This window comes from Jaculus jaculus, chromosome 4 (genome assembly GCF_020740685.1).
Source record: "Jaculus jaculus isolate mJacJac1 chromosome 4, mJacJac1.mat.Y.cur, whole genome shotgun sequence".
Taxonomy (NCBI): Eukaryota; Metazoa; Chordata; class Mammalia; order Rodentia; family Dipodidae; genus Jaculus; species Jaculus jaculus.
Window position 1 is genome coordinate 70,260,465 of NC_059105.1, and position 125,986 is coordinate 70,386,450.

Sequence of the window (125,986 nt, forward strand, 5' to 3'; positions counted from 1 at the left end):
TCTGAAAAGAGAAGTTTCCCTACCGAAAGTGAGAGTAACCTTAACATGGATATGAACATTAAGAGAAGTGCTTACTGGGCAGTTTGGTGAGCATAGTATATACATTTAGCCAGACAGCAGCAGACGTTACACTTTTCAGTATCAGGGATGTTGTGGTGGTTTGATTCAGGTGTCCCCCATAAACTTAGGTGTTCTGAATGCTGGGTTCCCAGCTGATGGAGATTTGGGAATTAATGCCTCCTGGAGGGAGTGTATTGTTGGGGGCTGGCTTATGGGTATTAAAGCCAGTTTCTCCTTGCCAGTGGTTGGCACACCCTCCTGTTGCTGTGGTCTATCTTATGTTGGCCAGGGGGTGATGTCCACCCTCTGCTCATGCCATCGTTTTTCCCTGCTATCGTGGAGCTTCCCCTTGAGCCTGTAAGCCAAAATAAAACTCTTTTTTCCCAGAAGCTGCTCTTGGTTGAGTGATTTCTACCAGCAATGCGAACTGGACTGCAACAGATGTATTCCCTCCCATGGAGTGGCTCTCCATTAAAATTAGAGGGTGATTGGTGTCTCCCATAACAGACATGCCACTATTGTACCTGTTGGCTCATTTGGCCTGGCTGACCAAATATAAGGCTTGCAGTGTCCAGTGTTGAGTATATTCACTGGTGATTTCTCTCTCTTCCATTGAATTGCATGCCTTGTGGCTTTTTCCAGCTTTCTGTCAGCTGGTCTGCATGGAGGTTTTCAGTTCAGCTCCAGCAGGAATTTTCAGTGACCTTGCAGCCCAAGTATGTGGAGTTTTCAGTAATAGGGTCTTACCATCTATTCCTGTGGGAAACTAAGGGCCTTGACAATGGCCTGCAATGTTTTGGGGGCATTAGGGACCTCCCTGGCCAAAGTAATATCCCTGGCACTGAAAATTTTCTAGTAAAAATGGATGACTCCTTAGTGTTCCATTGTCCAAAAAAGTAGGTTTCCATGTGACTTATTTATATCCTCTTATATTTTGATTAATCCTCCCTCTACCTTTCCTTTACTCAATCTGTTCCCCTGACCTCACTTAGGCCTTTTCACCCCCATTAATCTGTTCTACTTACATATAAACAATACCTCCTATTAAGTCCCCCCTCCCTTCCTTTCTCTTCCCTTTCTAGCTTACTGGCCTCTGCTACTGAGTTTTACTCTTTCCTCTGTTTTCTTGGTTGAGATTGTCTTTCTTTCCCTTCTGTATGTGGGATTTCTTATTCTCTTCTGCAGTGCTGGCTTAGTGATCAGAGATTGATTTACATTGTACTTGTCCTGAAATGTCCTTTTCTCTCTGTCATTTTTTCCACGTATATATTAATGTTAATATATGTGTGGGTGCATACATGTGTGGAGTGCATGTGCACATGTAGGTATATATGTTTGGAAAGGAGAGGTTGATTTTAGGTGTCTTCCTCAGTTGCTCTCCATGTAATGCACATGGAGTTCAGGCATCTGCAGATACACATGAAGACACCAAATAACACACACACACACACACACACACACACACACACACACACACTGAATAAATAAATTATAATTAAAAATTATTTAGGGTAAAGTAGTTACCCTAAATAGTTGTGAGGGATATAAAGGAAGAGTAGGATGGTAGAGGAGAAGAAAAGCTAAATAAAATAAAGGAAAAAGAAGAGCAGGGAAGAATGTTATGAGGGGAAGAGAAAAGAGCCAGAAAAAAGAAGTAAAAATTCATAAAAATAAAAAGTTTTCCAATAATGAAATTATTTGTAAGAAATACTAGGTAAATGTAAGAAGGCAAATAGAAACAAAAACATAAAACCTTCTTTTTTAAGCACAAGATGCAGTTAAGGTAATATTAAAACACAGTGAAAAGAAAATGAAGAAACACAAAGGGAAAAATAAAAAGGTTGCCAATGTAAAAATATGCAAAAATTTATGTAGGTATAATACATGAAGCAGAAAATAAAGACATAGAGATTTAAAACAATATAAAGGAAAGCATGATTAAGAGTACAGTAAAAAGAAAAAAAAAAAACTGAAAACACCAGGGGCAAAAACACTAAAGTTTTGTAGTGGTGTCTTACTGGGTTTTCAAGCACTGGAACCTGCCAGATGATGTGAATTGGTTGTGAGGATCAGTTGAACATGCACACTCCCCTCTTTCTTATAGTTTATGTTGGTGTTGAGCCTATAGTGGACAATGTCAGATGCCTGTCAGAACTATTTTCTCTTCATTGACTTCCTTTCTTTGTATACCAACGACCTCTATTGGCCACAAGTATCTTTATCGTCGGTGGGCCAGGCAGATTCTCTCACCCTTCCCAGACGCCTCAGTTCATACACCTTGGGATAGCTTATGTTCTTACTGGGGGTGCCTCCCAAGTGCATTGGGAATGGGTAAGGCAAGCGCTGCACTGATGGCTGGGCACGTGGACCTGTCTCTGTACTTTGTAAACCTGAGAAACCTTAACCTTCCTGCTGGAGGGATGTAATGGCTCATCTTGGTTGTCAACAAGCTGTGAAGGTGAAGCCTCAGTTGTGTTCATGTGTAGAGGTGGCCCAAGAGGCGGGCTGTGTGTGATGCAGGCAGCCGAGCTGGAGGGGTGGGGCTACAGAAGCTCCTTGGAGCCCAGATGATTCCACCTCAAACCCAGGTACCAGCCCTGGAATCTCAAGGTTTGATGTTTGCTCAATTGGGTTTTGTTCGAATATTTCCTTTCTATGCCCCAATTCATTCCTTTTGGACCATGAATACTTACTCTATGCCAGAATATATCAGAAGTATATAACTTGTTTATTAATCTTGTAGGGGCTCTTGGTGAAGAAATTGCTTTGAGTCTTACGAAAGACTGTTAAAGACTATAGGGACTTTAGAAGTTGTACTGAGTGCATTTTTGCACTACAAGTTGACCCTGAGGCTATGGGGACAAGAGCTAGACTTTTAATGGTTAATCTAGATTGACAAATTGGTTAAATCTACTACTATCTAGGAGAGAAATCTCTGGACAGGTCTGTGAAGGAGTTTCTGGGTTAGGTGTGAGTTAAAACACCTGATAGAGGCCTAGAGAGATGGCTTAGCAGTTAATCGCTTGCCTGTGAAGCCTAAGGACACCAGTTCGAGGCTCAATTCCCCAGGACCCACGGTTAGCCAGATGCACGAGGGGGCGCATGTGTCTGGAGTTCGTTTGCAGTGGCTGGAGGTCCTGGCATGCCCATTCTCTCTCTCTCTCTCTCTCTCTGCTTCTTGCTCTCTCTGTCACTTTCAAATAAATAAATAAATAAAAATTTTAAAAAATACCTGATAGACAAGATAGCTGCTTACAATCTCAGGTCATGGAAGGTGGAGACAGTGGATCCATGGGGGCAAACTGACTAATTAGACTAGCCAAATTGGTGAGCTCTGGGCTCACGTGAGAGATCTCGATGCAGTAAAACAAAGATGAAAGAAACTGAGGAAGACACCCAACATCAGCTTCTGTCCTCCACATGCATTCTCCCCAATATTTGCACTCCCACTCATATCCACTACACATGCAAAAACCAGCTTTTAAAGAACATGTTAATTTAAGGGATAGCCATAATTGTGATTGTAAGATGTGATCAAGGAGGGCCCAGTTAGAGGTGTGGGGGATTTTGCAGCTGGGATGAACAGCACATTCTATCTAGATAAACTAAATTCTGACTCAAATCTAAAACTTGCTAACCTTGGACCATGCTCTCCAAGAGTCAGACCAACTCATTGGTAGCACTCAGGCTGTAGGAGAACCTGCTCTGCCTCCACATCCAAACATTTACCAGCAGATGCGGCTGCAGATCTCCCCAGAATCCTGAGCATGGAGAGGTTTCAGTGGGCCCCATCACTCTATGGGGCAGGTATTCCTATTCCCATTTTACAGATGAGTAAAGTGATACTGCTGGAGACTGAGTCGCTTGCCTAAAGGTGTATAGCTAGTGCAAGAGTGAAAATCTTTATGATTTCAAAACCTATCTCCGGAGATTATTTAGCTTTGCACCAAATCTAGGCACACAGTTAGATCTCAGACTAGTCTCTCTTGAAGTTAGGAGTGACCATGAGACAGAGTGCTAGAAAATGGAATGTGGCCACAAATAATGATGGCCCCTTCCAGGTTTGGCACATGGAAACTGTCCACACATAACACTACCTATGTTATCCTTTTCTGTGTGATGTCTATATGTCAATGTTCAAGGAGACTTCGAGAGTCACATCTTCAGAACGACAGCAGAGGCTTTGTCAGTCTGGGTTCTTGAGGGACTTTATGGAGTAGAGAACCTTCAACCACCATCTACTTTCATGGGAAGCCTGCTGGACTCCTTCTCAATGAGACACAATTAACAAATATTGCCATAACTAAATCACAAAGCAAGTAAGTGGCATAACCTGGGTGTGAAGCCAGTTCTTTCGCCTTTTGTAATGAATGAAACTGCAGCAATTATATTCTTCCACACAACTTGCTCAAAAAACAAAACTACCCAAGGAAGCTCTACTTTAGACACTGTTCTTTCTGCCAGTCCTTATTTCACCCAGACAACCAATTATATTGTGTTTGCTGACACATGCTGACTTTTCACAACTTATATTGATCTCCAGGGTGATAATAACCAAGAAAAAGAGTGTAGTTGGTACAAGACTTCCTCCCTAAGTGATCTCTTGTTATTTTGTGCCACTGGGGTAAAGTTTTACTCCTCAACTGTCTACAACTTGTTCTACTGTTGCTGAAAGCCATCTTTGGCCTGGCATTGTCTATTTAGGCAAACGTGTACGCCATTGTGTGGAGACTTCCAGACTCTGCTCTGTAGCACCTTCTGTAACAGTAATCATACTTGAAGAATGAATTCCTTGCAAGATCAGCCACTCTCCTATTCCTACCACACTGACACCATCTACAATTGTTCCCCCCACTTGCTTACTGTGTTCCAGCTATGCTAACTGCTCTTTTCCTTGACCATAACAGGTATCTCCTGCCTCAAGGACTTTGGACTTAATGTCCCCCAAGATGCCAAAATATATGTCCCCTCACATTTTTCTGTTTATTATCTACATGTCACCTCTCACTTTGATCACCTTATGATAGCCCTCCAGTGTTCCTTATATCTTTTCCCTCTGTGCTTGCCTTCATAGTATGGGCCACGATCTGACATATTATGTGTTTTGCTTTCCTGTACCCTGTCTTCAAACTAGAATGTAAGACTCATGAGGGCAAGGATTCCTGTCTTACTCATTTCTGTATCTCCAGAGTTAGAATAGTGCCTGGCACATAATAAGCACTAAGAAAAAAAGTTGATAGTTAAAAAAATATTTTATTTACCTAGTTATTTGAGAGAGAGGGAGATAGAGAAAGAGGCAGATAGAAAGAGAGAGAGAGAGAGAGAATGGGTGCACCAGGGCCCCCAGCCACTGCAAATGAACTCCAGATGCATGTCCTGCCTTGTGCATCTGGTTTATGTGGGTAATGAGGAATCAAACCGGTGGTTTTAGGCTTTTCAGGTAGGCGCCTTACCCACTAAGCCATCTCTCCAGCCCCAAAGTTGATATTTTAACCCTGCCTGTTTTCAGACCATAAACCATAAATCCTAACCTACTGCTACAGGAAGTTAGATCAACTTGCTGGTGTTCACACTGTTGAGGTATGCCCGGGGGCTGGGGTGAAGGAGCACAGAAGACAGCACCCAACCCCTGGGGGCTCTGCTCTGATCACTGTGTCCCCACTGCTCTTATTCACAAGATGAGGTGAGATCTGGTGAACCTTGGAGGTGCTGTTTGCAGGTTCAAAACTCCAGGCTTCCTCTTCTCCTAGGTCTACATGTCATGTCACTGTAAATCCAGGAATACCAGATCTGACCTGTGAGCAGCTCAGTTATGGGCCCAAGATGACTACTTCCTCTTGAGCATTTGAATAGTTTTACCCTTTGGCTGTTGTCACTACTAAAGAAATAGCAAAGTTATGTTGAGATTCTTCTCTCAGTTAAAGCTACAAACCCACAGCTCTGTTGCTTAAATTTTGGTTTTGGATGAAGCAAACTTTCTTTATCCTGAGTCTGAACTGTTTGAGCCAGTATATTTATGTTTGCATTGTTCCTAAAGCCAACCCATATCCAGGCTTCTTAGACTACCTTGGGTAAAAGAATCTCTAGAAATCTTGCCTTTCTTTGATGATCCTCAAAAATTGAGATTTTTAACATATAAACACAACATACAACTTGGGAGTGAATACTTGAAGTGGTTAGATCCAGGTGTCTCTTAATCTCATGTGTTCTGAATCCTAGGTCCTCATCTGATGGCAATTTAGGAATTAAAGGTGCATGGAGAAGTGTATTATTGGAGGCAGGCTTATAGGTACTATAGCCAGCTTCCCCTTGCCAGTGTTTGGCACACTCTTTTGCTGCTGTTGTCTACCTGATATTGGGCAGGAGGTGATGTCCACCCTCTGCTCATGCCATTGTTTCCCCCTGCCATCGTGGAGCTTCCTCTCAAATCTATAAGCCAAAATAAACCCTTTCCTCCCATAAGCTGCTCTTGGTCTGGTATTTTCTGTCAAAATTTTAAACTGAATGCAACAGTAAAGTTGGTACCAGAAGTGGAGTTATTGCTGCTAGAAACCTGACTGTGTGGCTTTTGGAACTGATTTGAGGGAGGAATATGGAAGAATTTGAAGCCTTGGCCTAAGAAACGCCATGCAGTGCTCTAAGTACAGCTTGATGGACCATTCTGGTCAGAGCTGAAAGACTTGAATACTGTAACACCTATGGACTATGAGGTTGGGATCATAATGAAAAGAAAGAGCTTTGTCTGGACTAGGCTAGAAGCAGTTTGTGTGAGAAGATTGCTTTTATGCCAGTCTCCTGAGAACTTGTACAGGGTTTGTATAGAAATGGACTGGTGTGAGCAGACGGATATAGCACAGAAAGAAATCTTTGGGCTGAAACTGCTGCCTGTTCAGCTGCAATTGTTTGAGAAATTACATCCATTGAGATTGGGCCAGCTGACCTGCACTGGGACAACAGAAAAACTGCAGAGCCTTTTGAAGGGGCCTGAATACTCAGTGTGTCCTATTAGTCAAAGTCTGCTTTGTTCCCCCCTGGATTAACAAGTTGATAGCCCACTTAGTATTATGGAGTATAAGAAATGCTGGAAATGAAGGTGATTAAATTTGCAATACAGTTTTGTATTTTGGAAATGGCCATGGGCAGTGTGAAGCAGGCATGTTGGATGCAGCCATGAGGAGGAACCATGAGTTGCAGTTTCAGACCCAGTGGAGATGCCAGGACTATGGGATGGCTGCCAAGGAGAGATGCTGGCACTGGGTGTAATTTCCAGGGACTATGTGTAGTGTAGCTGGAGAGGTAGAATTGGAACTCCAGAAACTTGTCACTGGTTAGAATTATTGGACTTGGAGACTTGTCATTGGGTAGAGTTGTTGGACTTGGAGCTTCAGAGTTTGATCTTTGCCCTGGTTTAAATCTTGCATTGGTTGAATATTTCTTTGCTATGTCCAATGCCATCTTTTGCAGTGTGAATGTTTATTCTGTGCCATTATGTTTTGTTGTTGTTGCTATTAAGGTTCAGTTAAGAGATCTTGGACTATGGGGATGTTTGAACATCATTGGTATTGATAAAAACGATGGGACTTTTAAAGTTGGACTGAATGCATTGCATGTTACATGTATAATTATCAGTTTATGGGGGCTAAGGGAAGAATGTAGTGGTTTGATTCAAGTGTCGCCCATAAACTTATGTGTTTTGAATGCTAGGTCCTCAGCTGGTGGAAATTTGGGAACTGAAGCCTCCTTGAGGCAGTATATTTTTGTGGGTAGACTTGTGGGTGTTATTGCCATCTTCTCCTTGCCAGTATTTGGCACACTCTCCTGCTGCTTTTGTCCACCTGATGTTGGGCAGGAGGTGATGCCATCATTTTCTCCTGCCATCATGGAGCTTCCCCTTGAGTCTGTAAGTCAAAATAAATCCTTTCCTCCTGCAGGCTGCTCTTGGTTTGGTGTTTTCTGTAAGCAATGTGAATAAGTCTACAACAATAGTGTAAATTTAGATTCCAGTAGAAATAGTAGTAGATGCTTAATGTTAAAGACAAATTTATAACAAAGAAACTTAAAATCTAGGAAATTTGAACTTTTAGTTTGTTTTCTGAAAACTGTGAAGTACCCGCCCAGCAACTGCTTTCTGGACCAGTGGGCATGGGAGTGGAGAGATGGCTGAGTAGTTAAGGCACTTGCCTACAAAGTCAAAGGACCCAGGTTCAATTCCCGAGTACCCACATAAAGCCAGATGCACAGGTGACACATGCATATGGGGTTCATTTTAGAAAAGAAAAAAAAATAGACCACACAGTAGAAATCTAGCTCCCAGTGGTGGCTTACTTCATGCCCTCTAGTGGAAAGGCCTTGGATATATCATTTCACCTTCCTGTGCATGAGTTTTCTGAATTGTAAAATGGAGCATGTAACCATATGACTCCCAAAGTTGAGAAGGCCAAAGAAGGTGACACAAATAAATCTGTCTAAGTGGGAAAAGCCCCTAACAAGGACTCCAGCAACACTGGCTGCTCTGATTCATCACTGAAGGCCACAGTGAGGTGCACTTAGGAAAGGTTTAGCTCAGGCAAGGAGAAAGGTGAAAAATAAGAGCATTTTGAGAAATATGAAAAGATTAACAAGAAGGCAGGAGCGGAGATGCAGGTAGCACAAGCCATTGATAAAGCTCTAAGTGTTTTCTTTTTCTTTAGGCTTTTCGGGGTAATGTCTCGCTCTAGCCCAGGCTGAACTAGAAATCACTATGTTGTCTCAAGGTGGCCTTGAGCTCATGGCGATTCTTTTACCTCTGCTCCCAAGTGCTGGGATTAAAGGTGTGTGCCACCATGCGTGGCTCTAAGTGTTGATTGAACTTGAAACTTTGTTAATTGAAACACTTTTGAAAAATCATTGATTTCTACTTACACAGAGCTGCATCTGGTGAGCAGAGCCTGAGGTTATTGACTGATCAGACCAGGGCTCAAGGGTCATCTGTGTATTTGGAGTTCTCAGCAAAAGGCCATTGCACGTTATCAAGTCTTCACGAAGCTGTGGGGCTGGGTTGGGGATATCAGATGCCTGCAACCTCTAATTTCCTAAGGGTCACTTTTTAAAGCTAAACAAAAAGACTAGAAGTATTTTTTTCTTCAGATTTTTTTCCTTTTTTTTTGTTTATTTGAGAGTGACAGAGAGAGGTGGGGGGCAGGCGAGAGATAATGGGTGCGCCAGGGCTTCCAGCCACTGCAAACGAACTCCAGACGTGTGCACCCCTTTGTGCATCTGGCTAACGTGGGTCCTGGGGAATTGAGCCTCTAACCGGGGTTCTTAGACTTCACAGGCAAGCTCTTAACCACTAAGCCATCTCTCCAGCCCTGTCTTCAGATTTTTAATGTAACTTTCCAAGAGTAAGGGTTTACAAAAATGAAGAGTTGGGTATGGCCAGGATCACAGGGCTTTTGCTGGAACTTCTGCCTCTTTCTAAGGCAAGCCAGTACTTTCCAAAGTCTGTTGTCAACCTCAGAGGGGTTCACAATGCACTCTGGGTGCATCTAGGTTTGGGGTTACTACTTTGAGTATGTTCAACCTCTCCTCTCATGTCACTGAACTGTGCTAGTTCTGGACTATAGGACATTGACCTGTAAGCAAACAGATAATGTTCTGGAAAAAGCCTGACTTCTGTTCAGTGCTTTATTACAATGAAAACTGAAGTTGGGAAGGGTTGTGATATTCTGAATTTCCACAGTGGAGCCCATTGTTTCTCTTGGATTCCTCAAATTCACATTCACAGGTAAGTGCCTAATTTTTCTTATAGCATTTTAAGTTTATGTTTTTGTTTCCTTTCAATTTCACTTTGTAAGGAATTGCATTTTTTTAAAAACTTTTATTAACATTTTCCATGATTATAAATAAAAAAATCCCATGGTAATTCCCTCCCTCCCCCCCCACTTTCCCCTTTGAAATTCCATTCTCCATCATATTACCTCCCCATCTCAATCATTGTACTTACATATATACAATACCAACCTATTAAGTACCCTCCTCCGTTCCTTTCTCTTCCCTTTATGTCTCCTTTTTAACTTACTGGCCTCTGCTACTAAGTATTTTCATTCTCATGCAGAAGCCCAATCATTTATAGCTAGGATCCACATATGAGAGAGAACATGTGGCGCTTGGCTTTCTGGGCCTGGGTTACCTCACTTAGTATAATCCTTTCCAGGTCCATCCATTTTACTGCAAATTTCATAACTTCATTTTTCTTTACTGCTGAGTAGAACTCCATTTTTGATTTGCTGACCTTTTGTTATATAATAAACAATGCTTGGGTAGAAACTTGAAGAATTGACTACTGATTGCTTTTTAAAAATACCTTTATTTATTTGAGAGAAAGAGAGAGAGTGAGAGCACATCTAGCTGCTACAAATGAACTCCAGATGTTTGTGCCACTTTGTGTGTCTGGCTTTTTATGGGTGCTGGGGATTTGAACCAGGGCAAGCAGGTTTTGCAAGTAGGTACTTTTAACCACTGAGCAATCCTCCCAATCCTGATTTTTTTAAAAAAATATTTTTATTTATTTATTTGAGAAAGAGAGAGAGAAATAATGCCAAGGCCTCCTATAAACAAACTGCAGATACATGCATCCACAACTTTGTGCATCTGGCTTAGTTGCTGTCATACAGCAATGCTGTTATGTACATCAGTTGCCTTGAAAATGTGTGTGTGGTAAAAATGGGTGAATAGATTGAAAAATTTGTCCAAAATAAAAATGCCAATAAGCTAGCTGATTTTAACCTTGGCTTTATGAAAGCATAATTCTTTTTAAAAAATATGTTTTATTTATTTATTTGTTTACTTACTTACTTACTTATTTGAGGGACGGAGGGAGAGAGAGAATGGGTGTGTCAGGGCCTCCAGCCACTGCAGATGAGCTCCAGACGCATGCACCACCTTGTGCAACTGACTTATGTGGGTTCTGGGGAGTCAAACCTGGATCCTTTGGCTTTTCAGGCAAGTGCCTTAACCACTAAGCAATCTCTCCAGCCCCATAATTCTTTTAAAAATAATAGCCACATGGTCTTAAGCATTGGAACTGGAGAAATGGCTCAGTGCTGTGTAAATATGAGGACCCGAGTTTAATCTCCAGCACCAATGTAAAAAGCACTGAGGAGGATAGGAACAGAAGGATCATTGGAGTTTAATAGCTACTCTAACAAAGAAAGAAAGAAATAATGACAGGAAGCTAAAGCAATTCAAAGTTCAGTGACACACAATGTCTCAAGGAAAGACAGCAGAGTGAAAGAGAGGAACACCCACCTCTGGCTTCTGCACCTGTGCACACACATCTCTACACACATGCATACACACATATCACAATACTGTACACGTACCAAAATGTCTCAAGCTTTATCAGAGTAATTTCTAAAGTATGACTGTTTGATGTGTGTTTGTGTATGTGCATGTCTCTGTGCATGTGGAAGCCAGAGGTCAACATTGTCTGTCTTCCTCAATCACTTCCCACTTTATTTTATATTTTGGATTTTCGGAGTAAGGTCTCACTCTAGCCCAGGCTCACCTGGAATTCACTATGCAGTCTCAGGGTGGCCTCAGACTCATGCTGAGCCTCCTACCTCTGTCTCCTGTGCTGGGATTAAAGGCATGCACCACCACACCTGGATTCCACTTTATTTTTATTTTTTGATATTGCATTTATGTATGTATGTATGTATGTATGTATGTATGTATGTATGTATGTATGTATGACAGAGAGTGAGAGAAAGGAAGCACCAGGCACTGCAAATGTACTCCAGATGCATGTAACGCCATGTGCCTCTTTCTTATGTGGGTTCTGGAGAGTAGAACTTGGGTCTTTAGGCTTCATAGGCAAGGGCCTTAACTGCTAAGTCATCTCTCCAGCCCACACTTTATATTTTGAGACAGGTTTTGTTTGTTTGTTTTGTTTTTGGTTTTTGAGGTAGGGTCTTACTCTATCCCAGGCTGACCTGGAATTCACTCTGTATTCTCAGGGTGGCCTCAAACTCATGGCGATCCTCCTACTTCTGCCTCCCAAGTGCTGCAAGTGCTGGGATTGAAGGCATGCACCACCATACCCGGCTTGAGACAGTTTTTTTTTTTTTTTAATTTATTTTGTTCATTTTTATTTATTTATTTGAGAGTGACAGAGAGAGAGAGAGAGAGAGAGAGAGAGAGAGAGAGGCAAATATACAGAGAGAATGGGCATGCCATGGCTTCCATCCACTGCAAACGAACTCCAGATGTGTGTGCCCCCTTGTGCATCTGCCTAACATGGGTTCTGGGGAGTTGAGCCTTGAACTAGGGTCTCTAGGCTTCAGGCAAGCACTTAACTGCTAAGTCATCTCTCCAGGCCTGAGACAGGTTTTTTTAAAAAAATATATTCTATTATTTATTTGACAGAGAAAGAGAGAGAGAATGGGTGCACCAGGGCCTCTAGCCACTGCAATTCCAGATGCATACACCCCCTCGTGCATCTGGCTAACGTGGGTCCTGGAGAATCGAACCTGGATCCTTTGGTTTTGCAGGCAAATGTCTTAACCTCTAAGCCATCCCTCTAGCCCAAGGTTTTTAAATGAACCTGGAACTCACTGATTGGGCTAGAGAGTTGCCCAACAAGCCCCATGGAAAACTTGTCTCTCCAGTGTTTGATTACAGGTGCACACTGTTCCACATAGCTATTTACATGGGTGCTGGGGATCTGGACTCAGATCCTCATTCTGTATGGCCAGTACTTTATTGACTGAGCCATCTCCCCAAGCCTCTTGAAGTGCAAATCCCATCATATTCTTTGTGGTTTAAAGCCCTTATATGCTCCCATTGTCATTAGGATAAGGTCCAAAATGACCAATGTGAAAGATCATTAGGCACCAAGAAATCACCCAGCCTGAAATGATCTCAGCTCCTGTGAGGCCATTGCTCAATCCATCTTTTCCTTCCCTTTCTCCCCCCTCTTTCCCTTCCTTCTTCATTACTGCCCTCCCTCCCTCCCTCTGTTCTTCTTTCTTCCCTTCCTTCTTCCCTCCCTTCCTCACTGTGTTCCTTCCTCCTGCCCTCCTTCTTTCCTGCAATACCCATAGCCAGCTGCTAGTGTTGACCCCAGCAGTTGGTGAGGTGCAGCTTTTTCATCTGCTGCTCCAGTCTGATATTCCACTAAGACACACCAGAAACCTTGGCCATCATGAAGTGCACCGAGGAAAGTGCTGGCCATTGACGATCTATACCCCAGGATCTTTACCCTATTCCCCCATGGCTTGCAGGACCCTGTATCTCCTCCAGTGTTGGATAGCCTCCAGCCCTCTACAGTGATATTCATTTGGGCTCCTTTCTGGAGGCTCTCACAGGTGATCCATACAGATTCTGGTCTTGCCTTGCTCGCTTCTGCCCAGCAGTCATCTTTTAGAGGTGGTTGGTAATGTTCTAAGGTAGAGAAATATCATTAATTTGTGTGTGTGTGTGTGTGTATGTGTGTGCGTTTCCAGGACTTCTTGCTGCTGCTAACAAACTCTGGACATGTGTCACTTTGTGAGTATAGCTTTACAAGGGTACTGGGGAATCAAACCTGGGCTTCTAGGCTTTGCAAGCAAGCAGTATTCCCCCACCAAATCTTTGCTATATCTACAAATAATGGTCAGGAGTCAGCCCTCCGATGTGTATTTCTGTGCTGATAAGATTGTACTTTTTTATCACAAGGAAACTTCAACCCTGGATAGTTGAACAGAAACGCATGTAGTAAGCAGGTTAAATCCATATGGCATTGAACAGAAGGGGACACAGGCTCATGTGGGCAATGGAAATTTCTTGAGGAATTCAAAGCCAAAGTCAGCCAACCGCTACTTAGAGATCTCAATTTACTTGAAGTTTACTGGAAGATAGATTGCTTTGAAAGAAGCTAAAACTTCTCAATCTGTTCCTAAGAAATTTGGAAGAGAGTAAAATAATTTCACATGCAAAAATTTAGATAAAAGAAAATAGCACTAATTTTTTTTTGCAGATATGTATTTTTAAAAAATATATTCTTGCAAATTATTAAGAAATATTGATTGTAGGCCTGGGGACGTGGCTCGGTAGTTAAAGATGCTTGCTTGCAAAGCCCAATAGCCTGGGTTTAATTCTTCAGAACCCACATAAAGCCAGATGCACACGGTGGCACATGCATCTGGAGTTCGTTTGCAGTAGCAGGAGGCCCTGATGCACCTGTACTCTCTCTCAAATAAATAAATAAACAAAAATATAGTTTTTATGTTTTTGGCTTTTCTCAAGGTAGGGTCTCCCTCTAGCCCACGCTGATGTGAATTCACTATGTGGTCTTAGGGTGGGCTTGAACTCACGGCAATCCTCCTACCTCTGCCTCCCAAGTGCAGGGATTAAAGGTGTGCACCACCACAACCAGCTAATAAAAATAATTTTTCAGAAAGGAAATCCTGATTTTAATTTTTGGCAATGCATTAAACCCAGATCACATGGTCAGTGTATGTCCTAAGAGCATCACAGAGGTTCATTGAAAGAGCAGAATTAGGTGACATAGCTGCCTCTGTTGATAAGGCAAAACAATGTGACAAAATACCATGGCACTCTCTCCAAGACCCCATGAATCAAATCTGCTTATCACTGAGAACCAGATTTGCAATAGAACTTCGGAGACTGACAGAGATCTCAAGTTTCCAGGACCTTGTGTAAATTAGCCAAGGGCTGAAAGCACAATCTAATGATGATGGGCTGTGTTCTTCATTGTGAAGCTATGAAGCAACTCATCTCACATTTAGTTTCAAAACATTACATTTTCTGGGGAAAAAGTCAGACTCAAGACCAATTTTTAAAATTATTTATTTATTAGAGACAAACAGATAAACAGAGAGAGAGTATGAGAAAGAGAGAGAATGGGCACCCCAGGGCTTCTAGCCACTACAAACGAACTCCAGAAGCATGCGTCACCTTGTGTATCTGGCTTATGTGGGACCTGCAGAATCGAACCTGGATCCTTAGGCTTCACAGGCAAGCACCTTAACCACTAAGCCATCCCTCCAGCTCCCATTTATTATTTCAAGTATTATTGGTTTTTCATTGCACTTTCTTATAACACTTAATGTTGTAAAACCCTCAGTGTCTTTGTGGTCTACAAGTAATCAACATTTTCAACACAATAGCTCAAACATCATCTCTGTCCTGGCTGAGCTACCCAGAGATCAGGACAGTAGTCTCTCTGTCTAAGTAACTGATGCAGGCCTTTAGCCCAGTGAGCATGCATCTTTCGAAGGATGGTTCCTTGACATATCAAAAGACAGCAGGGCGACATGGTTCAAGGTAATGCCAAGAAAGAACACAAACAAAAGAACAGCCTCTGGCATTCCATTACTGGCCTGGCACCAGCTCTGTTATCCCGTACGGGACATGAACAATCAGAACACCAGCCTCAGACAACCTTATTCTGAAATACGAGAAGGCAGTTCACCATTTGCCTAATTACGGATAAGAATCAACCCACAAAAGGCCAACCATGAGTGAGTAATCATAAGACCACCACAACTTCTTTTAAATAATTTTATTTATTTATTTTCAGAGAGAGAGAAAGAGAGAGACTGAGAATGGCACGCTGGGGTCTAGTGACACTGCAAATGAGCTTCAGGCACATGCACTGCTTTGTTCATCTGCCTTTACATGGGTACGAAGGAACTGAACCCCAGCCTTCAAGCTCTGCAAGCAAGTGCCTTTAACTGTTGAGCCATCTCTCCAACCTTGCCCCAACTTTTTTCTTTAATTTTTAAAATATCAGTTGTCAACTTATCTGAGAGAGAAAGAGAGAGAGAGAGAGAGAGGGAGAGAGAGAGAGAGAGAGAGAGAGAACGGGTATACCAGGGCCTCCAGTCACTCAAACAAACCCCAGAGTGCATAATATAGAACAAAAATCCCACTTTTTTTTTTTTTTTTTTTGAGATAGGGTCTCACTCTAGCCCAGACTGACCTGGAATTTACTATGTAGTCTCAGGCTGGCCTGGAGCTCACAGCGATCATCTTACCTTAGCCTCCCAAGTGCTGGGATTAAAGGCATGTGTCACCACGCCCGACTAACAAATTGTTTTTAAACTCAGTGCCACAAAGACAAACATGCTGAGGTGGGCTATGGAGTGTCTCAGTAGTAGGATGCTAGAAAGATCCTGTTATGTCACTTGGGCTTCTGTTAGACAACTTGAAAAGGAATCTATGAAAGTGGGATTTGGGGGAGCTAGAGAGATGCCTCAGTGGTCAAGGTGTTTGTCCAAAGTCTAACGATCCCAGTTCAATTCCCTAGTACCCACATAAAGCCAGATGCACAAAGTGGCACATTCATCTAAAGTTCAATTGCAGCAGCTAGAAGCCCTGTAGACATTTGATTGGTCTGTGCTCCTCTGGCTGCTTGGTCCCAGCTAGACTTGCCTTGCTTTGAGGATGTACTTACAGAGAAACAGAAGGCTACCCAACAGGATTGAGGGACCATTTGGTCAGCTTTACTGACTCAAGAATGTCACAGATTAATTTTCTGTCTTAGGGATTTTACATTAACTCCGCTACAATAAATAAAGCACAGATAAGCAGAAAGAACAAATGAGTAAAAATCAACCTTCCATCTACTAGCTAGAGAAAGCCATGGATAATGGTTTCACTGTATCTTGCCTAATACTAAGGCTTTTTCATTGAGTTATAAGCTAAATAAGTGATGTGCTTTTGTTTGAAATTGATTAGGGAGGCTTATTTTTTAAATCAAACTATTCTGTTATTTTGGCTACTTTGGTTGAAGTAAAGATACAATACTCACAGCAGTTCTTTTATGTTATAGGGCTGTTGACAGCACATTGAAAAGACCATGTCTGACTCGGTAATTCTTCGCAGTGTGAAGAAATTTGGAGAGGAAAATCATGCTTTTGAGTCAGATGGATCATGTAAGTGGCCTTTTAAGTTCCTTGACTCTTGTGCAAAGACAGGAAGCACCAAAGTGAGATAAGCCAGTGAAGTTTCCATAAGTGAGAAGAATGAACCACAATATGTAGAGCAATTACTGAGCATGAACCTAGCTCCCAACCACAGGAGCCTGTCTAAACTCCACGCAGTGTTCTGCGTGACGGCACCGTGTAAGAGCACGCAGCGTGGGTGCGGAAGCTCCTGTGTCCAGGGAGAGTAAGGTTGTCGCAGCACTGACTACTGTTGGTAACTTTGTTCCTGTGGCCATTATTGACCACAGTCATGTTAGCAATCATTAAGGGGGTTCTGTTCCTTCAGAGGAGCCAGACCAAGACTCCGCTGGTAAGGATGAGCAGCATGGAGGGGCTGGTAACAGCAGTACCTGTCTTGTTGTGAGCACAGAAGATTCCAAGCTAGTATTTTGTTTGTAATTCCTGTGACTTTGCCAGGCATGGTAGTGATGATGGTGCAAGCCTTTGATCCCAGCACTCGGGAGGCTGAGGTAGGAAGATCATCATGAGTCTCAGGCCAGCCTGGGCTAAGGAGTAAGTTCAAGGTCAGCCTGGGCTATGAGACTCTGTTTCATAAAACCAAGCAACTAGGCAACAAACAAAAACACAACCCCCAAAATCTTATGATCTTATATTTCACAAATAGAGAAATTGAAACTGTGTTAACTTTTTAAACTTTGGTGAGGGTCATATGGATAATTGTTAATGGAACCAAAATTCAGATCCAATGCTGTCTGATTCTCAAGCCCTCTTTCTACACTATAATATCTCTTTACTCTTATTTAAATTAAAATGTCAGTGAAACTAGGAAACGATGTCCATGGTAATGGATGTTTCTTAGGGACTCTTTCCCCTGGCTCCCCTGTACCCATCACCCCTACATCTCCTCTTTCGTCTTCTACCCTACAGAAGCTCTAATGCGTGCTGGGTAAAAGCAACATGTTTCTCAGTACCAGGGAGTCTACTGATATTGAAGTATCAATGATATCTTACTCTCCATTTATCTGGATGCTTCTAAGGAACTAAACAATCAGTCATTATTCATTTTAACCTATAAATTTGAGAAATCAGATTTACTTTGGAGGTGGAAGTGCCGATTCTCACTAGGCCTAGTCCCTTGTCTCTACCTGCAGCGCTGCCGCGGCAGGACAGCTGCTGTGAGTCTGAGAGCATCTTGGATCACAGAATGAGCTCCGGAGCAGCCTCTGCTACACAGTGAGAACTTGTCTTAAAAAGGACAAACAGCTGGGTGTGGTGACACAGGCCTTTAATCCCGGCCCTCCAGAGCCAGAGGTAGGAGGATCGCCATGAGTTCGAGGCCACCCTGAGACTCCATAGTGAATTCCAGGTTAGCTTGGGCTAGAGTGAGACCCTACCTCAACCAACCAACCAACCAACCAAACAAACAAACAAATAAACAAACAAACAAAACAATCCAAAAAGAAAAAAAAAAAAAAGAAAATCTCCATTTGATATTCAGCAAATATAAATGTCTTATGATATGAAGAGAAATTCAGAGACTGCAAAAGGCTGCAGTTCTGAGCCAGAAAAAGTGACATATATGTGCATATATATAGGAAGGAAGAATTTTAAAAAAGACCCTATTCTATAATATTTTACTAATAAAAGTAGTACTAATAAAAGTACTTCATAGGAATGTTTTTCTGGGGAACATTATTAATAATCATGTATTTTGCTGTAATGATTAACCTCTTTGTGCACTGCTTTTCTCTCGACAGATAGCAATGATAAGAAATCAAAGTAAGTGACAATTTCAACATATAGCATCTTCTCTAAAATAACTTCATAAAATTTCTATAAACACAAAGCAGAGAATATTTTTATGCATACGTACTTACCTTAATTAGAATTTCTGTGTGTGTCTGCGTGCGCATGTGTGGGCGCATGTGCATGCCATCGAGGCTGTGTGGCGCTCAGGGGACAGCCTCAGCGTGTCGGCCTCTTCCCACCTTCTTTGAGACAGGGCCTCTTGTTTTGCTGCTAGGTAGGTGGTGGGCTTCGGGGTTCTTCTGACAGGCGAATGCTGGTGAATTGAATTCAGGTTGGCAGGCTTATTAGCAAGTACCTTTAACTGCTGAACCCTCTCCTCAGCTCCTCGTTCTCTTTAAAATAAAATACCAGTATACTTTGTTTTAAAACTCTTTTCAGCCAGGCATGGTGGCGCACGCCTTTAATCCCAGCACTTGGGAGGCAGAGGTAGGAGGATCACTGAGAGTTTGAGGCCACCCTGAGACTACAGAGTTAATTCCAGGTCAGCCTGGACCAGAGTGAGACCCTACCTTGAAAAACAAAAAAAACAAAACAAACAAACAAAAAACTCTTTTCAAATATCCCTTCTGGATTAGGTCCAAAGTTCCCTAAACTAAGAGAGGAGAGGAAAAGTTGAACAAGTGTGATTTTTCTGGGCATAAAGAAGTCTCCAAACCTCAAATTCTTCCTAGAGGTGAAGAGCAGAAATCTAACAGTGAATTTTTATGTACTTCTCGTTAGCATAAGAGTTTGAGTTCACATGTAAACAAATACCAGTGTGAAGGCAGGGTCGGAAGACAGAGGGAAGTACCAAGTGAGTTTCTGAGCTGGAAGTTAGTTGAAGCTTGGATTCAAAAGTTTTAAGTGGGCTAGAGAGATGGCTCAGTGGTGAAAGGCTCCTGCGTGGAAAGCCTGGTGGCCCATGATGGAGTTGTGCGGGCTCTCTTGCTTTTAGAGGAAGTGTGCGTAGAATCTGAGCAGTGCCGTCAGTTTGACAGAGCTGTTGAGGACGAGCGGCAGTCCAACTGGGACACTCTCCTGTAGTTTTTTCATTCATGTCAAAGGTATTGATGGAATGCCTACGAGCAATGAGGCACTGTTGTAGGTGCTAAGGGTATAGAAAACAAAATTAAATGGGCAAAAATCTCTGCCCTAGAGAAGGGCATTTTAGTGGGGTGATATAATAAACACCGTAAATAAATGATGTATCATTGTAGCTAGAGACGAAAGAGTGAGAGAAAGACACACAGAGCACGTATGGCCGCACCAGGGCCTCCTGCCACTGCAAATGAACTCCAGAGACATTGCCACTTTGCGCACCTGGCTTTACTTGGGTACGTAGTAGAGAATCAAACCCAGGCCAGCAGGCTTTGACAGAAACTGCTGAACCATCTCCCCAGCTCTACATTTTTTTTTTCTAAGAAAAAAAGAATAAACTGGCAACAAAACTATACGACAGCATGTGCGTAGTGAGGAGAAGTGTTGGAAATTTTCATACCTTAGCCCTGTTGAGGTGACTTTGGAGGGAAGGTCTGAAGGATTTGAGGGTAGCTGTCCACACGGGCTTCTGGACAAAGGCATTTTGGAAGGAAGGTATCCTGACAGCTGTGCCACTCACGTCTCAGCAAAGGTCATTTTGGGCGAGGGAAAGGAGCACAGAGAATCCCGGCCAGAGACCAGGTGACTGAGTTGGTGGGAACTGGAATGTAGTAGGAGGCAAGGTCAGAGAGCTACTGGGCCAGACAGTGGTCTCCTGAGGCTCTCCAGTGATCCTTCTGTCTCCCTCTCTCTCTCCCCTACCGCCTCCACAGTGCCCGGGTCACAGGTGTGTGCAGTCACAGTTAGCATTGTATGTGGGTCCTGGGGATTGAACTCAGGTCCTCATGCTTGAGTAGTGAGCACTCTTATCCACTGAGCCATCTTCCTAGCCCTTAAGAGGAAGCTTTAACATCAGCTAATCCAAGAGCTTCAAGTCACCTTAAGGAAATGTAGTATACATAGGCCAAGTGTCATGGTTGGGGGCAAATAGTTACTTATTCATATAATTGGGAGTATTTAAGACTTTTTACTTCCTCTCAATTCTACTGTGAAAAGCCTCAGTGAATCTCTACTGAACATGAGTGGTAGCTCTACTAAGCCACTGGAAGGATAAAAGGTTACTTTTAAGACACTGGCGTTGGCCAGAACTCCTCATCCAGAACTCTTAGTTTCTTTCTTGTTAAAGAATCATTCAAGAAAGTACCGTGTAGGGAGGAATCTTTTTCACTTTTGGAAGGATGGCCTTTAAAAATCCCTGCTTTTTCTCCTCAGGTTACAAGATCAGAAGAAAGGTGAAGGTGCTCAAGTTGGCTTCTTTCAACTGGTACTACAACCGTGCTGATTTATGACTTTGGTTTTGCAACTGTGAATGATTTAGAAGATGAAGGAAGTACCCATTCATTAGTCATACTGGCAGGTTTAACTACAGCAATCACTTACACAGTCAGAAGTTTTACCTGTGTGGTAACATGCTGAATAGTGATTTCCAATTCATCAACTTACTCTTCAGGAATACAATCACTGACACCAAAATTGTCATTTTACTAGGGATAGAGTCACTATAATCCCCATGTAATATATAATATATATGAATATGATATCTATCATATATGTTTATTCTTTTGAAAAAAATATGATATATCATATATATTTATTCATTTGAAAAGTCTTTAGAAATATTATATCTTAGGTATTTATTCCAAATTTATGTTAGATGGAGGAATTTCTAAGCAAAAATAGACACTTCCCATTGTCATGATCAGTTCTAAGGACTAATTTACAGCATCGCTGAAGGCCCATGCAGTGTATGTACCTGGTGATAGTATCTGTGATGGTGACCAGCAAAACACTCTAGTCAGCTCCTGATCTGAAGATAATGAATCCAAAGATTCAGAAAGAACATGAGTTAATGTAAGAGTCTAATGTTTTAGATAATTGATATGCAATTTTTTTTCAAAAAATATATTTTTTTTGGTTTTTCAAGGTAGGGCCTCACTGTAGTCCAGGCTGATGTGGAATTCACTCTGTATTCTCAGGGTGACCTCAAACTCACAGAAATCCTCCTACCTCTGCTTCCTGAGTGCTGGGATTAAAGGCATGTGCCATGATTCCCAGCCAAAAAAGTATATTTTTAATTTATGAAAAGAGAGAGAAAGTATGTTCATGCCAGGGCCTTGTGCCACTGCAAATAAACTCATGCTCCACTTTGTGCATCTGGCTTTACATGAGCACTGGGGAAATCAAATCTCAGCCATTAGGCTTTACAAGCAAGTGCCTTTAACCACTGAGCCATCTCTTCAGCCCTGATATGCAGTATTTTGACAATTAATGTTACCTCCACTGCTCACAGGTGATGCTCATAGCCTTTGGTGTTGAGTACAACGTACCAGAATCTAGTAACTATAATTAAATAGTCCTCCCACCTCTCCTGCTTTTCACCCATAGATGATCTCTGAACCCTTTGTTTTTCAAGTTTCGATTTTCTTCATCGACTGACATTTGGCTGATGTTTATGGGAAGTTTATGTGCATTTCTCCATGGACTAGCCCAGCCAGGCATGCTCCTTGTTTTTGGTGTAATGACAGACATTTTTGTAGACTATGACATTGAAGTACAAGAACTCATGGTTCCAGGAAAAGCATGCGTGAATAACACCATAGTCTGGATCAACAGCTCCCTCAGCCAGAACGTGACAAATGGAACAAGTTGTGGGTAGGCTCTTTCCCTTTTTAATTTTTTCACTTTTTTCTCATATCTTAAATTATAACTCCGAATGTGTAATGTGGATATTACTGATAGGCAATGGAGTGTTATCTAACATAGAAGAACAACAATATAAATTTATCCACATTTCCAGAAATTACTCTACCTTGAGATTCTCTCCATCTTCCCAGGTTTTAAAAATCTTAACAGAAACAGGACTGGAAGTTGCTGATCAAATACAGCACCAAAATCTAACCACTTTAATAACTATAGACCTAACCGTGACACTGTCCTATCCGTAGGACACACTCGTGATCACATTGTGTGCGTGCTCATCGACATGACTTTCTTCCCCCCAACCTCTTTTATCCCTTAGCTCTGTGGCCATGTGGAATGATTCACTTGGTCTCAAGTCTCCTCTCCTGGTGCATGTTCTGAGCATGCTGCATTAGTTGGTGCAGAGGTAAATTGGTCACAATTAATAGTTGAGCTTCGTGGAGGACTGGCTTGGTGTTTCGAACAGAAGGCAGCCCTGAAGAAATAGCCACAGCTCAGATGGCACAGTCACTGTGCTACTGGTCTCTGTGATCCACCCGGCAGGCCACCTGGTAATAAGTGAGTGTGTGGTGTACATGTGCTGACTCACTGTCACGGCATGGACTTTGTAGCCTGCCTCATGCTGTCTCACCTTCAGAACAAGTTCATTTGCAAGTATGAATCCATACACTCGGGTTCATGAATCAAGGGCAGGGCATGTCCTGGCTAGAAAAACACTTGGAATGGCTTCTTCAAATGAGTTTCTCTTTCTTCCTTCATGTTTGTAAATTTATACAGGCTTGATTCAGACCAAGAGTATTTCTGAATCACTGATGCTTTTCCATGATATTGTCTACATTGAGAGTTTTTCATTTAAGTAAAAGGTTTTTTTTTTGTTTGTTTGTTTTTGTTTTTGTTTTTGAGGTATGATCTCACTCTAGCCCTGACTGACCTGGAACTCACTCTGTAGTGCTAGGGTGGCCTCGAACTCACAGCAGTCCTCCTACCTCTGCCTCCCAAATGCTGGGATTAAAGGAATGTACCACCACACCTGGCTTCATTTAACTAAAAGTTTTTGAATAGCATCTAATTACCATGATCTTGTGGAAGCATCAAGGACACAGATTTACATTACAGTCTTATATTTTGCTGAGTTTAGGGATTAGTCAGCAAGACCATCATTCAATCAATGCTCCTTCATAATTATTAGCTACAAACTTGTAGGTGCTTGATGCTAGAAACAAGATTACACACAATATACGGAATTACTCTTTAAATATTAATATGCCCACTAATTGGAAATAAACTTGCTAGCATCTAAATATGTATGTTTCTTCTCTAAACTTGGAAATTTATTTTCATCTGAAAACCTCAGCATCTTGTAGAAAAGACACACTGAGCTCAATAATAATCTTTTTAAGTTCTTCATTTCTGCTGAGGTCAAAATTGGAAACGTTTCCAGGATACTAGGTGCTCATAAACTTTGTCAGATGAATTAATGAGTGAGTCTATCTTTGATGTTTACATAACGGACAGCTGTTAGAGGAAATTTGTCTGAGGCTACCACTGCTCATGCCATTCATTCCTACTGGGTCAGGTACCTGAAGGTGAGCAAAGATTGCACAGCCAGGGGCTTTCAGAAGAATATTGGCCTTGTCTGAATTCACATGATACTAATTATTTAAATGATAAAACTATTTAAATGATAAAAAGATGAAGCACAGAAGTAATCATTTCCTTTTAGTTTTTGAAAAATTACACAGATCGCTGAAATGGATTACAATACACCTTTGTCAGAGCTTTTTTTTTATTTTTTTATTTTTATTTATTTATTTGAGAGTAACAGGCAGAGAGAGAGAGAGAGAGAGAGAGAGAGAGAGAGAGAATGGGCACTCCAGGGCCTCCAGCCACTGCAAACGAACTCCAGATGAGTGCGCCCCCTTGTGCATCTGGCTAACGTGGGTCCTGAGGAGTCAAGCCTCGAACCGGGATCCTTAGGCTTCACAGGCAAGCGCTTCACCGCTAAGCCATCTCTCCAGCCCTATCAGAGCTTTTTGACAAGCTAAAATACTTTAACTGTGACTTGCTGTAGTCACTGCCACTACTCCCATGTGTTGAACTTCTGAATAGTGTGTTTGTTTAGCTTTTATGTGGTGAGACTATTGTGAAAATGGAACTGGGCAAAGGACCAGGGAGAGAATATTTTCCTACTTGTAAATAGTTAATATGCCTCTAAAGTTATCCAAGACTTTCAGTTTCATTGTTGGAAAATATTTATTATTTAAGATACAACATCACCACCAATTACAATAGACATGTAAGTCTGGGATATAGGAGGCAATTCAATAATTTTAACAATGTAAGCATGCATGTGTAATGGTAGGAGCGGGTTTTACTCTTGTTATATTGGCTTTCACACACCTCTTGAAATTTATTGGGTGGAATTTTAAAACTTAACCTAAATAGCTCTCAGGCAATAACACTGATAAGGATTACAGAACATTGGGTTCTCTTGATTAGTTTATCAGAATTTCTACTCAGGATAATAAAACAAAACAGTAAAAGAATCAAATCTAAAGGAATGAGATGATAACATAATGTAATTTTCTCTTTTTTTTCGAATTAGATTATTTTTAAAAAATGGAAGCCACAAAGTCTTTTTTAGTTAATCCTGGGAGAAATATACTATAATTTCTGGCATTTACTCTAGGTCACACAAATATAGACTCTGGTTCAGTTTGGGAATACTGAGAGGTAAGAGCCATGGAGGCCCCTTGGGGGCTGAAAAGTACCACCGTTGGAAAGCTGGTGTCTTCATCTACCTCACATAAAGGTGCACCACGCTAGAAATCTGAGGCCGTATTTCAGATTTATCCTGTTCTCTCGTAATACATTATCAACTGAGATGCACACTGCTTCAGATTAGATCACACATTCTTTCAAAACAAGCTTGGTCATCCTAAAACTACATAGTGAATTCCAGCTCAGCCTGGGCTAGAGTGAAATCCTACCTCAAAAAAAAAAAAAAAAAAGTGGGGGGGCTGGAGAGATGGCTTAGCGGTTAAGTGCTGGCCTGTGAAATTTAAGGATCCCGGTTTGAGGCTCGACTCCCCAGGACCTATGTTAGCCAGATGCACAAGGGGGCGCATATGTCTGGAATTCTGGCACGCCCATTCTCTCTCTATCTGCCTCTTTCTCTCTCTGTCACTCTCAAATAAATAAATACAAATAAGAAAAAAAAAATTAAAAAAAAAAGAGGGCTGGAGAGAGAGCTTAGTGGTTAAGGTGTTTGCCTGCAAAGCCAGACAACCCAGGTTTGACTTCTCAAACGTAAAGCCAGATGTACAAGGTTGCAAAAGCATCTGGAGTTCGTTTGAAGTGGCTGGGAGCCTTGGTGCACCCATTCTATCTCCTTCCCCCCTCCTTTCTCTTTCTCAAATAAATAAATAATGTTTTAAAAACCCAAACCAAACCAAAACAAAACAAGCTTTATTGAGATATAATTCAGACACCATGAATTTCATCATTTAAGATGTGCATGCAGTGGCATATAGTTTATCTATAGAGCTGTACATCTATCACTAAAACCAATATTTGAATGTTTCATTAATGAAACAGAAGAAAGAAAAAGAAAAGGGCTGGGAAGATGGCTTAGCAATTTGCTTACAAAGTCTGTTGTTCCAAGTTCAATTCCCAAACCTCTCCAGTTCAATTCCAAGGGACACACATAAGTCAGTAGCAAAAAAGTGGCTCAAGCATCCAGCAATTTGTTTTCAGAGACAGAAGGCCCTTGTGTGCACCCCATCTGCCATGCAAATAAATAAATTGAAAAATTTTTAAAGAGAAATTCTACACCCCTAACCCATGGTTTCTTAGTTCTTATCGTGTGTAAGCAAAACTTGTCAACTTTCTGTTTCTATACATTTCTTGACATTTCATATAAATGGAATCATATATTGTGACTTTTTGAGACTAGCTTTTTGAACTTAGCATAAGGTTTTTAAAGTTTTTCTATGCTGTGGCATGGATCAGTATTTTATTTCTTTTATTTGTGAGCAATATTTCATTATATGGTGGTAATTTGATTGTTTTCACCTTGGGGTATTATAAATAGTGCTATTATGAATAGTTATGTATTATTTTGTGGACACACGACTTAATTTCTCTCAGTTATGTATCTCGGATTAGAGTTGCTGGTGTTGTGGTGACTATGTGTTTAATTATTTGAAGAACTGTCAAACTGTGTTGAAAGCATCTGTACCACTTCCATGAGGTGTGGGATATGAGCTTGTAGTTTTTCTACATTTTCACTAACAGTGGCTATTTGTTACCTATATATTTGATGTGGACACACATGTCCACATGTGCGCATGCGCTTGTGGAGGCCACAGGGCCGCTTTGAGTGTTGTACTCTCAGGTACTGTATCGTTGTCTGCAATGTCTCACGTAGCCCAGGCTGGCCTCACTATCTGAGGATGTCCTTGAGCTTCTGATCCTCCTGTGTCTACTTCGCCAGTGCTGGGATTACAGGCAAGCACCACCATGCCCAGTTTTCATGTAGTCCTGAGGACTGAAGCCAGGGCCTCATGCAGGATAACCAGTATATCTGGAGATACCAACTGAGCATCCACCTTTCTTTTGAAGCAGGGTCCCTAATTTGCCCAGAGTTCACCAAGTAGGCTAAACTGGCTGGGCAGTGGGCCCCAGGGACCTGCCTGTGTCCCTCTCCAAGATTACAAGCATATTCCACCATACCTCTCTTTTTATTCAGGTGCTGGGGATGAAACTCGGGTCAACTCATGCTTACCAAATAAGCACTTGAGTGAACTGTCTGGCTCTTATTATCTGTTTTGATGCTAGCTATAGTTGGCTAAACAACAGCTCCCCAAGATGGCTGAATCTTAATCACTGGAACCTATGAATATTACCCTGTATAGAAAGAATCTCAGCTGGGGGCTGGAGAGATAGCTTAGCGGTTAAGTGCTTGCCTGTGAAGCCTAAGGACCACGGTTCGAGGCTCGGTTCCTCAGGTCCCACGTTAGCTAGATGCACAAGGGGGCGCATGCGTCTGGAGTTCGTTTGCAGAGGCTGGAAGCTCTGGCGTGCCCATTCTCTCTCTCTCCCTCTAACTGTCTTTCTCTCTGTGTCTGTCGCTCTCAAATAAAAAAATTTAAAAAAAATTAAAAAAAAAAAAGAATCTCAGCTGGGTCTGGGTTATGTGTCTTGTTATTACTGAGTTGTAGGAGTTTATTATTCTAGATACAAGTCCTTTAGCAAATATATGATTTCCAGAATTAGCTCATTCTTAGGTTGTCTTTTTGATCTGTTGATGGTGACCTTGTAAGCACTTAAAGCTTCAATTTTGACAAAGTGTGCTTTATTCTTTTCTTTTTATATTCTTTGAATTTTGGTGTCATATCTAAGAAACCATTGCACAGTCCAAGGCTTTCAAGAGTTAACCATATGTTTTCTCTTAAGGGTTTTATAGTTTTGCTTGTATGTTAAGGTCTTTTGTTCATTTTGAGCATTTTGTTTGCTGTGTGAAATGAGGGGTTTGATTTGATCCATCTTCCCATGCAATCAGTTAGCATCATTTGTTGAGAAGACTACTACATATGTTTAACACATGGCATAGTTTTGGAACCCTTGTCAAAAACAGTTTATTGTAAATGTTAGGGTTTATTTCTGGGTCCTCAATTCTTTTCTGTTCACACATGCATCTATCTTTATGCAGATAAAACACATTTTTTGATTATGGGAGCTTTATAGTAGGATTTGAAATCAAGAAACATGAGTCTACCAACTTTGTTCTTTTTCACAACTGTCTGTTCTGGCTCTCTGAATTTTCATGTGAGCTTCAGGCTCAGCTTGTTTCATTTCTATAAAGAAGTCAGCTGAAAAACTAGGGATTGCACTGAATCTGTAAATCAATGTGGGGGAATATTGCCATCTTAACACTATCAAGCCTTGTGATCCATACATTTAAATATTATTTAATTTCTTTCAATAAGGCTTATAGATTTCAAAAAATAAATTTTGTGCTTTTATTGATTTTATTGAGAATTAGTCTCATATTTTTGATGCTATTTAAGTGGGGAACACTTTCAGAGTACTATTTTTCCTCCCTTGCCTGGCCCTGCCAATCCAAATCAGTGTGCCATGATGTGATCGTTCTGGGAAAGTGCCCCAAACTTTCTCTTTTCCCTGCATATGTCTCTACCTCTGACTTTTGAAATTGTCCTAGTGTGAGCGGCTTTATGGCTGTAGTCAGCAGAAATGCAGGGCTAAGCAAGCATTTTTCTCCCCCAAAGGAAGATGACATACACATTTTTCATTGTCACTCTGGGATGGGGACAGTATAAAGCATGCTTAGATTCCCAGAAGAGGTGACAGTAAACCCCTTAACTTACAGTCCATATCTTTCTAGAAATGTCTTTCCAGACAGCCTGTCTGGATTGTTGCAACCTTTCTCTAGCTATGATGGCCAAGGTGCACTGAGTTCTGGATAGCCACTTAGGGTCCCTTCTCTTCTAAACACTGTTGATGTGTTACCACATCATCTTAGCCGCTCTGCCTCTGGAAGTAAAGAGGATGATTGTGCAATTGTGCCAAAAGATCTACTTGAGGATTTTCTTGGATTCATTATAATCCTACATAAATAAAATGCCATACTAAATAAAATAGCAATATAAAATATGTTTATTTTAAAGCCCACTACACCTATAAATATAATTCTTGGTAGCTGGATCCTACATAGGAATCTTAACATTTTTCCCCTCTTTTAAAGGTTGCTGAATGTTGAAAGTCAAATGATCACCTTTGCGGCTATCTATGCTGGAGTTGGCCTTGCAGTACTTATCGCAGGATATATTCAAGTTAGTAGTGCTTCCATTGCATTTATAGACCGACTTATGGACTGATAGACACCATAGTGAACTAAGTGTTGCTGTTCTATTTTAAGCTATTCATAAGCCTTAAGTACTACAGTTCTATTTCCAGAAGACATGAGCGAATGGGAGGACTCGGGCAATAGCTGATGGCCAGCTCGGGTATGTTTGCAGGTAGAGATTGGGAAGCATGTAGAAAGCCAAGCACATGGAGGTAAAGAACATAAAATGTATTTTCTTTTTTGTGCTTTATTCAAGTCTTTGATACCAGTCCAACTTTTATAAATATGAATCTTCATTTTATAAACTTAGGGGATGGAAGGGCGTAGTATTACTTAACCATTCTAAGGAAGAAAAATATTTCAGATTTTTATATTTTAGTTATTTGAGAGAGAGAGGTAGGTAGAAAGAGAGGGAAAATGAGCATGCCAGGGCCTCCAATCACTGCAAACAAACTCCAGATGCATGTGCTACCTTGTGCATCTGGCTTTATGTAGGCACTGGGGAATAGAACCTGGGTCCCTGGGCTTCACAGACAAAAGCCTTAACCTCTAAGCCATCCCTCCAGCTCATAGTTCAGTTTTTATTTTACCATGTGTTTGAAGAATTCCAAGTAACTTTACTTGTAAAGAGAAATGAATTCATTTTCCCCTTGGAAAAATTTTCATGACACATTAACATTTTTTAGTTAGAGGCAGTCTCTCAGCATATTAGATCCCTTGCTTGGGTCATAATTTTGGTTTAAATCATTGCCTGGAAACTATGTGTGAATGTCTATAGGGAGGCTACTCAGGAGAAGCCCTCTGAGAAGGGATATGAAAAGGCAGTGGTGTTAGAGCATTGATGTCTTAGTTTGGGGGCTGTGACCTTGCTTTACTGCAGGGGAAAGTGTGACCGGATAGGAGAAACTCAAGGATCTTGGCCTGCTCACCTGTCATGACTAGATTCATGGCCTGGTCTCTGGCCTGCTTGCCACAGGTATTCTGCTCACATCCACTTAGCCAGTAGGTACCAGGCCTTGCATCTGACTTCCCAAGATGAGACACTTTGTGAAATTTTTCCTTTATTTTTTCAACTATGACATGGGAGGTGCTGTCTTCTATAAAGAGGAGGAATCAACAAATATGTTTAACATTACAATGCTAAGCACTCCTTTGTCCCTTTCCAGATATGCTTTTGGGTAATTGCTGGAGCTCGACAGATACAGAAAATGAGAAAATTTTACTTTAGGAGAATTATGAGAATGGAAATTGGATGGTTCGACTGTACTTCTGTGGGAGAGCTGAATGCAAGATTCTCTGAGTAAGTCACTGATAAAATAGTATGATGATGTATCATTTTGATAATAAAACCCTTGTTTCTAAATTAAATAATATTTTGAAAACTTTTTAGTTAGATTTGATATATTTTATCTTGTTAGCTAGATTTTCAAGGCGGGCATTGTGGCCCATGTCTGTAATCCCAGCACTTGGGAAGGGGGCGGGGGCAGGAAGATCAGGAGTTCAAGATCAGTTTTGGCTGTATAGTGAGTTTGAGGCCAGCCTGGGCTACCATCAGCCATTGTCTTTAAAGAAAAAATTAAAAAATGAACATAAGTTGGACTTTCATAGGTATCTTGGAGATCCCATAGGCACTGGATTCGAATATAGTTATTAAAAATTGAAAGGTTAGATGTGAACTATTATAGATGGACAAGAGTTTAAATAAATAGGATTATTTGGCACCAGAAGGAGAAATTGGGGGCAGGGTGGATGTGACAGTCTATGTACATATGCAATCTCAATATAATTAGAGATAATTATTTTGCTACATCTATGCAGGCAATTTGTGCATAGAAACAAAAACAAATTCCAAAAATAGTTTAAGAGGGCTGGAGAAATGGTTTAGCAGTTAAGGCATTTTCCCAAGAAGCGAAAGGATACAAGTTAGATTATCCAGGACTCACATAAGCCCAATGCAGAAGGGTTACGTATATCTGGAGTTCATTTGCAGTGGCTGGAGGTCCTGGCATGCCCATTCTCTCTCTGTCTGCCTCTATTCTATATCTCCCTCTCTCTGCTTGCAAATAAATAAATAAAATTAAACATAATTTAAGAAAGTTTCAAACAAATCAAAGAAAACAAATCCAGTTTACACATCAATATAGTTCAGAGCATAAGGGCATCACAGAAATTCTAAATGAACACTGAGAAATTCAAGACAGTCGAATTTCTCCAAATATTTTATTATTTATTTATGAGAGAGCAGGAGAAAGAGAGAGAGAGAGAGAAAGAATGGACATGCCAAGGCCTCAAACCACTGAAAACGAACTCCAGATGCATGTGTTACCTTGTGCATCTGGCTTATGTGGGTCCTGGGGAATCAAACCTGGGTATTTAGGCTTCACAGGCAAGTGCCTTAACTGCTAAACCATCTCTTCAGACTGACAGTTGAATTTTGAAGCCCCACAAAATTAAGTAAGTATACAGTAAAGATAAGGCTTCTAAGTACTAGCACTGATTTTCCCCTCACTATGACCTTTAACAGATGCTGAGCTAGAATATAATGATTTAACATCGGGATAAAATCTAGGGTTCTTTCATGCTATTAAGTATCAAGTTCTGTTTGCTCCATCTGGACAAGAGAATAAGAGAATGTTCATAGACATACAAATGTAATGCAATTTGTTCCATGAATATTCAACCTTACATTCCTGCTCTGAAGGAATTTAAAAGATGGTAGCAGGAATGAGAAGAGCAAACAAGTAAAGAATGAGTAGAGATAACGCAAATTAGTAGCTTATTATTTTATAGGCACCATTCTACATGTTTACATATGTTAACTAATTTAAGTCTTATTACTGATCACTTGTGTGGGTTCTATCATTATCTCCACTTTATAGATGAGGTGACTGAGACACAAAGAAGTTGAGTCAATTTTCCCAAGAAGTGCTTGTATTCAGTTCCAGAGAGTCTAGTCTCAGAGTCTGTGTGCATAGCCGGTAGTCTACTGCCTAAGAGCAGAATGCAATAAACACACACACACATGCACACAAGAACAGCCATGTATACAGATTGATTACTTTGCTATGGGAAACACAGGGAAGCAATTATGATTTCCTTCTGTGGATTGCCCATGGGTTATGAATGGATGTCAGCTGGGAATGCTGAGTTAAGATAGACTTAGCTGGCTATGGGGATAGATATTTGATATTTGATAACATCCCAAATTTTCCATGATTTGAGAAGCTGTGATGTTACTCAAGAGTGTTTGCGGAACTTGGTGGGATTACCAGGAGGGGGAGAGTAAAATGTCTCCACCAGCATTTGAATTGGACATTTTTGGTTTTAGTGATCAGAGTCTCTCTTCCTTCTAGTGATATTAATAAAATCAATGATGCCATTGCTGACCAGCTGTCCATTTTCATCCAGCGTATGACAACAGCCATCAGTGGGTTCCTGGTGGGATTTTACAGGGGTTGGAAACTGACCTTGGTTATTATTTCTGTCAGTCCTCTCATTGGGATTGGGGCAGCCATCATTGGACTGGTAAGAATGTCTTTTGCTTTGCTCCATGGGAAGATATGTATTTGTTCCCCCAAACCTCCAAAATTTATTTTCTTGCCCTGAGTAGATCAAGTCAATGCAATTATTATCATTTTGATTTCTTCTATTTGATTATTCCTCAATCTCAAGTAATACTCCATTAAGTACGAACTTATGATGTTTTAAAGGTAACTGTTATTTTGCTGACAGAAAACAACTACAATTATTGAGCACTTACTCTTTTGCTGGGAACTTTTAGGAGTTTCATATTCACTATCTCTGATTCTTACTACAATCTTACAAAGAAGCACTAATACCATTTTATATTCAGTAAATGGAGGCTTAGAGAGGTACACAGACTTACCTGGGACTGCACAACTAGCAGAGCAAGATCCAAGCTCAAAGGAGCCTGGTTACGACTCTCCACCCACTCTCCTCTGGCGCCCCCATGCTCTCCCCAGCTCAGATGATTCAAAAAGGCAGAACAAATAAACTCATAGCAGTAAGCAATCGAAGGGATTTCTGCCATCACAACTATGCCTCCTTTCCATCTTACCAGTTTCAGAGAATAGTCAGCTGACCAATTAGAAATGCCACCCCTGTTTACAGGCTCTGTTCATTAGCTATTTAAGCTAAGGCAAAGCATGTGAGTTAAAACTTTGGGTCCCTCCATTTAAAAACTCTCCCCAAAATTTAAAAATTATCATTTTTAGCTTTTAGAACACCTAAATTATATAGCAAGTTATGGTATCAGGCTTGGTAATAATTTTCTATAAATATGAACAGAATTCAAATGAAAAAGGTGCATGGTGCTTCCAACTCATTGAAAAAGAGGTATCAATCTCCATAATGACATTTTGTAGAAAAATATTGATACAGCCCATTGATTCTAATACTTAAAGATTTCCCAGGTCATACAGAAAAGAGTTGAAAGTGACAATAGCAAACAGCTCACTTCATCTGACTAAGAAGTTTGTATAACTCCAGCATAACATGTTTTTAACACATCAGCACAGGAATATGACAGCCCCCTGAGTCACTGTGATGATTCAGAGAACTATCCTTGTAAAACAGTAAGCATGGTGTTGTAGTTACCTTTGCATTGCTGGGAGAAAACACCCGACCAAAAGCAACTGGTGGGAGGAAAGAATTTATTTTGGCTTACAGTCTTGAGAGGAAGTTTTATCATGCCTAGGAAAAGATGGTGGAGCAGAGGCTGGATATCACATCTTGTCACATAAGCTGGAAGAAAGCAACAGCAGAGTGAACTGAACTCTGGCAAGGGAGAAGCTGGGCTATAGCACCCAAAAGCCCACCCTCAGAAACACACTTCCTCCAGCAAACTTCCATCTCCTGTTTCCACCAGTGGCGGGGGGGGGGGGGGGGGAAGCACCAAAACACATGAGTCTATGGGGGACATCTGTGTCAAATTGTCACACACCATGTGTGGTACAGAATCAATTCCTAAAGGGATAGTTTATTATTATTATTTTTAAATTCCTGACATCACACAGGCTTTACAGTCATCTTTACTGCAGAACACTTTCTCCAGGGAGCCCTCAAATTCCACTGAAGGGCGCAAAGGATTCTGTAAATTTTTTTTTTTTTTTGTATTTCAGGGTAGGGTCTCACTATAGCCCAGGCTGACCTGTGCTGGGATTAAAAGTGTGCACCACCATTCCTGTCTTCTCTGAACTTTTAATTTAGCTTTATTCCTTTCTAAATATGTTCAATCTCTTTCTTCAAACCTGTGACAGTCTCACAGATCATGTGTCATATTTCACCATGCTACAAACAGAAAGCTATCCCTTATAATTGTGTGAACAGATTTTTCTGGTGCTTTCTCTCTCCTCTGGAGTTACCTCTGCATGCTCCAATCCCCTTCCCTCATTCTCTCCTTCAGCCAACCATGTGCCTACAAGGGCCTCCAGTCTTTGCCTGTGGTATTTGTCTATAAATTATACAATGGTTTCTGGCAAAAGGCAATGAAATATGACATGGTTTAATTTGGGATATGCAATGACTAAAACAGTTAATATTGTAGAATAATGTTTAACTCTATGAGATTTTGAGAGCTTCAATGCTATTTTGATATTTCAATACACAAACACCTATGGATAATGTTTAGCATAGACCAATCTTAGACCTTCATTTGCTGTAGTGTTACAGTAGTAATCTAGTGTTTCACATAAGTGTGATGCAGACTTATTTTGTTAGATGCATCAGTGAGTGACAGATGACTTACCTAATAACGTAGACTTCACATTTCTTTTCTTTCTTTGGATTTTAGAGTGTGGCTAAGTTCACAGACTTTGAATTGAAGGCCTATGCCAAAGCAGGCTCTGTGGCTGAGGAAGTTATTTCATCCATGAGAACAGTGGCTGCTTTTGGTGGTGAGAAAAAAGAAGTTGAAAGGTTGGTTAACTGGAATGTCTATTCATTACTTGAATATCACCAAAGTACCCTGGCTTTTCTTCATTTGGTACAAACTGGCAGATCCATTATTATCAATAGCAACATAAGGGAACATTTATTCCCAAGGCAAGTGCTAGTGAGGATGCAGAGCAAAGGGAACCCTTGCACCCTGTTGGTAAGAGTGAAAATTAGTTCAGCTACTATGGAAAACCACTTTTAATACTAGCACTTGGGAGGCAGAGGTAGGAGGATCCCTGTGAGTTTGAGGCCAGCCTGGGACTACAGAGTAAGTTCTAGGTCAGCCTACATCAAAAAAAAAAAAAAAATTAAAAAAAAAATAAATAAATCAAAACTGGAACACTCCTGGAGATAAACCCAAACGAAGTGAAATCCGTCTGTGGAAGAGATGGCTGCATGCTCTTGTCTATTGAAACACTTCAGCACAATGGCTAAGAAATGGAAGCAACCTAGATAGCCATTAACTGATGAGTGAGTAAAGAAGATGTGCTGCATATGTGCACTGGGTACTATTAGTTATAAAGACGTATGTAATCTTATGATTTGTAACAACATGTATAGTTCAATGAAATAAGCCAGGTGGAAAAAGACAAGTACTATAAGATCTCACTTACATGTGGAATCTAAATAATTGACTTTATAGAAGTTAAGAGAAAATTAGTGGCTACCAAAGGCTGGGGAGAACAGCAGTTAAGGATGGATGAGGAAAAGAAGTGAAGATACAATTAGGAACAAGAAGCTCTGTTGTGCTTTGCATAACACAGTGAGTATAGATAAGAATAATATACTGTATATTTAGAAATTCTAAAAGAAGGATTTTTAAAGACTTATTTTTGAAGGGATGACATTTGTTTTGAGACAGAACCTTACTATGTAGCCCAGCCTTGCCTTGAACTTGTTCTTTAACTAAGGCTGGCTTCAAACTCCCAATCCTCCTACTTCTGTCTCCCTACTGCTGTAGATTACGGACGAGTACCACAACACCCAGCTCAAAGTTTTCAGCACATATTATAAAGGTTTGAGGGTAAATTTTCTCTGACTTACATGTTACACAGCATATAGAGTCTCTCGCCTCTGTAAGTGAACTGCAGACTCATGTGCCTCTTTGTGCATCTGGCTTTATGTGGGTACGGGGGAATCAAACCCATGCCATTAGGCTTTGCAAGCAAGTGCCTTAACTGCTGAGCCATCTCTCCAGCCCAATAAGCCATCATTCTTAATAAAAGTAAAAACTCAAGGGAACAAAACATTGTAGTTGTCAAAAATATGATATTTTTAGCTCTTTAATGTAGCTACTATCTTTTTTTAAAAAATTTTTTATTTATTTATTTGAGAGCGACAGACACAGAGAGAAAGACAGATAGAGGGAGAGCGAGAGAATGAGCACGCCAGGGCTTCCAGCCTCTGCAAACGAACTCCAGATGCGTGCACCCCCTTGTGCATCTGGCTAACGTGGGACCTGGGGAACCGAGCCTCGAACCGGGGTCCTTAGGCTTCACAGGCAAGTGCTTAACCACTAAGCCATCTCTCCAGCCCAGTAGCTACTATCTTTTGATTATTTCTTTTGCCACGTGTCATGTACTGATTTTAAAAAGTAATCATCAACTGGATGGAATTTTTTTCTTTTAATTTTTTTAATATTTAATTTTAAATTTTTATTTATTTTAGAGAGAGAAGGAGGGACGGAAGGAGGGAGAGAGAGAGAGAGAGAGAGAATGGACATTCCAGGGCCTCCAGCCACTGCAAATGAACTCTAGACACATGTATCACCTTGTGCATCTGGCTTATATGGGTACTGGGGAATTAAATGTGGGTCTTTAATCTTTGCAGGCAAGTGCCTTAATTGCTAAGCCATCTCTCTAGCCCTGGATGGAATTCTTATTTTATGTACTTTACCTAGTAGAATTATGTCATTCTCAACTGCTACTCTATTCACCCAATGAAAAAGAACACAAAATTTATTCTAATATCCTTTTTCCCTACTTACTTGGAGGTAATTGCACTATTTTCTTGTAGAAAACATGATGCCATATAATGAAAGAAGCAGTTCAAACTCAACTAGTGGTTGATCCCTCAGGTCTATGCTAAAGTTTATTTTCCCTTGGGGAAAAGTTTAACCTTACTTTTACTCATGCAAAATGCAACCAACTTAAGAAGCTTTAGTGAACGCCATCCTTTTAACACATTTCAATGCCAAACTTCAAAAAAACTTTAATGAACTACACAGAGGTTACTGCACATTTTGTCCCCTAGAGCTGCTCTGTGACAATAATCACCAAGTAAAGTTATTATATTGTGGGCTTTTTTTTTTTTTTTAAGTTCTTTTGTGTAGGGTTTCACACTAGTCTAGGCTGACCTGGAATTCACCCTGTATTCTCAGGATGGACTCAAACTCATGGTGATCCTCCTACCTCTGCCTCCCCAGTGCTGGGATTAAAGGCGCATGCCACCACGCCCTGCCTTTTTTTTTTAAATAACAACTTCCATGATTGTTATCCCACTATCTCATGGTATCCCCCCACGTTCCCCTTTGAAACTCCACTCTCCTTCATATATTCTCCTCTCAATCAGTCTCTCTTATTTTGATGTCATCATCTTTTCCTCCTATTATGATGGTCTTGTGTAGGTAGTGTCAGGCATTGTGAGGTCATTTTATGTCTGGAGGAGCACATTGCAAGGAGTCCTTCCTTTGGCCCTTACATTCTTTCCACCACTTCCACAATGTACCTGGAGCCATGGAAGGTGTGATTGAGATATTGCAGTGCTGAGCACTCCTCTGTCACTTCTTCTCAGTACCATGGTCCTTCTAAGTCATCCCAAGGTCACTGACATCTGAAAAGAGAAGGTTCTGTAACCAAAAGTAAGAGTAGCATTAATATATGGGTATGCACATTAAGAGAAGTGTTTACTGGGCAGTTTGGTGAGCACAGTATACACATTTAGCCAGACAGCAGCAGACGTTACACCCCCTAGGACTTATGACTATCCCTGTTGTAGGCTTTCAGTGTCAGGGATGTATTCCCTCCCATGGAGTGGGCCTCCAGTCAAATTAGAGGGTGTTTGGTTTCTCCCATAACAAACATGCCACTGCTGCATCTGTTGGCTCATTTGGCCTGGCTGGCCAAATATAAGGCTTGTAGTGTCCATTGTTGATTATCTTCACTGGTGATTTCTCTCTCTTGCAATGAACTGCATGCAGCATAGCTTTTTCCAGCTTTCTGTCAGTGGATCTACATGGAGGAGATTTTCAGCTCAGCTCCAGCAGGATTTCTCAGTGACCTTGCATCCAAAGTATGTGGAGTCTTCAGCAATAGGATCTTACCATCTAATCCTGGTGGGAAACCAAGGGCCTCTGCAATAGCCTGTAATGTTTTGGGGGCATCAGGGACCTCCCTGGCCAACAACTCACTGGAAGGTATTCCTTCCCTGGCACTGAAAACTTTCTAGTAACAATCTATTGTCCAAAAAAAGTAGGTTTCCATGAAACTTATTTATATCATCTTAGATTTTGATTAGCCCTCCCTCCACCTTTCCTTTATGTGGGCTGTTTTAAACATAGCTTGAACTGCTATTTCTGAAACTGGTTCAATCATTTTCTCCTCACAGATATGAGAAAAATCTTGTGTTTGCCCAGCGCTGGGGAATTAGAAAAGGGATGGTGATGGGATTTTTTACTGGATACATGTGGTGCCTCATCTTTTTATGCTATGCCCTGGCCTTCTGGTATGGCTCCACACTCGTCTTGGATGAAGAAGAGTACACACCTGGAATCCTGGTCCAGGTACTTTGGTTTTGTTGCCTTGATTGAACATTTCCTGCTGCTTTTTCAGAAAAGCCCATGGGTTCTAGTGGCTTATTATTTTAGGGTCTGAGGTAAGAAAGTCTTGCTGGTTTGGTGGAGTCTATCTGCAGGGTCAACAATTCTTGGAGAATTTTATAGTGAAGAGAAGCTAAGCATATGAACTGCTGAGACCAACATTTAATGATTCCTAATTACCTGAAGATTTCATAGCAACAATAATTTTTTGGGTGATTCCAAAAGAATGCCATAAAATTGAAAAGGCAGTTATCTCTTAGCTAAAACCTGAGCTTAATAATAGTATCAGGATATAAGATATGTGCCCAAAGAATATACCTGTAAAAGATGACACATTACTAACTCAAGGTGATACTGAACTAATGCAAGCATTTTACCCAACTGTGCTAGTCCATGCTATCTTTAATGTCATAGCTTCTTTAATACCCAGTGGCCTTTCAGTTATTCGCTCCACAAGTACGTATGAAGTATCTTCTACCTGCCCAACCTATCCAAGGTGCAGAGGATTCGCCAGGAGCAGTGGCATATACCTTTCATCCTGGCATGTGGGAGGCTTAGGAGGAGGAGCTCCTGCATTCAAGGCCAGCCTGGGCTACAAAGTGATTTCTGGGTCACCCTGGGCTTGAGTGAGATGTGCTTCAAAAAAAACCCAAAAATTTAAATACAAAAACCAACTCCCCTCCCAAAACAAAACCTTCCAGAGTACAAGGGATTCAATAGTGAACAAAAGAAATGTGGTTCATTTTTCCCTTATGGGAAAAGTAAGGAATAGTTCTGTAGTCACATAAATGTGTGATGACAAATGGTGACAGGTACTTATATAAAATAGAAGATGGGGAATGAGCGTAGTAAATAGCAGAGTCACCAGGTGTATTTGGAGCAGGCAGGCTTTTCCTTTTCCCTCTGCATTGCCTTTCCACTTCAGCTTACCGCCCCCCATGCAGGTGGCAGCTGACTGGCCTGTTTCACACTCTGGACTTGTCCAGTCTTACAATCTCTCCATGGCCACTGGACTTTCCCTTCAGAGCACTGTGTCTCATGGAGCATTACTTGCCTCATTTACATTTGTCTCCACCCCTTTCTGCCCTCAGCATAAGTTCTATGAAATTTAAGAAATAGAATTCTTGGTTCATCTGCTGTGGTAATAGAAATGGCTTCATATAAGATTCTTCTCTTTCTTTCCTCCTTCCTTTCTTTCCTCCTTTCTTTCTTTCTTTCTTTCTTTCTTTCTTTCTTTCTTTCTTTCTTTCTTTCTTTCTTTCTTCCTTTCTTTCTTTTTCAAGGTAAGATCTCACTCTGGCCCAGGCTGACCTGAAATTAACTATGTAGTCTCAGAGTGGCCTTTAACTCATGGATAGACTCCTACCTCTGCCTCCCAAGTGTTGGGATTAAAGGTGTTTACCACTATGCCCAGCTCCATAAAAGATTCTTAAATAAAATATTTTGGCTGCAGAGTCTGGGTGGGATACATACTTATATACCAGAAATTCACTACCTGAGAGTTCATAATTCAAAATCTACTATTTTAATAAAAAACATTTCTTGGGAAAATTGGGTAGGAGTTTGGTTTTAAATAGAAATAATCATCACTAATCAAATGCTAGCATTTTAATGCACTGACCTAGTTTCACTAAGAGCATAATACCATAATGTAATTTTTTTAAATTTACTTTCTGTTTATAGAATAAACAGCTGTCATGTCATTGTGCTTCATTTAAAAATGCATGTGAAAATGTTTTGTAAACTTTAAAGGGATGGAAAACTTTATTATCATAATTGAACTATTTTCTTCTTGTAACTTGCATATAGTTTTTCATGTTGGAAAAGTGAAGTTATTGTATGTCTAAAATCTGATATAAAGTCCTTTTTCCTTATTCACTCTGCACAAAGACATTCACCGAACAAAGTCCTTCCTTTCATCCCATGATTATGAGAAGAGAAAATAATATGAAAAACAGTTTGGGGGGGGTGGGATGCATTGCTAAGTTGAAAATTAAATAACACAAAATATCAGCTGAAAGTACTAAATAAAAAAACACATTTGCTGGGCGTGGCAGTGCATGCCTTTAATCCCAGCACTCAGAAGGCAGAGGTAGGAGGATTGCTGCTAGTTCAAGTCCAGCCTTGGACTACAGAGTTGAGTTCCAGGTCAGCCTAGGCCAGAGTAAGACCCTTCCTCAAAAAAAAAAAAAAAAAAAAAAAAAAAAAAAAAGAACAGAAAGAAAAAGATACCCATGATAGCTCTAAGTAGAACTCATTTTTATTGTCCTGCTACTTGGACTGTGAGATTTGTCAAGTACACTCAATCTGTGACTCATAGGATGTACGTGTCCCAGAGCAGCTATGAATACAGCTCAGCACATTTGTCATGACGAAGTCATTTTGCAGTGTGGAACATTTGGATACCCCAGCTAGATCTTGTAAAGAACTCATGATTTCAGTGGATATTTTTCAAGTATGCATGGACAAAACATAATGTGTGCCTCCAACATTTTAATCATCAATTATTATCCTCTTGAGTTCTTCCTATAATTCTTGGCTTAGACCTTGCCTTGATGAGTGATTCTTTAGGAGAGAAACTTATTTTAATGGTATAATCATCTCTCTCTATCAGCAGCAAACTATGAAGGCTGAGTGAGTGTTTTAATCCACTAAACTAATTAACAATTAGGTTAATCTAGCACATTTTTTTGTGACACACAAAAATCATTATGGGCTGCATGGTAATTGGGTATAAGTGCTAAGTAGTTCACATAAGTGGCTACAATTAGTATCATTGTATATAGACAAAACCTTACTTTTTGGTCTATTATGGAAAGATGAGAAATTGAGAAGAAAAAGGCTTGGTCTTTCATTTAGATTTCAGGTTTCAATAGTAAAAAAATAATAACAGGCATACAAAATAATAGTCATTCAGTGTGTACAAGGTATCGAGCACTCATTGAAGTGTTTAATACAATTACCATGCATAATACTCACAACTCCATTCTGTAATTGGTGTCATTACCACTTCAAACATGAAGGGTAGCCATGAGGTTAAGAAATGTGTGCCCAGTGACGTAGAGTATGATTTGAATTCAGACTTCTATGGCTCTGGGCCTGGCCCAGATGTGTGCTCCAAGGGGACACAGGCTCCATTTCCTTAGGAGGGCACAACCACAGATTGACTGCTCCATAGAAGTCTCTTTTCTTAGCCTCTAGCGCACAGGGCTTAAAGGGTGCGATATTTCAGGTGGTAAAAGTTTCTCTGCTGAGACGTGTGCTGGTTACTGTGATGGTACTGGGCATGTGTCTGTCCTTTCTCACTCACCTCCACATGGGCAACTGTATGAGGCAACAGCTTACAAAACCAGGCCATGCAAGGGTTTTACCCCAAACTTCATTTCAAGACTCTGATGACTCAGCAAAAGAAAACCCTCAGATCAAATTTAGTCCAACAAGTATTTTTATAAATAATGCTTTATTGGGACATAGCCACAGTCACTTATTTACCTATCATTATGCCTGCTTTTGTACCCCATGGAGTTGAATAGTTGCTCAGAACCCACATGTGCCTAAGAAGCCTCAACTGCTTACTAGTTGGCTTCTAAGGAACACGTTTGCCCATCTCTGACCTAGGACACAGGACAGCTTCCTTGGATGAGGCGAGGAGACCTCGGGTAAGGGTGGCCTTAAACCATCTCTAGACCATAAGAACAGCACTTGGTCTGTTTGCTGTTCTTTACATCTTCAAAGTATGGGACCTTGATGGCTTCTCCCTCCTCCTCCTCACTCTCGTTTCTGTGACTGGTGCTGACCCGGTCATCTTTATACATACACATGATCTCATTTCATCTTTACACCAGTCCTCTAAGGTATATACCATTACTATTCCTGTGTAACAGATGAAGAAATTGGATCTTGAGAGATTAAGCAATGTGCTCCCAGGAGGAACTATCTGTTACCATGGAGAAAATGGAATAAGGACAGATAAAAAGGGTGCTATTCTGATACATGGTCTAGAAGATTAAGGAAGAAGTCAAGAATCTAGCCTATTGCTCATGTAGAACACTCTACTGCTGAGAACAGTTTTGATATGTGCAATAGAGAGGTTACTAGCGAGGGAAGAGGTGGGCTAGGCACAGAAGTTAGCTGCTCCAGCCATAAGGAAGAAACAGTGAGCAGAGGCTGAACTAGTTTTCTCTGCTGTATTACAAGTAGGAAGTGTCTAGCCTGTGGAGTCCTCTGCAGAATGGAATCATGAATTAAAAACAGCCTCCCCCCCCCAAAAAAAAAAACCAGCTATATCCATGCAGGAACCAAGCTTAAACTTGACAATCAACTTTGGCCAACGAACTGTCCTCTGTGTGAAGAACACACCAGGCCCCATTCTTTGCTTGATAGCATGGGGAGGAGGAGGAGGAGATTTGTGCTCCTTCTGGTGGTCAACAGGAGGAATTGCTTCACTGCCTCCTCCCTGCCATTGTAGAACATTCATACTGTATAAATAGGTTTAAAAAACAAAAAACAAAAAGAGGGCTTAGCGGTTATGCGCTGCCTAAGGACCCTGGTTAGCCAGATGCACAAGGGGGCGCACACGTCTGGAGTTCGTCTGCAGTGGCTGGAGGCCCTAGTGTGCCCATTCTCTCTCTCTCTCTGTTTCTCTCTGCCTCTCTGTCTGTTGCTCTCAAATAAATAAATAAAAATAACAGCAAATAAAGTGACTGTACTATATTGTAAGTTCAAGTAAAGTTATAAAATATGATTTGATTGTGATCCTTTGTCTTGAGAAGGTCATTTAAAATGTAGGAACTCCAATCATTGAATTCAGAGACTTTCTATGCTCTCTTGTGCACATGACAAACGAAAGAAAGTTCCATCTTTAGCAATAGTCACTTGTAGAATTGAGGTGACTTTTCAGATGTTAAAAACTAAGTTGCAAGTGTTAGTTCTGCATCAATTTTGATTTTTTTGCATATCTTGGTAAAAATTTGATGTACTGGTTTCATTTAAAAAAATCTTTATTTGAAAAATAAATATGTGTCTTTTTATGATCTGTAAGTGTACCAGGATATAGAAATACATGTGTTTATAAAGCTATTTTGTATATTTTCACTTCTCAATGACAATGTAGCTAACTATTGCCATTCAATCTTAAGATAATTTAAATGTATCTCTTATGTTGTCAATAAAGGAGAGCTTCAAATTTTTAAAATAAAAATTTACATTCTATCTCTGTAATAGAATCCATAGTATATTATAAATAAAATTTTATCCTTGTTTTGAAAAAAAAAACAACAAAGAAAATTTTAAAAAGAAAAGAATGTTATTTGGTGAGGACATCTGGCTACGATAAGGTAGATTTCCCCTAACAATGAGATGGCTGTAATGCCGAGTCAAAAGACAGCTTCCCGAGTTCTGTGCAGGAACCCAGCCACTCTACCTCGTACATCCTCCACAGGTAAGCTTGGGAGGAAGACAGCAAGACAATCATATGTCTGGGTTTAAATACTGCCTTACTAATTATGTGCTGGCACCTAATGCAAGTTAGAGAACCTCCTAATGTATCTTTTTTCTTCTATTATAAGGATTAAATGAAGCCATAGAGATCAAACACTTAAGCATGGCACACTACTGATATTAACAAAGCAGTATAGTAGGGCAATAATTTCCCTCAGGATTGGCTTATCAGTGGCAGTAGATTGCTTTTGCATAGACTAATTTCTTTGACAGTCAAGCTTACCTTAATATCATTATTTCCCAAGTTATACTTTGACCAGAAAGTCATTTCAAGGTCAATTATATCATACATTGAGTTATCATACCACTATTCCTTCACTCTTGTTTACACCTCTTACTTACTTCTACTTTGTAGACAAGTTATGGTCAGTAAAAATAATGCAGTCTTTTAAATCACAACCATGGAGAAATGCTTCATAAAACAAAAGATATTCCAAGATTTTCCAAAAATTCCATTGTCTATTTAACTTCAAGCTGCTGTGCAAGAGGTTTTTTTTTTTTTTATATAAATCAGAGATTCACCTGGATCACACAAGTGATAAGGATCATTATTTGTGAACTGACAAAAATGTGTAAGAGCTATGATTTTTCTTTTCATTTCAGATTTTCCTCAACATCATAGTAGCAGCTATAAATCTTGGCCACGCGTCTTCTTCTTTGGAAGCCTTTGCCACTGGGCGTGCAGCAGCTGCCAAGATTTTTGAGACAATAGACAGGGTATGTAAAACCCAAAAGTAAAGATCATTAGTACATTGGTGGAGGGTGAATGCGGTATAAATGAACCTCTGTCTAATACATTTACTCTAAATATTGAAAAATGTGGGGACCTATCAAAAATGCCCTTTAAAGAGAGATGTGGTGGCTCATGGCTCACACCTTTAATCCCAGCACTCAGGAGGTAGGGAAAATTGCCTTGAGTTCAAGCCCAGTCAAGGTTACAGTGTGAGTTTCAGGTCTGCTGGGCCTACAGTGAGACCTTGCCTCAAAACAGCAATGCCCTTAAGTCAGTAGTACTTACTGAGTGCCAGCATGTGCATGACCAGTTCTAAGAGCTAAGAAAGCATCCTTCAAACTAGCACAAATCATATCCCTGCCTCAGACTCACCCTGGTGCGAAGAAGTAAAGGTCATATCAGATAGTATGATGTCCAACGAAGGAGATAAAATAGGACAATGTGGAATGAGTGGGGTGGTGGGAGGCATCATTAACCTGGGCAGATAGGAAGTAAGAGCGAAGAGGAAATTCCTGGAGGAGAAATTAGGAAAGAGCTGGGTGAATTTGAGCTGAAAGAAGTACTGTGTGAATGAACAGAGTGAGTCAGGGATAAAGGTTTGAGGTGTGGAAGAGACCAGGGCTTGTATAGCTTTAATACCAAGCTCACAAGATTGAATTATTTTGTGGATAAGAGGTTTCTACAGATTTTTTTTTATTAGTTTTCTATTCTGGAAATACAGGCAGTTTGGTACCATTATTAGGCTCATCCATGACCTACCCCCTCCCCATTGGCCCCTCCTTGTTGATGTATATGGGTCATGCATTGTGGAGTTAGCCCACAGTTATTGGTACGATAAATGTCCCTGCATATCATGACCCAACATGTGGCTCTGACATTCTTTCCGCCCCCTCTTCCGCAAAATTTCCCTGAGCCATGTTGGTTTCTACAGATTTCTAAGGGACCTTTCAGCACAGGTAGGATTTTGCTGACTAATCCATTAAAGTACATTGGAAGTCAAATCAGGGAACTATAATCCAAGAACACAAGTGAGAAGATAATAATATCTTGCTTTTCCTCACTGAATAAGGTCACAAGTCCTGTGAATCACAGGCATTTTGGGGGTCCCTTAAACCACAATTATTATTTACCAACCAATGAGGCTGACATCTACCTGAAAAAATGACTCTATACTATGTCTATACTATATATATCTCTATCTATCTATCTGTCTATCTATCTATCTATCTATCTATCTATCTATCTATCTATCTATATACACTATGGTATACCTGAAAAAATGACTCTATACTATGTCTATACTATATATATCTATATATCTATATCTATATCTATATCTATATCTATATCTATATCTATATCTATATCTATATCTATATCTATCTATCTATCTATCTATCTATCTATCTATCTATATACATACTATGGTGTTTCATATCCTGGGATATACTGAGATTGTTGGAAATAACACAAAATTATCCCTCTTTTCAAATAACTCCTTAGTGTTATTATATTTTCAGATAAGCAATAACTATAAAAGGACCCTGAAGAAATGACAAAAATTAAAGCATTTAAATATATTTTTATTAGACACTCAGGAAGAAAGTAGGTTACAGGATACCTTCATACCTATGGTTATGAATTCCTATGGCAAGTTGTGAGAGAAAGGGGGAAAAGTTGAGCCTGGAGTATTCTAGGAGCAAGAGGTGGCCCTCACCTTTATCTGGTTAATGGGAATGGGTAAGTTCTAGATTAGGTTCTTTTGCCAACCGTATCAGGGTGAAATTCTGGGTACAGATGAAAGTTGGTAGTATTGGAAGGCACTGTTTGGGAACACTTAGTTTCAATGACCCAACGTGACCAGTCAAATGTGGAGAACTACTGGTTACCAGCCTGTCTGACTAGCTGCATGAAAGAAGCAATCTTCCCAGTGTTCCTCCACATCCTTTCCTGAAAAATGGGCACACACTTGTCTGGTTAGATTATAAACACAATGTAAATGAAAAAGCACAATCAAACACTTTGTACATTGCTTCCCACACTATCTCAGTGATGTAGCTAATGTGTGATATATATTATAATAAACACTAATATTCCTACCATTAGCTATCAATAAATACATAAAAATATTTAAATAAATAGAATAGTATGTAATCCTATGGTAATAACTCAATAAATAATAGTAACTAAATAATAAAATAGATTCTTATTACTATGTTACATTTTATAGTAATTTGTAATAATACTTATAGTAATATCTCAATCAGTAGCAGTGATTATTATCATTTAATCTTTTACATACCTCTGCAGTGTGTTACCCATTTGCTGTCCTATGAGTTAACTTACACTACAGAAAATGTGGCATGTGTTGCTTCTATAACCTTCTTATATTCCACTCTAGGAACCCATTATTGACTGCATGTCAGAAGATGGTTACAAGCTGGATCGAATCAAGGGTGAAATTGGATTCCATAATGTGACCTTCCACTATCCTTCCAGGCCAGAAGTGAAGGTGAGTGCCCGCCTTTTGCCTGGGACAATGGGACAAAGGATGTTTCCTTATTTAAAGACTCATTTCCAGAGCCACATACTGCTTGTTTTCTGAGAGCCAACTCGGCTTCCAGGAACAGAGGGCAGAGGGGTGTTTCTCTAGAAGTGTCCACGGGTATTGTGCCACCTTAGATGGCATACTACATTCCTCTGTGATCATTATGTTGTGTAAATCCCTCTGGTTGGACCATGGCCTAGCAGCACGTTCAAGCTCAGTCAACTGCATGATGCCCTGATGAAATGAGTGACAGATCCTGTCATTCTAGACATGCGGCAAGGCAATCCCAGCAGCTGAGCAGCCCAGCTTCTGTTCACCACTTCCTGGAAAACTGCAGAAGGAGGAGCAATATCACTGACAGGAGGCAGCAACTATGTTTAGCTTTGTTTCTCCCCGTGTGCAGGTCGGGTCACTGGGTCACTGTATTACTTCATAGCAAGTACTGGTGCTATATGTTCATGCTGCCAGTCCAGGAGCTATGGTGAAGGAAATGCCCATACAGCTTCACTGAACTTCAATCCAATTTCATCCTTGGGTGGATCCAGCTTGGAACCGTCTTCTGACTTGCAGTCAATAATGGGTTTCTGGAGTGGAAATATAATATAGAGCAAAGCAAGACCTTTAAAGGCAACCTACTCTACAGGAAAATTAGGATCTCTTCCCCCGAATGTACTGGTTTTGTCTTACTCCTGAAATGATGCTTACTCTTTTATTTATTTATTTTTTTATTTTCTGAGGTAGGGTCTCGCTCTAGCTCAGGCTGACCTGAAATTCACTATGTGGTCTCAGAGTGGCCTCAAACTCATGATGATCCTCCTACCTCTGCCTCCCAAGTGTTAGAATTAAAGGCGTGCACCACTATGCCTGGCTTGCCCTTCATTTTAAACATAGTATTTCTGATTTATTAATCACATTTTCCACACCCACAGAATTAAACTTCTTTTGACCTACCAACATTTGTTCCCTGCAGGGATTTAGACCTAGACACAACACAAATGTTTGTTAGGTAAACTTATGCAAATATTATGCTCATATACCACGCACACAACAGCTTAAACTCTGTAAGTGGGTTTGTTGCTACTCCTTGGCCTATAAATTAACATCAAACTTCTAATTTACTGGGGCTTTTCTTTAAATAATTGGAAATGCCTCCTTGAGGTATCTTAGTATATCAGAACTGCTTTAAATTGGATTTTGGATCATAATTTTAAAGCAGTCCTGACCTACTTACCAGTGTTAGCACATTTTTTTTTTTTTATTTGTTGGTGGAGCTTAAGAGGCAATGTGCTAAATGCAAAGACTTCTTTTTGATGGGGATCGAGGGATATTGATGGCTGCTGCCATGGGGCCTAAATTAACACACACACACACACACACACACACACACACACACACACACACACACAAAGCATTCTAATGTATATCTTACTTGCTTGGCTAGGCACACAGTGGCAATCTGGGCTTTCTAATTTTCTCTCCTCTCCAGATTCTGACTAACCTCAACATGGTCATTAAGCCAGGGGACATGACAGCTCTGGTGGGAGCCAGTGGAGCCGGGAAAAGCACAGCACTGCAGCTCATTCAGAGATTCTATGACCCCTGCGAAGGCATGGTGTGTATCTTCAAAGACCTCTCAGTACACAGCAGAAGGGGAGAGCAGATGGTGGTATTTTCAAACTGAACTTTTTCAAACTGCTTTTGTTGGTGAAAGATAATTTCACACTTTCCTATAGTGTTTTTTTTGTTTGTCCTCATTTATAGTTTCCATTTATTTTAAACAGGAGGTATTACTTGATGAATCTGACTAGAAAGTAAGGTTCACTTGTAAAGCAAGCATATAAAATAGGGACTATTGATTATTTTTATTATATCTTTTTGATTTGTTTGTTTTGAGGTAAGATCTTATTCTAGCCCTGGCTGGCCTGGAACTCTCTCTGTGACCCAAAGCGAGCCTCAAACTCATAGTGATCTTCCCATCTTTGCCTCCTGAGTGCTGGGATTAAAGTGCTGTTACCAAACCCAGCTCTTTGCATCTTTTGATCTCCCCTTTTGGACACAAGTCAATAGAAAATAAAAATATTCAAAGTATGGCTAAAAAGAAAAACAGGGGGCTGGAGAGATGGCTTAGCAGTTAAGCCCTTGCCTGTGAAGCCTAAGGACCCGTTTCAAGGCTTGATTCCACAGGACCCACGTTAGCCAGATGCACAAGGGGGCGCACGCATCTGGAGTTCGTTTGCAATGGCTGGAGGCCCTGGCACGCCCATTCTCCCTCCCTCTCTTTATCTGCCTCTTTCTCTCTGTCGCTCTCAAATAAATAAATAAAAATAACAAAAAACATTTTTTAAAAAGAGTAATTGATTACTGAGGAATTAAAAATTTGCTCTTCTGGAGCCAACAGTATGATATTAAGTGACCCTTATATCATTGGTATTTCTATAATAAGTAGTCCAATAGTTAAATTTGATTTCAGTTACATATTGTCAACCTTGTGTACAGATGTTTGTTCTTTCTAGTAGTCAAGTACCCCTAAGGTTATGATTCAGAACCCTGAGGGCTCTCAGTGACTTGAGATTGTCCTCATGTTTTCTAGGTGACTCTGGATGGCCATGACATTCGCTCTCTCAACATCAGGTGGCTGAGAGATCAGATTGGGATAGTGGAGCAAGAGCCAGTTCTGTTCTCCACCACCATAGCAGAAAATATCCGTTATGGCAGAGAAGAGGCGACAATGGAAGATATAGTTAGAGCTGCCAAGGAAGCCAATGCCTACAACTTCATCATGTCCCTGCCTCAGGTACCCTAGTCTTACATTCCAGGGGAACCCAGAAATCACCAAAGGAAGGATAGATCCCTTTTTATTTGAATCCTAAGTCACTATTATTATTATTATTATTATTATTATTGTTATTATTATTATTTTTGAAGCAGGGTCTCGCTTAGCCTAGACTGACCTGAAACTCACTCTGTAGACCCAGACTGGCCTTAAACTTATAATAATCCTCTTTCCTCAACCTCCCAAGTGCTGAGATTAAAGGCATACGCCACCACACTGGCTTCTAAGTCATTTAATTCTTTAATGTCATGTTTTGTTTTTATGCCTGGAAATGTAACCTGTGCTTTCTGTCCCATCAAAAAATATGTTGTTGGGGATGGGAAGAAGGCTCAGTGGTTACTTACAAAACCTGCCAGTCTGGGTTCAATTGCCCAGCCACCCACATAAGTCAGATGTAAAAGGTAGCACGAGTGTCTGGTGTTTGTTTGTAAGGCAAGAGGCTCTAGCATATGTTCACATGCATGTGCATGCACTCATACACACACAAATAATCAAAATAAAAAATAAAATATGCCATGTGTATATTTAAAGTCCACCAACCTGGGAAACTATCTTTTGAAAAGATCCCTTTGATATAGATACAATTTCTTTACTCCTATTAACCATGTATCAAAAAGATGCTATACTGGTAATGCAACAATATTTATACAATGTTCTCTTGATGTAACACCATTGTGTTAGTTAATTTTTGTTCACCGTGCATTGTGACAAAATCCCCAATGTAAGCAACTTATAAGGAGAAAAGTTTATTTTTATTTTAGTGTATGGTTTCAGAGGTTTAAGTTCATGATCAACTATTTTCCTTGCTTTGGGGCCTGGGATAAGCTAGAACATCATGGTGTGGTAGAACAAAGCAGCTCACCTCTCAGTACTACTTATTAGAGGTGAGTGGGGGGGGGGCAGGCTCCAACAACTCAACTTCCTCCCACCAGGTTCACTTTTTTTTTGCCACATGGGTTTTGGGGGAAGGTCTTACTTTCTCAAGTCTGTGGCCAGATACTGGACAAGAAGCAGCCCAGGGAAGGAAGGGTTTATTTTGGTTCATAGTTTGAGAAAATAGCCCATCATAGCAAGGAAGTCATGGCAGCAAAGGAGTGAGGCAGCTGGTAACATCATGTCCACAGTCAGGAAGCAGACAGATGAATGCAGGTGCCTAGCTTACTTTCTCTCACTTTTAAAAAAATATTTTATTTCTTTCTTTATTTGAGAGAGACAGATAGGTAATGGGTGCACCAGGGCCTCTAGTCACTGTAAGGGCCCTCCAGACACATGTGCCACCTTGTGCGTCTGGACTTATATGGGTGCTGGGGGGCATCAAATCTGGGTTCTTGGCTTTGCCAGCAGTTGCTTTAACTGCTATGCCATCTCTGCAGCCCATCTCTTTTGAACCCCAGCCTATGGGATGGCACCATTCATATTCAGGGTGAGTCTTCCCCCATTCCCAGATAATCATCTCTGGAAATGTTCTCAAAGACATACCCAATGGCGTGTCTTCTAGATGATTTCAAATCCACTTAACAATGATGACTAATCATCACAAGGACATTTGAAGCCTAAATCATAATAACCATTGTTCTTCCTCAGTTTTCTTGTGCTTATATAGATAAGACATTTTGCCCTCAGACATGTATCCCTAATACTCAAACACAGTTCCTCATATATCTCTATGCTGTGCAACCGCTACAAAAACCAATTCTATATTATTATTCCTAATAGGACTTTTTGCTGGTGGTCTGATAAATCAAAGAAGAATTACCAGTATGTGTACGTACAGCACTGTGCTAGCATGTTACATCTGTTAGCTTACTTAACCCTCACAGCTGCCCTGTCAGGTAACTATTATCTGTATCTACAGATGGAGAACAAGTTTGTTGTAGAAAGTCAGTAACTGCTCAAAAATACACAAGTAAGCATGAATGACAAGAGTCTCAGCAGGTGTTCTGACTCCAGAGTCTTGAACACATCCCACTCAGCCTTCTCAATCACCTTTATGGCTGGCAGTGTAGCTTTAAGAATGCTGGAGTCTAACAGCTCCTGAGAATAGAGATAGTCTCAATACCCAACCCAGCATCTTACTTGCCAGATTATGCACTCCCATCAGGGGAGTTTGCCCCTGCATGACCAGGGTTCTTTATTCATTCTTTGATTGAAAAAAAAAAAATTAAAAAGGAATAGCAGTACCTGGGCTGGAGAGATGGCTCCATGGTCAAGGTTCTATCCCCTAATACCTACGGGGAGCCAGATGCACAAAATGGGGCATGCATCTGGAGTCCATTTATGTAGCTGGAGGCCCTGGTGCACCCAATTTTCTCTGTCTGTCTGACTTTTATCTCCCTCTGTACCTGCAAAGAAATAAATGATTTTTTTAAGATAGCAGTTCCTACCTCCTGGGAGTCTGAGACTACATGAGACAGTAGATGCAGAATTTCACCATGCTTTATATATGGTGTGAGCTCCAACTCATGTTGACTTATACTAAGCAGGTTAAGAATATATCAACATCCCTTGTGAGATGCCAGTGTAGTGTTAGTACTGTGGAATACTCAGTCACCATTTGCTGTCCCTGGCAATAAGTATAAAGCAAGTTTAACATTTCATTTACAATATAAAGGCTGCTTTAGCATTATGTTTTGCTGTATTATCTAGCCAGAGAAAGGATTCAAGGACTTGGTATATGATATATTTTAAGGCTGATCAATTTCTACAATGGTTGAAAAAAGTTCTTTAAATTTACTCTTAAAAAGGACATTTACACAGCTGGAGACACTTGAATATTGATTAAGCAGTGTTTTAGGAAAAGTGTATTTCTCTTAGTAAAAGCTGGACCTGCAAAAATTCATACCTGGGGCTGGCGGGATGGCTTAGCAGCTTTGCCTGTGAAGCCTAGTGACCTGAGTTCCATTCCCCAGTACCCACCCAGTTGCACAAGGTGGCTTCTTCATCTGCAGTTTATTTTCAGTGGCTAGAGGCTCTGGTGTGCTCATTTTCTTTTCTCTCTCTCACTCTGCTGGGCATGGTGGCATACACTTTTAATCCCAGCACTCAGGAGGCAGAGGTGGGAGGATTGCTGTGAGTTTGATGCCAGCCCGAGACTACATAATGAATTCTAGGTCAGCCTGAGCTAGAGCAAGAACCTTCCTTAAAAAAAAAAAAAAAAAGAAGTTAGAAAGAATATTAGATTATTATCAAGAACCATAAAGTTCTTCTCTCACATGGCTACTGTCCATTTCTTGTTAGCAATTTGACACCTTTGTTGGAGAAGGAGGAAGCCAGATGAGTGGCGGTCAGAAACAAAGGATTGCTATTGCGAGAGCCCTTATCCGAAACCCCAAAATCCTGCTTTTGGACATGGCCACCTCGGCGCTGGACAATGAGAGTGAGGCCAGAGTACAAGAAGCGCTGAGTAAGGTTTGTGGAGAGTCCATTATTTTATAGGCCAGTGGAAATGCACGTGCTGCTGTGAGTAAGGCAGCTCATTGTAGGGATGGATACTGATGGGCTAGTGCGTCAAGTCTGATAATTGAGAAGACACCAGCCAACTGTAATCTACATCGTGTCAGAAAAACACAGCAAGGATTTCCCTCCTAAGAGCTGTACCTAGAAAATGTGTTCCTTATGAAGAGTAACATGATTTTAAGCTTCCCTTATTAAATTATTGGTTAGTAGCCACACTCAGATCATATGTGATGGGAATCTGTTAGCATTTTGTAATTTTCACGGCTTATTTGACGATATTCCAAGGGGTCATAACTGACTTATTTGTGGATTCAGCAAAGATCCGTGTTGGTTCTAACCTGCAGTCTCCTCTCATGGTGCGCCATGCACGTTACAGATTCAGCATAAGCACACCATTGTCTCAGTTGCCCATCGCCTATCCACGGTCAGAGCTGCAGATGTGATCGTCGGTTTTGAACATGGCACAGCAGTGGAAAGAGGCACCCATGAAGAGCTGTTGGAGAGAAAAGGTGTCTACTTCACACTAGTGACTTTGCAAAGTCAGGGAGATGAAGCCCCCAAGGAAGAGGGTGGAAAAGGTAAGTGCCTTTTTTTTTTTTTTTTGCTTCACTATGCTAAATTGTCAATATCCATAGTGCTTGATGAACTTATGTGTGTGTGAATATACACTGCCTAGTTTGTTCCCCCAAACAGGCCAGCAGGTGTTATATAATATATACGTATGTAACATATACATATACATATACACACTCACACATATATGTGTAAATGGAACAACTAAAGGTTAAAAGGCTAAGTTATTTGATTAAGTCACAAAGCTAAGCCCAAGGCCTTCTAGTTCTCAATTCTACTCCATTTTTTTTTCGATCCCTTTTCTTCATTCTAACTAGAAGTTTCCTAGAGTGTGTCTTGTACACTGAAGGTGACTCATTCTTACTAAGTGAATTAATCAATGACTAAAAAGGACTATACTTAGTTCCAAATGTAGATAGATACTTCAGGCCCAAGTACACCTTCGCTTTATCAATTGGACTTAATCGACTTAGTGGTCGCCTCAAGCTTAATAGACCAGCCACTTTTTACTTTCTCCACCATTTCACACCGGGTCTTGTGAGCCATACTAGTCATGACTATTGCATACATTTAACATTCATGAGTTACACACTGTCACACACATGCACCCACACTTTAACATGCTCAGGAAGCATGTACATTCACAACCACCTACAAATGAACATAAAAAATTAAAAGTTTGCTGGTTCTATCACTTTTTTTTGCCTCCTCTAATGAAATTTCCTTAAGTTTTTGGATTCATGATAAACAATACCTATTCCTTAAGAAAGATAGGTTAGTGTACTTTCTGAATATTTTGAAAATTTTTTTGTTAGAATATGTTAGCTAAAATCCCGACTTATTTATTGCAGTAAAGTGAGTAGGATATTTTGACATCAAGTAGTAATTACCTTCTAGGCAAACATAGTCAATAATTCTGTTTACATATGGCTCTGCTTCCTGCGACACTAAGGAATGGCTTGTGTTGTGTTGAATAGGAAAAGAGGCATCTGAAGGTGACATACTTGAGAGGACCTTTGGAAGAGGGAGCTACCAGGATAGTTTAAGGTGAGCTCACGCCATATTGAAGTTTTCAGATATTTTTAGGAGTCTCCAGAAGTTGTGATCCTTAGACAATATCTCAGGTACAACCTGGAAATCCTAAGCAGACTTCCTAGGTCTTGGGAAGTAAGAATATGCAAATGAATGCTTTGTGGCTAGGCTGATGTTTATGTTTCCAGTTCCTGGTGTTTTGTTTAATTTTGGTTTCTCAACCTCTATTGAGAGTGGAGTCTTGGTGGAGGGCTCTCTGATTAAAATATTGTTTATTGCTTTTAGAAAAAGGGATTTAAAAAATCCATGTTAACTGGGTATTACGGTGAACATCTATAACTCCAGGAGGCTGAGGCACTGGGAACATAAATGCAAGGCCAGTTTGAGCTACATGGTGAGACCCTATGTCAGGGAAAGCATTCTTTAACCTCCCGAGTGAGACACAACTGCATTAGAAACACTTATTCCCCTAAAATTATGCATCTGAAGTCAAATAACTCCTGAATTAGATGAAATGAAAATATACTTTTGAGCTTTTAAGGAGGATGCCCTGGCCTTGAAAGATTGCTCAGCAATTAAGGGGGTCTGCAAGGGCATATACACATGCACATACCATATGCACCACATCTCACACACATGTACCATATATATATATGTATGTATGTATGATTTTCTCACCATTTCCAAGATGTAAATACAAGGCTGTGCTCAGACCAAAGACACAATTATAGGACTGTGTTTTCAAGATGGATAATTGCTTACTGAAAACAAATGTTAAATGAGATATTCAGGTAGCAACTTCAGGTAGTCAAAATAGATTTATTTATCTTTAATATTCAAATAATTCACTAAAGCATTGTACTTCCTTTGAAATATGTGTGGATATTTCAGGCTATAATAAGTCTTTTATATATTTAAATTATCAGACTTGGTTATGTTTTTCCTCTTTACAAATAAGTTTTAAAAATTTTAGAACATGCTAGTTTTATTGAATTTATGGAATTTGAAAAACAAAACAATAGCTTTAAGTTATTCTAGAAAGTTAAAGCTATAGAAATTTTTCAAATTATTAGGTGAGTGTTGTAGACATGTGGTAGTATATATGAAGAGTAAAATATTAAAGTAAAATATTAAGATAAGAATCAATATAATCATAATCTAAACATATAAACTACCTTCCTTTTTAACATACTGCATGCCCTGGCACACCCATTCTCTCTCTGCCTCTCTCTCCCTCCCCCTTCCTCTAACTCTCAAATAAATAAATAAAAATTAGAAAAAATAATTATTTGAGATAGAAAAAGAGAGAGAGAGAGAGAATGGGCACTCCAGGGCCTCTAGCCACTGCAAACGAACTCTAGATGCATGAGCCACCTTGTATACCTGGCTTTATGTGATGGCACTGGGGAATTGAACCTGGGTCTTTAGGCTTTGCAGGCATAATAAGCATAATAAACGGGCATCTGTCTTGATCATTAGGTTAAAGTGAGATGTATCTTGTGGCTATATCAACAAGAAAAATATTCTGTTAACTTTATTTTTGCATGTGTATGTGTGTGCAGTGTGCATGTATGTACAGGTACGTTTATTTGCGTGTGGGAGTACACTTGTGTACATGTGTGTGTAGAGGACAGAGGTCAACACTGGGTGTTTTCTTAATTGCTTTCCACATTATTTTTAAAAATTTTAAACTTTTATTGACAACTTCCACAATGTAGACCATGATCATAATACCTTCCCACCACCCTTCCTTTGCCCCCTTCCAATTCCACCTCTGTAGAATTCCTTCTTCTTTCCATGTAATCTCTCTTCTGTTTTGATGTCAGCATTTTTTCTTTCCTATTGTTGAGGATGTGTATAGATACTATCAGACGCTGTGAGGCCATGAATATCCAGGCTTTGGGGGTCTGGAAGATACTATGGTAAGCACTCCTCTACTTGCTTTGGCTCTTACTTTCTTTCTGCCACTGCAGGGGTCCCCGAGCCTTAGAGGGTGTGTGTGGTAGAAATGTCTCACTTCATGGTGAGCATCCCACTGTCATGTCTCATCAGCACTTTGATGAATTTTGAGTTTCCTCAGTGGTCACCACTGTCTGAAAAGAGAAGCTTCTTTAACCAAAGTTGAGAGTAGCATTAATATATGGGCATAAACATAAGAATTTAAACGTCAGTTTGGTAGGCATTATATATCCTTTTTGCAAGACAACAAGTAAGGCTTATCCTCCTCAGCCACAGGTTTTATTATTATTATTATTATTATTATTATTATTATTATTATTGTTATTATTATTATTATTAGATTTTCAGGCACGAATTCCCTCCCCTGCAGCAGTTCTCAAACCCAATCATAGAGCAGTTGGTATCCCTCATAACAGACATGCCACCATTATACCAGTTGGCACATTTGGCCTGGCTGCCTAGCTGAAAAGCTCACAGGGTCCATTGCCGGCTAAGACCACTGATGACTTTTCTTCCCCAACAGGCTGCATAGTTCTTTCCAGCATCATGACAGCTGGTCAACAGGGAGGAGGCTTCCAGCTCAGCTCCAGCTTGATTTCTCAGTGCTCTGTATCCAAGCATGTGATATCATCAGCAATACGGTCTTATCATCTAGTTCTGGTGGGCAACCAAGAGCCTTGGCAATGGCCTATAATGTTTTGGGGACATCAGGGGCATCCTTGACCAATAATTTACTGGAAGGTTTCCCATCCCTGGAACTGAAATTTTCTTGTAATAACTTTTGGCTTCTGGGCACAGCATTCTGCCTGAACTTTCTCTTTTCTAAAATGTATATTACTTAGCTAGGGAAGAAAATTTTTATATGGCTTAGTAATAACAACCTTAATTTTGATTCTTATCTCCCACCCCCTCTTCTTCATCCCATCCCCTGACCTGACTTAGACCATTCATCCTCAGTATTCTGCTTATCTACTTACATATCTACTATACCCACCTCTTAAGCCCTTCCCTCTCCTCCCTTCCTCACGGCCTCTTTCTTGCTTCCTGGCCTCCCTATTGGCTTTTACTTCAACTCACACACAAATCTAAACATTTGAAGCTAGGATCCACATATAAGCAAGAACATGTACCATTTCGCTCTCCTAGCCTGGGTTTGTCACTTAGTATAATCTTTTCCAGATCAATCGATTTCCCTGCAAATTTCATAATTTCATTTTTTATAGCTCAATAAAACTTCATTGTGTTTATGTACTACATTTTTATTATCTATTCATCAGTTGATGGGCATCTAGGCTGGTTCCATTTCCTAGTTAGTGTGAATAGAACGGCAATAAACATGGATGAGCAAGTATCTCTGTAGTAGTGCGTGGAGTCCTCAGGATATATGCCAAGGAGTGACATACATGGTTCAGATGGTGTTGCAGTCAGGTTCGCATTGCTGGTAGAAATCACCCAGCCAACAGCAGCTTCTGGGGGAAAGAGATTTATTTTGGCTTACAGGCTTGAGGGGAGGAAGCTCCACGATGGCAGGGGAAAACGATGGCATGAGCAGAGGGTGGACATCAGCCCCTGGCCAGAGTTTGAATGTGCCAGGACAAGGAACAGAGAGGACTTCCGGTAATTGCAATGTTGAACCTGGGTGACTAAGTGGGTGGCAGCGTCATTAACACAGTGTTTAAACAAGCTAGCATAATTAAGTTGACATACTACTGCCTTTTCAAGAAGTCTAAACGAGCAGATAGCAGAGAGCAGGCACCACCTTGATATTTGTTTTTGGTCTAATTTCTCCTGGATACAAAATGATGTGAGAGACATGTGAGCCACTCCATCTAGAGTGCACTCTACCATACTACTTCAGACTAGGCCTTCGAAACGCTACAATAATAATGTAAATTTTCCTCCTACAAGGCTTAGGCATTAACTATATCATTGAAGACTCCATTTGCACATGACCGATAACCTCACCCAAGTTAACCTTTCAAGGGAAAGGTTACTACACAGCTCACAGATGCTGTGGTTTCAGCAAGGCTAGGCCTTCAATAATGTGTCTAAGATAAATGGTTTCCTGTTTTCATTTTCAGGTGTATTTCTTCATTGTTGGCTTCATTTTTCAGAATACTTCTATTCCTGAAGAGTCTCAACACAATTGCTAATAGCTCCCAGTACAACGTGCTTGCAGGTTAATCTAGAAGAAAACAGGATTCTCTTTCCCAAGAAGCTTGGTTAGACAAAACAAGCAAACAAACAAACAACAACAACAAAAAACAGAGCTGGTCACATCCTGTGTGTCACACGCACTAAGCATATTTAACAAGGCACCCTTTCTCCATGCTTTAGTTTAAGCTATTTTGTCCATCAGAAATTCCTTCTTATAAGTCTCCAAATAATCCTGCCTTGGCCACCTCTTCCATGAAGCCTATCTTGGTGACACCTTGGATTTCCAGTCTTTATTTAAATTTTATAGGACTTACCACATTCTTCCATACATGAGGTTTGAAACATGCATTGTTCCATAAGATTTAAACTGCTTAAGGAAAAGATCAATCCTTTATGTCTCTTCCAATACCTAGCATTGGTTTTACCTGTTGTTGGAACCCAGTAAGATTCTGCTAAATGAATAAGTGAACTAATTAATTAATGTATTTAGCCATATTACATTTCAATAAGATTTTTGTTAAGACATTTCTATGGGTAGTGCATAGCTGAAGATAGTTTCTCTAGGGACCCTGTTTCATCCTATGAACTCACATGTATCAAGGTGGCATCAAATTAAGAGAGAAAGGGAGTGGGGGGAGGGAGGGAGCAAGAGAGAGAGAGAGAGAGAGAGGGAGAAACTATACCCCAAACTAGTAGGAAGATAAAAGTGATGGGCTATGATTTGAGTTTCAAGCCTTTTTTTTAGTGGGTTGATAGGGAAAATTTTCTCCTCTGCTTTCTTCCTCCCTAATTGCACACTGAATCTGAGTCCAGCAGTTATAGAACTTAAGGCCAAGAGCAATCAACCTGACTTGCTGTGGCTCAAGACAAGATCCATCAAACTAACCTTGGAAACTTCCTGCTCTAGTTGCCATGTGAACTATCAAACATTGCCGTTTATTTGATGTGTAATGTAAGCGTAGATGCCAGTTGGGCCCTGTTGCAACCTGCCTGCTATCTACAGCCTCTCCCATCTTTGTGTTTACTTACAGAGCTTCCATACGTCAACGCTCCAGGTCTCAGCTTTCTCACCTGGCACATGAACCTCCGCTGGCTATTGTCAATCACAAGACTTCTTATGAAGAAGGCAAGGTCAGGCACGCAGCAGCGCTCATGGGGACTGGGAGGCGTCGTTCCTAGAGCTGCCTTGTACACTGAGCATATATGCTTTCTAGGTGTATAACCAATCATGGGTTACTAAGAGTAAATAGGGTAACATTAGGACCTAGGGAAAACTCCAAATTTTGCACATTTTAAGAAAAGAAACAGAAAAAAAAAAAAAGAAAAGAAAAGAAACATAGATTACCTAATTAATTACTTTAAAAGAGACATATCAACTAAAATTGAATTGTAAAGGGCTAGTTAATAGGCTTTTAGAGGATCAAGTTGAATAAACACAGGAAATGTGTTTATTACATGAATTTAGCAAATCATTTGCTTGTATGGAGATATACACTTAAAGTTTTAAAGAATATTCCAAAGCATTTTTCTCAAATTTTTAAGAGTTTCTTTTTTTAAGATTTATTTTTATTTATGAGAGAGAGAGAGAATGGACATGCCAGGGCCTCTAGCCACTGCAAATGAACTCCAGTGACATGTGCCACTATGTGCATCTGGCTTATGTGGGATCTGGAGAATTGAACCTAGGTTCTTAGGCTTCCTTAACTGATAAGCCATCTCTTTGGCCCTTTCTCAAATTTTTAAATCTCCTCTTAAACTATAACAAAATTGGTAAAAATGTATTTACTAAGCAAAGGTGTTTGTTAAGACTAGGCCTTATATGAGTTGTAATTTTTTTTCAAGGTAGGGTCTTGCTTTAGTCTAGGCTGACCTGGAATTCACTATGTAGTCATAGGCTGGCCTCGAACTCACAGCGATCCTCCTACCTCTGCCTCCTGAGTGATGGGATTAAAGGTGTGCGCCACCATACCTAGTGCAATATTTTAATGGTAGCGGTCCACTCATGAGGATGCAGGTATCCTGTGAGTGTGGACAACATCTTGCGCATAAAGGGACCATCTACCTGCCCCTCTCCACAAGCTTTTCCTGGTCCTGGACCCTGAAACGTGCTTCGTTAGAACACTTTTCCTAGAATTTCTTTGTATTTCTGTTTGAAGTCATGTTTTCTTGTCCCTTTGCTAAATCAGAGGTCTCTTGGACTTCGTGATCTCCTCCATGTTGCCACCTTGTGCACTTTGCCCACTGCCAAGCACCAAGTAGGACATCCGAGATTTTAAATTAAAATGATCTATAACAAAACACAGCCCAAACTCTGAGAGGTATCAAAGCAAATAAACTATGGAATATTTAAATTGGAGTTGCATCAATTATGCATGATGTAATTTCAAAATATCTTCAATAGAATTTCAACTTGTAAATCTATCAAGGCCTCGTTATAAACACCTGTTCATAGTGGAGAAATTTGGGATGAGAGCATAATACTGTTTATAACCTTGTGTCTATGAAAGATAGATTATCAGTGCTCTCTTTTGTCTTAATATATTAATATTCAATAAATAGAGGTATCAGTGTTTAATAAATTGGTTTCAACAAATTCTACACAACATTCTTTTTTGGTGTGGCAGGATAAATCCCAGTGAAAGAAAAAACACATTTTGTAAGCATGGCTTCTTACTACATCTTGCCATTGAAGACTCAGTTCTTCTGGCTCTGGAAATAGCTATTTTAGTGATGTCAATGGTACTGCTGCAAATAACTACAAAGTTTGTTATAGGAAAACAGGAGTTCAATAGAGATTAAGGGAAGAAAGACCCAAATACTATATTAACATTTAAATACCATGGTACTGATTATCTTTAGTTTTTGCCATTTGTTTATTTTACCTAGTTTCTAGGTGAATATCTGATGGTGAAAGTAAGAGGAGCAGGGGAAGGAAAGCTGGCTTTCTGCAGGCTAAGCTGGTGGGAACCTGGCTCAGTTGGCCCAGCTTTGTCAATGCCCCTTGGATCTGGAGATCAGCTTCTTCTCAGAATTCTTCTGGCTCAGAGAAAGCTCAGTGTAGCCATCAAATGAAAGGAAACCTAGATTGAATTTAGGAATAAGTTTCAAAAAGATTAAAAATTTCCAAATTAGGATTGGAGGAGTTGTGTCAGAGGTTCAAGGTACTTGCTTGCAAAGCCTGTCTGCCTGGTTTCAATTCCCAAGTACACATGTAAAGCCAGTCTCTCTCCCCTTTCCTCTATTTCTGATAAATAAAACCATTTTTTTAGATTTTCAAATTATATTCTACTCATCAGCATTATACATTGAGAATAGAACAATAAAAATGAATTAGATGTTACTCAATATAAAGATGCCTCTTCACATTTTCTCTAATTGAGGACGGTAACAAAGGAAGAAAGATATAGGGAAGCCAACGGTGTTTTGCAAACCTCCAAGAGAAGGGTTCTCCTGTCAAGTCTGCTTGTTTGTGTGGTAACCATGCAAGATCTTTGGCTTTGAAGCATTAATTTTTTTTAAACAGGAAGCAATAGAAGAAGGGTTGAATCAGAAATAGAAATTCTAATCCCAAGGAACAGTGAGCAGTTGTTGCCAAGTATTAATATTTAGAAGTTTTTTAACACAACTGAATTCTGCAGTAAAGCATTGACAAAACTCTTTTCCTCATCTTGATGGTAAAGGTCTCACTGCGCTTCTGTAGATGGGGAGATAGTTTGCTTTGTTGCTAAAGGTTTTCTGCACAAAGCAGTTACCTCCACCTAGTGGTCTCTTGGAGTATTTATGGGTTAGTTAGAAGACCTTTTGTTGCTGTCATTTTGTTTTTGCTTGTTTTAGTTTAGTATGTGGCTCCAAACTCTTCCAGACTTTGGGGTTACTCTCCCAAAAGACTCAGTTAACTGATGATAGATTTAGGCCCATTCCTTGTTGCTCTCCAAGGTTTACCTTTAGCTCCCATAAATGGGGTTGGATATTGTATACAATACTGATAAAATTAAATTTAGGATTAGGGAAACATGCAGAGTAGATTTAAGTCTCTAATATTTAGGGATCTTTATAGGTGAACCTAAAAATGAGGCAGATTTTATATAGGATCAAGTCAGGATTGGATATTAGATAGACAACTATAATTTGATTCTAGCAATAAAATTATAATATAGGATTTAATCACTGATTATGAGAGAGGACAGAAGCAGGAGCCATATAGTGGCTATAAGTATTTGTTTATTTGGAAAACCTCAGTTCCTTTGTCATATTTACCACTTTTTGTTTTGTTCTTTTTTTGAGGTAGGGTCTCACTCTAGCCCAGGCTGATCTGCAATTCACTATGGAGTCTCAGGGTGGCCTCAAATTCACAGCAATCCTCCTACTTCTACCTCCCGAGTGCTGGGATTAAAGGCTTGTGTCACCATGCCTGGCTTCATATTTGCCACTTTTCAAAAGTACTTTTTTTATTTATTTGAGAGAAATAAAGAAAGACAGAGAGAGAGAGAGAGAAGCAGATAAAGACAGAGAGAATGGGAGTGCCAGGACCTCTAGCTGCTGCAAGTGAACTCCAAACATATGCATCACCTTGTGCATCTAGTTTATGTGGGTCCTGTGGGGAATGGAACCTGGATCCTTTGGCTTTGCAGGCAAGTGCCTTAACCACTAAACCATTTCTCCACACCCACATTTACCTTTTTTTTTTTTTTGTGGTTTTCCGAGGTAGGGTCTCACTGTATCCCAGGCTGACCTAGAATTCACTCTGTAGTCTCAGGGTGGCCTCGAACTCACAGCGATCCTCCTACCTCTGCCTCCCAAGTGCTGGAATTAAAGGCATGCACCACCACTCCTGGTTTACATTTACTATTTTTTATCACCAAATTTTAGCATTATTACCAAGGTAGGAAATCATTGTCAGTGAGAATACAGAAACCAGTGTAGCAATGTATAAAAAGTAGTTTTCAATATTTGAGTAGGAACTGTTTTTTTTTTTTTCTCCTGGGCCACATAGGGAATATAAGGAAGGAAACTGGGAAAGACCAGTGGGGAACACCAAACCATCTGCATAGCAGGTGGAAAAACACTATTTTTTAACCACTGTTTTTTAAAAGTATAATTAATTATTTACTTGCAAGCAGAGAGAGATAGAGAGAAAAGAAACCGAGAGAATGGGTGCACCAGGGTTTCCAACTGCCACAAACACACTCCAGGTGCATGTACCACTTTGTGCATCTGGCTTTATGTGGGTACTGGGGAACTGAACTTGGGTCATTAGGTTTTGAAGCCAAGCTCTTTAACCACTAAACTATCTCTCCAACATCCTTAACCACTATTTTTTTTTTCAAGGTCTCACTCTAGCCCAGGCTGACCTGGAATTCACTATGCCATATCACTCACTGTGATCTTCCTACCTCTGCCTCCTGAGTGCTGGGATTAAAGGTGTGTGCCACCACACCCAGCTTAAGCACTATTTTTAAGTAACTCTTCAAGTGTATGTTTCTCCCATGGGCACAGAACATCACTCATTCTTCTATCCAGTAAACATTAGTGGACATTCATAATGTGCTGTGTACCATATTAGGGTTGAAAAGATGATCATAAGATAGTCAGTCTTCCTGCCATGGAAATGTTGACAAGTCCTCTGAATATATTATAGAAGAATGTATCAGCCTTGCGTGTAGATGTACAAGCCCTTCAATGAGGAAGCACACATAAACTTGATCATTATACCTGTCCATGTCAGGAGCTGATCTGCTCTTAGACTTTTATCTCCTTTATAATCAGTTTTTCAAAATCAGAGGTAAATACTTCTTTATGAAATGATTTTGATTACATTTTGCTGTTTTCTTGTATTCCCCTACTACTGTTCATTTATGAAATGAAATTCAGTCAAAAGACTGATTTTCTAGGTATTTTTTTTTTCACTTAGTCTTGGTGGAAGAGCTAGGTACAATCTCCTGTAAGGTGATTTTTTAAAAAAATTTTTATTTATTTATTTATTTGAGAGAGACAGACACAGAGAGAAAGACAGATAGAGGGAGAGAGAGAGAATGGGCGCGCCAGGGCTTCCAGCCTCTGCAAACGAACTCCAGACGCATGCGCCCCCTGTGCATCTGGCTAACGTGGGTCCTGGGGAATCGAGCCTCGAACCGGGGTCCTTAGGCTTCACAGGCAAGCGCTTAACTGCTAAGCCATCTCTCCAGCCCAGGTGATTTTTTTTTAAGTGCAGTAAGACAAGAAGTTATCCAAGTTAACTGTATGTTTCTAATTAGTTTATCTTGAAATAAACTGTGCTGAGTCTGGGAATATGGCTCATTAGGTAGAGTTCTTGCCCAGCATGCACAAAGCCCTGGATTTGAACCCCAACATCACATAAAACTGGGTGTGTTGGGGCACACCAGGACTTCCTACACGCGGGAGGAGGAGATGGCAGGAGACTTAGACGTTCAAGGTTATCCTGAGCTATATAGCAAATCTGAGGCCAGTTTTCACTGCAAATTGTCTCAAAACCGGCCTCAAAACACCTAATATATTTTTTAAGCTACCAGACAAAAAAGTTTTCATAGTGTTCTTAGACACCTTATTGATTTAAGTTAGGAATACCTTTTGGGTATAAGAAAGTCAAGAAAGGTTCCATCTTGTCAGGCTGTGTGGGTAGTGCTGCTTTTCAGTGTCATCAGAGAGAAGGCAGAATTCAGTGTACGCCCCACTCTGTGTACCTGGCTTTATGTGGGTATTAGGGAATCAAACCCAGGCTGTTAGGCTTTGCAAGCAAGAGTTTTAACTGTTAAGCCACCTCACCAGCCTGATTATTTCTTAAAATCGAGATTTACATGTTAGGCCTACTAAAGTAGAAGTGTGATCTGTAAACTATTAATGAGCGTTTCCAGTAACATGGTAATCTACCCTCTAGGTAGCTAAATATAAATTCAGTTAAATGCAAGTCTTGGCAGGAGGATCTTCTGTGTGAGTGAGTACCAGTGACAAAGTGTAAATGCTGAAGGTGGCCGAGAGGAGGTGAAGACAAACTCATTACCAGCTCGAGGTGCCTTCCTTGATCTTTTCTTAACTTGTAGTTATAATAAAATGAACATTGCTCCAGACTTTCATTGAAATGGATTTGGTATTACGGCCTTTGACTTTGTGAGTAAAGTTTAAGCTTTTGAATATCTTTGTTGTTATCTATTCCTGAAAATTCAGCTACCTAGATGGTAAAGTAACACATATTACTAAAAACATTTATTAATAGTTTTATAGAGAATTTCATTTAAATATTTTTGTATATTTAAAACATATTTATTTACTTGTGGAGAGAGAGAGAGAGAGAAAGAGGGAGTCAGAGTGAGTAATGTGCATGCCAGGGCCTCTAACCACTGCAAATGAACTCTAGATGCATGGGCCACTTTGTGCATCTGGATTTATATGGGTACTGAGGAATCAAATCCCAGGCTGGTAGGGTTTGTAAGCAAGCACCTTTGGCCACTGAACCATCTCTTCAGCTCCTATTTTTGTGTATTTTGATACAAAAAGGGCTTATATATATATATATATATATATATATATATATATATATATATATATATATTTATATATACACACACACACACACACACACATATCCCAACTTGAATCCTTTCTCAAAATGGGTAACAAATTTAACTAATTATTTAAAAAATGGACATTGATAGCAGCACTGAGTAATATTTATAGCAAAGAGAAAGATATGGCAATATGGTTCTAAATATAATATTTGCCTTTACTGAATGTCTGATACTTTAAAAATCTTTTTTTTCTTGTTGTTTATTCTTATTTATTTGAGTGCGACAGAGAGAGAAAGAGGCAGAGAGAGAGAGAGAGAGAGAGAGAGAGAGAGAGAGAGAGAGGAGAGAGAGAGAGAATGGATGCGCCAGGGCCTCCAGCCACTGCAAATGAACCCCAGATACGTGCGCCCCCTTTTGCATCTGGCTAACATGGGTGCTGGGGAATCAAGCCTAGAACCCAGGTCCTTAGGCTTCATAGGCAAGCACTTAACCGCTAAGCCATCTCTCCAGCCTGAATGTCTGATACTTTAATGCCAACTAAAAATATCAGAATGGGAAAACACTAATTTGCATTCCTTGTGGAAAAAAATATGTGATTTGAATATTCAAATGTAGAATCACTTGTGGGCACTACCTAAAGAAAACACAAATAAAGAATAAGTGGGTTGGAGAGATGGCTTAGTGGTTAAAGGCGCATGCTTGCAAGGCCTGATGGACTGGGTTCAATTCCCCAGGTACCCATGTCAAGTGGCACATGTATCAGGGCTCCATTTGCAGTGGTAAGAGGCCCTGGTACACACATTCTCTCTCTCTCTTTACAGATAAATAATTTTTAAAAAAACAAAAAAGAATAACTGCCAATTGTTTAAATTGTCTTATTTCGCACATACCTCAGAACTTTAAATGTCAGTTACTAGGTTATACAGTCTTGCTTGTTATATATTTATTAATTTTGCTTTTGGAGGTAGGGTCTCACTCTAGCCCAGGCTGGTCTGGAATTCTCTGTGTAGTCTCAGGCTGGCCTCGAACACCCAGCGATCCTCCTACCTCTGCCTCCCAACTGCTGGGATTAAAGGCGTGTGCCACCATGCCTGGCTTTGCTTGTTATTTATGAAAAGCATATCTTGAAAATATCTTAGATTTTCCCATGCATAAACACATCACAAGGGATTTTAATCAATTTTTACTTCATTTTGAAAATATTTTCATTTATCTATTTGAAAGACAGAGACAGTGAGTATAGGCACTCTACACTCCAAGTGCATGTGTCACTTTGTGCATCTGGCTTTATGTGGGTCCTAGGATATCAAATCTGGGCCATAGGCCTTTGAAAGCAAGTGCCTTTAACCACTGAGCAATCTCTCCAGCCCAGATCTTTTTCTTGTAATGAAACGTTATTATTCTCAAAGATTCAACATACTTACTAGTCCTTGAAAATCAGTAAGAGGGTGTGAAATGAGCACGATGGACTCACCGCCAGATGAGTAGTCCCCTAGGGTCACTTCGCCGCCGCTTCCCCCAGCTACAAAACCATTTCTCAACAAACAGCAAGTCACCACATCTCAGAGACCTCTGAAGGCACCATAGCAGAGCTATGATACTTCAATCCGTGAATGCCAAGGGTCTATGTGCATGTCTGAGTAATGAATGTACCCTCTCTCTCCCCAAGGACGAGGACATTCTTGAGGAAGAAGTTACCCCTGTCCCAGTTAAAAGGATTCTGAAATTCAATGCTCCCGAGTGGCACTACATGTTGGTGGGGGCTTTGTGTGCAGCCATGAATGGGGCAGTCACCCCCATCTATGCCTTTTTATTCAGCCAGCTTCTTGGGGTAAGCAAGCAGCTGGACAACTCTGTTCTGTTCATACTTTGTTTTTGAATCTGTGGCTATTGCCATGTCTGACAAGTCACCAATTTGCTTTAACATGCTTAACTCCCTCTTGTTAGCTCTCCCTGCCCCCCAATTGTAAAGGGATGGAAAATTGAGTCTCCATCACACAGTCGATAAGAAGACGAAGTTGAGCACTCTTGTTTGGTCTGACGGGGCTCATAGTCACCTGTAGAAAGAAAAATGGTATCATAGCTACAGATCAAAGCTTGAAAGGGCACAGTTTGCCTGAATGCAGATCAAACTAGAATGCAAACAGGTTTGTTGAATCATACAAAAGATTTTCAGAGCAACTTTTCATTGTATTGCACAGATGAGGTACAAAACCCGGCTTCTATAGCAGGTGTTAGTAAATCTTTGCTCTGCAACTGATTGCGTTGAAAGGGGGACTGAGCAGGAATTGAGAAAAAGCAAAAGTGGGAAGGCAGCAACTTATTTCTGTTTTTCACTTTCTATAAATCTTGATATTTTACACATGGCTATTGCTATGGCAATAACTACAAGCACTTATTAGGCACTATGCATACAGTTTGTTCATGCTTCCTGAAAACTATTAGAGACAAGCATTCTTTTTTAGATTTTTTTTGTTTTTATTTTTATTTATTTATTTGAGAGTGACAGACAGAAAGAGGCAGAGAAAGAGAGAACAGGTGAGCCAGGGCCTCCAGCCACTGCAAACGAACTCCAGACGCGTGTGCCCCCTTGTGCATCTGGCTAACGTGGGTCCTGGGGTATCGAGCCTCAAACCAGGGTCCTTAGGTTTCACAGGCAAGAGCTTAACTGCTAAGCCATCTCTCCAGCCCAGGAGACAAGCATTCTTCTTATTGTCATTTTATAAGGTAGCAAGCCAAGACCCAAAGAACTAGGATAGAGAGTGCTAAAGTTAGGACTCAATCCAGCCAGGGTGATGATGGTAGAGCCAGGTTCTGACCATACCTCATTATCCCAAAATTAGTTATCAGCACACACACACACACACACAAGTGTGCACACTCTGGTAAATTTCTCCTTTATCACTCTCTGATGAAATCAGGGCCACAAGAAAAAATTTCCCCATAGGCATGAGTTGTATTGAAAGACCTCAATAGTCTACAAATAAAATAGTCTGCATAGAAATGTCACCAGCTTCCTAGTGTAATGTGAGGAAATTGTGGTACTTTCAGTGGGATAAGAAACTGGAAACACAGGGACCCTCAACTCTGGTTTGCTGAATTTCTTATCATGAGGTACCACAATCTACTATGAAATGAAGATGCTGAAAATCTTTAAAAATAATTAATTCATATTCCTTAATTTCCTACTATCTATGATATTCAAATATCAAGAAAATGTTCTTTTATTCACTTAACATTTACTGATTGTCTCCTTTTTTTGTTTATTTTTATTTATTTATGTGAGGGTGACAGAGAGAGAGAGAGAGAGAGAGAGAGAGAGAGAGAGAGAGAGAGAATGGATGTGCCAGGGCCTCCAGCCACTGCAAACAAACTCCAGACGCGTGCGCCCCCTTGTGCATCTGGCTAACGTGGGTTCTAGGGAACCAAGCCTCGAACCAGGGTCCTTAGGCTTCACAGGCAAGCGCTTAACCGCTAAGCCATCGCTCCAGCCCTGATTGTCTCCTTCTGACACCGTGCTAGAGATTCAGGAAGACCATGCCAGTTATGAAACTTTCCCCAGTGGAATTTTCAAGCATTAAGCAAAATCACATTCATTATTCAACAAAAAAACCTACTGTTCCCTGGTCACTTTTGCTGGTGCTGGGGCAGGGCGGAGGACAAGCGCATGCTGCCTGCTCTTCCCTCTCCAAAGGCCGTGCTAGCAGGAAGGAGACCATCGTTGAGCAGGGAGGCATGGGCACAGAGTGGGCATGAAGCAGAGAGATTAAAGCCTACACCCCAGATGTTTATTTATTTTTGAGCCAAGCCCAAAACACTGGCCCTTTTTTTTAAAAAAAAAATATTTATTTACTGGAGAGACAGAGAGAGAGATAGAGTGAGGACCTCTAGCCACTACAAATGAACTCCAGACACATGCGCCTCCATGCATATCTGGTTTATGTGGTTACTGGGGAATCAAACCTGCGTCCTTAGGCTGCACAGGCAAGCGCTTTAAGTGCTAAGCCATCTCTCCAGTCCTTTTTTTTGTTTTGTTTTTTTCCAGGTAGGGTCTTGATCTAGCCCAGGCTAACCTGGAATTCACTCTGAATTCTCAGGATGGCCTTGAACTCATGGTGATCTTCCTACCTCTGCCTCCCAAGTGCTGGGATTAAAAGCATGCGCCACCATGCCCAGCCAGCTTTTTTTTCCCCGAGGTAGAGTCTCACTCTTTTTTTAATTTTTTAAATTTTTTAATGTGAGAGACCATCTGTGGGAGCAAGAAAGAGAGAGAGAGAAAATTGGCACGCCAGGGCCTGCAGCCACTGTAATCGAACTGTAGACCTAGAGCACATGTGCGGCCTTGCACACTTGTGTCAACTTGCGTCTGGCTTGCGTGGGACCTGGAGAGTCGAGCATGGGTCCTTAGGCTTTGTTGGCAGGCACCTTAACCGCTGACCTATCTCTCCAGCCCCAGATGTTTATTTTTTACTTTTTAAATATTTTATTTATTTATTTATTTATTTATTTGACAGAGAAAGAGAGAGGGAGAGAGAAAGAGAATGGGGCACACAAGGGCCTTTAGTCACTGCAAATGAACTCCAGATGCATGTGCCCCTTGTGCATCTGGTTAACATGGGTCTTGGGGAATAGAACCTGGGTCCTTTGGCTTTGCAGGCAAACGCCTTAACCACTGAACCATCCCTTCAGCCCACATGTTGATTTTTTAGATGAAACCCAGAATTACAGCATTTTTGCTGGTTATCTCTTTATCCCTTAACAAAGGCAGAATCATGAATATATTCTCAGGTTCACTCACACAGTCTGTTAGCTGTGATGTAGAAAGAGTCTTTAGTTTCAATAGACCTTTTCCCAGACGCAGCTCTGCCATTCTGTTCCAGGACTTCTGGTTTTTAAATGTATATACAAAGGGAATAGTGGATATTTATAAACTAGTTTACTTGTATACAACTAATAACAGATAAGATATCTCAACATGAATAATATTTTTCTTACATCCATAATTTGAGCAACATAGAAGTTAGTATTTTGTGTTTTGCCCCAGACTTAACATTTCCAAATTTCTGGGTCTCTGTTTATCTGTTCTCTTCTTTCCTTCCCTTCTTTCTTTTCTCCCTACTTTCTTTTTCTGCCTAATTAGTTGATTTTTTTTTTTTTCATGTGTGTCAGGGAAAAGCCAGCACAATTGCTTAAATAAAGTAGAAAAACAACACAAAACTTCTGTAATTGTTACTGCTAGTTTTAATTTGACAGGCATCCTGCCCCATAGGGGATTAAAAATATATCATCATAATGATCATAGTTAGCTTTGGTATAAATACTAGGATATTTAAGTGAAGTCATTTTAGAAGTGTTTTTTTTTAATATATTTGTTTATTTGAGAGAGACAAAGAGGGAGGGAGAGAGAGAGAGAGAGAGAGAGACAGAGACAGAGACAGAGACAGAGGAAGAGGAAGAGGAAGAATGGGCACGTCAGGGCCTTCAGCCACTGCAAACAAACTCCGGATGCATTCACCTCCTTGTGCATCTGGCTTATGTGGGTCCTGGGAAATCAAACCGGGGTCATTTGCCTTTGCAGGAAAATTCCTTAACCACTAAGCCATCTTCTCCAGCCCTTAGAAGTGTTTTTTAAAAGGTAATTTTAGGTTCACAGGGAAAGAGGAACTTACAGAACTTTCATGAATACACCCACCTTTCCCTGTTATCAATGTCTCCTACTATAGTGTCATATGCAGTGCAAAGTCATCACATTGATGACTTTGGCATGTCATGATCCACCGTGTCCTTAGTATACCTTGAAGGTCACTCTAGTGTACTTTCTGTGGGGTTGAACAAATGTGAAATGATGTGGTAAGAAGTTTTATTTGAATATCTTTGAATTTACTAATTTTGTTATTGTTTATAATAATAAAGTTTTTTCTCTGCTTACTATCTTCCATAGACTTTTTCACTTCCTGATAAAGAAAAACAAAGATCAGAGATTTATGGCATGTGCCTATTTTTTGTAGCTATGGGTTGTGTGTCCATGTTGACCCAATTTCTGCAGGTAAGGAGTTTTAATTTTCATTAAGTAATTTGGCTTTTTTTTTTCTCATTTCATGGTAAAGTCTCACTAAAGACTCTTTTATGTTTTTAGGGCTACACTTTTGCTAAATCTGGTGAGCTCCTCACAAAACGGCTGCGTAAATTTGGCTTCATGGCGATGTTAGGGCAAGATATTGGCTGGTTTGATGACCTCAGAAATAACCCTGGAGTACTGACAACAAGGCTTGCTACAGATGCCTCTCAAGTTCAAGGGGTAAGCTATGGACTTGTCTGGGTCCATGTGGTCTGCTATAATAAAATATCTTAGATTAGGAAATTTCCAAATGCTGGAAATTAATTTCTCATAGCTCTGTAGTTCAAGCTCAAGGTATTAGCAGGCTGTGAACAGGTGAAGATCTGTTCTCTTTGGTTTAAAGATGACACTTTTGGGGGGCTGGACAAATGGCTTAATGGTTAAGGTGCTTGCCTGTGAAGCCTAAGGACTCAGGTTCCATTCCCTAGCACCTACATCAACCAGATGCACAAGGTGCCATGTGCATCTGGAGTTTGTTTACAGTGGCTGGAGACCCTGGCTTGCCCATTCTCTCTCTCTGTCTGCCTCTTTCTCCAATAAATACATACATACATAAGTAAAATATTTTAAAGATGACGTTTTCTTGTTCTATCTTCACATGGCAGGAGGGTAATAGGGAGCTGGCTTCTCCCTGTGGTTCCTTTTATGCTACATATATTTTTAATTTTATTTTTTTGCAGTTAAAAGGAGGGAACTATAAGTTTAAGGAAAAACTATTGGTTTACAACATTTTTTCCTCCTCTAACAGAGCTTGTTATATTAAAATATTGTACATACTTGGAGGATTTTGCACTTTAAGCATAGCAGTATACATATGCTTCTTCTTGTAGTTCTGATATATATACAAGGCTAGGAAAGATAAAGGACTAATTAAAGTTCAGCCTTATGGGCTTTTACATTTATGTATGTTAATCAAATAGAAAATATTCATAATAAAAAGTACTCTTTTGGCCCTGGACTAAGTAACATAAAGAAGTTAAGATACAATTGTACTATAATTATTTTAATGGGTACTCATGAAATAAACTTAGATCATTAGATCATTGGATTTAATTGTTAATATTTCTTTATTTTTTTGCCATGCACTTTTGTTAAGGATACATTATTATTAATCCTTAGATATTGATGCTTCCTTATGCATGATACTTAAAAATGCTCAAATAGGGGTGGAGGGATGGCTTAGCAGTTAAGGCATTTGCCTGCAAAGCCAAAGGACCCAGGTTCAATTCCCCAGGACCTATGTTAGCCAGATAAACAAGGGGGAGGAACGGGTGTCTGGACTTTGTTTGCAGTGGCTGAAGGCCCTGAAGTACCCTCTCTCTCTCTCTCTCTCTCTCTCTCTCTTCCTCCCTCTTTCTCTGTCAAATAACTAAACAAATAAAAATAAAATATTAAAAAATACTCAAATAGTGAGATGTCAACTTAAGAGTAATACTAACTGCATTCATGTAAATTATTTTTCTTAAATTTTTATTGATAACCTGCATACATATACACAGCATACAATGATTATAATCCCCTTTCACCGTCCTCCTTTTTCTCTCCTCCTCTATCATCCTTCCATGGGACTCTTTCTTCCAACTAGTCCATCTTCCATTTTGATGTCCTCATCCCCCCTCATATCATGCAGATCTTGTGTAGGTAGCATCCACCATGATGAGGTCATGAATGCTATGGCCACAGTCTGGAAGACAGTATTTCAAAGCACCCCCTTACCTTCCTTTGGCTCTTACATTCTTTATTTCCAAGTTTATATATACGTATATATTTATTTATCTGAGAAAGACAGAAAGGAGAGAGAATTGGCATACCAGGGCCTCCAGCTGCTGCAAACAAACTTCAGATACATCACCACTTTGTGCATCTGGCTTACGTGGGTCCTGGGGAATTAAACTTGGGTGATTTCGCTTTGCAGGCAAGTGCCTTAACCACTAAGCCATCTTTCCAGCTCCTGACTCTTACATTCTTTCTATTACCTCTTTTGCAATAGTTCTTGAGCCTTGGAGGGTATGATAGAGATGTCCCATTTACTGCTGATCACTCTACTGTCTCTTCTACTGAGCACTTTGATGAGTTTTGAGAAGAGAAACTTCTCTAACCAACAGTGAGAATATCACTAATATATGGGCCTAAACATAAGTACTTAGTGGGTAGTTTGGTGGGTATAATATATACATTTACCAAACAGCATTATACTGATTTTGATCTTATTCATGAAGGCAGAGTCTTAATAAGTGCTAAAGATTCTCTCCTGTTAATACCACAATAGAGGGGATTAGGTTTCAATATGAATTTTATAGAACCATTCAGATTATAGTGTTCAGGACTATTACATGGTGTAGATGTTCGTACTACAAAACATTCTGTCAATCACTGGTGTTTTCTCTAGAATAAGAACTAGTGGGATTGGGCCACCCCAAGCCACATGTTCCACCATCTGTAATGTTGACAAATAGCAGCTAATGTACAGTCTCCGCTGGGAAGTCTAGAATCAGTGATGTGATATGTATCATAATTTTTCTCAGCTCTTTTTCATACTAAAGCTTAGGCTCCACCTGAGAGTGGAAGCAACAGGTATGTAGAAGCCTCCTTTCCTAGGTGTCCAGGAGGGATTACTCTCAGTGAGACAAGCTGTTCTAAGCATTGTTGAAAGATCCATCTTACAAAATAGTAACTGAAAGAGGTGTTTGCTGTCCAGACCCCCAAAGACTTTATAGAGCTGTCTTTGTAACTCGGAGACAAGCTATGGCTTCTAAATCCCAGAACCTACAGTCTTTTTCAAGAAACTTAACACATGGATGAAAGATCAGCTTTTATAAAACCAGGGATTTGGATTTTAGAGATAAGAGACAAATTTGCTTTCCAACATCTCTATTCCTTTCCTGAATGAAAAAGGTGTTTTTTTTTTTTTTTTTAAGTGTGATTTATGAAGCTCTTGGGAGAAATAAAACTTCACTGCATTCAATAATGCTGAGCTGTATTCCTGGCCAGCTTAACCAAAATACAGAAAATGGTATGGGAACATATTAATGAACACAAAATCATGTTAGAGGAAGTTCCTATAAGCATATCACTTTTGATACCTGAGCCTCTTCTGTGGACTCATATCTTTTCCAGACTTGGAATCATTCAACATAGGGTTTGACAATCCTTATTCCCCTAAAAAATCATGATGGTATTTTCATACAATAGAATATTTAAACATTTTATTGATGATTTTTTAAAAAATTACCAATATTTTAAAAATCTTATTTTATTTTATTTTTTCTCAATTTTTTAAAACATTTTCCATGATTATAAAATTATCCCATGGTAATACCCTCCCTTCCCCCACCTGTACATGATGTATTTTGATCATAAGTACCTTCCATTGTCTCCTTTTTTACAATAGGAATTTAAAAATAATGCAACACATAATTTTACACTAGTGCTTATTTTGTTATTCTTGTGAAGACAAATTAATTGTACAAATTAATGGGATTCACATGCATATATTGTGTTGATCATATCCTTTACCTTTCATCTATAATTGACCACATCCCACAATAACCTTACCATTCCCTTGTAATGCCTATTAGAGGTCAACTTTTTTGTGTGTCTGCTTTTTCTTATCTTTCACAAACAAGACGGAACATGCAATCCTCATCTTTCAGTGTTTGGCTTATTTTACTTAACACGATGTCTCTGTTTTCATACATTTTGTTACCAATAACATTTCATTGTCTTTGTTGGACTGACATTCCATTTTGTACACACACCACATTTTCTTTATCCATTCATCTTGTTGGTGCACACATAATTGGATTATTTTATCCATTGTCACTAATGCTGCAATAAACATAGGCATGCAGGTATCTCTGTTGTATTATAATCTTATTTCCTTCAGAAATACACATAGGAGTAGAATAGCTAGATAGCATGATAGTTCTATTTTTAGTTGTTTTAAAATATTTTATTTTTATTTATTGATGTGAGAGTGAGAGAGAAAGAGGCAGAGGTGGGGTAGAGACAGAAAGAGAGGGAAAATGGGTGTACCAGGGCCTGCAGATGAACTCTGGCCACTGCAAATGAATTCCAGACACATACGCCACCTTGTGCATCTGGCTTATATGGGTCCTTGGTCCAGGCAAGTGCCTTAACCTCTAAGCAATCTCTCTAGTCCTTATTTCTAGTTTTTTGAAGAACTTCCATTTCTTACCAACATTGTGTAAGGGTTCCTTTTTGTCTGCATCTGAATTGTCATTTTTTCTCTTTATGGTTTTGATTTTTACTTCCCTGACTAACATATATATCTGACAGTTTTTCATATAGTTATTGGTCATTTGTATTTCTTTTAAGATTATATGATCATTTTTATTATATTATTTATTTCTTGTTAATTTTTGGAATTTTTCACATGTTCTGCATATTAGTCCTTTTCATTACAGCATTAATCATTACAATAGTGGTCCTGAATATTCTAGGATAAAATCTATTTTTATCCATCCATATTAACTGTGAGCATGTTTTTTTCCTTTTGCAATGCTAGGAATTTAACTCAAGACAAGGCAAGTGTTTTACCACTGAGTTACATCCATCTGCATTGACCAAATAGCTATGCATGTAATTTTGTACTTATTAACAAGCTATCTTCAATGAAAATCAAAGTACTATTTTATTGTAGTATTTTAATAGTTACAGACTAAGTATTAGTCTTCCCTAAGTACTTAGCACTATTATCACAAACCTAATGTGTGGATATTCTCAGGCAGGCCAAATGCACAGGTACCTGAGATATATGTGGCCCATACTTAGAGTTGCTTTAATCTCTAACAGGCTGCTCTAGTTTTGACACCCACAAAATAATATTAGCCAATAGATGACCTTCTGAGAAGCTATGAATGAACAAAGTAGACATTTATTAATCTGACCTTCAAGTACATTATGAAATCTCACCCTTTAAAATAACCCACTTAAGGCCTAGGGAGATGGCTCAGAGGTTAAGGTACTTGCCTGCAAAGCCTAAAGACCCAGGTTTGATTCCCTAGTACCCAGGAAAAGCTAGATGCATAAGGTGGTGTATGCATCTAGAATTCATTTGCAGTGGCTAGAGGCCCGGGTGTGCCCATTTTCTCTCTCTCTCCCTACAATGAAATGTATAGACTTTCAAAAGGAATGAAATTTTAATATGTACAACAATGTAGGTGAATATTGAAAACCTTATGCTTGAGTATAATAACTCAGACATGGAAGAACAAATACCATATAGTTTTACTTACTTAGGAAATGTAATTCTGTATAGGCAGAGAATAGAATAGAAATTACCAATAGCTTGTGGAGGTTGGAAGAAAAGACCATTATTTAGTGGGTAACAGAATTTTTGTTGGAGATAATGGAAAGGTTTGGGCATAGATGTGGTGATGGCTACACACTATTGTGAATGCTTTTGAGTGGCTAAAATGCTAACTATTGTTAAGTATATTTTATCACAAAATAAAAAGAACCCCATCTCTTGCTGCAAAATAGCCTTCTACATAGTAGCATTTGGTTGAAGAGACTGTGTCTGGCAGCGCTGAATCCTAACCACCAGACCTTCAGGGAAGGTGAAACTGTATTTCTGAGATGGTTTGGTTGCTTTTGATTTGCAGGCTGCCGGCTCTCAAATTGGGATGTTGGTCAATTCCTTCGTTAACATCATTGTGGCCATGATCATTGCCTTCCTCTTTAGCTGGAAGCTCAGCCTGGTTGTCGTGTGTTTCTTCCCTTTCTTGGCTCTATCAGGAGTCCTACAGACAAGAATGCTGACGGGATTTGCGGCTCAAGACAAGAAGGCTCTGGAAAGGGCAGGACAGGTAATCTCATCAGACCTAATTTTCTACTCATGACTGAGTAGGTGTCAGCAAACCATTAAAATGATGAGTGCAAAGAGATGTATGTGTCAGAAGCTTTGATGCATAGGTTTGCCAGGCAAAGAGAAACAGTGAGGCAAACATAGATGCTTACATGTTTGATTTCTTCTCCAAGACTTATTCTGTGTCCCAACTCTCTGTATGCTTATTTGATGGAGTAGACAGTTCATTTTCCTACTGATGCTTTTCAGTCTTGCTATCTACACAGAGAAGAGCTTAGTAACTTTTTAGTGGCATACAATTTTTCATACTTTAGGTTTTCTAGGCTTGTAACAAATGCCTTTCCTAAGCAGAGTCATGAATTGCATTTTATGATTTAAATACATTTAGGAATTAGTTATCAATTTTAAAAGATGATTCTAATTAATACCTGGACATCAGGGATAAATGAGGGGGTAATGGCATAGAGATTTATCAGGTAAAATAAATTGCATAAGTAAACCCAGTGTGGTGGCACAAGATTGTAATTCTATCATTTGGAAAGGAGAGGCACAAGAATCGGGAGCTCAAGGTTTTTCTCAGCTAAATAGGGAGTTCAAGGCCAACCTGAGCTGCATGAGCCCCTGACTCAAATGAAATGGAAGGAAGGAAGGAAGTTAGGAAAGGAAGAAGGACGGAAGGAAGAAAGAGACAACAAATTACACACAACAGGCACTCTTTTTGATATTATGGATTGAACCTAGGGCCTAAGCATGCTAAGGAATATTCTTTACCACTGCACTATATCCTCAATTTTAAGAATTGTTCATATTTCTAAAATAAACTGAGATAAGTTATTGCCAAGTTGCACAAATGGCCTTGAACTCATTCTGTATGCTAGGCAGGCCTTGAACTTATGATCCTCCTGCCTCAGCCTCCTGAGCATCTATAGCTTACACACTCAATTTTAACAAATTCATTCAAATCTGGGTTTTTAAATCTTTTAAAAAAATATTTATTTGAGAGAAAGAGAGAGAGGAAGAAAATGGGTGTACCAGGGTCTCTTGCCACTGTAAACAAACTCCAGGTGTATGTACCACATTATGCATTTGGCTTTACATGGGTACTGGGGAATTGAGCTGGACTGGCAGGCTTTACAAGCAAGAATGTTTAGCCATTGAAAAATCTCCCCAGACCTAGGTTTTGTCTCTTTTAAGACAGTGAATATGACACTGGCCCAAGTAGCCAAAGCATTTCAGACACTAATATGGAAAGCAGCCCAATTTTGTACCATTGGTAAGATCAGGGCTCTAATTCAACAACATTGATATGGACCTCATGTGGACTATAGATAGACTTTTGTTTGATTTTAAATTAGATTTTTTTTGGTTAGATTATTTGTGAAGTATAAATTATGAAAAAAAATATTTAAGAGAGAGTAATAGTAACAGAGAAGAAAAGCAGAAAAGCTCTCAAGGTAAGAGAAGTTTCCATGCCCAGCTGGGAGAAGTCCCAGGGGGAAAACATGGGGAAATTCATGTGGCAACTTGGATCAGGTCTTTTTACAAATTAGGCATCTACTTAAGCAGAAAGCGCTCACCCATGCAGGGACAAGCCTGGGAACAGTTGAGAAGAAAAGGAGGGGAAGATAGCAGGGGGTGGGCTCAAAGGTGAGGCGTGTGAGATGGAGAACTGGGCAAGTTTCAGGAAAGAAAACCCAGTCTGATCTCTGATAGGAGTTGCAGCTGAACTCTGAAAGAGCTTGTGGTTTCGACTCAAGTTGATGAGTCATAGATGGCAAACAGATAACCCCAGGAGAGCAGGAGCAGAGTGAAGAGACCTGCATGAGTGTGGAATTGGCATTAAAGAAGCCAGCCAGCCTACCTTTCTCCATATCTTTGGAACCTCAAAAATGCTGTGAAATTGAGAGCCTGGGCTCTGGGTGGTCTTAGAATTGCCCAAGCCAGTGCCTCTCAAAGAACTCCCATGCCAGTGACTTTCAAGTTCATGTCTCTTATTAGCAAAGAATCAAAAAAGTAGACACAAAGTGTAAATAATGAAAGGTTTAAGAGAGAGTGAAGTTAAGGAAAGGAAAAGCAGAAAGCCAAGTTAAGAAGGGTTTCTTACTCTCAGTTGGGAGAGGTCCCCAAAGGCAAAAATCCAGAGAAATTCCTAAATTTTATTTCTTTGTTCTTTGTTGTTGTTTTTCAAGATAGGGTTTCACCCTAGTCTAGGCTGATCTGGAATTCACTCTGTATTCTCAGGGTGGCCTCGAACTCATAGTGATCCTCCACCCTCTGAGGACAACCCTGGGACATCTCTTCCTACATTTTCTTTTCCCAGTGAGTAGAGGCAGCGAGGCCATGTTGGAACTAAGTAGAGCACTAGGGAGTTGGCTGTCAAGCATGCAATCCTTAATTTGGGTTCCAAGAACCGTGTCAAAGCTGGGTGTGGTGACACACATTTATAATACCAGCTTGGAGGTGGCAAGACAAGAGCATCTCTGGGGCTTACTAACTCCAGGTTCAGCGAGAGAATGTACAGGTACAGCGGAGAATGATTGAAGACACCTGACACTGACCTATGGCCTCCACAAAGGCATGTGCACATGTATACATGCATATACACATATGTGCCCACATACATGTAAACAGGCTGCTGCAGCAGGCTCTCATTGGTAGCAGAAATCACCCCACCAAGAACAATTTGTGGGAAAGGGGAAACTCCATGATGGCAGGGGAAAATGATGGCATGAGCAGAGGGTGGATATCACCTCCTAGCCAACATGAAGTGGACAATAGCAACAGGAGAGTGTGCTCAACACTGGCAAAGGGACACTAGCTATAACACTCATAAGCCCATCCCAATAGTACACTGCCTCCTGGAGGCATTAATTCCCAAATCTCCATCAGCTGGGAACCTAGCATTCAGAAAACCTAAGTTTATGGGTGGCACCTGAGTCAAACCACCATACAGGTATATGTCTAAATACACACACACGCACACACACACACATGTATACACACACGTACATACCACCTGTTTCAGTTACCTTCTCATTGCTGGGATAAAGTACCCAACCAAAAGCAGCTGATAAGAGGAAAGGTTTGATTTTGGCTTATAGTCTTGAGGGGAAGCTTCATGAGAGTAGGGGGAAGCATGGCATGAGCAGAAGCTAGACATCATCTGTCACACAGATGGTGAAAAACAGCAGCAGGAGAGTGAGCTAACTCTAGCAAGCAGGAGCTGGCTATAACACTCCCAATCCTGCCCCAACAACACACCTCCAGCCAGGCTCCACCTCCCAAATTGCCACCAGCTAGGGACCAAGCATTCAGAACACATGAGTTTGTGGGGACATCTGATTCTAACTACACCATCCACATATACATACATGCAAGAAAGGGGAGCTAAGTAGAGATTGAACTTAAGTGACCAATGGCTTGAATTTATCTCTAGCAACTTCTCTGTTCTCTGATGATCCCCTAGCTCTTATTTTCACCACTTTCTGCCATTCATATATCAGTTGGAATGTCATGAAATGAGTTGTCTATGCTTTTTTATTCTTCATTTTTTCAGATTACCAGTGAAGCCCTGGGTAACATCCGCACAGTTGCTGGAATTGGAATGGAGAAGCGGTTTATAGAAGTATTTGAGGTTGAACTAGAGAAGTCATTCAAGACAGCTATTAAGAAAGCGAATATTTATGGGTTCTGTTTTGCATTTTCCCAAAGCATTGCATTTATTACAAATTCTGCTTCCTATAGATATGGAGGTTACTTAATTCCCCATGAAGGGCTCCATTTCAGCTATGTGTTCAGGTGAGAAAACTGGAAAGGCCATACAAGATCAACCCAAAGGTCACACAAGACCAACCCTCTGTAGAGAATGTCTTGGTTCTCTTGTTTAGCTTTCTTGCTGTCTGACAAACCATCCCACCTTAAAACAGCTGAGTTTTTTTTTATTTCTCAAGATTCTGTGGGTTGGCAGGTGGCTCTTCTGGCCTTAGCTTCCTCACTGAGGCTTTTGCATGTGTGTCTGTGCCCAGGTGGCCTCTCAATCAGGTGAGCTCATTTTCTTCATCAGTGGTCTAAAGGCCCAAGTATAACAAAGGAAGGCCAACCCCACTGTTTAAGAACATCTTACACGTCTCCATTTGCTCATTTTCTGATGCATCTTTGTACTAACAAAAAAAAAAAAGTCATACAACTCAGTCCAGATTTAAGGAATAGAAGAATTGAATGCACCCTTGATGAGAATTGTGAGAACAAGTCAGACCACACTGGGATCATAATGAGATGAATTCATGTGGTTCTTTTTTACCAACTATACACTACACTTGTTAATGCGGAGAAACTTGAAGCCTTGCAGAAGGTGGCTGTGGGGGCTATCAGATTTGAACTCTACTCCTTGCTTGCAGAGGCAGTATAAGACGTACAAAGGCATTTGGCTCCTTTTAGGCAAGTCTGCTTTCCCATGAGATTAGCTGTGAGTTTCAGTTTCTCACATTTCCAGAAGGGAGAACCAAAGGGTGTCAGGGTTCTGAGGGAGGGGTGACAATGAGTGTACATGCATGTGGGTGGTAGCAGTGGGTGATAAGGAAGAGACAGTCTGCTAAAGCTTTGGAAAGCATGGAGAAGTGATTCTGATAGGATTCACTCTCCTGAGTTTTAGTCTCTAGCTGTGAATTTTGCTTCCTCACCTGATATCTTTCTTCTAGTACTTTTTTTTTTGGCCCACTTCACCTACATTGGGAAATAATATCTCTTTTCCATATCTTTTCATATTTAAATCTACTAATCCAGGGCTGGAGAGGTTGCTCAGTGGTTAAGGAACTTGCCTGCAAAGCCTAATCACTTGGTTTGATTCCTCAGTACCCACGTAAAGCCAGACGCAGATGCCACTTTATGCACAAAGTGGCATGTGCATCTGGAGTTATATTAATATATAATATAAATAAAATATTTTAAAAATATTTTATTTATTTATTTAAGAGAGACAGAGAAAGAGGGAGGAGACAGAGAGAATGAGAATGGAAGCACCAGACCTCTAGCCATGGCAAGTGAACTCCAGATGTGCCACCCTGTGTATCTGGCTTATGTGGGTCCTTGGGAATCAAACCTGGGTCCTTAGGCTTTGCAGGCAAGTACCTTAACTGCTAAGCCATCTTTCCAGCCCTAAATACAAATTTCTTTTAAAAATCTACTAACCCAAGCCAGAAAATAAGAACTGTTGACTTACTAGTGTTAGTTTACATAAAGTTTTTGATGAATTATTTCCCAACATGTAAAAATCAAAAGGCTAAAGAAAATTTCCAAGTTTGGCTTTGCTTTAAGAGCTGGAAAGTCATTTTTTTTTTTAAATTTATTTATTTGAGAGTGACAGACACAGAGAGAAAGACAGATAGAGGGAGAGAGAGAATGGGCGCGCCAGGGCTTCCAGCCTCTGCAAACAAACTCCAGACGCATGCGCCCCCTTGTGCATCTGGCTAACGTGGGACCTGGGGAACCGAGCCTCGAACCGGGGTCCTTAGGCTTCACAGGCAAGCGCTTAACCGCTAAGCCATCTCTCCAGCCCTGGAAAGTCATTTTTCATTATTTCTCACTTTACTCTGAAAGCTTTCATTCTCTTGAACTTTAGATAGGACTCCAGGACTCCTGGAGGGTTTGGATTTGCAACTCTGGCCTTAAAATGATCCTTGCTTATAAGCCGAGCAGTAAGACACTCCATAGCACATCCCCTGCTCCTCCCCCCATCTCAGGCAGGCCTCTGGGAATGGCAGCATGGTTGAACAACGTTGAGGGATGCCCCTCACATCATAGACTAAGTGGCAGCAAGGCTATCATTCTTCATGTTTACATTTGTCTTTTCATTTGTTCATTCATTAAACCCACGTCAATAAAATTTGAGGATGAGAAAAGTAGGACACAGGTATTAAAGTATGTCTTACATGCATGCTTGGCATAGAATTGACACACTAGTCACTATCTTTTATATGCCTGTCATTGATTCAAGGAATGTTAAAATTATAAGAAAAGCTGGGCGTGGTGGCTCATGCCTTTAATCTCAGAACTCAGGAGGCAGAGGTAGGAGGATCATCATGAGTTTGAAGCCACCCTGAGACAACATAGTGAATTCCAGGTTAGCCTGGGTTACAGAGTAAGACCCTACCTCGAAAAACAAAAAACAAACAAAGTAAGAAAAATCAACCCCACTGTGATATCTTTTAAATTCTTCTGCTTTAAAAATTATTTACCAAGTCTTTATTTAGCTTTATTATTTTATTACTTAATTATTTATTCTTTTCTCCCTCAACCAAATATTATATATGTATGTGTATTTTAAATAAGGTTTTGTGGTAGAATCAGGGTTTAGAGGTCTGAAATCTACCCTTTGACCCTTTTATGTAGAATACAATTTGAAAAATGCTAATCTCTCTGTTGTAGACAATTCCACGATACTGGGATGAACCTCCAAGCAGACAGTTTTGTAGGAGGAAGGGGGTGATTTCAAGCTTACAGATCTAGGGGAAATTCCATTAATGGTGGGAGAAGCTGGATCACATTCATAAATCCAAGCAGAGAGAGAAACCACCACCAGTCAGCAAATAACAAAAAGCAGCCAGCAGCAGGGACCTTGCCAGAGCCCACACTGTTTTCCACCCATCCCCAGTGACACCTCCTCCAGCCAGGCAGCTGGAGACCCAAGTGACAATAAAAAAAAAAAAAAAAAAAAAAGAAAGAAAGAAAAGAAAAAAAAATCACCCGAGTCTATGTAGGCCATACTTTGAAATTACTAGACTCCTCAAATCCGAAAAAACCCAGACAAGCCTGAAGTGACATCTTCAAGGTTAGTTAGTACCAGAGTCCCAAACTTTTGGCCACCCACCTATCATCTGTACCCCACTCCTTTCTATCTGGGTGTCTGTTTGGTTGCAGGGTGATCTCTGCAGTTGTGTTGAGTGCAACAGCTGTTGGAAAAACCTTCTCTTACACTCCCAATTATGCCAAAGCTAAAATCTCAGCTGCACGCTTATTTCAACTCTTAGACCGAAGACCCCCTATAAGTGTCTACAATGATAGGGGTGAAAAGTGGGTAAGTACTGGGATTGGAGAGTTGTGATTGTGTGTGTGTGTGTATGCACAATAGCAATTGGAGAGGCTCAGATAATACTAGCTTTTAAATATTGGAAGCCTGGGTTCATTCACATGCACCAATGAATTTGTAAATGTAAAGGAATGAAGTAACTAGCTCTAAAAAGCATTCATTAAATTGGCCTTTGAATAAAGCAACAATATGCAATTGTATCAATGTTTGCCTTTTTTCCCCCCTTTTTGAGGTAGGGTCCTACTCTAGCCCAGGCTGATCTGGAACTCACTCTTGTAGCCCAGGCTGGCCTTGAGCTCATGACGCTCTTTCTACCTCAGCCTCCTGAGTGCTGAGATTAAAAGTGAATAATACCACCGTGTCTGGAGTCTCAGTCCTTTTCATTACCATAGTAAAATATTTAAGGTCCACAGGAGAGCTTTGCTGAGTGGTGAGTGGTAGCGCACTACACTCATCCCAGCTCTTGGGCTGAGACAGGGTTGCGAGTTTGAGCCCAGCTGGAGCTTCATAGCAGAAAGAAGTGCTTAAAGCTTTGGAGGCTGCAAGCACAAGCTCAGGTAGCCACCTTGATTCTGCCTCTGTTAAGGACCCCTGAGCTACATCTTGTCATGGTGAGTGGCATCCCGGCAGAAGCACATTCATGAGGGAAAGACCACAAAAGAGACAGAAAGCTAGAGAATGTGGAGGGCAGTCTTGCCTTTTGATAACGTCCCCCTTCAATGCATGGTCTCATTAGGACATTATTGATTCATTCTGAGGGCAATGTCATCAATGACCCAGTTACTTTGCACCAGGCCTTACCTCTTATTTCTTTTTCTTTTTAATTTAAAATGTTTTCTTTTTATTTATTTGTTAGATATTTATTCACTATGCTAGGGCACTGCAAACAAATTCTAGACACATGGGCCACCATGGACATCTGGCTTATGTGGGTTCTGGAGGATTGAACCTGGGTCCTTAGGCTTCTCAAGCAAGTGCCTTAACCGCTAAACCATCTCTCCAGCCCCTTACCTCTTATTTCTTGAATGTCCTATGCCACTTCTCAAGATCCACCTCACTGGAGGCCAAGCTTCCAGCACATGAACCCTTCCGAGATACCATTTCAAGGCTTAGTCTCAACAAATGCTAAGTTCTATGTGATATAGAACACACAGTTCTAGGATGAGTAAAAACACTTGTCTCTTGAGAGCTACCTACTTACTATGTCTCTATAAATGCCTTTGCATGGAATGTAGAAAAGCCAGTTCTTCCTGCCCAACAATACCCATTTGATTCATATTCATTTAGGTTCAAGCTTCAGCTCATATGATAATTAATTCAATCTCAACAAAATATCTTTTCTTTAACTGACTATCTCCAAAGGACCTTTTAATCTTCCCTGCCCATTTTGAAACTCTCCATATGCTGAAGGTAACAAAAAACCAAAGCACCAATGAAGCCAAGATAATCCTGAAATCTTTTTCAAAAAAGGTCAAATGACCCTGTTTCTCCTTCAGCCTGATAAACAGTAGTTTCTGTGAACATCTATTCACATCTAGAGTTCATAAGCTAGTTACATCAATGAATTTTCAGCTTAGTTAGCATGCAAAGTAATGAATTTCATTAAGACATTTTCATACAAGTGCATCATTATACTTGGTTCACATTCATTCCCTTCTTCTACTTTCCCACCTTCTTCCCCTCTGGCTGATTCCCTTCCTTCACCCAGTTAGTCATTCTCCCTCACTCTGCCTGCTCCTTTACCACCTGTATTATTACATTAACCCCCTCCCCCCAATTGCTTAAGACTTTCCTCAACTCTGGTTTAAAGTTTTATGACCTATTCAGGACACACACACATGGACACACACACACACACAATTTCAAATATATGCTCCACAAGATATGTGGCATTTGTCTTTCTGAGTCTGGCTTATTTCACATAACACAGTGATTTCTCATTCCATCCACTTTCCTGAAAAGTCATAATTTCTTTTTCCTCTAGGAGTCCATAAAATTCCATTATGTATATATACCTCATTTTCTTTATCTATTCTACTGTTGATGGATGAATATAAGAATCTAGGTTGAGCCAGGCCTGGTAGCACATGCCTTTAATTCCAGCACTCAGGAGACAGAGGTAGGAGGATTGCCCTGAGACTACATAGTGAATTCCAGTTCAGCCTGGACTAGACCGAAACCTTTCCTCAAAAAACAAAAAACAAAAACAAACAAAAAATCTAGGTTGAAGAGAATCCCAAGAATTGAAAAATGGGATTATATGAAATTAAGAAGCTTCTGTCAGCAAAGGATCCTATCACCAAAGGGAAGAGAGCCTACAGAACAAGAAAAAAAACATTTTAGCTGACTGTACATCAGACAAGGGGTTGACACCTAGGATGTATAAAGGACTGCAGAAATTAAGCACTAAGAACCCAAATCATCCCATTGATAAATGGGCTAATAAACTGAGGAGACTGATCTCAAAAGAAGAAATAAAATAGCTGTAAGTGAGCTGGAGGGATGGCTTAGTGGTTAAGGGCTTGCCTACAAAGACAAGGACCCACGTAAGCAGATGCACAAGGTGGCACATGGGTCTGGAGTTTATTTGTAGTGGCTGAAGTCTCTGGAATGCCCACTCTCTCTCTCTCCCATCTTTCTTTCTCTCTTTCTCAAATAAATAAAAATAAAATAAAATAGACAAAAAATACTTGAAAAGGCATTCAACATCCTTAGCATCAGGAAAATGAAAATTAAAACTACTTTGAGATTTCATCTCATGCCAGTCCGAATGGCTATCATCAAGGAAACAAATGATGGCAAGGATGTGGGGAGAGGGAACCCTTATTCATTGTTGGGGGAAATATAAACTTGTACAACTACTATGGATATTGGTATAAAGCATCCTTGAAAACCTGAAACTACAATTACCATGTGACCCAGTGTTATACTCAAAGGACCACAGAGGTACTTTTATATTCATGTTTATTGCTGTACTATTCACAATAGCCAGAAAGCAAAACAGCCTAGATGTCCATCAGATAGTTTAGTTTAATTTAGTTTAACTTGAGGCACTCTAGTCCAGGCGGACCTAGAACTCTGTAGCTTCAGGTTGGCTTCAAACATGATGGTCCTCCTACCTCTATCTCCCAAGTGCCAAGAGATGATACCTGGCCATCAGATAGTTTTAAACACACCAAGATATTCCCATATGTGGTGTAGTCTTCAAATAACTTTATTACTAAATCAGTCCAAATGTAATGTCATTATTTTAAGAAACAGAATTGTGAGAGCTCAAACTGGTATCTATGATGTAGTATCTTAAAGCCTTTCTCTTCCATCTGAGCATAAAGAAACAGATGATAAGACATTCCTTCAGGTTAGAATGGGATTAAGAGGCCAAATGCCTTTAATTTTATTGTCTCTATCAGAATAAGATAAAATACCAGCTTTTATCATTTGTTTGCTTGTTTTGAGACAGAAGTCTCATGTAGCATAGGCTAGCCTTGGATTCAGGATCATTTTGCTTCAGCTTCCTGATGCTGAGATTACAGGTGTACACCCCTATACTGTGCCTAGCTAGAATGTCTTCATTATATAACTGTTTATGTAATTTGTGCTTCAGCAGCATGGTATAGATGCACTAGAGATGCATTTTCAATATTCTAGAACCCAGTATGAGCATATATAAATCCAGTTCTCCCATCTGCAGGACAACTTCCAAGGGAAGATTGACTTCATTGACTGTAAATTTTCATATCCTTCTCGACCTGATACACAAGTTCTGAATGGTCTCTCAGTGTCTGTCAATCCAGGACAGACACTGGCATTTGTTGGAAGCAGTGGCTGTGGTAAAAGCACCAGTATCCAGTTGTTGGAACGTTTCTATGATCCTGATCAAGGGAAAGTGGTAAACAATGCTTTTGAGAATTTTGCTTTCTGCATATTGTCTCTCTAGAAGTGATCTCCAAGACTCTGCCTTGCCAGGTTCACTCTAAAGTGTCTGCCTTGGATGTGTACTATGGATATTTTCCATTTTCAGTCATTTTCTGGTTGACCTGATTCTCCCTCACAAGTTCTATCATATTCTTTTCAGTTCCAGATGGCCTGCTGACCAGCTAGGCAAAGAAAACTGAACACTCTGCAAAGATAGAGATGGGTGTATTTGACAGAAGCATTCACTTACCTGTAAATGGAGCAGAAAGTGCAGAGTAATCAGGAAACTAATGGATGGGAATGGAAAAAGTGAGGTGACAAAGAATACAATGACAAATGAGCAGGACAAGGGGCTGAACATGAAAAACCCAAGACTACTCTGCTTCAAGAAGCTTAGATCTAAATAATAGAACTCAAATTGATAAAACATGGGGAAGGATATTTTAAAACTTGGCAAATTGCTTTGTTGCTTATTTTTGTAGCACTTCTTTCTTTTTTTCTCTCCTTTTTCTTTCTTTCCAAGTAACATATACATATAATTACAGAGTCAAAAATAAAGGTTTTTAATGAAAAGCTAACATACCAATATTTCTTTTGTTCAAAGGAAACAATTTTAACCATTTAGTGATCGGAGTTCTCTCAATAATGACTTCCATGTCTCTTAATATATTCAAGCATCTGTTTTCATGATTGAATAAACGTAGACACTCTGCTGACTTACTTTTAACAGATGAAAACTTAATGTATTGTCACTACTCCTCTTGTTTACTCCTTTCCCCCTATGGTTACATCATTTGTAACCTATCTATAAATTTAACTAACACACATTTTGTTTTGTTTTGTTTTCATATCACCCTTGAATTCTTGCTTTCTAAGATGGGAATGTTAACAATCTTGCCTTTCTTTTCAATTCTTATTCTTTCCTTTATCTCTCAATTTCTTTTTAAAAATATTTTATTTATTTGAAAGAATAAGGGAGAGAGAAAGAGGCAAATAGAGAATGGGTGCACCAGGGTCTTCAGCCACTGTAAACTAACTCCAGACTCATCCACTGCCTTGTGCATCTGCCTTACATGGGTACTGGGGTATCAAACCTCGGTCTTTAGGCTTCACAGGCAAGTGCCTGAACCACTAAGTAATCTCTCCAGCCCTGATCTCTCAGTTTCTAATTATACATTTCTGTGTATATGTTAATATGTTAAGAAAGAAGAAAGCTGGGGATGTAACTCAGTTGGTAGAGAGCATAAAGCCCTGGGCTTGATTCTCAGCATTGGAAACAGGGTATGATGATGCACACATAATCTGGATCAACCCTGGAGAGGTGGAGGCAGGAGGACCTGAAGTTCAAGATCATCCTTTGCTACATAGCTCAAAGCTAGCTTGGACTACATAAGACCTTATGTCTAATAATAATCAATGATAACGATAATGATAATAAAAAAATTAAGAAGTTGAGTTACAGCTTTTATTATAATTATGTAAAACCATCCATCCCACAATCAAGTACTAACATGCATTAACATAATATTTCATTTTTTTTCTTTTGGTTTTTCAAGGTAGGGTCTCACTGTAGCCCAAGCTGACCTGGAATTCCCTTGATAGTCTCAGGCTGACCTTGAACTCATGGCAATCCTCCTACCTCTGCCTCCCAAATGCTGGGATTAAAGGCATGCACCACCACTCCTGGCTGACATTTCATGTGTTGACCATTTTTTTTGAAAAGCCTTCCTTTTTCTTTCATTCTCTGTCTTCCAGTATCTGTTTTGTCATCATTCTGAGGGGTCTGTTCTTTCCCTGATTGATGTCAAGATCTGAGCTAACTTCAACCTCTATCTGTTGAACAACTAGCATCCTCTAATTTCCCAGCAGAGTTATCTTGGATTAAATCCACTATTTCCTAAATCTTGTATCTTCCTTTCTTGGCTTTTCCCTCTTTTGTTGAAGAACATCTACAAGTAGTTTTCTAAGGAACTGTTCAGAGATGTGGATCTGAAAATGTTTTATTCTATTCTATACTTGATCAATTGTTAAACCCTAATATTTTGAAAGTGGTCTTTTTGATTTTCCTGAATAGTATAACCTTCATTGCAAGAAAGATTATGAAGAGAAATACCGAGAAAAACTTGGAAGAGCCAACTAAAGATTCCCTTGTATAAAGCAAAGCAAGGAAACAGCAAGCAGTTATTGCTGGGATCTAAGAAGTTGATTGCCTGTGATTTATAACCATTTCTATTATTTATTTTAAGTGTAAAGATTTCAATTTATTTGTAATTATTTGGTGACTTATGAGCCTAGGAAACACATTGCATTGGCATCTGATGAGTACAAGGAAAAGGGTTGAGTTTTCCTCAATGTCAGCTCAGCCATGCCCATGGCCCAGGTAGATTGTGAGCAGCTGATCTCCCCAACATAAGCCTGTACACCAAGCATATCTCTCTAAATGTGTATATTAAGTTTTCTGGTCACTGGTCAGAAGCCAGACCCATGAAGAAATAGTTATGATTCCTTGCATTTAATATGATATAATAATAATAATAGATTTTATCTCATTATAAACCATATCTATAAAAATTTTAAGTATAAAAAATGCTACTTTAATTGTTTTAAAATCCTCTGAACTCATAGACAAGCTAAAAAACACAAGTATGCAATATTTTCAAATTTCAGTGGATATGTATTATGTGCCTAGCACATTGTGTGGAAGATTTGTAAGGAACATGAATCATCCCTCTACTTTCCAGAAGCTGACAATACAGAACATTGACCACAATTATCAAATGGCACAGTTGTAAATTGTGTATTAAGGTGTGCTGTGCAGATTATTCCTGTAGAGAGTGAGAATAGCAAGATGAGTGAAAATAACTATTGTTGAGGAGTGCCTTACATTTTTTTCTAATAGTGTTTGCTCTTCCCACTGGTTGAAAATTATCTAAAATATATTCTTTCCACACCATTTTATTTTATTTTTTTGTGTTTTTTTTTTTTTTTTTATTTTCGAGGTAGGGTCTCACCCTAGCCCAGGCTGACCTGGAATTCACTCATATTCTCAGGGTGGCCTTGAACTCATGGTGATCCTCCTACCTCTGTCTCCACAGTACTGGGCTTAAAGGCATGTGCCACCACACCCGAGTTCCATTTTATTATTACTTTTTTCCTCAGAAATCACAAGGCCAAATACTTTGCAGTTGTGTGTTAGACATGCTCTACCTCTAGGACTCTAGGATTTATAAGTAACCAGCTTAAGTGGTACTTGGACTTACCTCTTTTCTGGACCATGTGTTTCTAGGAAATAGACTGTATTTTCTTAGCAGGCAGACTGCTTTGTATATTGACTTCCTGGCAGGCAATTCAATATGTGATTATGGATTAAGTGAATGAACATGTCTTTTCCTTCAGTTTATTATCTCAGTTGCTCAGAGGGGGATTTCAGTAGAATCAAGGATACACATTTGATCTGATCTTTACTTTGCAATAAAAAAACAGAGCAGTCCTTTTGCCCCCTCACAAAGCCTCAGGATAACAATCTGCATATCTGTACTGACTACATGGAAAATGCTTTTTTCTCCCCCTTAACTAACACTGTCATGAGATTCTTTCTCATTTGTACCACTTTTAGGTCGAGAGTGTTGGAAAAATAATAACAAAACGATCAGTGTTCATTTTGATACCACTCCTGACAGAAACCAGCTCCAGTCATCAAAGGCAATGCAATGTATTTCCCCAGAGCTCTGAGAATGTTTTCTCTTAAACAGAACAAATGTACTGTACAATACTTAGTTCCAGAATATGACCTTCCTTCACAGCTGGAATTTTAAAACTTAGTGTTTTTTATTGTCATCTCTGTTGTCAGATGATAGATGGTCACGATAGCAAAAGAGTAAATGTTCAGTTCCTGCGCTCGAACATTGGAATAGTCTCCCAGGAGCCAGTGTTGTTTGCCTGTAGCATACTGGACAACATCAAGTATGGGGACAACACCAAAGAAATCCCCATGGACAGAGTCCTAGCAGCTGCAAAGCAGGCTCAGCTGCATGACTTTGTCATGTCACTCCCAGAGGTAAGTACCATAGTCCCCTTTAGGAAACAGGGATGGGGAGAGGTAGGATGGCCCAAAAGTATTGTTATTTTTATCTTAAGGAGAAGTTCAAACTCAGTACCTTAGTATTATCTTTGGGTTTTTTTATGTGAAATAAATGTCCTCCATCTACATAGCCTTTGATTTTAGAAAGTATCATCTTGTTCAATGACATGGATGCTGTTGTAGTTATCTTTGCATTTCTGGTAAAAAGAAAAAGATACCTGAACATAAGAAAATGGTGGGAGGAAAGGTTTACCTTGGCTTACAGTCTCAAGAGGAAGCCTCATGACATCAGGGGAAAGCATGGCATGAGTAGAAGCTGGACATCACTTCTTGCCACAGCACATGGTAAACAGCAGTAGGAGAGTGAGCTGAGCTCTGGCAAGGGGAACTATGTATAACACCCCTAAGCTCACTACCAGGAAAAATCCTCCAGCACGGTTCTCAAATTGCCACCAACAGGGGACTAAGCATTCAATACACATGTGTTTATGGGGGACATCTGATTCAAACCACTACAGATGGTATAGAGTTTGCTGAGCAGAAAATAACATTACACAGAGTGTTAGCTCAGTGTGGTATAAGTAAGCCTGTGATTCTGAGTGGGCATGGGTTTGAAAGCACGTATTACGTATGTGTGGAACTTTGGGACACCTACTTATCAGATCTTGTGTAGTCCATCTGTAAAATGAAACAACAGAGCATTGAAATGAAGGTACAGTGGGCTGAGGTTTGGTGACATACCTCTTCATAAAGTTCTTTCCTACCAGCATGACGCTCTGGATTTCAAAGAATACACTTAATTGTGTGACAATGAAAGCTACTGCTATTACTATTACTGCCATCACCATCTTCATTTCATCACATGCAGCCTGGGCTGTGTGTGGAGGGGCAAGTCATACCTGTCTTAGTGCCTCTTAATTTTACAGAACCAGGTCTGCATTTAGCACACTCTCTAGTCTGCATTGTTTTGGTGGTTGTTTGATCACAAGGCATAAAATCCAAGATCTAAATTGTACCCAAATATTACCTGTAGCCTCCGCTCCATTTCTCCACTCTATTAAACAAAATAATGCTGAAAATTTCTTTATATTTGAAAGCATCATGGATTTGTAATGTGCTTATTTATTTGTTTGCTCTTTTCACAACATTCCCTATCTTCCTGCCTGTGGCCTGGTTCTAACCTGGTAGCCTAATTGACTAGCATATGGAAATTCCTATTTGCCACATAATCAGCAAAGCCCACATTTCCCCTAGAAGATATATTGATCTACAAGTCTTTATTGAACATACCCTACTTTTATGTGGGACATGGGCCTAGAGCTAGTTTGTTGTGCCTTTATTTTAAGAACTTTCCCATAATATTCTTCATTAAGCACTTGGTCACCACAAGGACAGAGGAGGTTGTCATGGGTCTTGCCTTGCTTAGCTGAGCCTTTGTCAGGAAACAGGGAAGGGAAGGAAGCCTATCTTGATGTGCAGGCAAAGCAGAGCATGGACAAGGATGGGCTTAGAAGCTCTATCTGTGTGTCTTCCATTCCTCTTCTGCTGCTCTTGTCTTTCTATGATGTCTTCTTTCTCTATGCCTCAGTTTCACTGGCTGTAAAATCAGGAGATTATGGTTTATGACAATATCAAGTGAAACTTGGGCTAGAATACTTACCATGATCCATGATGCATACAAATACTGTAAGAATGTTAACTACTTCTTTGGGGGGGGGGGGAGAGAGAGAGGGCACTCTAGGGCCTTTGGCTGCTGCATATGAACTCCAGATATGTGCATCTCCTTGTGCACGTGTACAACATTGTGTGTCTTGCTTATATGGGACCTGGAGATTTGGACATGAGTTCTTAGGCTTTGCAGACATGCACCTTAACTGCTAAGCTTTTTCTCCACCCCAAATGTTAACTATTCTTAAAGTGTTCATAACAGGTATCTAGCTAGACATTTTCCATATGAAATTCATTAAACACAACAAATGTGTGAACTTGGTACTAATACTCTATTTTTCTTTCCTTTCTTCCTTTTTTCTTTTTTGGTTTTTCAAGATCTCACTCTAGCTCACACTGACCTGGAATTCATTATGTGGTCTCAGGGTAGCCTTGAACTCATGGTGATCCTCCTGCCTCTGCCTCCCGAGTGCTAGGATTAAAGGCATGTACCACCATGCCCGGCTTTAATACTGCATTTTTCAAAAACATATACAGCTCAAAGAAAGTTAAGTAAATAATGATCATAGGTCTAGAAAACAGCAGAGTATACATTCAAAGTAGGCTTGTGTCCCAGAATACTGTATCCCCAGAAAAGAAGCCAATAAGAGAGTCTCTATAATAGGCATTTCCATTCCTGAGATTAATTCATCTTGCAAAGATCATTCAAAGAGGAGTCTGGAAATAGAAAATCTCAAATTTTAGACCCCAGGCAAGCTGAATAGCTAGACTAGCCAAACTGGTGAGCTCCAGATTCAGTGAAAAAAAAAACAAAAACAAAAACACAAAACATATCTCAAAAAAGAAAGTGAGCCACATGTGGTGGTGCATGCCTTTAATCCAGTAGTTGGGAGGCTGAAGTAGGAGGATCACTGTGAGTTTGAGGCCATCCTGGGCTGCAGAGTGAGTTCCAGCTCAGCCTAGGCTGCAGTAAGACCTAGCTTAAAACAAAACAAAACAAAAAAGAGGGCCATAGAGGAAGACACACAATGTTTACCTGTGGCTTCCACACACATCCACACATACATGCACCCAGACACATATGAACATGCTTATACACATACTTACATAACACACACACACACACACACACACAGAATGTATATACCTCAAAGAAATGTAAAAATGAAGAATAAAATTCTGTTTTTTACCAGTCCAATCTTTATATAGTTCAATATTCTTAACTGAATTTGATATTTTTCACTGGATTCATTCACTATGCCCAATTTTTTTTTTAATTTTTCTTAACATTTTCCATGATTATAAAATATATCCCATGGTAATTCCCTCCCTCCCCACCCCCACACTTTCCCATTTGAAATTCCATTCTCCATCATATTACCTCCCCATTACAATCATTGTAATTACATATATACAATATCAACCTATTAAGTATCCTCCTCCCTTACTTTCTCTACCCTTTATGTCTCCTTTTTAACTTACTGGCCTCTGATACTAAGTATTTTCATTCTCATGCAGAAGCCCAGTCATCTGTAGCTAGGATCCACATATGAGAGAGAACATGTGGCACTTGGCTTTCTGGGCCTGGGTTACCTCACTTAGTGTAATACTTTCCAGGTCCATCCATTTTTCTGCAAATTTCATAACTTCATTTTTCATTACCGCTGAGTAGAACTCCATTGTATAAATGTGCCACATCTTCATTATCCACTCATCTGTTGAGGGACATCCATTTCCCAGCTATTATAAGTTGAGCAGCAATAAACATGGTTGAGCATGTACTTCTAAGGAAATGAGATGAGTCCTTTGGATATATGCCTAGTAGTGCTATAGCTGGGTCATATGGTAGATCAATCTCTAGCTGTTTTAGGAACCTCCACACTGTTTTCCACAATGGCTGGACCAGATTGCATTCCCACCAGCAGTGCAGAAGGGTTCCTTTTTTTCCACATCCCCACCAACATTTATGATCATTTGTTTTCATGATGGTGGCCAATCTGACAGGAGTGAGATGGAATCTCAATGTAATTTTAATCTGCATTTCCCTGATGACTAGTGACGTAGAACATTATTTTAGATGCTTATATGCCATTCGTATTTCTTCCGTTGAGAACTCTCTATTTAGCTCCATAGCCCATTTTTTGATTGGCTTGTTTGATTCCTTATTATTTAACTTTTTGAGTTCTTTGTATATCCTAGATATTAATCCTCTATCAGATATATAGCTGGCGAAGATCTTTTCCCATTCTGTAGGTTGCCTCTGCTTTTTTCACCATGTCCTTTGCGGTGCAAAATCTTTGTAATTTCATTAGGTCCCAGTGGTTAATCTGTGGTTTAATTGCCTGAGCAATTGGGGTTGTACTCAGAAAGTCTTTGCCAAGACCAATATGTTGAAGGGTTTCCCCTACTTTTTCCTCTAGCAGTTTCAGAGTTTCCGGTCTGATGTTAAGGTCTTTAATCCATTTGGACTTAATTCTTGTGCATGGCGAGAGAGAAGAATCTATTTTCATCTTTCTGCAGATATATATCCAGTTTTCAAAACACCATTTGCTGAAGAGGCTGTCTCTTCTCCAATGAGTATTTTTAGCATTTTTATCGAATATCAGGTGGCTATAGCTACTTGGGCTTACATCTGGGTCCTCTATTCTGTTTCACTGATCTACATGTCTGTTTTTGTGCCAGTACCATGCTGTTTTTGTTACTATGCCTCTGTAGTATAGGTTAAAATAAGGTATGGTGATACCACCAGCCTCTTTTTTGTTGCTCAGTATTATTTTAGATATTCGAGGTTTTTTTGTGATTCCAAATGAATTTTTGGATTGTTTTTTCTATTTCCATGAAGAAAGCCTTTGGAATTTTGATAGGGATTGCATTAAATGTGTAGATTGCTTTAGGTAAGATTGCCATTTTCACAATATTGATTCTTCCAATCCAGGAACAAGGGATGTTTCTCCACTTTCTAGTGTCTTCTGCAATTTCTCGCTAGAGGGTTTTAAAGTTCTCATTGTAGAGATTCTTTACTTCCTTGGTTAGGTTTATTCCAAGGTACTTTATTTTTTTTTGATGCAATTGTGAATGGGAGTGATTCTCTGATTTCATCCTCTATGTGTTTGTTGTTAGCATATATGAAGGCTACTGATTTCTGTGTATTTATTTTGTATCCTGCTACATTGCTGTAGGTTTTGATCAGCTCTAACAGCTTGATAGTAGAGTCTTTAGGGTCCTTTATGTATAGAATCATGTCATCTGCAAATAATGATAACTTGATTTCTTCCTTTCCAATTTGCATCCCTTTTATGTGTGTCTCTTGCCTTATTGCTATGGCTAAGACTTCCAAAATTATATTAAATAAAAGTGGGGACAGTGGACACCCTTGTCTTGTTCCTGATTTTAGTGGAAAAGCTTCTAGTTTTTCCCCATTTAGTAATATGTTGGCTGTAGGCTTGTCATAAATAGCTTTTATTATATTAAGATATGTTCCTTCTATTCCCAGTCTCTGTAGGACTTTTATCATGAAGGGATGTTGGATTTTGTCAAATGCTTTCTCTGTGTCTAATGAGATGATCATGTGATTTTTTTTCCTTCCACCCGTTTATGTAATGTATTACATTTATAGATTTGCGTATGTTGAACCATCCCTGCATCTCTGGGATAAAGCCTACTTGGTCAGGGTGAATGATCTTTTTGATAAACTCTTGTATTCTATTTGCCAATATTTTGTTGAGAATTTTTGCATCTATGTTTATGAGGGAGATTGGTCTGTAATTTTCTTTTTTTGTTCTATCTTTGCCTGGTTTTGGTATCAGGGTGTTTCTGGCCTCATAGAAGGAGTTTGGTAGAATACCTTCTTTTTCTATTTCCTGGAAAAGCTTAAGAAGCAATGGTGTTAGCTCTTCCTTAAAAGTCTGGTAAAATTCAGCAGTGAATCCATCTGGGCCTGGGCTTTTTTTAGTTGGGAGATTATTGATAACTGTTCGGCTCTCCATGTTTGTTATAGGTCTATTTAAGTGATTAATCTCATTTTGATTTAATTTAGGTAGGTCATATAGATCAAGGAAGTCATCCATTTCTTTCAGATTTTCATACTTTGTGGAGTATATGCTTTTATAGTATGTCCCTATGATTTTTTGAATTTCTCTGGAATCTGTTGTGATGTTACCTTGTTCATCTCTGATTTTATTAATTTGTGTCTCTTCTCTCTTTCTTTTGGTCAGATTTGCTAAGGGTTTATCAATCTTGTTTATCCTTTCAAAGAACCAACTCTTTGTTTCATTAATTCTTTGGATTGTTCTTTTTGTTTCTATTTCATTAATTTCTGCCCTAATCTTTATTATTTCTTCCCATCTACTGATTTTTGGTTTGCCTTGTTCTTCTTTTTCCAAGGCTTTAAGGCGAAGCATTAGGTCGTTTACTTGTGACCTTTCTAATTTCTTAATATAGGCACTTAAGGCTATAAATTTACCTCTTAGAACTGCCTTCATTGTGTCCCAGAGATTTTGGTATGTTGTGTTCTCATTATCATTTGACTCTATAAATTTTTTGATTTCCTTCTTGATTTCTTCATTGACCCATTCATCATTTAGTAGTATATTGTTCAGTTTCCATGATTTTGTGTATGCTCTATAGCCTTTCATGCTACTGATTTGTAGTTTAATTCCATTGTGGTCAGATAGAATGCAAGGAATTATTTCAATTTTCCTGAATTTGTTTAGATTTGCTTTGTGTCCTAGTACATGGTCTATTTTAGAGAATGTTCCATGTGCTGCTGAAAAGAATGTATATTCTGCAGCCTTTGGATGAAATATCCTGTATATATCTGTTAAGTCCATTCCTTCTATGACCTCATTTAGTCCAGATGCCTCTCTGTTTATTCTTTCCCGGGATGACCTGTCAATTGATGAGAGTGGGGTGTTAAAGTCACCCACCACCACTGTGTTTGGTGTTATCTGTGACCTTAGTTCTAATAGTATTTGTTTGACGAATTTGGGAGCCCCCATGTTAGGTGCATATATGTTTAGGATTGTAATGTCCTCCTATTGGAGTGTGCCCTTAATCAATATAAAGTGACCTTCCTTATCTTTCTTGACTAACGTCGGACTAAAGTCTACCCTGTCTGATATTAGGACAGCAACTCCTGCTTGTTTTCTAGGCCCATTTGCTTGAAAAACCATTTTCCAACCTTTTACCCTAAGATAATGTCTATCCTTTGTAGAAAGGTGAGTTTCTTGGAGACAACAAATTGTAGGATCCTGCTTTTTAACCCAGTCTGCAAATCTATGTCTTTTCATTGGGGCATTGAGGCCATTGATATTAAGAGATATTATTGAAAGGTGTGTATTTATGTTTGCTATTTTGTGTGTGTGTGTGTGTGTGTGTGTTTCTGGTTCTACCTGCGCTCTCTTCTGTTAACTAGTATTTGAGTATTGCTTGTTTTTTCTAGGTTCCTTATATGTGTGCTTTTCCTTTTCTTCAGCATGGAGGATTCTATCAAGTATTTTCTGTAGAGCTGGTTTTGTCTTCAAATACTCCGTTAACCTGGTTTTGTCATGGAATGTCTTTATTTCTCCATCTATTTGAATGGATAACTTTGCAGGATAAAGTAACCTTGGTTGACAGTTGTTATCTTTCAGAACTTGGAATATATCACTCCAAGCCCTTCTGGCTTTAAAAGTTTGTGTTGAATAATCTGCTATAATCCTGATGGGCTTGCTTTTGTAGGTAACTTGATTTTTCTCTCTAACGGCTTTCAATATTTTTTCTTTGGTGTGTGTGTTTGGAAGTTTGATTATAATATGGTAAGGAGAGGTTCTTTCTGGGTTTTGTCTGGCTGGGGTTCTAAAGGCTTCCTGTATATGCATTGGCACCTTTTTCCCAATTTGGGGGAAATTTTCTTCTATGATTTTGTTGAAGACACCTACTATGCCTTTGGAGTGGAATTCTTCTCCTTCTACTATGCTCTGAATTCTTATATTGGATCTTTTCATAGTGTCCCGAATATCTTGAAATTCCCACTCATACTTTTCTATAAGTTTGTCTTTCTGTTTGTTGGACTGCATTAGGTCTGCCACCTCGTGTTCTAGTTTAGATATTCTGTCCTCTCCCTCATCCATCCTATTGGTGAGATTTTCTACAGAGTTTTTTTATTTCATTAACTGTGTTCTTCATTGCTAGTAATTCTGACTGGTTTTTCTTTATTATTTCTATTTCCTTATTTATGTCTTGTATTGCCTTCTTTATTTCATTAAATTGGTGTCCTGCATCTTCTTTGATTCCTTTGATTTCCTCTTTGATTTCTTCTTTGATTGTTTTGATGTGTTCTTTGACCTCTTTGAACATATTTATAATCATTCTTTTGAACTCTTTCTCAGGCATTTCCTCTAACTCTTTCTCACTGGAGGACATTTCTGATGCATTAATACTTTTAGGATGATTTATATCGTCTTGCTTTTTAGTGTTTCTTGGGTTATAATGTATATATTTTTGCATCTTGGATTAAGTAAATGCTTGGATTTTCTAGCTAGCTGTGTATTCTTAGCTGTATCAATTGATTTGATGTAATGTATTTTCAGGGTAGGACCTTAAGGTGTTAGGTGTGGCTCTTAAGACTCTCAGAGTATCTACAATGATGTTCTTAGGGGTTGAGTTTCCCTGCTATAGGAGTATTCAAGCAGGCTGAGTGGAATAAAATACAGGTAGATTCTAAAATTTAACTAAACACTGTACACATTCAATCAAAACAGCCCTGAGTATGTATGCAAGAGTAGTTATTATAACGACCAGATCCTCTATCAACAAAGAGGTTAAGATTTCTGGTCTGTTGAGGTATCCAAGTCAGCTTGCAACCAAGTGAGACCCTTCCCTGGTGCAATCCCAGTTACCTTGGATGATTTTGGTCTCAGTCAAGTTGCTGCCTGGGTCGTCGGGCTGCTGTTCTGATTTCTGGAGCTGGGCACTTGCTTTTCCTGCGGGGCAAACCGAGCCGCTGCTGCTGCCTCTGCTGCTGCTGTAGTTGCCACTGCTGGAGCCACAACTGCTGCTGAAGCTGCTGCTGCTGTGTCCACTGCCGCTGCTCCCCCTGAAGCTGCTGCTGCCAAGTCTTCCGCTGCTGCCACTCCTGGGTCTGCTGCTGCTGGGGCTGCTGTTACCGGTGCTGGAGCCGCTGATGTTGCTGCCGAACTCTGCTCCTGCTTGGGTCCCGCTGTTGGCGTGGCCGGGTCCTGGGCTGCTGCTCTGTTCGCTGGCGCTGGGCTGAGGCGGCAGGGGAGGGGAGGCAGCCGCAGCTACTCTGGTTCTCTCGCTGCTCCACGTGTTCTTCTACCTCGCGGTCTGCTCCTCTGTTGCTCGCTGCCACTCTCCCCTCACATTTCCCGAGTTGCGGAGAGCGCCGTGTGAGGGGAAAATCCCGCACCTGCCTTTTCCTGCGGCTCGAGCCGAGTCTGGCGGCTTTCTGGTGCGCCTTGGCCGCCGCGGTTGGCCGAGCTGCCGGAGCCGCTTTTCCTGCCTGTGCAGGCTGTGGATGCTCTGGAACTCTACTACTTCAAAGCTGCCGCTTCAATTTCCTATACACCTCACTTTTTAGTAAAAGTGTGTATTTTGCTGAGTTTTTTTTGGTCGTTTTCCCCCCTAGGCTGCTTTGGCGTGGTACCTATGCCGCCATCTTAACCGGAAGTCCCCAATTTTTTTTTAAGGCAAGAAATAATTTAACTTCAGAGAGAAGTCATTGATGGGGGTTCTACATAGCATAGGAACCATGAATATTGCTATTTCTCAGGTTTGCTATGCTTTTTCCAGAAATATGAAACCAATGTTGGGACTCAGGGCTCTCAACTTTCTCGAGGGGAAAAACAACGCATTGCTATTGCTCGGGCCATTGTGCGAGATCCTAAAATCTTGCTACTAGATGAAGCTACTTCTGCCCTAGACACAGAAAGTGAAAAGGTATGTATCGCTTTTCTGAAGTCTTAGATCATTATAGATGGATCTTTTCTATAAAATTTTGTTCATATAAAAGGCATTATTGGGCTGGAGAGATGGTTTAGCAGTTAAGACACTTAACTGTGAAGCCCAAGGACAAAGGTTTGATTCTCTACTACCTAAGTAAGCCAGATGCAAATGATGGCACATGCATCTGGAGTTTGTTTGCAGTGGTCAGAGGCTCTGGTGTGTCCATTCTCTCTTTCTCTCTCTCTGTCTCTTAACTAAATAAGTAAGATGGTATTATTTTAAGTTTTATTATTCATAGTAGAAACTGGAAATACTTAGTGATACAAAAGCCTGATTTTCACAAAACAGTTTTACGGAATGACATCAAATAAAATTTATCTCTAAAATTGTTTCCAAGATTACTTTGGCTGTCAGTTTTCCAAAGGCAAATAATTAGCTTTCATAAATAAATCAAAATACTGCTCTGGGTGTGTGTGTGTGTGTGTGTGTGTGTGTGTGTGTGTGTGTGTGTGTGTAGACTATGTGTGCAGTGTGGTGTATATAATATGTGGTGTATGTATATGTGTATTCAGATGTGAGAGTCCTATATGCAGGTATGTGAAGGCCAGGGGATAATATTGAATGCCCTTCTCTTATTGCTCACCCACATATTTTCTTCAGATAGAGTGTCTCCCTGAACTCGAAGGGAGCTGCTGTTGGTCAGCTAGCCCAAGATATTCTCTGGCCTATGGCCCCTTGGACTAGGGTTACAGATGTGTATGGCCATGCCCAGCTTTTTATGTGACTCCTGGGAAATCAGTCTTGGTGGTCTTGCGTCCAGAGGCCCTCATGCTTAAGTGGCAAATGCTCTTAACCATTGAGCTATCTCCCCAGCCCCCAAATAATTCTTAAATAAATCAAAATAATTTAGGTCATCTGTAAAACATAATATACTTTGTAGTTCTCAAGTTTCATGATAGAGCAGGTGGCCACACACAACACCAAAGAGGAGGTGTTTTCCATGTGGTATTTGCACAAAAGGAGATGCTATTGACAGAAACACAAATATAGCTTTCAAAATGTATGACTAACACCTTTGAAACTTGGATTCCACTTTGCATAGAACTACAGTGTACTCAGAGAAGGAAAGTATCAGAAATGGTCCCTTAACCACTAGCTTACATTTCTTCTTTGGCTCGCTTCAGTGAACTTGACCATTGAATCTCATAAAATTACATCATCTCATAGCCCATTCCTTTTAAATTTAAATTTTATTTTTTGACAATTTCATACATATATAGTGCATTGTGATTAGATTCTCCCCTATTACCCTCTCTTATCCTCTCCATTCCTGCTAAGCCCCTTCTTCTTAGTCACTGAAATTTCTCAGCCCTTGAGCTACAATGTAAATCATTGATGTATTACTTCAGCAAATACTGGCTTAACCCTCTCATATTCAATGCCTTTGGATTTACCCCTAAGCATGGAACTGTTACTCAGGTGGCATTTGAAATGACCACTCACAATGGTGGACTGGGAACAATCATGCCTGGCTACATTAACTTTCCATCTTCTTTTGTAGACAGTGCAGATTGCTCTGGACAAAGCCAGGGAGGGGCGGACCTGTATTGTCATCGCCCATCGCTTGTCCACCATCCAAAACTCAGACATCATCGCTGTCATGTCACAAGGGGTAGTCATTGAGAAGGGAACCCATGAAGAACTGATGGCCCAGAAGGGAGCCTACTACAAGCTGGTCAGCACTGGAGCCCCCATCAGTTGACGTGACTCAAGACCTTCACCCAGGCACAGATGAAGTTACCAGGGGCACCAAGGGTTGTCCAGGTGGTCATCACGTCTCACTTTCACAGACATATACATGTTGGGATCAAAGCTAATTTCTAGCAAACTTGAGTATGATTTAGTTTGAAAAATCTGCACGGGAAATGAAAGAAACTAGGGTCAGTGTGAGCGAAACATCCAAGGTCATGCAGCTACTTGGCTAACACCAAGGGCTTCTCTAGGTAGAAGTTGGTTGCATGTGAGAGATAGTGAGGCGTCATGGAGCAAATGGCTTTGAACTCCAGAGCAGAGGAGTGTTTGCATTATTGAAAGCTTCTTGTACAGCGACCTGCTCTGTAAAGAGGCACTGACAAACGTGTATGGAGCTACAGCAAGAAGAAACGTGAAAAGGAGCAAAAGGTCCAAAGGCTAATAATTATATTTCTTAATTAAGTTTCCTGTGTTTGTTGTTTTTTCCCACATGAAGTCAGGTTCATTTATCTCTAAGTCTGTGAGTAGGGAACAGAGTGCTTTCGTGCCCTGGAAGCCGGCAGGGTGAGGGAGGGCGAAAGGGGGGTAGGGACCAGCAGAAGGTTACCAGTTAGGTAGGCTGATGTCGGTTGAAGAGTCAGAGCGCTGAAGTCGTGATTCATCCCACTGAGATCTGCCTGTGCTGAGCAGGACTTCCTACCCGGCCTTTCACTTCTCACCCCCGCCTCATAGCACATGCCACCCAGTATTTCTATGAAGTCCTGCTCGTGGAATAAAAATAAGGCATTTTACTTTGCTTTTTGTTTTTTAAGTTATTGCGAGAAAAAAAAAGGACCAGTTAAATAGGACAGAAAAACATTCATGTTTGTCTCTGTTCCCTCAGAGTGCCACTTAATGATATTAAAGAAAAGCTAAAGCTATAGGAATAAAGAAAAGAATATGGCGCCAGTGACAAAATTTGTGATCCAAGAGGCAAATGGGTAACTAACAAGAGATTTAAAATATGAGATAAGGTGAAGATGTAATCTATTAGGTAGGGAAAGCCTGTGGACATTCCATCCTGTACCACATCACCCTTGAAAGGCTTGGGATGTCAGAGTTTTTGGAACCAAAGGTGGAGGGACAGATGGGACTGAAGATGAAAGAATTGACTGAAAGCCTGTCCTCTCCTATAGCAGGCTGACTGCCTTCCAATCCCAACAGAACACTGGCTAACCTCTCTGTGGGAATGCCCTGAGGCAGGCTTGAATATAGGGGCACAAGTTGCAGTTGAATGGATAAGTAACATATAGGAGACAATAGATGGGGGTAAGGTAGCTTGGAACAAAAAATCTGTCAGCCCACTCTCCTCTGGTGACAGATCAAAGAATGAATTTTGGGGGCAACTGGTCAATACAAGAAAAGAGACCAGGCTGGAGAAATAGCTTAGCTGTTAAGGTGCTTGCCTGCAAAGCCAAAGGACTCCGGTTCAATTCCCCAGGGCCCAACATAAGCCAGATGCACAAGATGGCACATGCATCTGGGGTTCGTTTGCAGTGGCTGGATGTCCTGCTGTGCCCATTCTCTCTCTCTCCCCCTCTGTCTCCCCTTCTCTCTCCCTCTCTCTGCCTCTTTTTCTCTTTCAAATAAATAAAAATAAAAAGTAAAATAAAATATTTTTAAAGAGCAAAGAGACCTGTGGTCCAAATGTTAGGAATCTTTCAAAGAAAAATTCCTAGCCACATGGCCCTGCTGTGTAGCTCACTGCAAACAGCATGCGCTCACTCACTCCGAGTTTCGCTGGCCTTGCAGTGCCTCCTTCTTGCATGGAAATGGACTGGCAAATGCATTGGGAAACATTTTGCTATGTAAAGCAAAAGCAGTAACAATTACAGGTAACATCAATGTAAACATGAGGAAAACATAGAGTAATAGTAATGACACAAGATATTTTCATCTATTCCAATAAAAATTAGAAAATAAACACACACACCATGTAGCAAAGAGCTAATGACAGGAGAAATGAAAAATTCAGTAGCAGAAGAGCCCAGTTCCACCCCGCTGTTCTGTCACCTCAGTTTCCTTCTTCCTCCAACTTCCACCCAAGTCCATTTGGTTTGTAACACTTTCTTTGCATGACCAACAAACAACGGTCTGTCTACAGAAGAGTGTTGAGCTGGCATATCCTGAACTTTTTTATTTTCTATCATCCAGTGCTTCTTGGTAAACAATTGCAAAGATGGGTTAGCAGGTTAACAGGTCAGGTCAGAGTGGGTGGTTGTCAAGTCAGGGAGGCAGAGGGTAGAGGAATATATTCTAATTATGAAAAGGGACAGGGACAGGAAAGCTGCATAAGATGGCTACTAGAAGGCATTAAGCTTTACTATAAACACATGCCCATTCTCTATTCTTTTTTAAAAAAAAATTATTTGAGAGAAAGTGGTACAGAGAGTAAGAGAAAGGGAATAGGCACACCAGGGCCTCCAGCCACTATAAATGAACTCCAGATGTGCATCTGGCTTATGTGGGTCTTAGGGAATCAAACCTTGGTCCTTTGGTTTTGCAGGCAAGTACCTTAACCACTAAGCAATCTCTCAGACCCAATTCTCTATTCTCGAAGAAAGAAAAGTACAATCTACTTGTTTAGTTTTGTATTTAAAAGTTGGAAGGTTGCCTATTTCCTAGACTGAAACTTTGTGGAAATTACATAAGGAGTGAATAAAAGTTATCTTTTCCAATAAGGCACTTGAAAGTTAGTGATGAGAGAGAAAGACTGACTGGGCCAATTGCTCTTTTCCTTTCCTTCCTTTCTTCTGTGTGCAGCACGGGGATAGCAGCAGGTTTGCCCATGCTTGTCAAGGACTGTACCACTGAGCAACATCTCCAGCAACAACTGCTTTTTGTGAACCGGTGACAGGGAGATTAGAACTTTATTTTTTAAAAAAATTTTTCTGTTTATTTATTTATTTATTTGAAAGCAACAGAGAGAGAAAGTGGGAGAGAGAGAGAGAGAGAAAGAGAGAGAGAGAGAATGGGAGCACCAGGGCCTCCAGCCACTGCAAACAAACTCCAGACACATGTGCCCCCTTGGGCATCTGGCTAACGTGGGTCCTGGGGAATCGAGCCTCGAACCGGGGTCCTTAGGCTTCACAGGCAAGCGCTTAACCACTAAGCCATCTCTCCAGCCCGAGAACTTTAACATAAATAAGTAAATGAATAAAGTTGCAAGTTCATTTTATAATGCCAGGGAGAGTCAGAATCTTCATTTTCATCCTATGTCCCTATGTACATTCTCCTATATTTACATGCATATTCTATACTTCACTGACGAAAGCACAGTCTGCAATTTTACATTATTGAGGTTTTAACAAAAAGATTCTTTAATCTATTTTGTTGATACCTATCATAAGCCTTTTTTCATGTTCCTAATAATTTCATTGTTTTTGTTCTGGTTCCAACTCTCTCCAGTAACTACAGTTAATAAAGTTTACAAGAGGAGGAGGAAAAGGTGGGGAGGATTGGAAGATAAGGCTGAGGAAACTTCTCTGAAGGTAAAGGAAATCTAGAGATGAAAAGTAGAAAAAGGCAAAAGAAAAAAATGACAATCCAGGAGGTTCAATAATTAGCTAGTAGCATATCTAAAGACTTAAAAGAAAACCAAGAGCTAGAGAGATGGCTCAGCAGTAAAGAAAATTTACGTGGGCTGGAGAGATGGCTTAATGGTTAAGGCACTTGCCTATGAAGCTTAAGGACCCAGGCTCACTGGTACATAAGTCAGATGCTCTAGGTGGTACATGCATCTGGACTTTGTTTGCAGTGGTGGAATGCCCTGACATGCCCATTCTCTTTCTCTCTGGCTGCCTCTCTCTTAAATGAATGAATGAATGAATCAAAAGTTTTTTAAAAGAAAAAAGAGAGTCAGAGAAAGAGAGAGCTTACCACTTAAGCATGAGGGCCTCTCAGCCACAGCCTGGAAAATTTGACCTTCCAGGACTCACATAAAAAGCTAGGCATAGTCATGCAAGTCTTAACTCAGTCTGTGGAGGTGGGGGGGGGGGGGTCAGCGGCATGGTAGGGTTTGCTGGAATACAAAAGCTTCCAGTAGAGGGAGATGCCCCATTTCAAGGAAATATCCAGTTCAGTCCTAACAGTTCACTTGAATTCACCTCTGGCTTCCACATGCACAGGCAGGAGGTATCTGCGTCTTCACATACAGTTGCATATAACACACACAAAGGAAAAAAAAAAAAAAAACTGAAGAAAAATTTTAATTGTCAAAAAATATTTCCTATAATTGAAGCTTAGGAATTTCTAAGCTTAAAGCATTCATCAGAATTGACCATAATAAATAGGTAAATGCTACTTGAGACATTATTATGAAATTCTAGGAAAGTGGGTTGGGGGAAGACTTGGGATACAGTTCTGTGGTTGAGTGCTTGCCAACATGTGCATTATCCTGCATTTGATCCCCAGCACTGCAAGAACTGAAACATAAACGAGAAGAGAGGGATGGAAGCGCCCAGTGAGGCAGGAGAGGGCTCTGTGGGGCTAGAACTCCCATGCCAGCAGCCGTCACGTCGGGCTGTCATCCGTGTTAGCAGAGAATTGAGAATGCAGACTCCAAGGAGGGTAAATTGTGAGACACGAGCTTCAGTTCAGGGAGAGTTAGGACTGAGAAGGAAAGCAAAGCAGGAAAGCATCCAAGCCAAAAACATTCTCCTGCTTCCCAGCCAGGTTGGGGAGGAAGAGAAGAAACCAGGAAAAGTCCCCCTCAGCTAAGGAAGGTGAGAGGAGGCTGGCAAGGGTAAGAGGCAAAAAGACTGCTCACACTGCGGTACAGGCTGGCATCCAATTAGAATGAACCTGATCCCCAGACTCAGGTACTACATAAGGGAGGGACCTGACTGGTTAGTGGGCTCAAGAACAGAATGAGGAAAAACTGGCCTGCAGGGCTGCTAAGCCTGAGGAAAGTTGAGAAAGAAGCAGGGAGATGATGGTGGAGTTGTTGCTTGCAGCCATGGTGGATGAGACTGAGCCAGATACAAGTTCTAGTCCTCCCAGGGCAGGCAAGGGGGCGTCTATGTTTCCACGAGCCTGTTCCTAGGTCATGACCTACTAGGAGAAAGTGATATCACTCCCAGTCTATATCAGAGAAAACGAAAGAAAGCAAGCAAGAAAGAAAGAGAAGGGCAGAAGAGAGAGAAGGAGGGAGAGAAGAAGGAAAGGAGTTAGCAGAGAGCTTGCCTAGGGTCGTGAGGCCTAGGTTAGGCCTCCAGCACTGAATAAACTGGGTATGGAGGCACACATCTCTCAGCATTTGAGAGTTCGAGGCAGGAGGATCAGGAGTTCAAAGTCATTCTCAGCTATTCAGGGAGTTTAAGGATGGGAAACATGAGATCCTAGGTACAGATTGGAATACATGAGACCTTGTCAAAACAGTCAAACAAAGCAAAGTATATTCATTACCTTTCTCATTGCTGTGACAAAACTACTTGACAAAAGCAATTTGGAGGAGAGGTTTATTCTGGTTCACAGTCTGAGGGTACATTCCATCATGGCAGGGAAGGTGTGATGATCAGAACCTGGAGGGGCTGTTCGGATCACATCCACAGTCGGGAAGCAGAGCAGTGGAACTCAGCTAGCTTTCTACTGTTCATTCAGCCCAGGGCCCCAAACCCATGGGGTGGTGCCACCCGCAGTTAGGATGGGTCTTCTGCCTGAACTAATCTAATCAGGACAGCCCTTCACAGACAAGCCCAGAGATTCTTGGTGATTCCAAATCCCATCAAATTGACAATAAAGATTAACTATGACCAAAAGGAAGGGAAGACGAAGGGGAAGGAAAAAAAAGGAAGAAAGAAAACTGGGGGAAAGAAGCTACTAAAATTTCCCAGGAGATGGAGGTATATGTTACACTGAATAGAAAAAGAATCCTAATGACATAGATGTAGAGCATCTTGACAATAAAACTAAAAATTAGAGAATGGGGAGATGGCTTGGTTGTTAAAGGCATTTGCTTGCAAAGCCTGCTGGCCCCCTTTCAGTTCCCTGACACCCATATAAAGCCAGATGTAAAAAATGGTGCAAGCATCTGGCATTCATTTGCAGTGGCAAGACACCCTGGAATACACATACACACACACACACACACACACACACACACACACACACACACACACACACAAATAAACTATTTATTTATTTATTTATTTATTTATTTATTTATTTATTTATTTGAAAGTAGAGAGGCTGGGGAGAGAGAGAGATAGAGAAGGAGAGAGAATAGAAGCATTAAGGCTCTGCAAACAAACTCCAGACGCATGCACCACTTTGTGCATCTGGCTTTACATGGGCATACTGGTGAATCAAACCTAGGCCATCAGTCTTTGCAAGCTAGCACTTTAACTGCTGAGCCATCTTGTCAGCCCCAATCAAAATATTTTTAGACAACTAAAAATTAGATTACATAAAGATTTGTCTTCAGAATGCTTTGGTCTGTAAAATAGGGGGAGTCTCATTCTATGAAAATGTCTCAAAAATTTATTCTCAAAGACTGGTCATTTCTCTAAAATAAAACAAAAGGCAATGAATTTTTTTTCTGACTTTTTATCTAAAAAATTTCTTAGGACACTTTCCAACTTTTCTGGGAAGGTACTCTCCATGGAAGCTGATGTTCATCAACTGGAAGAGCAACTATTTGCAAAAAGATAGAAAAGTTAGCAAAAAACTAAACTAAACAAGTTAGGGTTTTGCTTATAAATTCTTATTATAATCATTATTATAGGTCTACTCTCCATGTACTCTGAAGACATTATTTCAGTGAGAAGACACCTTGAATTTAGAACTGCACTCAAGCATGTAAATTTTGAATTTATTCACTTAAAAATGTATAAATGTAATACTATGTCCTAGCAGAGGAAAATATATACAATTCTAATGAGGAATAATTTTCCACATATTTATTTATTCAAGAGTTAAATTTAAATTTCCTATCCTAAGAAATTGTCAGAAAGTTCTCACCAGTTTGATTTAGAACCCACCTTATATTTCTAAGGGTTTTATTTATTAATCATCTCGTAGGTATGAAAAATCCCTCTATAATCAGGTCACATCAGGATTAATAGAGATAAAAATAACTGCAAGTTTAGTTACTGCTTTCAAACACATTTTAAGTAATTTACCTATATGCATGTGCCGTTGTAACATAAGCATCATGTCCATTCGTATTTTCTTTGAATTTCCATTTCAAGGTATAATCTCACCTACCTATGAGATGGCAGGTAAAAGTAACTTTAATAAGCCTCTAAACCCAAGTCCAATTTCCTTCACACTGTGTTCAATTAAATAGCCAATTAATTTAAATGGATAGACTGTAAATACAATGATGTATGTGATTATCGTCTAATTAGCAGTGGCCAGTATTATAATAGGCTCATTAGTGAGTTGTATGGTGTCCCAAGGCTCATAATGAGTAATCAGGCACACGTGATCAGCATGGGTAGCCGCCTGGATGCAGCTACTTAACCCAATAAATCAGAGCTAGGACAAAATGTAGCATGTTAACAGCAGGAAGGATTCATAGCCAGCTGGTGAGTTGATAGCTTTCTTTTTTCTCTAATTCAGGCACAACTCCTACCCTCAGACACAAAGACAAAAATGTAAGAACGAAACGAAAGAGTAACTGCAGACAAAGAGAAATGTTCACTCAAGGTGACTCAGAAGAGTGTGCATAATTACCGTGAAAGCACACACCACAGAACAGAATCTTGATGCTGTCTTTGTGACTGAGTATGCATTTCTAGCATGCAAAGTGTAGAATCAAAGTGAAGATGAACAAAATCTTAATATTTCCTGAGAGCTAAAAGCGCAGATAATCATTTCATTATAACTATAAGGCATTTTATAATATAGAAAGCATTTTGCCTTCAGAATTTTAGCGTGTTATTGGGAAGTCCACAGGCTGAAGGGGAGGAAAGCAATGTAAGTTGCTTTCTTTGTCATGTGTATAAGAAGCCACTATGGCAGGTGCTACTGGTTAGGGCACATGGACCTAGTCTTGTACTGTTTGTCCTTCGTCTTCCTCTGTTACAAGGGATGGAAAGTAGAGTGATTATATTTCTAGAATCTGTTGCAGCTAAAGGGGGATTATGACCTTGTCAACCTGTGAAACATATGCTCAAGGCTCTACATGGACTGTCCCTTCCTGAATAAGACTTGGGTAGAAAAAACTTGGTTCCTTTCCTACCTTCCTCTGGCCTGGACGAAGCCATGCTGTGATCATTTGGACAAATGATGGGAGAGTAAGAAGACACCCTGATTCCTGGATGCTCCACAGCTGTCAACCCCTGCTACCTTGTTACAGGAGAAAAAGACACCTTTCACTTGTATAAGCCACTGGAATAGTGGTAGTGGTTGCTTATTGGAGATTTACACACTCTTAAAAGATGGAGTTATGTTTTTATTAGTAAGAATGATGAAATATAAGTATATAGAAAACAAAGCAATATTGAAGTGGTACTGTGCTTAAATGACTTTCAGATATGACCTTTATATCTAGAGATGTTCTTATTTTATCTTTATTTTAAGGTGTTATTTATTTATTTGAGAAAGTCAGAGAAGGAGAGAAAGAGACAGACAGACAGACAAAGAGAATGGGTGTTCCAGGGCCTCCTGCCACTGCAAACGAACTCCAGATGCATGTGCCATCTTGGTCATCTGGCTAACTTGGGTCCCAGGAAATTAAACCCGGGTCCTTTGGCTTTGCAGACAAATGCCTTAACCACTAAGCCATCCCTCCAGCCCTTTATTTTTATTTATTACAGTCAGAGAGAAAGGGAGAGAGAGACAGAGAGAGTGCGAATAGACACAACAGGGCCTCTCGCCACTGCAAATGAACTCCAGATGCATGTGCCACCATGTATAAGCATCTGGCTTATGTGGGCCATGGAGAATTGAACCTGGGTCCTTAGGCTTCATAGGCAAGTGCCTTAACCACTAAGCCATTTCCCCAGCCCCTAGAGATGTTCTAAAGTAGCCTTTTGTTTTGTTTTTCAAGGGTTTTCTTGCATATGTATGTGGTGTACATGCATATACATATGAATGTTCATAGATGTGTGATGCACATGTGTGCATTTGTGCATGTGCACATGCATGTGGAGGATAGAGGCTGACATAGGGTGTCTTCCTCAACCTCTCTTCGCCTTATTTTTATGTTTATTTACTTATTAGAGAGAGAGAAAGAGAGAGAGAGAAGGAAGGAGAGCATGGGTGAGTCAGGGCCTCTAGCCACTGAAAATGAACACTGGAAGCATGTGCCACCATGTGCATCTGGCTTATGTGGGTACTGGGGAATCGAAACTGGATCCTTGGGCTTCTCGCGCAAGTGCCTTAGCTGCTAAGCCATCTCTCCAGCCCTCTACCTCATTTTCTGAGACAAGATCTCTCACTGAATCTTCAACTCACTGATTTGGCTAGACAGGTTATCCAGCAAGCCTCAGGAATTCTCCTGTCTCTGCCTCTCCAACTCTGGGATTACAGGTATATGCCACCACACCCAGCCCTTACATGGATGGAAGGATCTGAACTCAGAGCCCCGTGTATATGCGGCAAGCACTTTACTGATGAGAAATCTCCCCAGCCCTGTGTGTGCATGTACACACACACACACACACACACACACACACAGCTGGCAGGCTGATCTACAATTTATAATCCTCTTGCCTCAAGGTCCCAAGTGCTAGAATTGCAGATATATGCTCGCAGGCTTAGCTTTTAGGGTCATCTCCAATTTGTTTAAAGGAAGAATTAATGTGTGTTTTCAGATATCAGTGCTATGGAAAAGATGATAGAAGCCTCTATAACTCATCCTGGTAGATATTCAGGAATATTTCACATCCTCTGCTTTAAATAAAGGAAGTGGCTACACGTTAAGGCTGCATTGGGAACAATCTGGATTCTATTGGAAGGATAGAAACAGTTGAAAAAGAAAGTGTATGAAACAGCCAACAGATTTGAGAAGGGATCGTTTAGAAAAGATGGAGACTCATGTTACCTGTTAATTTATAGCCAGGGTGAACCCAATTCAATTCTTTCTTTATTTTTTTTCTCTCTATTTTTAATATACTTCATGTATTTGAGAAAGAGACAGAGAGACACAGAGAGAGAATGGATGTACCAGGACCTCCAGTCACTGCAAATGAACTCTAGACACATGTGCCACCGTGTACATCTGACTTACAAGGGTCCTGGAGAATCGAACCAGGATCCTTTGGCTTTGCAGGCAAATGCCTTAACCACTTAGCCATCTCTCCAGCCCCCAATTCAATTCTTTCAAGCCATGGGCCTAGGAAGCTACCCAGGGCTACATTTTTAATTAGATAGCCTGGAACCAATGGGATGTCCTTACTAGGACAAATCCCTCAAGTTCATCTTTGCATCGCTAGCACCTAGATGCACTTGATAAATGTCAAGTGGGTTGGGAAGTTGGGAAAGCAAAACCCAACTTGAACCTGAGGAGATCTTAGAGAAGATGTTCTTGAAACTGTTTTTCTAATTTTAATTTTTCATGGGCACCTTCAAATATCTTGGTATCATATAATTTATTGGTATAGATGAACTGCATTTAAGAAGCCCATTTCAATACCATGAAAAATAAAAACTGACAACTTTATAACTCAGGGAGATCTATAATTAGTATACAACAAACTTACTAAAATATTATTTCAAGCTTGTAGTCACTTTCATGCATAGCATAGTCAAACATCTCCAACCCCATCTCCCACAAAAGAGTTCCACTCTTCTCGTTCAACCTGTTATTTTCTATATCTGCTTAGTAACTCTTTCAGCAAAGATTTCCATTTTAGGACGTTGAGGAAGAGAAAATGGAACTGTGAATTTTATTATAAAATTCCTTTTTCACAACAGGTAGCCAGGAACTCTGCATATTCCCATTAATAACTTTGCCTTGTTACATCAGTTAAATTACTTTATATCTCTATGTGTCTCCTTTCAAAGCCATAAAATTTGAATTCTAATTAGCATGGAATGTTCTCAGATTAACATGTACTACACAGATCCAAACTAATTTAAACGGAGCAAATTTCAAATTAAAATACAATTCGTTTTAGAATTTTTACCTCTGTTCAAGTCATGTCAGTAAAATTAAAACAATATCTATGGAATACATTTGTCACACTCTACCTTATCAACTTTCATATATATATATATAAAAGTGGACAAGAATAGTTCTGAAGAATATTCCTGGAAGTGTTCCCGCAGGACAGTGCTTCATTAGAGCACTCACAATTAAGGAAGAATGCTATGATTTGTATTTAAGATACCGCCCTCACCAAAACAGGCTCATGCATTTCAACATTTGAACACTCCAGCTTGTGGTGCTCTTTGGGGAAGTTGTGGGACCCTTAAGAAGAAGAAGATGTGACTAGCTGGAAGAAGTGTGTTGCTGGAGTATTGGGGACGTGCCTCACATCCTGTTACCTGCTTGCTTCCTGATCCACTGAGATGTGATCAGGCATTTGGCCAGAGCTTCCGCCAGCATGGAGCAGCTGCTGTTATGCCTCCCCACCGCAATGGATGGTATCCACTCAAGCTGTTAGCCAAAAGTCTTTCATAGCTGGCAGGATTGCTCAGTGGATAAAGTGCTTGCTGTGCAAGTGTGAGTACCTGCGTTTGCATCACCAGAACCCGGGTAAAAACCATATGCACTGGTGGTGTCTGTAATCCCAACACTCCTATGGGGAGAAGGGAAGCAGAGACAGAATTTCCCAGAAGCTCATGAGCCAGCTAGCTTAGCTAATGAAGCAACAAACAAGAGACCTTGCCTCAAGCAAGGTGGACAGTGAGGACAGGCACCTGAATGTGTGCTCTGACCTCCACATGCGTGCAGTATGGCATGCACATAGCGCTCTCTCTCTCTCTCTCTCTCTCTCTCTCTCTCTCTGTCTCTCTCTCTCACACACACATACACACACACACACAATAAATAAATATGAATGAGACCCTCAGAGTTATAGTGAGAATGGACTTTCCATTCTTAGCCTATGCTATGTGCCTCAATTAAGAATTTATTAAACTGAGGCCACCAATTAAATAGCTCCCCAGAAAGACAAGGTAGAACCAAGCTAGAATGTTAGACCGATCAGGCTGCTGGGTGCTAAATATAACATCCTTTGCACATTTATTGCTTTTATTACCTGCCTCCCTGCAGTATTTTGACTTTTTTTGCATTTTCAAATTTTTACTTTTATACATTTTTATATTCAAAAGACAAACATAATTACCACAAATTACAAAGGCAAAAGCAGGACTACAATAATGAACGAGTCAATTCAGCCTGAAAAATCAGATACTCTCAATTTATTAATGTGATTTTTAATTATTGATTTATTTTCAAGTAGAGAGAGAGAGAGAGGGGAGGGAGAGAATGGGCGCCAGGGCCTCTAGCTGTGGCAAATGGTCACTTTGTGCATCTGGCTTTATGTGGGTACTGGGGAAGGGAACCCTGGTTGTTAGGCTTTGTAGGCAAGTGCCTTAACTGTGTAGCCATCTCTCCGGTCCTTATTAATACTAGCTAATTTCAGTATTTTACATTATTTTGTCTTTTTAAATGTGATATCTCAGAAGGTGAAATCTTCACAAAGCAGATCACAAGTTTCTTCTTCAATGAATCACCAGGGTGGGAGCAGAGGATGCGCTGTAGAGAACCCAGGAACCTTCCACATGAGAGCTGTACTTTGGGTCTCCCACCCAGAGGGCACCAGTTGATCAGACCATTCTGCCCAGGTCTTTGGCAAACCCTTGTCCTCCCAGCGTTTGCCTTGTCTTCTCCCCTCTTTCTTCATCATTTCCAAACTTTCTGGACAGCTTATTTTTATGTTTTTTTTTTTTTTTTTTTTTTGGTAACTTAGCAGCAACTGAGCAGGGTGGAGGGAGAGCTACAAAGGGACAAAACAAAATCGTGAAACAACTTTGACTTGTGAGCCCTGGGATCCAAACTGGAGCAGGGCCAGACAACCTTCTCTTCTGTTAGTGCCTTAGCTCCCAGACTCACAGGGGTGAAAACAACTTGCCCCTCCCCAGGCCCATGATGCAAGGAGCAGCCCTGCCAAGGCAGAGGTGAGGGAAGCCAGGGTGGGCTTTCACTCTTTGTCTCAGGTATGTGGTCCTGTGGGAAGATGGTGGATGGGGAAGCAGCTTGCTGTGAAGGCCCCGACACTCCCGAAATGATTGCCACAGATATATTGGTCCTAAATTCAAGTATCTTCAGAAAATGGAGTACATTACTCTTTGCAGCATTAACACCTCCCACAGTGCAAAGTAAAGAGGAAGGAAAGAGAGAGAGAGAGAGAGAGAGAGAGAGAGAGAGAGAGAGAGAGAGAAAGAGGGAAGGAAGGAAGAAGGGAAGAAGAGAGGGAGAAAGGAAGGAAGGAAGGAAGGGAGGGAGGGAGGGAGGGAGGGAGGAAGGAAGGAAGGAAGGAAGGAAGGAAGGAAGGAAGGAAGGAAGGAAGGAAGGAAGGAAGGAAAGAAAGACATTTAAAAAAAAAAAAGAAGGGGCGGGCTGGAGAGATGGCTTAGCAGTTAAGCGCTTGCCTTTGAAGCCTAAGGACCCCGGTTGGAGGCTCGGTTCCCCAGGTCCCACGTTAGCCAGATGCACAAGGGGGCGCATGCGTCTGGAGTTTGTTTGCAGAGGCTGGAAGCCCTGGCGCGCCCATTCCCTCTCTCTCCCTCTATCTGTCTTTCTCTCTGTGTCTGTCACTTTCAAATAAATAAATAAATAATGAACAAAAAATATTAAAAAAAAAAAAGTAGGGGCTAGGGAAATGGCTTAGTGGTTAAGGTGTTTGCCTGCAAAGCCTAAGGAACCTGGTTTCAATTCCCCATAACCCACGTAAGCCAGATGCACAAGGAGGTGCATGCATCTGGAGTTTGTTTGCAGTGGCTAGAGGCTCTGGTGTGCCCATTCTCTCTCTCAAGTAAGTAAATAAATTAAAATTTGTTTTAAGAAAAGAAGGAACCCCACCTCCCCCTCCACTGTGTTAACATGAGATCCTCACCATTCTGCCCCAAAAGTCCTTCCTCCTTCAAAAGTCTGAGAGGATCAGAACAAGGACAGACAAGCTAGCATGTATAAGGTGTAGATGGGAACTGCCTTGTGCCCCAAAACTTGAGGTTCTGTGGTGGTTGGTATAGTATGGGGCTGACTGAGCCAAGGAAAGGGAAAAGGAAGGGAAGGGAAGGAGAATGGAGTCCCGGAGCCCAGGGTCTGGTGCAACATGAGCAGGCAGAAAACCCAGGAAGACCTCAAATCCATCATCAGCACACTCCCTTACCCTTGACCAAGATGAGTAATTGCAAGAATGGAGACGCACTTCCATATGCTCATCACAGAGAGGGCAGAATGGAGAGAGTCTGAGCTAGAAGAAACCAGACCTCCAAAGACAGAAGGCAGTCTCTCCTAGTCGGGAGGTTGTCCTTAAGCCCTAGCCTTTGCGATAACACAGGAACCTGGTGACAAGGATTAGCCAACTGAACAAGAAGACAACAAACTTCTTGAGTGGTGCAAGTCCCGCTGGGAGGTAAGCACACAGTCGGCCTATACTGACCCCTACATTCTGATGCCTTTTGGGTTCTGCAAGTTGAGCTGTGTCAGAGCCTTTAGATTGACCAGGATGGAAAGGGAATCTACATTCCCAAGCTAAGAGAGTAGCATACACAGTAACATCTTGACTGACAGAGCATTTACTTCTCCTTTGGTAAGTCAATAGTCTTCAAATGGGAAAGATAGCAAGGACTCCACCATTTCTTTCATCCAGAAATTGTGAAAAGGCAGAGTTTGGAATGGTTATGAAAACAGAGACCCTGAGGACTAGATTCTTTTAATTCAGAATTACAAAATTGGAGAGTAAGGCAGTGAGTGGTTCTGAAAGGCAGCGATGGGTGAATGTGATGTCTCCTTTAGGAAACGCCATCCAGTAAATGGACATGGAGGGCAGGCTGGAATCAAACCTTGGGCTCTGGGAAGTCAATTTATGGAACAGGAGTTAAGAGGGTGATTATCCAATACTGTGCTGGGCTAGGTGAGAGCTTGGGAAGGGAAGCTCTTCACTGGGGTTTCTTTCTCTTTCAGGTACAGATTTCACTTGCTCTGTTGGGGATTTAACTCCATGGAAGATGCTTGTCTGGAAAGCACAAGGTTTGGTTCCCAACACTGAGCAAAAAAGTTACATGAATACAGATTTCATCGGCTCTGCCTGTGTGTGTGCCCAGATGACCCCAGTGGAGGAGCTCTCTAGGTCAGCACTGGAAACAGCATGTGTGGCCAGAACCAGCACGGCCCCTGGGGCATGCCACAAAAACAGCCCGGCAGAACCATAGCTGCTGTCACTCCTCCATCCTTCTCCTGGATGCTTCTTTGAAAAACATCAGTTTTTGAATTGAAGACAGATTCGGCTTAGAATTACATACTGGAATGTCAGAGAAAAGGAAAAGATTCTAAGAAATGAAAAATTTAAAACAGAAGACAATTAATTAGTTTCATGCTAACCTTTACAACCTCCTACTTGGAATTCTCTTCTCCCTTTACAACAATCACTTCAATGCTGCCTAAAGAAGTGAGATGTGATTTTTTTCTTTCTACATCATTACTGTGATCTTCATCAAAGGCTAGCAAAGACAGCAATTAGTACTCCACACCAAACCAGCCTAAATTTGACATAAGCTGCATTTGTCTTTTTGTAGAGCTGAAAATGAAGCACTTTGGATTCTTAGAATTTTTTTCATGTGCTTGCCATTGGCTTGCCATTTCTGAAGTTGCTGCTTACAAATCCTTTCCACTGTTAATTTTCTTTGCAAAAAAAGAAACATTTTTATTTATTTATTTGAGAAAGAGGAGCATGAGAAGGGGAATATGGGCATTCCAGGGCCTCTTGCCACTGCAAAAGAACTCCAGATGCCTGTGCCACTTTTTGTATCTGGCTTATGTGGATGGCTGGGGAATTGAACCCAGACAGGCAAGCTTTGCAAGCAAGCACTTTTAATGGCTGAGCCATCCTCTCAGCCCCTACTCTTATTTTTTTCCTGAAAAACAAAGTGAAGACCTAAAACAATCAACAGGTGTCATCATCCCACCTTCAGGATGGAAGCATCAGATGGAGCATTAACAAAGGAGGGTTAGTAACGTCACCTGTTTCTTGGCCACACTGGGTCCAGGCATCCACCCAAGAGGCCGCTTACAATTTGCAAGGTGACTGAGACAGACCATCATTGAGGGCAGAAGCTGCAGACCAACTGGAAGCTAGAAATGCTTTTGTGAATAGTTTCTGAATACCCACAGAAGTACTGGCGTCAATCCTATGTGCATGCTAAATGAAGAACTAGCTGGACTAGTTGGTTAAAATGTCATCTAGCCTTCCAGAATGTGATCACGAATACGGGGTAAGGCCACACCCAGTTTTGTAGCCATTAGGTTTCCAGGGCGTGGTGTAAGGAGGTTGAATCAAGACCCCCAGATGTGAGGCAGCACAGCAGTGTTCAGTGAGACCAAGGTGGCCAAAGCTCAGAGAGAAGGGAGTTGTGCCCAGAGAGAGACTGTGTCCCACACCTGCAGAGGTTCCTCTGCAAGTGTGACAGAATCCACTGTTCACCTGTTATAACAGACTCATGATCTTGCAGGAATGTAAGATAGACAACAGTATAGGAAGTATCTTTGCCTTGTTTTCAAGGAAAATCACTGTGCACTTGAATTGTGATGCCACATAAACAGTACTCATTAGATACGCAGGAGGATTGCTGTGAGTTTGAGGCCAACCTGAGTTCCAGGTCAGCCTGGGCTATTGTGAGATGCTACCTTGAAAAAAAAAATAATTAAAAACAAACAAACAAAAAAAAACAAATTTAAAAAGTTGTCATCTACCAAGGGTTTTTTGTTTATGTATGTGCCCATTTGATTTCACATGTGAATATATAATATTTAGTGCTATATCTGAATTTCAAGAATAAGTTATGACATTTTAAGCCCAGTGTGTTGTAGAGAAATATATGTAGAGAGGGCACTGGATTGACCTTCTTTAAGATGTCCAATAAATAAACTGTCCAAAGAAAGTGACTCAGCATTCCTCTTGATTGCTGGTTTCAGCGATCATGAATTCCTCAGCATTTCTTTTCAAACGCAAGTCTGATTGGACAGTTTCTCAACCCAGTTGTCTAGATTTTGTCATCCTGACAGCTCATGATACTGACATTTTTCTCTTGAATATGTAGATGTGAAGACATTTTGAATAGATAGATATAGTAACCATACATCACATGAGCTCAGTTCCATTTACTTCTGGAAATAAATTGGAAGCAGAAGAGTCTTGTTCATCACCATTAAAAGCAGGCATCTTGTCAAGGCTGTGTGCAGAGTTGCTCCTCTTGCTGCTTAAGCAGTTTCACTCACCAAAGTAATTCGCAGCCTTGCGAATCCCTCCAGGGAATGGCAACTAGAGTACAAAGAAGACTCTCCTCACCGGGGACTCTGAGGTTTTACGGTAGACAGTGGTAGAGTTGTTGGAGATTAATTATAGCAAATGAGCCCTTGCTTCCTTCTATTTCCCATCTCAGGATCACATGCCATCCAACAGTCAGCTGTACTTGTAGCTGAAGGGAACTCTTCTACAGGACCAAGAAGGGATTCATGGTAGAGGATTGCAGCAAATTCCCTAACTGCAAAGGCCTCAGCTTCCTCAGGCCTTGGTGAGGGCAGACTCTAGTTATATTGGGGCAAAAGAATCTACAAGATGACCATTACTTTACAGGGAGACTTGAAAAGTGGCTCTGTCAGGAGGGGGCAGCTCCAGGGGAATTCGTGGAGAGGGTGAACCCAGCCAGAAGGTACGTGGAGTTGACATTCACAGACACTGGTTGCAATGCAAGGCAGAGCTGGGCTGAACTATTATTCCAACCACAGGGTGCTTATATAGGGAGTGTGCACACAGGCACTGTCCACACAATGATCTCATCTACATGAGGGGTGCTGAATCATACTACAATAAGCTTCAGCTATCTTGTATGCTTGGCCAGAAGTCAAGCTTATTAAAGGTGCATGCCCCTACAGGCTTTCAGAGAGATAGCAGTCTTCAAACATGTACAGGAGATGTGATAGGCAGATGCACCACAGCATCTTAAAGGACTGAAATGACCTTCAGGTGCAACAGAAAGGGGCACTGAAGAAAGGAAATAAGCATCATTGTCTTTTACTTCTCTCACTCCAATTGACCAATAATATCAGAAAAATTCATTATTTTAAATATTTTATTTCATTTACTTTTTGATTTTTTAAAATTTATTTGAACATGCATACCATGTGGACACCAGGATCTCTTGCCACTGCAAGTGGAACACCAGATGTTAGTTCCACTTTTTGTGTCCAGCTTTATGTGGGTGGCCAGGGACTTGAACCCAGGTGAGCAGCCTTTATAACAAGTGCCTTTGACCACTGGGCAGTCTCCCCAGTCCTAGTACATTTACTCTTAACAAAACATCTTTCTTCATGCCCTAGTCTGTTTTGCTTAGGTGTCAATTGCTGTTTAAAAAGAAAGCTATTATGACTTCACTCTCCGTTGGAGAATCTGCTTCTCTTTTTTCGGTGGGAGTGGGATCCGAGCAGATAAATGACCCAGTGCACTGCGGAAACCACAGAGGACTTGGGGACATGAGCAAGAGTGCTGCTTTCTCTGTGTACCTGGTACCAGCACAAGGGTGAAGGGGCAGACACTGAGGACACGCCACACCTACTGAAGCAGAGATCCAGAGGTTCCTCACAGCCCATCACTGAAGTAGACTTAAAACACATCCAACATGGCTCAGGGAATTTGGTGGAAGAGGGGGCGGAAAGATTGTTAGAGCCACAAGTTGGGACATTTTGCACAGAGACATTGGCGCTCCCCCATAACTGACTGTTGCTCCCATAATGCATGCCCCTCTATCCCCATGGGGTTGACCTCCATCCCCAATGAGGAAGGCCTCTTCAGAAGAAGGGGCAGGGAGGAGGGAAAGGATGGTACCAACTTGTGTTGTTTACATACTAAATATGCCCATATCTAATAAAAATAAATTAAAAGAAAAGAAAGCTATTAAATGTGTTTTGTAAAAGCAATAGCACATTCTCTATAAATATATTTGGGAAGAACCCAATAATGACTTTAAGTTTTAGAGATGCTATTTCCCACAATTAATAACTTGTCAAATATCTCTCCCTTCAGCTGCTGTATGCTCATAAACATTTATGGGACATTTAATATATCACCACCTAAAACAATTCATGTATTGATATTCTTGAGAAGATTTACATAAAACATTATGGTGGATCACAGGCCATCAATGTATAGCAAAACCGGACTCAAAATCTTTGAGTTTGATTTAAATGACACAGTTCTCAAAGTCCAGAATTCCGAGGAGGAAACAAAACAAAACCACCCTTACTGAGGAATTATATAATTATATAATTAATTGGTATAATAGTAACATCTTATAATTAATAATATCTGAAGTAAAGCTTTAGATTTTCATCACAGTTTAGTGTACATTGAGATTAGTCTTCCCAGCCAACGCACAGGCATTACATTGTTTTTCTGGGTTAGAGTAACTTGACTTTCCTGGTTTTGAAATACTGATTCTTTAAAATAAAAAATGATGTCTTTTCTGGTAAATAATATTCTGGAAGATCCTGTTCGGCAGGATTTATTGAAATATTGACAAGTATTACTCTGAAACAGACCAAGAGATCAGAGGTTCAAGTCCAGACAGGAGCCTGGACATTTCATTTCTACTGGGTAACTGTGTGCTTTCATATCTGTCGCCATTGCTGGTCCTGAAAAGGTGCTGTATTTAGTACAGAAATCAAACTGCATGTGGCATTTCAGTGCCATTTCTAGAAAAAAAAATAGCTGTCTTATATATAATCATAGAATTTAAATATAAGCATTTACCATTACTGATTTTTACTTCTTAAAAATGAAGAAACAAATCATAGTGTCATGGAAGTATCTAACAGAAGACTTTGGTTCAAATTCCTGCTCTAAAATAACG

General features: G+C 40.3%; 1 protein-coding gene across 5 annotated transcripts; it reads left to right on the forward strand.

Moving 5' to 3' along the window:
* Positions 1-16,903: 16,903 nt before the first annotated feature.
* Positions 16,904-106,339, forward strand: Abcb11 (ATP binding cassette subfamily B member 11). 5 transcript variants are annotated; one of them, XM_045147831.1, is made up of 28 exons: positions 16,904-16,979; positions 18,749-18,770; positions 21,090-21,141; positions 22,291-22,529; positions 29,344-29,431; positions 30,612-30,745; positions 32,799-32,970; positions 35,258-35,382; positions 39,007-39,181; positions 45,320-45,433; positions 47,851-47,961; positions 49,484-49,609; positions 50,588-50,791; positions 54,068-54,238; positions 54,663-54,864; positions 55,837-55,906; positions 61,039-61,133; positions 66,538-66,545; positions 69,200-69,361; positions 73,472-73,576; positions 73,667-73,828; positions 79,276-79,479; positions 83,035-83,276; positions 86,394-86,550; positions 90,254-90,451; positions 94,328-94,534; positions 104,018-104,164; positions 105,732-106,339. In XM_045147831.1, the coding sequence occupies exons 1-28, from the start codon at positions 16,904-16,906 to the stop codon at positions 105,930-105,932; spliced, it is 3,969 nt and encodes a 1,322-aa protein (XP_045003766.1). In that variant the 3' UTR covers positions 105,933-106,339. The 5 variants fall into 5 exon arrangements, with proteins under 5 accessions (XP_045003766.1, XP_045003770.1, XP_045003769.1 ...); XM_045147835.1 differs by having other exon boundaries at positions 55,843-55,906; positions 94,328-94,546; XM_045147834.1 differs by having other exon boundaries at positions 55,843-55,906.
* Positions 106,340-125,986: the final 19,647 nt, after the last annotated feature.

Excerpts from the sequence above, each read along its gene's own strand:
- Abcb11 (XM_045147835.1), top strand. The coding sequence starts at position 16,904 with ATGTCTGACTCGGTAATTCTTCGCAGTGTGAAGAAATTTGGAGAGGAA. Across the intron at positions 32,971-35,257 it reads GGGCAGCCATCATTGGACTG|AGTGTGGCTAAGTTCACAGA; the intron begins GTAAGAATGTCT and ends TTTGGATTTTAG. Across the intron at positions 49,610-50,587 it reads ATGACCCCTGCGAAGGCATG|GTGACTCTGGATGGCCATGA; the intron begins GTGTGTATCTTC and ends CATGTTTTCTAG.